Raw genomic sequence first — 144,179 nt, forward strand, 5'->3', positions numbered from 1 at the left:
ATGCGGCATATGTTGACCTAACTTTGTAGTGTAGACCAGGCCAGCGAAACTGACTATACACAAAGTGCTGTCAAAGTACACAGAAGTAAAACTGGGGGGGAATAATTTCATTCATATTGTTCACATATAGTCCTCTATAAATCCAATTACATAGGAAACCATTTTCAAAATAAGTGGGTTTTTTGTGCGTTCAGGGATACCGTTTTTAAGGATGTTGGTAGTTGTGAATCCTCCTAAGCCTCACTCAGGACATCACATTATTGTCTGAAACTTTGTAACAGTTAGGGCCAAGTTCTGTTTATTGAAGTCACTGGCTTTACTCTGATTTACAAGCAGCACAATGTAGCAGATTCTCACACTCCTTTGGATTAAATCGAGTGACTTGCCACATGAAACGTAAAATCTGGCTGAAGCTGCTCCTGTTACCCACATGAAAGTTAAAGATTATATAAATATAGCCCAGACCCTGGCATATTTAAGAAAGGGTTTAACACAGGCTTCCTTTTGTTCTTTGGCTCTGCATTACATTCTCTGCTGAGCCAGCTAGTGTCTGACACTATCTCTTAGTGAGCCAAAATCATCCTGGTCTAACTCTGCTAATTTGAATGGGTTGATACTAGGGATGTATTTGTGAAACCTACTGAATTAGGAGCATCTGTTGTGGGAGACATACATGCATCCACATACTTCTGATGCACCTTTTCATATAGGAAGAGTTACATCAATACAATTTAGCAAATACATACGTAGTTTACATATACAACAGCTTGAGATTTTAGCAGCATAGATGTTAGTACTCTTGACAGGGCACTAAGCTTCTAATGGGTTTATAAGTTGTCACTATACAATTATAATTTAAAATGGCATTTTGCTTACATTTTAGGTGAGATGGTGCAATCCTGTTTCCAGGCACCCATAAAAATCTTGCTACCAATGTGAAAGCTCAGTGTGGGCCTAGAAAAATCAATTCAAAGTTTGCATGGGGTATAACAACAGTAACTCAGGTCTGAAATACCTTTGTCCCCCCAAAATAGTAACATTCCTGAAGTATACGGAGTTAATGGTGTCAATAAACCATGCCATTAGTTACCTTTAAATGGCCAGCAAACACTGAAGTTATCAACATGACATTACAGAATTTGACTTATGATGAAAACATTCTCGTCTCATTTCTTCTTAGCTTGTGTGGCCTCCATGAGAAATAACTTTTCAAATAATTGAAGAAATAAAGGCAATCTAAGCATTCTTAGACTAATGCATGTAAGTAGATGAACATACATTTTCTTTAAAAAAAAAAAGCTAGCTCTTTGAATTCATAAATAAACTATGCATTGATTTGCAATGGTTTTTTTCAAATACAATTACGGTTGAGACTGACCTTCATACTCCATTTTCCATAATTATTTGAAAATGAAAGCTTTTCCTGTTTTCACACCATACTTTTCAAAATATGTATTAGTTTTCCAACAAGGCCACTAAAATCACCAGAGTACTTCAGAATACATTCAAATGATGTAACAAGCTGATGTACAGCGTGCACAAATTTATTTTTCTTTTCAAACTGCAAGTAAAATCTCCGCCCCCCGCTCCGTAGATGCAGGACACATTTTAGCTTGGTGTGACATAAGTGTTTTATTTGACAATTTTATTAATGGCTACAAAACACTGAAAACCAGGAATGAGCGAGGATGGCACATTAGTCTTTCAACTCTTGAGATCCAACTTTAAATCCTGCCTTAGGTCACAATTGAAGATTTTTGTTTTCCTTCCTCTTCCCTCACATCAAAACCACTATGCAATTTGGTACAATTCGCTGTCACTACTTAAGACAGACCTAGCATTGGAACAATATCGGGGTATCAGAGGTCAAGATTAAATTGGAGAGCTGTTTGTAGGGACACTTGTACAGCACCTCTTTGCACTCTCCGTGGCTCCATCAAGTTGTATGAATCCCTTACTTTTACAAGTTATCAAGTCACTCACAAAAGTGCTTGCCTGGAAGACCATTTGGAAGTTCAACTAGAGCAGAATGCAGCTGTCTGCGTGATTGGTAGCATAAGTGGCTCAAACTGCACTGGTTCTCTATTTGCTTTCAGTAGCAATTCAAGGTGCTGATCTATGCAGTACGCCATAGCTTGGGTCCTGGCTATAGGACCTCTCTCTCCTTATGTGCTATCATTGGTGGTGTGGTCTGCTGGAGCTCTCAAGCTATCGGACCCTGCTGTTAACCAGGAATCTGAGGCCTGCGTGCTCTGAGTGGGAAGATCCTCATCTCTGGAACAAATGCCGTCTATTCACTTTCAGATCAGCGTAAGGCTCAGCCCATTTCTCAGGCTTTTGCCAGAATGTGTAGTAAGTATACAGTTTAGTGGATACTCTTCCCATGTTGACATTGGCCAACAAGTTATGTAAAATGGCTTAATATCTTTCAGGGCTTCAGCTGTTACAGGGCTTAATCTCAACTTTCCTAGACACTAAAAATCATGGACTGAATAGACAGACTGTTGTAATAAGCCATAAATCCAGTCTAAAACCCACTAAACCCTGCCCCCTCCCATGACTGGAGAGGTGTTAACAGGCCACTTCACCTTGAATGATCCCTGGAAATGTATCCTGACTACTTTATGCTAAACAATCTGTTCCACCTTGTATTTAGCTGTGACACTCGAAGTACATTTTCCAGACCTGAAGAAGAGCTCTGTGTAAACTTGAGAGCGTGTCTCTCTAAGCAAGAGAAGTTAGGCCAATGAAAGATTACCTCACCCACCTTGTCTCACAGGGTACTTCAGAAATTAAAAAAAAATATAAGCGTACAGTGAATGGAGCCAACAACTCTGATGACTGTAATTGTGGTTTTATAACACTTTAGGAATTGTAGTATTTTGCCAACACCATCACACTTCGTGGTGCACCTATACACAATACTACTGCTGAATCCACCAATTTAGGCTTCATTTTGTGGCTTTTGAAAATAAAGATCCCACTCTCCCTCTCCTTCTCAAGAAATCTGATTTCCCTATTAGAAGGCAGTAAAGATACAGACACAGTGTCAAAACTCCTAGCAACCTGTGTTGGCTTGAGCCATAACCCCTAGCAAAACAGGTAAAACAAAAAAATCCTTAAACTTTTCAGAGGTTCCAATGGACCAAACTACCATCTGATAAATGTAAGATGAAAGACACAGGAAATTCTCCACTGCGGAACAGAAGAATCAACAAAACATTGAGCCGCCACATCTGAGACCACTGTTTAAACATAAATGAGATTCTAAATGTGAAGCATGGTAATCTCAAAACAATTTCTAATTTATGTAACAATCCAGCAGTTTATAATCTTAAATTACTGTTTTCTTTGATGCACACATGTAACTCAAATTAGCATTAATGGAAGTTACGTGGATACACGGAGAGAAAAAAATATACTTATTTTAACTTATCCTCTACAAATTAATGGCTACCCTTTTTTTGTCAGTCAACATTTGTAGAACATTTCTGCATATTATTATTAAAAAGATGTGGTAAATGAAACTTTAGAAACAACAGCTGGAGGGTGCTATATTCAGACTCAAACAATCTGTTTCAGGATCATTCTCATTCATTCCAGTAATACAGCACTCTCTGCAAGACAATGCAGAGCTCAAAACACACTAACTATATAATGAAGTATCAGAGGGGTAGCCGTGTTAGTCTGGATCTGTAAAAGCAGCGAAGAGTCTTGTGGCACCTTATAGACTAACAGACGTTTTGGAGCATGAGCTTTCGTGGGTGAATACCCACTTCGCTGGATGCATCCAAAACGTCTGTTAGTCTATAAGGTGCCACAAGACTCTTTGCTGCTTATATAATGAAGTGATACCAGGGCATGTGGCTAGTTCAGCTCAAGTGTGTGCAACATAATGCATCAGCACAACTACATGATAAGTTGGGTTGCAGTAAGTGTATTTCATACTTCCATTTCCAACGGCAAAGCTAGAACTACAGATGCACAGAGAAACAGTGAGTAGAGAACTTTAATCTCAAGAGAGTATGGCTCTACAGCTATTGTAAACAAGTGCTGGAGGAGTTGATGGGGAGGGGGTGGGAGTACTTAGCTGTAAATGTAAGAAATATATGAATGATGCATGATTTTAAAACTAAAAAAAAAGGTTTTACTAAGAACATGGATATTCTTCAGTCTGACCTAGTTAATATGGAAGCTCTTTATGGAGTCAAACAATTGTTTTTGGTTTTCTTCTAACAATAAATAAATGTGTATGGTGGGGTGGTAGAGGAAAATTTGGGTGCACAGTATCAACTTACCTTTCTCTGACTGATCATCCAAAATTTCTGATTACCTAATACTATCCTAAAGCAATGTAATTGGTTATCAACGTCACTGATGTTATTGAGCACTGCAAACAATTACTTTTACTAAGAAACAATCTGAAGCTCTCTTCTGAGTGGATGCAGGGCAACACTCCCATAGCTGCTATTAAAATCATATCTATTCTTATTCTGAGCATGTTACTGACAAAATATTGGTTTCTCCCGGGAACTGCTGTAAAGCTGTAAGCGTCGTTTCAACAGGGGACACATTTCTATTCACAAGATAAATCATTTAATTAGTAATAATTATTATGCACAGATTAACAATGGAGTTATGGTAAGAAGTTTTCCAGCTGAAAGTTTATACAACATGGTTTTAACTGGCTTTTGGTGGACATTGTACATTACAGATAAGATACTCAATTTACATTTTATTTTCCCATACTGTAAAGAAAACTGACAATTTCACATCTGAATTTCAAACATATTTAAATGCTGTTATGGATTAGTAGTGACAGAATAGCCGGGTATAAAACTGTGAAGCCACCTGCACTGGAGAATTATAAATTCACATTTATAAAAACCCCAAATTTGCTAACTGTAGCAAATTATAACAATAACTAGAGACATTTAGGTATTTATCTTTATATTCTCTGTTCAGACAGCTTTTGCCTGGGAATAAAAAATAAATCTAAAGTCAAGATGTTTAGAGTTGTTAGGTTGATACTTGCTTTGAGAAGCAGTCATTTGAAACAATTAGGATATGCATCTCAAACAAGTATACATATATAGAAATAATTAACACAATTGAAGAGGTGCAAGTTCTTCTAGAAACAAAAAATGAATTTAAGTAGCATTATTTAGTCCTGACTTTTTCACGCCAACATGGCAAGCTTTGGTTTTAGAACTGGAGCGGACTGGCTTAATTTTTACCAGTGACCTGCGCCCAGTCCACAAGACTTCCAAACATTATGTAAAGATGCTGTTTTAGAACAGTGATGCATCAGTTCTGCTACTCCCGATGTTAACAGCATCTACAGCTGTTCACAGCAGCCATGAGAAGGTTTCAAAATGAACCAATTTTCCCATCAGAGACTGTTAAAATCCCTAATTTACAGGACATCTTCTGCCGCAAAACTTGGCGCACCTCTCTGTATTTGTTCAAGTCCTCCTAAGCTGTGATTCTTCAGGTCAGCAAGTAACTCTAAAATGCCTGTTTAGAATAGCCTATGTAAATGCATGACACATGAACACACACATGCAATCCTAACAAATTCAGAACCAAAGTTTTACATCACTAATAAACATGAAGATTAATAAGTGAAATGCTACTACTCCTTTGACATTCCTGCTCACAAGGCAAGACATAATACTCATTTTGGTCTCACATCTGTTCGATGGAGTAACGCAGAGCTGGAGCAGTGGCAAAACCAAGTCAATTTGTAACCCCTCCAGCTTTCCAACAACTATCTGTTTCTAAGTAAATTCTCTTCTCTTTTAGGTATAGGAGAATATATAGGACATGGAGGAAAAAAATTCACTTATCATTAAGATCAGTTTAGAGGCCTTCCCAATCTCCTACATTCCCCGCCCTCTCCAAAACTGATGGCAGTGATGTGCAGTTTAGCAATAGCCACACCTCTGCTCCAAACCCTTTACAAAATCAACATGAAGGTTATTTTGTTATTTGTTGACTAAAAAGATCCACCCTTTCCTACAATGGCAATAACACTCAAAGCCCTGGAGTACGCTGCCACGCAAAACTTTTTGCAATTGATTAAGACACGTCAGCTTCATTACAGCACTTACTTAGCTGCCAAAGCAGGTTTCCTGTATCATATATTTTAGCAAAGGAATTATTGGTTCGTTTCAGATACTTTCAAAATAATGCCAGTGTTAGATCTATTTTTAAGCAATGAACAGAGTATATAAACCTGGTAATATGTGGGCAATTGTCCATTCAGAAAACTTGTCACCACAATTGAATTCACATCGCAATCACAAAAACATGTAGACGTCAAGTAATGTGTCAAAGCAACGAAGGTGTTTAAGAAAATATTGAAATGTTATTAAATACAGCTTTTGTACATAATTCAGTACATACAGCAGTAGATACTGTACAAGTTATTTAATTTAAAAAATCTAGTTGAGTTATTTGAAGTCGCATCATATATGAAGGGAAAAAAGTGTCAAAAGGGACTTTTATTAACCCTTTGCTAACTATTTCTGGCAGTTGAGATTATTATATTGTTTGTCGTCTTTGTACTGCTAAAATGAATTTTAAAAAGAGACATTCCATGAGGGAAAATAAAAGAGAGGCCCCTAAATAGAAATAATTCTGAACTGTCACCATGGATCACCATGATTTTACCTTGCTTCTGCACACCACGGCTGAAGGTCATTCATCTTTGTATTTTGACACTCTCTTTACAGTAATTTTTAATTGAGCATATGTTCTGTATCGGCACAGATTATTTTTCTCTTACATAATTTTAACAGAGAGAATGAGACTAACCAAAAAGGAAGAAATCAAAAGCGCAGCCTCCTTTACTTGGACATGTTTTTTGTAGCTAGCGTGATGACAGGTTCAGCTAAAACGAATGTTACCTCAAAAAAAGTAAATAATTTACATTTGCAGCCACATCTGAATAAGTGTTCAGTAACTTTGGGTTCTTCAATTTCTGGGTGTCCACCTGGAGGCACCAACATGCTCAATTCTCAGTGGTAAAAAGGACCTGCAGCTCCCATTAATTTCAAAAAAATCAAGCACAAGTTGGGCACCCAAATTAGTGAAACCTGAAAATTCTGGCTTTGGTCTTGTTCTTTACCTTATTTTACTCATTTGGAAGAAGTTAATTTCCAGTTTTATTAGGAAGCGAATTCCTTAACAAATCTTTAAGGTGTCCTGAAATATTTTGCTGCCAAGACTTGAATTCAACATCCAAGGTTCTCCTCCAACAGTTAAGCCCTTAGTTCAGAGGTGGGCAAACTACGGCCCATGGGACCCTCTTGCCTGGCCCCTGAGCTGCTGCCCCAGCAGGCTAGCCCCGGCCCCTCCCCTGGAGCCTCAGCTCGCCCAGCTGCCGGCGCAATGCTCTGGGTGGTGGTGCAGCGAGCTCCTGGGGCAGCACAGCTGCAGAGCCACAGCCTGACCCAGTGCTCTGTGCTGCATGGTGGTGTGGCTGGCTCCAGCCGGGCGGCATGGCTGCCTGTCCTGGTGCTCTGGACGGTGCGGCTGTAGCACTGCCAGCCACCGGTGCTCCAGGCAGCGCAGTAAGGGGGCAGGGAGCAGGAGGGGTTGAATAGAGTGCAAGGGAGTTTGGGGTGGTGGATAGGGGTCAGGGTGGTCAGAGGGCAGGGAACAGGGGGGTTGAATGGGGACAGGGGTCCTGGGGCGGCAGCCAGGAAGAAGAGAGGGGTTGGATGGGGCAGTGGGGGGCAGTCAGGTCCAGGGGTTTAGAGGGAAGTCAGGGGACAGGGAGAAGGGGTGATTGGATGGGGCAGGGGTTCTGCGGGGGGGAAGTCAGGAAGGAGAGGGGGGGTTGAATGGGGCAGTGGCAGTCCGGGGGACAGGGAACAGGAGGGGTTGGATGGGGCAGGAGTCCCGGGGGGGAGGGAGGTTGGATAGGGGGCGGGGGCTGGGCCATGCCTGGCTGTTTGGGGAGGCACAGCCTCCTCTAACCAGCCCTCCATACAATTTTGGAAACTCGATGCGGCCCTTGAGCCAAAAAGTTTGCCCGCCCCTGCCTTAGTTATTAATTATCTATACAGGGAAATTTACCAGCATAATTATACTATAAACTGATATAATGCTCCTTGTGGACACATTTATTCTGCCAGTGACAGAAGCTAAACTGGAAAAAAAGTACTCCTATTCTGGAATAGCAGTGTCCATGCAGGGAGTTATATGAGGATGGAATTAGAATATCAAGGTGGAGTTATGCCGATAAATTTCCCTATGCAGATAAGCCCAAATAGATACAATCTTAGGGCCCAGCTGTGGGAGATCTTGCAAGCTTTAGAGAGATTTAAGGTTTCTCAAAATGTGGTAAGTCTGGGCTTTGGGTACAGAAACCTATATGGTTATTAGGACAATAGCACTAACGATATTTTGGTTGATTTCTCATACAATCATGCAAAACGATAGAAATACACCATTCTTTCACAAACTAGCCTTACTGAACTCTAATTGCGCCCTAGGACTATGACTGAAATAAAGCAGGAGGCAGTGGTCTTACAACATACTTCAAAGGCACAGAACCTTGAACTCTCATCTTGGCAAGTAAGTAAAGGGTAAACTATATTTTATAATGTTTTGGATTACAACATTTATGTTATGTCAAATAACATTCTTTAATTAGGGATTTTAAATAGTTCTTAAAAATACATATTACTTCCTCTTTAATGGGATAACTATGAAGTTTTCCAGAGAGGAAAATGCAACGTTACTTCTGGAGGAATAACTGAACAGGGTTGTTCCAAATTTGAGTTTGCTACTAGAGGTTTTTTGCTTTGTTGTTCTTAAAAAGGAAACGCGTTATTTCAAGCCAGAGAGTCATTTAATAGAACTAAGTACATCTTATTTTTTAGCATACAAATTCAAGTTAACTGAATCACATTAAAAATATAAAACACCTTTACCAGCCATCAATGGTGGAAAATAAACGAAGAGCAAGTCTGTTTACTGCTTAATGATACAGTTCAAATAATTCCATCTTTGCCAGCTGAAATGATCTAGGTCAATTGACAAGTGATTCCCAGTAAAATGTATAAATGTCTGAAACTTCCATAAAAATACGCCTTGTTAATTAGCAATAAATGGAGAGTTTTTCAAAAGTTCTCACGCACCTCATTAAATATTAGAGATTCTGACAATGTAGAAATAAATCCTTTGGTTAAAGAAGTTATGCTGTGTTGAGATACCGTAAAAAACCAAAACCAACCAGGAAGTGTCTGAATTGTTTTTGTTTTCAAACCACAGGTGTGCTTCAGTCACTCTTGTATCACCGTTTAACCGGCAGCAGAAATTTAATCCTGCATCACACACTTAGCAGGAACAGTTTCCACAGCCCTTCACACTGTTGATAATTTCCTCTTGTAGTTTCTTCCTTTCCTCTTCTTTGGACATGTGGTTATTTCTCTCTTCCCATTTCTGGTTGATGTTACTATTTAGTATTTTGCTGCTCTGTGTGTGCCACATCTCATAGTAGAGACTGCTGGGACTGGCAAGAAGATCTAAATGGCTACCACGCTCAGCAACTTTACCCTGTAAAATATATATCAAGTTAGCGATTGAATGGTATCAGATCTTTAAATCAGGGCTTCTCAAACTTCATTGCACTGCGACCCCATTCAGACAACAAAAATTACTATGACACCAAGGGGGGTGGGGAGAGAAGAGCCTGAGTCCGCTCCGGGGGTGCGGGGTGGGGTGGCAAAGCCTACGCCGGAGCCCTGCTGCCCAGGGCAGGGGGGCCAGAGCTGAAGCCAAAGCCTAAGCCCCACTGCCCAGGACTGAAGCCAAAGCCTAAGCCCCACCGCCCAGGACTGAAGCCCTTGGGTTTTGGCACCAGGTGATGGGGCTCAAGCCCAAGCAAGTTAACACCAGCCCTGGCGACCCCATTAAAACAGGGTTGCAACCCATTTTGGGGTCCCGACCCACAGTCTGAGAACCTGCTCTAGAGTATGAAGGTGACAAAAGCATCGGCCAGACACTTTCAGCGTGTAACTCACCAAAATCCTCCTCTTTAATAAGGAGGTGAAACCCACAGAGACAGGGTTAGATAGAGGGAGCACTGTATGTATGGCCACACTACATGTTAAAGATGAAGAGCTGCAATCTTCTCCGGTTTATAAAAATTACGTGTAGACCTCAGGTCTCAGTTGGGCAAAGTTCACGGCTTGACTACATGAAAAACTGTACCAGTTTAAACTAGAGATACAACTAAAAATAGGTTTAGCACTATATATGAGTTAGGATTTATTATAATTATTAAACTAGTGCATATGCCATATGCACGCTCCAAAATAAAAATAAATCTGCCTTATCTTGACTTATTTTAAATTGACTAGGAATAGATTTATGCTAAACTGAATTAAGCCATTATTAAACCAAAAATAAGAATGTCCACACAGGGATTTCCACAATTAAACCAAATTGATTTAAAACCAGATTTAAGTTAAATTGGTACAACCTCTGTGTTTTGCTAAGGCCTCAGTTGTTCCTATGTTAGAAAGTTGAGTCACTAAAATTATATTGGCAACTGTGTATGCGCTCTCTGTGGGTCCAAAAAAGGACAGTTACCTGTTCCATAACTGGCGTTCTTCGAGATGTGTTGCTCATGTCTATTTCATAGTAGGTGTGCGTGCTCGCCACATACACCAGTGTCGGAAGTTTTTCCCTTAGCAGTACCCGTAGGGGGAGCGCTGCTGCGACCCCTGGAGTGGCGCCTCTATAGCGCTGTAAGGGGAGCCGTGTGCTCCCCCCACCCTCAGTTCCTTCTTGCTGGACCAATTCCAAAAGAGGGGAAGGAGAGCAGGATGTGGAATAGACATGAGCAACACATCTCAAAGAACACCAGTTACGGAACAGGTAACTGTCCTTTCTTCTTCGAGTGCTTGCTCACGTGTATTCCACAGTAGGTGATTGCAAGCTACGTCTGATGGAGGTGGGTAGGCGTTCACAGATTCCCTGGCTGAAGCACAGCTCTACCAAAGCCAGCGTCATCCCTGGCATGGGACACAATCGCATAGTGCAACGTGAACGTGTGTACTGAGGACCAGGTAGCGGCTCTACAGATGTCCTGGATAGGGACATGGGCCACAAAGGCAGCCGATGAGGCCTGAGCCCTTGTCAAGTGTGCCCTCACAATAGGTGGTGAAGGAACCCCTGCTAGGTCGTAGCATGTGTAGATGCACAATGTAATCCACCGGGAAAGCCTCTGGGTGGAGATAGGTTGACCCCTCATGCGCTCGGCTGAAACGACAAAGAGTTGCGAGGACCTGCGGAACGGCTTAGTCCGATCCAGATAAAGTGCGAGCGCCCTGCGTACATCGAGCTTATGGAGGCGGTGTTCCTCACTAGAGGCATGAGGTTTGGGGCAAAGGACAGGTAGGAAGATGTCCTGGCCCATGTGAAAAGCATAGACCACCTTAGGGAGGAATGCAGGCTGTGGGCGGAGCTGCACCTTGTCCTTGTGAAAGACTGTGTAAGGGTGGTTGCAGGTCAGGGCCCTGAGCTCCGAGACCCGCCGGGCTGATGTGAGAGCCACGAGGAACGCTACCTTCCATGAAAGGTGAGACCATGAGCATGTGGCCAGGGGTTCGAACGGGGGCCCCGTGAGACAGGATAACACCAAGTTTAGATCCCACTGAGGAACCGGGGTTCTAGCATAAGGAAAGGATCGGTCTAGCCCATTGAGGAAACGCCCGGTCATGGTGTGGGAGAAAACCGAGCAGCCCTGGACCGGCGGATGGAATGCTGAAATAGCTGCCAGGTGCACTCTGATGGAGGAAGGCGCCAGGTCCTGAGTTCTAAGGTGAAGGAGGTACTCAAGGATAAGTTGGCTCAGGGCAGTCATTGGGGAAGTATCCCGCTTGCCCACCCACCTGGAGAACCGGGACCACTCCACTAGGTAGGCTCGGAGCGTGGATTGGCTTCCTACTTTCGAAGAGGACACGCCTGATCCCTTCAGAACACCTTGCCTCCTCCGCATTTAGCCGTTGAGCAGCCACGCTGTCAAATGGAGGGCAGCCAGGCTGAGGTGGAGGAGGCAGCCCTAGTCCTGGGAGAGTAGGTCTGGGCGGAGTGGCAATGATGGCGGAGGGGCCACCAGCAAGCCCAGGAGGTCCCGTACCAATGTTGCTGGGACCAGGCTGGGGCGATCAGGACGACGCGCACCTTGTCCGTTTTTACTTTCTCCAGGACCTTGCCGATGAGAGGAAACGGGGGAAAGGCGTAAAGGAGTTGACCCGACCATGACAGGAGGAAGGCATCTGATAACGCTTTCCTCCCCACCCGCACCCCCACGGAACAGAACCTGTGGCAATGGCGGTTCTGTTGGGTCGCAAATAGGTCCACTTGGGGAGTGCCCCATGCTCGGAAGGGCTGGTGAGTGACCTCTGAGTGGAGTGACCACTCGTGTTGGGAGGAGAGAACACTGCTCAAGTGATCGGACTGTGTGTTGTTGACACTTGGCAGGTGGAAGGCCTTCAGGGAGATGTTATGGGCTATACAGAACTCCCAGAGTCTGAGGGCTTCCCGGCAGAGGGCCGAGGACCTCGTCCCGCCCTGGCGGTTGATGTAAAACATCGCAGCGGTGTTGTCCGTGAGAACTCTGACGCCTTTGCCGTGTAGCTGTGAGCTGAATGCCACACAGGCTAAGCATATCGCCCTGAGTTCCCTGACAGTTATGTGAAGGGACAGCTCCACGGCTGACCACATTCCTTGGGTCTGTGAGTTCCCTATGTGGGCCCCCCAGCCCAGGTCCGATTTAAACCCTGGGGCCCGGGGCATGCTCCGGCCCAAACACTAACTAACTAATTGACTGACTAAACTAAAACTTTTCTTGGACTAACACACACAGGTACTACTAACGACGAAACGAGTTCTGGGACGAGCTGCAGCAAAGCCGGAGCAGGTAGTTCCGATGCACCATCACTAGCAGCAAGAAGGAACTGAGGGTGGGGGGAGCGTGCGGCTCCCCTTATAGCACACTATAGAGGCACCACTCCAGGGGTCGCAGCAGCGCTTCCCCTATGGGTACTGCTAAGGGAAAAACTTCCGGCACCGGTGCACGTAGCGAGCACGCACACTTATTGTGGAATACACATGAGCAAGCACTCGAAGAACTAAGCTCACTTATTAGACTGCATAAAAATCAAAAACACATTTGTAGCTTTTATTGATTAACATAAGGAGAAAATACTCAACCTTGTGATGTAATATTTACATCATGCAGCAAAACGGTTATACAATTTTCCAGCTCCTTCTCCTTTCCTGATCCTTATTTAATTGGCTGCCATTATTGTACCCTGCACACAAGTGTCAACTACGTTTCATGAACCAGCCTGCCAGCAGGGAGTGATGCATCATGTTGCCTGACTGAGCATATCACTCGGTCTCTACTGAAGCAGGAGCTTGGAAAAGCAAGACAACTGATGAACCTAAGCATCCCAGCTGTTCAGCTAACACTAATGAACTAGTTTAATTGTGTTTCTTTTTAAATCCAACAATTATACTATAACACAAAACACACTCTTACTGTGTTGTGATACATTATATAATTCATGGATTGGCTCATTACATATGGTTATAAACCACACTAAACGTTGCGCTAGGTATGACTTTTTATAGAAAAGTAGAGCCACGTGAATGTATGCTATTTAAATGCTTAGCTATTTAAATGTTTAGCAAAAGCAGCAAACAGCAGACAGGTGGGAAGTGAGTTTACTCCATTATCTAATTTTGTCTTTGCCATCTGAATCTCAATGATATTGAGAAATACCATTAACTCACTTGAAAAGTTTCTTGTTTAAGAAATTCCAGCACAATCATTTAACATACCAAAGAAATATCTATTTTCTTCTAGATACATACATTTTAATATTTTAGTCACTGAAGATTTCAATGAATTCAAGCATATGAATAGCAAATAAAATAGATGAACAGCACACACTAGTAAATTTAAGAAGATCCATAATCAGCAGACTAAACCTAAATGACGAATATCTACTGAGATATCAATTTTAAAAAGCTATTAAGTGATTTTTAGGGGCACTCTTATTTTAACTTTGTTACTCAGATTGTAACAGAGAGGAAGGTGAACAGAGTAGACAGAGTATGAGGTGGCGGCTGAACAGCGATATTAATCAAATATTGAAAGGGTCTCTTTTTGGGGATGGAGAGAAAGACAGAGGGAATAATTACAATTTTCTAGAGCTACCAGCCACAATAGAGTGGTGCTCAGATTTCTACCATAATTAGATTGAACAATCCTGCAACAATTTTATCTGCAGAAACACAGAGCACACTGCTCTCTTTTCTATTGAAAGTCAGAAACCAGGGATGTATCTGAAAAATGGCCACTCTTATTGGGTGATGAAAATGAAATATAAATTGGGAGAACACATTAGGAATCCAACATGACAGGAATCCATAATAGAGGTAAATTGTACACCACCTTAAACCAACACCAGATTGCCCAGTGAATCAGATTTACAGTAATCCACTTAAAACACTAGTAACTTACATGTAGTTAAAAGTATTATACAAGTGCACTATAACATATAAAAACATAGGCATGCATATGTACAGATACACTAAATTTCTGCCACTGATAAGTTGTATTTGTTGCAAGAAAAATGACTATGTAAGAGGAACTTGGGGTAGATTTTTCAGACATGGTTAATTTCCAACAAAGGCAATTCAGTTCTGTATACTCAGAAATAATTTGTAGATTACACATACACACACGTCAAAGTTGAATTACACAGGGTGATAGTCTCTCACCTGATCCAGGACAAGGATTTCATCTGCATCAACTACTGTTGACAATCTGTGTGCAATGAAAACAGTTGTTCTGTGCTTCACCAGGTCCCTCATGGCACTGAGAATGTTCTGCAAATTAAAAATGTACATCTATATATATATCTACATTTAAGAGGAAATAAAATCAGATTGTGTAACATGTCAAACGAAGTTTTAATGAATGCTGAAGAACGTCTTCAAAGCCTCAAATTATAAAATAGCTGAAACTATTTATGGAAGAAGCAACACACGCCTAGAATAAGACATCAGTAGCTCTGTGAAAGTCCTCGAAGTGGAGCTTTGCAGTGTGAAGGAAAGCCAAGGGAGGTTACACTTCTCTATGAAATTTAAACATCTCAAGGGGGCAGAGGAAGGGAACTGTTTGCTCACCTTCAGAAAAAAAACTTTTGTAGTTTGACTGTACAAGAAACAGTGCGGATAGCTGTGGCATGTGCAGGTATAGTGTTTTACTCACCAAATCAACAAAAATTAAAGAACAGCCAAGACTGTGGGTATGTCTACACTATGGAGATTATACCAGTATAACTATGCAACGGGAGCCATGTTCGCATAACCTGCTTACATCTGAAAAAGTGAGTTTTTTTACTCATGAAAGCTTATTCCCAGGCTACCCAGTGATACTTGCTACCACATATTTGTAGCCTATGCTGATGAAACGGGATTTTCCATGGTGTAGGAACACCATCTCCCCAAATAACGGTAGCTAGGCTGACAGAAGTATTAGATTGGCAGAAATATTCTTAATTGACATAGCTGTCTATGGGGGTTAGGTCAACATAGCTACATCGATCGGGGGTGTGGATTTTTCACACTGTGGCTGAAGTAGCTATGATGACCTAAATTTTAAATGTAAACCCTGGTCTGTGTCAACAAGGAACACAAACATCCCCAAAACCACAACAGCCCAAGGAAATATTTCCTATCTACAGCCATCCCCATCAAGTCAGAAGCAGTGTTTCCTTTTCCACCTTCATGAGCTGCATACCTTAGATGCAGAAGTATGATTTAAGGCTATGTCTACAATGCAATAAAAGACCTGCACGGCCACAGATAGCCCAGGTCAGCTGACTATGGGTTTGAGACTAGGTGCCCCGGGTGTTTTACCACAGTGTAGACATACACAAGCTCTCTTACAGTAATTGCTACACAAGCTGGGATATGCATTTTGTTTTCTTTAGATAAAGCTAGCCTCTGTCAGAAAACATTGCGATTACAAGATATACATTTCTGGAAAGAACTCATTTTTATTTGCTGCCTTTAAAGTGCAGCTGTGTTGTGCAAACATTCAGCTTTGTTTGGCAACCTTGCAATAAATATAGCAAAATGAGCGGAAAAAAAGTAGTACTCTTCAGAAATCGTTGTCACAAATGATAAAAACACAAGTCCAGGGAAGTGGTTTACTTCAGACAGGGGGATTATTTATATTATACACCATAAGCATGTACCAAGTGTACATTAAATGACTTCCCTATGTCTGTAAAATAAGAGCAATCTAGTGATCGGCAGTCAAAGTATGCCAAATAATCTACACAAGTGGAAACAATTTGTAAACAGCATTCTTTTAGCTCTAGTTTTAGAAAATGTGATTAGTTCATGAAATTACTGTTACTGCTGAGATTTTTGTATTTAGTACAAAGATGTGGTTATGAAGTCTGATGCAGTTGCTGTGGTAGTGTCATGACATCTGTGTCACAACATTCTCATATTTCACAGCCCTTCCTATGAAATGAATATAAATTAATACCAGCAGTGTAGGTTATGCATACCTGACTTGCATCTCAGTATGCTGCTCCACAATGAACGAAAGGTTTTCTATTTCGCATTATGTCACAATCATTTAAATTACTTCTATTGTAATGAATATTAAATAACACCCAAATTCGCCTATTTAAAGTGGACTGTAGGCTTCATACACCATGAGTACATTAGCAACTGCAACATTTTCAAATGATGTGGGCTTACTGCTGCAATGAGATGTCATGCTGTAAAACAGGACAGTAGTTCAGATGTGAACCTGACATTGCTCTAGTTCAGTGTAGGTTGGGAATCTCAAGGAACATCTACGCTGCAATAAGAGACCTGTGGCATGGCTACCGCTGGCTGGGTCAGCTGACTCGGGTTCTGCAGGGCTCAGGCTCATGAGGCTATAAAATTGCAGTGCAGAGTTTGGGCTTGGGGTGGAGTCAGAGTCAGCTGACCTGGGCTCTGAGAGCAGTGCCATGGGTTTTTTCATCTCAGTGTAGACATACCCTTAGTGTCTCAACTTTTGGCCTCTGGGGAAAGATTCTTTACTCTTCTCATTGACAATACTAAAGAATGGCATTTGAGTAGCTAGACCAAAAGCAAACATGACAAAAACTCTTCTGGGAGGAGGTTGGAGGGCCAGCAAAATTGGATAGAATGCAGCTGAAAAGGCTTTAGATTCTTTATCCTAATTTACCTCTTCTGTAATTGAATCTAAAGATGATGTGGCTTCATCGTAGAGAATAATAGGAGGATTCTTTAAGATGGCTCTGGCAATAGCAACTCTTTGCTTTTCCCCTCCTGAGCAACAGAGAAGAAAAAAAGTTATTTTTGCCTTGATCACCATGACATGGTATTCTAACACCTGTGATAAAGAGAGAGTCCTACAAATAGGATAAACCAGAAGTCCTTTTTCATTCGTCTTTGCCATGCAAACATTTCATATAAGAAGAGAGGGATTACAGCTACATTACAAGAAACCTCCACCCATTTTGCTCAGCAGAATCTTACTTGATAATTTTCACATGGGACTAAAGTCCATTTGAGGTTGAAATGACAATTGGAATTACTACGCTTCTGGCTGCAACCAGCAGCCATTTTCTGAATAGTGACACCAGAAGTATTAGTCAAACGTAAAACTGATTTCAGTTTTGAAATCAGTGTTAAAGCTGGACAGAAAGTAACCTTCCAAACACAATTTAGTGGGGGCAACAAAGTGCTCAAGTGTAAAAACAGTGCCCAGTGGTACTTTGAAATAATACTTAGCTCTTACATAGCTCTTTTTATTTCATGTACAGATCTTAAAAGAGCATTAAAAAGGAAGCTAAGAATCATTATTCCCATTTTGCAGATGGGGAAACAGATACAGAGAGGCAAAGTGACTAGTGCAAGATCAGACAGGTCAGTAGCAGAGCCAGGAATAGAACTCAATCTTTTGATTTCAGTTTGTAAGGTACAGAATTGGTTTCATGCTGCTTCTGACTCAGGACTATGTGCTCATATACGATGTTCCATGCCTAAAATAGCCTCCATCATCACATGAGCCTTGCAACATTACATGCTGCCACCAAATCTCTCTCATGACTCATTTTCAGCTAGCCTTCCACTATTTGCCTTTACTCAGTTTCTCCCTAAAAAGCCAATATGATTATGTACACATGATTCTTAAACTGATTGCAGCAGCCTCAAGCTCCTGCATACACAACACCTAACACCCCCCAATAAATGTTCCCCTGAGCACCCTTTTTTCCTACCTTGTGGTTCTGTTGTTCACTAATTCCCACTGTGACATTCTATACCTTGGGGGAGCATCCTGGAACCCCCATATTCTCCATTTTTATATAATCGTGATCTTATATATAAAGCTTGCCTTGTAAGGTATTGGGGGAAAGGTTATGATCTGCTGAAAGTCATTTCTCTATCTATATACGTGTATCAATGGTGCAGGTGAAGTTATGAGAATTGTGTTGTATGGTGGTCACTAAAACATGCTGTAAGTTGGGGAATCAGCCAGATATTAGCTCCCCAGCGGCAACAGCGAGGAAAGTAACCAACAGCCAGGTGGGGTGTCAATCAACCCATCAACAACCACTGTCCAGCAAGGGAGCTACAATGCAATGACTCACCGGCATGGGACCCACATCAGGGGAATTGCTCAACCTTGCCTGGAGACTCAGCAATGTCACCCAGACATGCCTGGACTTGTGTTTTCCACGCACATGGACTGAGGGTATAAAACCAAACACAGAAGGCTCATGCTGGGCCTTTTCTCCTTCACCCACCTACGCTGCAAGCAACAAGGATACTCTGAAGACTCCAACTGAGGGGACTCGCCCAGATTTCAAAGGTGAAATCTGTATATTAAGGACTGCAATATCCAGTGGGGTGAGAAAAACTGCTTAGTCTAGTTGTTACCCAGTCTAATAAGGCTGAGAGTTTAGACTGTGTGCTTATATTTTATTTCTTATGGTAACTAACACTGACTTGCTGCCTATCACTTATAATCACTTAAAATCTATTTTTTGTAATCAATACGTTTTATTGTATATCTTCACCAGTGAGTTTGTATGAAGCGTGTGGCAAATCTGCTCACTTTCCATTGATGAAGTGATGAACCAATTAATAAATTTGCCCTGCTCGTCTTGACGGTATATTCCTGGGGTACAGTGCTGGGAGGATTTGGCTCTGGTGCCTCTCTGTGTGATTTATAAGTGGCTCTGGGAGCATTCATGAAATCTAGCTGGGTGTGTGGGGCTCCACATGCTGGTGTGCTGAGTGATCACAGCTCCTGGAGGGGCTTGCTGCTTGCACTAGCAAGGCATTGTGAGAGACAGCCCAGGCTGGAGAGAGTTAAGGGGGAACAGCGGTCCCACAGTCACAGGTTGCATCCCAGGGATCCCATCAGACCCACCATCTCGTGTTGATATAACCCTTACTTACTGTGTACTCTGTGTATATAAGAATGTGGTTCAACTGAGCAATAAACAGAAGTTGCACTATTTTCCCAAGATGTTATTGTTACTTCTCTTTTAAGAAATATCCAGTATGAAGAATATTACTGTTTGCTAGAGCCCATGATTGAAAGGCATGCAGTGATCCCATAATCTGTGGCCTTCTCTTATGCAGCCGGTTTGCAGCATATTCAGTTGCTTCATGTTTTTCTTTATGCACAATCCAACAAAGCGTTCACTGAATATTTTAAATGCTTTTGTATTGCAATGCTTAATACAGTAGACAAATAAAAGCCATGTTTATATCAATATTTAAAATTTAAATTTATATTGCCTGGATAGGATAAAACTGTTTTGATATTTGTTGTTCACTCTCTACGTAAACAGTTAATTTTACAATGTTTACTGTCCATTAAGCATTTTACTCATTGCATTTAATGAATATAGAAGTTTCCATTTTAACAAACACTCTTCCCCACTGCACCTTTTATTTCAGCATTATACAAGTGAGGAGAACCATCATGCAATATTTGTAATGTTTCCTTCATCACATTAAAATCTATAGACACATACATACAATAGATAGATATTTCTTCTTGTTAAAGCTAATTTACTGACACTAGAGAGATGTCAATTCACTGACTTGACTGAATGTGGCCCACATTACGCACAGGCTACTTAGTTACCCATTTTAAAAAAGTTTTAAACTCTCTAAGTGCGTTGTTGGCTTGCTACAATTTACATCCCACAACTTTAGAATGATCACCACTGGATTACTTGAACAAAAGGATCTTTTACTACAGCAAGTAAGCCATTTGCATACAGAATTCTAACCGCGTGCTCCACTCCATAGGATGAACATCTATGAGAATGAGGGCTCATAATTACATTTCCCCAGATTTCTAATGAAAAATGCTGCCACACATTTTCCATCTGGAAGTCCATTATTTCTCTCTCTCCTCCACCAAAGCTTATTTTTAATATCACCAGTAGGGTAGCCTACCTTTCTTTTACTGAAACATCCTCTGTTTATGAACAGTGGCCCCTCAAACTCAACTTCTTCCATTGTTAAAATGAAATATATGGATTTCAATACAGTCCACTTAAAATACAGAGTGTACTCACTGTCTTCCGCCTAGTTTTCCCTTGCTCCCTCTACTAGAATGCTTTGGGGGAAAAAACCTTCTGGGAAAGGATTGAGTATTTTCCCTCAGGAAATGTGAGGCTGAACTTATTGTTTTAAGCTCTAATGAACTAAAGCAGATAAGCATTTGGGGAAGAGGGTCTGGTTTCCATTTCACAATTCCAGAAAAATATGAAACTTCAAAGTCATTATCACATTGATAGTACTCAAATGGAGCTACTTCATAAAGTCAGAGGTTTATCTATAAAAGTGAACTAGTGACAAGGTGTATCAAGTCCATTAAACAAACAAGGATATAACTGTTCAGTAATAAGGGGTTTTCAGCACAATAGACGGAGTTTGGCTTCACAACTTTCATTAACACTGAAAATGTAGCTCTAACTAGTAAAACATGTTATATCAGAATCCAGATGAAAGAGTTTGAAACATTAAAGCCTGAAATTGTCAACTAATTTTCAAATGCCTCTCTTTAAGGATTCCAATTTGAGAGATGTTGGGCCCCGAAAGGTGCTGAACACACACAACTTCAATAGAGTTCAATTTAATGTGCCATTTGAAGCACCCCAAATTAGTGAGTATTTCTGGAAGTATTGCCTTAAGCCTCCCTGGCACCTTGATCAGATGTAAAAAGTTATGACACATGTTAACTACTATTTTCCACTTTCTAATACTCACCTAATTTAGTGTCAGAAGTAAATAAGTAGGGAAACAGAACTAGCAGGAGCGGTGCCACGGTTTTTGCTGCCCTAGGTGGCAGCGCTCCTCCTCAGAACATTTGGTGGCAGGGGTCCTTCTGCTCCGCGTCTTTGGGGCACTTCAGCGGCAGGTCCTGAAGTGAGTAAAGGACCTGCTGCCGAAGACCTGGAGCCAAAGGACCCCCCGCTGCCGAATTTCCGCCAAGGGTGGCAAAATGCCTAGTGGAAGCGCAGGCCCTGAGAACTAGGGAAATACAACCTAGATGGAGCTACCATAAGTTGGGGTCCATAACTGGTTGGAAAACCATTCCCAGAGAGTAGTTATCAGTGATTCACAATCAAGATGGAAAGGGATATCGAGTGGGGTCCAACAGGGATCAGTTCTGGATTCGGTTCTGTTCTGTTCAATATCTTCATCAATGATTTAGATAAGGGCATAGAGAGTACAGTTATAAAGTTTGCAGATGATATCAAGCTCTGAGGGGCTGCAAGTGCTTTGGAGGATAGAATTAAAATTCAAAATGATATGGACAAACTGGAGAAATGGTCTGAACTGAAGTAAATAGGATGGAAGTCAATAAGGACAAATGCAAAATACTCCACTTAGGAAGGAACCATCAGTTGCACACATACAAAATGGGAAATGACTGCCTAGGAAGGAGCACTGCAGAAAGGAATCTGGGGATCAGCGAATTACAAGCTAAATATAAGTCAACAGTGTAACACTTGCAAAAACTGTGAACATCATTCTGGGCTGTATTAGCAGGAGTGTTGTAAGCAAGACACGAGAAGTAACTCTTCTGCTCTACTCTGCGCTGATTAGGCCTCAACTGGAGTACTGTGTCGAGTTCTGGGCACCACATTTCAGGAAAAATGTGGATAAATTGGAGAAAGTCCAGAGAAGAGCAACAAAAACAATTAAAGGTTCAGAAAACATGACCTATGAGGGAAGAGTGAAAAAACTGGGTTTGTTTAGTCTGGAAAAGAGATGACATTATAAAAAGCTGTTACAAGGAGGAGGGAGAAAAATTATTGTTCTTAACCTCTGAGGATAGGATAAGAAGCAATGGGTTTAAATTGCAGCTAGGGCAGTTTAGGTTGGACACATTTTGTATTTCAACACCAAAGCCTTAAAAAAAAAAACCCACAATAATAATAATTTTAAAATTGCATTTTTCACTGCAATTTAAGCGCTTCTTCCGCAAAAAAGCTTGTGTTGTGTGTGTAGTGAAGATCACCATGGTGACAGTGCAAAGTCTAAAATGGTGTAAATATTTCCTCAACTTTCAAAAAGGCTTCTGCCCAAGAGTCTCAAGGTCAGAAAGGCAAGAACTTCTCCCCATAACTAATAGGAGAAATGTCTTTCAAGACACAAAATTTGATTTTACAATGGCATTTCTGATGGTGGGGCCATCGTTTGAAGTTACAAGGTTTGAGATATTAGCAGTATTGGAGAAAACAGTGTAAGAATAAAGCCAGCTTGCATCCTGCAAGTCATACACAATGTTACTGGCCAAAATGTTTTTATCCCTATCTGCTAAGTTCTACATCATTCTGTCTCGCTTGTATCTCGTCTTCCTCTACTCCCTCACTCAGCCCTTGGGCTATCATATCCTGCTTCCTTTCAAGTGTCCATAAATGCCTTTGTGCTTTCTTCTGCCTCTGGAATGCCCTCCCCAACCATCTATGCACATAGCCTCTGTATCATGCGATCACTCTTTTCTGATAACCTACTTCTCTCCACTTCTCCAGTAATGCCCCACACTTTCACGTTATTCTAATAAAGTTATTTTAAAAAAAGAGGCCAAAACCCTCCTTGTGAAATAGGGCAAATGCTCAAATATGCCAGTTTTCAGATATTAACTTTAAAGTTTAAACAAAATATATGAGAAGTTTAAACTTCATCAAGTGGCTTTTAGTCATGGACAAAAGCACTTCCTTCTTTGGGAACTTTTCATAGCCACATTATCATCTCAGTAATCTAATAGATCAGTTATTTTCTTTCAACATGCACCTTAAGAACAATGCACACAGTGCTGCATACATGGGCATATGAATTTGGTCAGAAGCAGATGTTGCCTTACATCTTTGAAACCTATAACAGAAAATGGATCCAGGCACCTATGAGTTTTGTCATCACCACACTTTGCACTTTCCAGAATATCCACCACCAAGGAAAATCAATTCCATTAGCAGAATAAGCACGAGAGTACTTCATGAAATGGCTACCACATTCCACTTCCACGCAGCTATACATTATAAAACATTTGTAAGCACCATAAGAATACAGACTACTACGTAAAATGCAACATTTATTCTTTTGTTACGATTGTTTCATCCCGCAAGATAAACATGGATTTTAGTTTTGCATTATTCAACATATACAATTCATAGGTTAATAATGTTTACAATGTCTTCAGCACAAATCTAACAGCTTATTTCCAAATAAAACTTTAGGTTTAAAAGATGGCTAAGGTTGAAACACTCAATGAAAAACATGTACGCATGCACACAAACACCAATACAAACACAAAATTCTACATCTTAACCCACCCTACATCCACCCACCCCAAAAGCCCTACAAATAAACAAGGTAAGGCATCCAGACATTTCCTAACTGCCATACAGTCAGTCATCTATCACTCGCTATCACCCACTTAACCCTGTCCCAGTAAGGAAGCCAGCCTTCCACCCCCACTTTCCTCAAACATGCATATGTGTGATTTTACAGAACTGTACAGAAGGGGCAGTGGTGGGAAGGGAGAGGAGATAGGTCTGAATGTGGTATGGAGATGGTAGGTGGAATTTTGGCAGGGTGATGCTGAAAGGCTGGCATCCCTACTGAGCTAAGGTTGTGGTACATTCTCTGTAGTGTATGGTGCTTGTGCTGCTGGGTGAGATGCGAGTCTCTGGGTGGAGCTGCACAGGGTATGTTAACTTTCTATTTCCTTGCCTTTCAGGTTTTGTATCAGGTGTGTTATATGACAGAATGCAATGTGTATGTATTAATTTATCTCAAATTCAAAATAGCAAGTTACCATAAAATTATAAAATCCCTTTTACTATGAAAAGGATCAATTTCCAGTATACGGTACCAACATACTTCATAATAGCACTCACTAAAAAACAAAACAAGTAGTAGCTGCACATTTATATTTAAAAATCCAAACTTGGAAAGTCTACACACACTTGTGTAAACCTACAATACAACATAAGCAGGAACACAGACCATCAAACCAAACACATCAGACATTCCAATTCTATTCATACATATTCTTCTACTACCCCCACACATCACACTAGAAGGAAAAAAGTCTATGTAATTCTGACATTACTTAATGTCCCCTGAAAATATATTCCTTTAAATACCTTCTAGAATACAGAGGTTTTGAGCCACTGGTATTAATTTTTAACTCTACACTTATTACATGTCAGCTAAGAACTTCAAATTAATGACATCTCAGGGTGATGTGTGAACTGTGTACACAGTTTGGAGCTAGCAAAAAGGGTGCAAAGAATGTACATCTTCACGGATTTACCTGAGAGCTTGAGTCCTCGTTCACCAACTTGTGTGTTGTACCCATTGGGCATTCGGGAAATAGCATCATGGATTCCTGCCAACTTTGCTACTGCATACACCTCTTCTGCTGATGCACCAATATTACCATATAAGAGGTTGTAGTAGATGGTGTTATGGAATAGAACGGCATCCTACAATTGTAAAGAGTATTTTAAATATGAAAATATGATTGATACTTCATGGGTGCAGGTTGGAAAAAAAAATCAATACAGATTAGTTTATACTCTTCCACTAAGCCCTTAAGGGAAAAATGTTTCTGAGAAAATGTAATTAGATGTTTCAATATCTTGAACAGATAAAATGTATTTTGAGTGAAATCATTAAGATTTTTATAATACATGCTCTAGTTTTACCATCTCACAACAAGTGTTAATGACTATGTAAAACATCATACAAGAAACCTCTTCATTTCCAGTAGTAACATCTCCTTGATGTTTCAAATATTAAAGTTACAAGGGCTCCTGAAATACTGAAGCAACAGAGACTTTCAAATTAAGCCTGACAACACAACTGTGCAAACCTTGTCTTCCATTTGAACCAGAGCTTCTGAATATCAAAAGTTACACTATCAAGGACATCTGGGATATTATAAAACACTATACCTGAGGTACAACGCCTATAGCCTTCCTCAGGCTTTCCAAGCTGATGTCTTGTATATTCTGACCAGCAACATAAATATTTCCTTTCTGGGGTTCAAAGAAGCGGAATAGTAATCTTACTATTGTGCTTTTTCTAAAATTGAGAGATGGGTTGAAATGAAGGTTAAATTTTAGTTTAGCATTTGTAAAGCTCAATCAATATAAAAGTATCACAGAAAAAAAATAATTGCCGAAGCAGAATCAAATCATATTTTCAAACTCCAATCAATGATGCAGAATTTGGCACAGTCCATTTACCCACCCTGACCCACTACCTCCTACAATGGCCACTTTCTTTCCTGCAGGGACTTCAAAAGACACTCCATTAAGGACTTTCTGCCCCTCAAGGTATTCAAAATACACGTTATCAAAGGTGATGGTAGCAGTCTGTGGTGTGATGTGCAGCGGTGGAGCCAGCTCTTTATCCTATTAAAAAAAAGAGTGCCACTTTACACACTGCCCCGAATGTATTTCAAACAGCTCAACAAGCTTAACAGTCAATTTCCTAATTCAAAAAGTGAAAGGCGGATGCTTTAACTTTAACAAGTTAAAAATTATTTATTTCAGCCATACATGTGAAGATGGTATTTCATTCCTCTCCTCCCTGAAGGTCAAAAATTTCCCTTCTGATCATTCAGCTTTTAGGCAGCTTTTTTGCATAATAAATTCTGCATCATTAATTACAACTAAAAGACTTTAGAACATGGTGCAAACACTAAAACAAAAAAATCTCAATACCAAGACAGCTTCTCTGTGAAATAACATTCTCTCTTACTAAAAGGCTCTGCAAGTTAAAAGCAAAAGCTATTCTACTAACTGCACTGAACACATAGAATGAACAGAGCTTCCTTACACAGTATCTCCTTGTAAAATAGAAATTAGCCCTGAAAGGTAACAGAGGATGAAGTGAGAACATTGCCAGGAAAAAATACCCTATTATGCTGAAGTACTTGGTAACTTTTTTTAAAGTACTTTCTAAATTACTTACTTTAATTCTTGTGTCTACGCTGAGCAGTGTAAACAAGGTGTTCATATCGATGAGAGCTTGCCTAGTCTCTCTGTACACTGTTCCCAGGAAGTTAAGCGGTAGAGAAAGCTGGAATAGCAGTCCATTCACCATTACCAGATCCCCAACTGTCAAGTTCCCTTAAAATAAAGATAAGGGAGAGACAGCGTTTATGTTAAGTATTTTACCAGGATGGCACATAAATATTTTAGGGCTGTTAGTGTGAAATCCAGCATTGTCTGTGTTAAACCACATTTATAATAGGACACAACTGTTTAACAACACAAAAGAAAAGTCATTCTTGGAGGAGAACAGATTGTCCAGTGAAGTGCCACAGTCGTCACTTATGCTGATTTCATTAAGATATTAAATTATTTGGAAAAAAAGAGGCAGATAGTATAGTTGTAAAATCACAGAAAATTCTAGACCAGGAGATGCTGCAAACTCCACTGTTTCTCTTTTTTCAATGGGTTCTAAAAGACCTTAGAAATATAGATAAGAAACAACCAATGGAACCTAGATATAAGGGCACCATTTCATGGACCAGAGAGGGAACATTAATTTTCTATGTGGCTCTGGTGAGACCACACCTAGGATACTGTGTGACACTATGAGGAACTCAGTACCAAATACATTGAGCAGGAAGATATTCAAAGAACAAGACAGACAGGCCTGACTGGTGAGGAAAAACTAAGTGGTCAATCTTCAGATGTTCTGAATTTACACTTGGCTGAGGAGAATGGGCAGGAAAGGGCTCCCAGCCACTTTTCCACTCCCCTGTTTTTGGGCCAGCTGGGAGCTGGCCTACGTTACACTGGTTACAATAGCCAGACACTGCACCAGCCAAGGATCTGTCACAATGCTGTGCACTCCACAACACTGCCTTCCTTCCTCTGGCATATCCCTTATGTGTGGGAAGAAGGGCAGGCAAACAGACGAAGATATGCCAGCACTTGCCACCCAAGGATTCCCATGTCAAGAGAAATCTTTGCTTACCCCATCATTCTGGTGCTTTGTTATGCCTGAGATATTTTAGTTCCGCTTAACTAAAATAATGACCAAATGGGGTCATTCTGCTGCCATGTTAGTCTACAAGTATTTAATAGTTATTCCATCTTATCTGAGATAGAAGAGGTATTGTTTAGTGTGAGGGATGGAAATGAGTAAAGAAAGATAAAATATGTAGAAACATTTCCGTACTGGGATTCTATTAGATTGGGGAATAGCCTTCTGAGACTAGTGGTGGAGCTTCACTAGAATCATTTAAAACTAGATAAGACAAAGTGCTAGAGTACAGTACATAGTGTGGGGAAACAATCTTGCATGGGTAAGGGATGGACAAGTCAACCTAACAAAGGATTTTTCCCTTTTAAAAAATATTTTCAGTAACAAAAAATTCCCAGCAAAAAGCCATATGCATCAATAAATAGAATCGTCATATTTTTGTAATTCTTCAGTACATACTATGAAAGGCAAGATTTACAAGTGTACTGTTAAGTTATATTTCCTACTAAATCTTTTTCTATCTAAATGTCAGATTCTTTAGACTAATAGTTACCAGCATGTGCCATAACACTAAATGACTCTAGACAGTTCTATCGGGTACAGGATCTACCTCGAGAGAAGGGCTTCTCAAACACAGGGCTAGGCTATGCCTAGCCGATCTAAGATGATGGGAGAGAGCTCTCCCATCGACTTAATTAATCCACCACCAACGAGGGGGAGTAGTTATGTTGGTAGGAGAAACTGAGCGAGGTGGCCTATTCACACCCCTGAGCAACATAAGTGGTAGCGTATACATAGCCCTAGTATTGTCTCAGAATGAATGAGCACAGATGAGCAACTGATGGGTACAAAAACTTATCCGTGATATGTCTCCATTATACCCATGTCTTTCCATGAACTTATTTATCCTAGAGAAGCCCAGAATCCCTAGAAAAGACAGTACATTCAACATGAGTTACTTTTCCAACTACAGGTCTTAGAACCATCATTGTCTGTGGCAGGGCTTTGGAGCGGAGCCCAGAGCTGGAGCGCGGTGTAGCTCCGGAGCAGTGGAGCTGCAGGTTTTTGCCGGGAGCGGAGCCAGAGCACAGCTTCGAAGCCCTGGTCTGTGGATTTTATAATAATAAATGGAGGTTTTCAGCATAAGTTAATTCACCCTTAGAAATGCATAAAATTTCCCTGCCCACTATAAAATATTTCATTTCAATGTAAACTATTGGTACAATTTATAAAAATACATTAATGCAAATATTAGGAAGGCTTTAAACTAGGTTCGAAGGGGGCAGGTGACCAAAGCCCACAGGAAAGTGAAAAACATGGAGACCTGGGAGAAGGGTCAGAATTTGGGGGGGGAGCATGGGCTGTTATAGCAGGGATAAAAGAGAGACAAGACAGAACTGGGGGTGGGGGGCGCAAATCAGTATCTTAGATGTCTATATACTAATGTAAGAAGTCTGGGGAACAAGCAGAAAGAGCTCGAAATACTGGTAAATAAACACAACTATGACATAGTTGACATCACAGAAACTTGGTGGGATAATACACATGACTGGAATATTGGTATAGAAGGGTACAGCTTGCTCTGGAAAGACAGGCAGGGAAAAAAGGGAGGAAGCGTTGCCTTATATATTAAAAATGTATACACTTGGACTGAGGTTGAGATGGAAATAGGAGACAGACTTGTTGAAAGTCTCTGGGTAAGGATAAAAGGGATAAAAAAACAAGGGTGATGTCATGGTAGGGGTCTACTACAGACCACGTAACCAGGAAGAAGAGGTGGATGAGGCTTTTTCTCAACAACTAGCAAAATCATCCAAAGCACAGGACTTGGTGGTGATGGGAGAACTTCAACTACTCAGACATCTGTTGGGAAAATAACACAGCAGGGCATGATTATCCAATACGTTCTTGGAATGTACTGGAGACAATTTTTTATTTCAGAAGGTCGAGAAAGCTACTAGGGGAGAGGCTGTTCTAGATTTGATTTTGACAAATAGGGAGGAACTGGTTGAGAATTTGAAAGTGGAAGGCAGCTTGGGCGAAAGTGATCATGAAATGATATCGTTCATGATTCTAAGGAATGGTAGGAAGGAGAACAGCTAAATAACGACAATGGATTTCAAGAAGGCAGACTTTACCAAACTCAGAGAGTTGGCAGGTAAGATCCCATGGAAAGCAAGTCTAAGGGGAAAACCAATCGAAGACAGTTGACAGTTTTTCAAAGAGACATTATTAAGGGCACAAGAGCAAACTATCCCATTGGGTAGAAAAGGTAGGAAGTATGGCAAGAGACCACTCTGGCTTAACCAGGAGATCTTCAATGATTTGAAACTCAAAAAAGAATCATACAAAAAGTGGAAACTAGGTCAAATGACAAAAGATGAATATAAACAAACACCACAGGTATATAAGGACAAAATTAGAAAGGCCAAGGTACAAAACGAGATCAAACTAGCTAGAGACATAAAGGGTAACAAGAAAACATTCTACAAAAACATTAGAAGCAAGAGGAAGACCAAGGACAGGGTAGGCCCGTTACTCAAGAAGGGGGGGAAAACAGTAACAGAAAATGTGGAAATGGCAGTAGTGCTTAATGACTTCTTTGTTTCAGTTTTCACCAAGAAGGTTGGTGGTAACTGAATATCTAACATAGAGAATGCCAGTGAAAATGAGGTAGGATCAGAGGCTAAAATAGGGAAAGAACAAATTAAAAATGACTTAGACAAGTTAAATGTCTTCAAGTCACCAGGTCCAGCTGAAATGCATCCTGGAACACTCAAGGAGCTGATTGAGGAGATATCTGAGCCATTAGCAATTATTTTTGAAAAGTCATAGAAGACAGAAGACTGGCACTATATTTTCCCTTTTTCAATCTATAAAAAGGGAAATAAGGACAACCCAGGGAATTACAGACCAGTAGGCTTAACTTCTGTACACGGAAAGATAATGGAGCAAATGATTAAGCAATCAATTTGCAAACATCTAAAAGATAATAAGGTGATAAGCAGCAGTCAGCATGGATTTGTCAAGAACAAATCATGTCAAAACAACCTGATAGTTTTCTTTGACAGGGTAACATGCCTCGTGCTTAGGGGGGAAGCAGTAGACATGGTATATCTTGACTTTAGTAAAACTTTTGATACTGTCTCGCATGACCTTCTCATAAACAAACTAGGGAAATGCAACCTAGATGGAAGTACTATAAGGTGGGTGCAAAACTAGTTGGAAAACCGTTCCCAGAGAATAGTTATCAGTGGTTCACAGTCATGCTGCAAGGGCATAACGAGTGGGGTTCCGCAGGAATCAGTTCTGGGTCCAGTTCTGTTCAATATCTTCATCAATAATTTAGATAATAGTATAGAGAGTACACTTTTAAAGTTTCTGGACGATACCAAGTTAGGAGGGGTTGCAAGTGCTTTGGAAGATAGAATTAAAATGCAAAACGATTTGGACAAACTGGTGAACTGGTCTGAAGTAAACAGGATGAAATTCAATAAGGACAAATGCAAAGTACTCCATTTAGGAAGGAACAATCAGTTGCACACATACAAAAGGGGAAATGACCGCCTAGGAAGATGTACCGCGGAAAGGGATCTGGGGGTCATAGTGGACCATAAGCTAAGTATGAGTCACCAGTATAACACAGTTACAAAAAAAGAAAACATCATTCTGGCATGCGTTAGCAGGAGTGTTGTAAGCAAGACATGAGAAGTAATTCTTCTGCTCTACTCTGCGCGGATTAGACCTCAACTGGAGTACTGTTCATTACTAGTTCTGGGTGCCACATTTCAGGAAAAATGTGGACAAATTGGAGAAAGTCCAGAGAAGAGCAACAAAAATGATTAAAGGTCTAGAAAACATGACCTAGGAGGGAAGATTGAAAACATTGGGCTTGTTTAGTCTGGAAAAGAGAATACAGAGGGGACATAACAGTTTTCAAGTACATAAAAGATTGTTACAAGGAGGAGGGAGAAAAATTGTTCTTAACCTCTGAGGATAGGACAAGAAGCAATGGGCTTAAATTGCAGCATGGGAGGTTTATGTTGGACACTAGGAAAACTTCCTAACTGTCAGGGTGGTTAAGCACTGGAATAAATTGCCTAGGGAGGTTGTGGAATCTCCATCATTGGAAATTTTTAAGAGCAGGTTAGATAAACACCTGTCAGGAATGGTCTAGATAATATTTAGTCTTGCTATGAGTACAGGGGACTGGACTAGATGACCTCTCGAGGTTCTTCCAGTCCTATAATTCTATGATTTTTCTGTAAACTCAAACTGGAGGTCCAAGAAAAGATCTCTCCCTCTTCCCCCCAAGTGTGAACTGCACTAACAGAGAATTAACATTTAAATTAATGGACATAATTTTCAATGGAGCAAGATTCTGACAATTAGATGGAAAGCTTCTGCTGCCCTGTAAACAACATAACAGAACAGCGTTTTCATACAGTTAGTACTCCAGATGACTGGGCTTTTTTTTTTAAATTGCAGAATACTTGTATTTAACTTTAAGAATGTCACAGATGCAAGTGATTATTCACCTTCTAGAGTCAGTGAATTTGCAAGTATAATATGGTCTCCTCCTTTAAAAAGAACCAGTTTCTAAAGCACAGGTCTCTCACTACCACACACATACATGACTGAATGAAGATACAATGGTATCAGATGAGAAGGCAAATGCCCACCCACTATCCCAGCAATCAAATGCTAGATATCATGTCCATGTCCAACAAAAGGAATTAAACAAAGTGGGATAAACTGAATTAAAAAAATCACTGACAGAAGTCAAAACCAACGTGTGATAAAAAATTACATTTAGTTCAAAATGCCTGCAGTCCATTAATACAGGTTAGCATAATTTATCTTATGTTATCCTGTAGCCAAGTTTTACGTTGTTCTATAAGTTTGTTTTACTACTGGCTAGGACAGCTCAGTTAGGGTACGTCTACACTACCTGCTGGATTGGAGGGTAGTGATCAATCCCCGATCGCTCTGCCGTCGACTCCTGTACTCCACCGTGGCGAGAGGTGGGAGCGGAGTCGACGGGGGAGCGGAGGCAGTCGACCCCGTGCCGTGAGGACGCAAGATAAGTCGACTTAAGATACGTTGACTTCAGCTACACTATTCTTGTAGCTGAAGTTGCGTATCTTAGGTCAATTCCCTCCCCCTCTCCACCCCCAAGTGTAGACCTGGCCTTAGAACAGTGGTTCCCAGGGATTCATGAAATGTTACATGGGGTTCTCAGGAAAAAATTCCCTAATGGCGGACAGAGCTGTCCCTAGGGATCCCAGGCAGCACAGGGCCAGCAGCCTGGAGCCCCGGGGACTTTCAAGAGCTATGCAGATCAAAGCAAGCATATCTATCACACTGAGGAGATTTAAACTTCAAGACTCCTTACAGGAAATGGAAAGGGAGGTGGGTATTTTTTTGCTGTTTTTAAAATTAAATTGGCAGCTAGTATTGTTTTTTAAATTATTATGAAGAACAAGTTTAAGCTTTGTTGTAACGTGCGTTGTTTGCCTGGACTGCTCAAGACCTGAATGTTGTGTAGGAGGAACTCTTTGAGTTGGCTTCTTAAATACCTTCCTGCTGTTTCACATCTGATACTCCTTGATTAAACCTAGGGGCCTTGTCTTATAACAGGCTTATTCAAAGTGATACAAGCTACAAAAGTGAGATCTTGGAAGAGTGTTGCCGTTTTCGTAATGTAATAAAATACTGTAATGATAAATAAATAGTGTGTAATAAGCATGTCATAAAAACAAATGTTATACTTCCAAGATCACTGCTTTTATACTTTATCCTCAGGTAAGGGAGAAAATCCCTGGAAATATTCATTTTTAGGAGGGGGTTCAGGAGACTTGACATTTTAGTGAAAGGGGTTTGAGGGTTGTTAAAGTTTGGGAACCACTGCCTTAGAATGTCAGCTACATGAAAAAGAGAAAAACTAAAAGAAAACGTTACTAAAAAATAGAACCAAAACATCCACCCCCAAAACAACAAGAATTTAAAATTACAGCAGTCTTTCCAAAATACTTTAATCCAGTTCAATTATTAACGGAAAGGGGAACTTGCATTTTACTTGGAGTCAGATCAATTACCTGCAACAATTCCCTGACTAGCAAGCACCATAATGGCTGTTAAGCCAATGCTGAATATAGCGCTTTGCCCAAAGTTCAGCATAGCTAAGGTAGAGGTAGTCTTCAGTGAGGCATTTTCATAGGTCTTCAAAAATCCATCATATCGCTGGGCTTCATATTTTTCATTATTGAAATACTACAAGATAGATAAAGGTAGAAAGTTGTGACATTCTCAAAATTGTACTAGAGTCAGTGTACTTTAGCTAAACAGAAGATTAATTGTAACATGTTACATCAGTCAGGGCTTCAAAAATTTATTAGCTATCTACTCGGTGGGAGATTAAACCTAATACCCAGAGATAGATCCAAAAGGTGAGGATACAGAAGCCCAATAAGCAAGACCTGGTGCAAAGACCAGAGCCCACCTGGCATCTTCACCAGACTGCTGTTCCGGGACCTAGCTCGAGTGCTTCGTCTTTTGTGTTGGTTGACCATCTTCTCTATCTGCCAGAACTTCCCTAATGCTGTGAGGATGGCAAGGTCCTCATGATTTTACTCCTCATCCAATCTCCATTGATGGGTCCTTCTCCACAGATCACTTTGCTACTTGTCTCTCTTTCTACTTATAGCTTTCCCAAGCAGTAGAAGCATGAAACTGATACAACTCTGGACAGTTTCAAGGTTGCTCACAGGAATCTGTGCCGGTCCCTTTTCACTGCTGCTATTTACTCTTTTTCATGCATATACTGTGGTTGAGGTACAGTGTTAGGAACAGTACACACATGCACTAGTATTGTCCATCTGCTGTCTCAGAAAGACACCATCAAAATGGTTTACATTCAGAAGATGATTTTTGCAACCATAAAGGATAGGAGATTTTTGTTTTGTTTTTAACAAAAGTTTAAAATTTTGCAGAAATCATCGTTTTAGGCTCAAGTACTCACTAATGAAAATTTCCCACTTGTCACTGAGGAATGGATTTGTCAATCCCTGCACATAGTTTTCACACTACCTAGTTTAGACCATTATCCATTTTAAGAGAACTATGTTTTTACAACATATTATTGGTCTGAATGTGTGACCATATGGCCTCACTTCACCTCGGCTGGAAGTGAACACCAAAAAATAACATGCCTCCCCCAAGCCAGCTTTCTGCTTCTGCAAATGCCCAAAGAACCATTTCTTGCACATCAATTTAGAAATTAGCTTGGGCATCTAGTTCTCAGATTGTGGTCCATGGACTACCAATGGTTTTCATGTCCCTTCACAGTAGTCTTCCTACCGCGGAGGCTCACTGTGCGCCCCGCGTTGGGGAATCAAAGGGCTCTGGGCTGCCCGCAGCCACGGGGAGCCCAGAGCCCTTTAAATCCCAGCCGCAGCCGGGATTCAAAAGGCTCTGAGCTGCCCGCAGCCGCGGGGAGCCCAGAGCCCTTTAAATCTCAGCCGCGGCCGGGATTCAAAGGGCTCTGGGCTGCCCGCAGAGATTCCCGGCCGCGGCTGAGATTTAAAGGGCTCAGGGCTCCCCGCTGCCACGGGCAGCCCAGAGCCCTTTGAATCCCGGCGGCGGCTGAGATTTAAAGGGCTCAGGGCTCCCCGTGGCTGCAGGCAGCCCAGAACCCTTTGAATCTCGGCCACGGCTCCAGCAGATGGGCTGGGGCTGGGATTTAAAGGGCTCGGGCTCCCCTCAGTGGCAGGAGCTCTGGGCCCTTTAAATCCCTGCCCCAGCCCTGCAAAGCTCCAGGTTCCCCCAGCCGCCAGAGCCCCGGGCCCTTTAATTTGCCTCTGAGGGCTCCCAGCCACCTCTTCAGCTGGGAGCCCCTGGCTGATTTAAAATCGAGTATCACCTCCCCACCCCCAACCTTCCTTTTTGGCCCACAGCTGTTTTGGTGGGGCGGCGCTGGGGAAGGAGGTTTTGTTTCTGCAGGGCTGGGTGGCGCTGGGGCGGGGTGTTTCCACGGGGCCGGGGGGTTTCGGCCCTCAGCTGTTTTCTTTGGAGTAATATGGCCCTCGCCGCTTTACGAGTTGTGCAGGCCTGGCATAACACATTTGAGGTCCATGCATTGGGGGATTATGACAGGACATAATCCATGCGAGGATCTCTCTTTTACAAAAGTGCTCCACAGACAGGAAAAATTGGGGAACAGCTGGAATAAGTTATTCACCAGACTTTATCATTCACAATTTAGATACTGTTTTAAGTGCAACTATCAGGAAATGGAGCTGCAGTTCCAAAAAGTGGAGGATATTGTAAGCCAAAAAATGAAGGAGAATAGGGAACAGGGGTTGATACTAAAAGTTGCTCTCTCAAACTGAACATCCCTAAACTCACTTTGAATATATAGATGTTAGTGGGTAATTATATTGTATACCATAGTGTTCAAGATGGTAAAAAGAGATTTAAAGTCTTACCTTCACAGTTTCATAATTTAACAGCGAGTCAATTGCAGCATTACCTGCATCATTATCTGCTTTGTTCATTTCTATTCTAAATTTAGTCCTGTAAAATAAAGGTTTTCACAGTCAGAAGAGTATTGGTTGCAGTGAGAAGTATAATCTTTGAATCCTGACCAGTTTTGAGGAATGCCTTACCTCCACTGTGTAACTCCTATCGTGAATGCTGTATATGCACCGAGTGTCCCCAGAGCTACAAATGCAAATGGTGCACCGCATTTATAATACTGGAGGGAAAAAATGCTAATCGTCAGTATGACTTAGTACACCAATATTATTTCAAAAGTATCACAGCATCCAAAAGTTGGGTAGGTCCCTCCCAAAACAGATTAAAAGACACAGCCCTTGCCCTGAACAGCTTATAAAATAATATCAGGCTTGATCTAACCAGGGTAACAGGAAGGGAGTTGGCAAAGGAAGGACAGATGTAACATCAATAAGATAATGAAACAACTCAGCAAGGGCTAGTGCACAAAATGGTAAGGAAGGGCTTTTAAAACTTTTTGTCTTAATAGAACAAAGTAATTAAGTGTCTTAGTTTGCAAATTTCTTGAAGGCTTTGCAAAAAAGGTGAGCCTTGATTGACAGAGTAGCGGCCTTGGAAGGATGTTCCCACTGCAACCCACTCTTAGTATGCATAGCTTTTGGAGACAGTGAGAGAGAAAGGCTGTAGAAGGCTGCGAGAGAAGCAGATGAATGGGGTATCAAGGCTGGCGTCTCTGGCAGGGTGGATAATCAAATGACAGCAAGACAGAAATTCACAACTTTCTAGGCTGAAACAGTTAATCAAATTATTTAAACAAAAATGTTTGTAAGGTGTAGAATCAAATATTCATGTAATAATCCAAGATAAGGGAAAACACATACAAAAAAATACTAGTGAAGACAAAGGGCTAAAAATTAAATTGAAAACTCATAGGTTTTTTCCTATATTCATTCAGTTTGTTTACTTTACGCATTTGACACAACTTTATGTATAGTCATTTTGCTCTTTTGACTTTGTGGGTTTTTCCATACAACAGGAGAGACAGAAAACATTTTTAAAAAATCATATAAATGTGACTGTAAAAACGACAAATTAGAAGGGTATTCAGAGGCATGTATTGTACCTAAAGTTAGCTTAAAATAAACAAGTTTAAAATAGCTACGTTTAAAACTGATAGTGTGCTCTCCTTTATGTTTTCAGTACAGTTACCTTGCAAATGCTGTGTTTATTTAGTACGTTTTGTTGCAAAAAACTTAAATGTTAGATATTATTCCCAAAAAGTGAGACATGATCCTTCCAATTTACAGGATGCCTCATGAAAAAGAAACACTTACCAGAATTCCACTCACAAGCGCCATTTCAAATACAGTGGGTCCCAGATTAAATACTAAAGCACTCAGCACAAAGCTGATACCCCTTGTTCCCCTGTCAATAGCTTTTGACAGAGCTCCTGTCTGCCTGTCCAGGTGGAAACCCAAATCCAGGTTATGCAGATGGAGAAAGACATTCTTTGCTATCCTTCTGATAGAATTTTGGGCTACTTTCCCAAATACTGCATTTCTCGCTTCATTAAATAAGGCAGCCCCAGCTCTTGACACACCATCTGAAGGAGGATAATAAAAGAATATTTTTTAAAGTCACTTATTTTACTCAACTCCAAAACTGCCCTGATAAATAAACATGACAAGTTAAGATGTTGTTCCTCCCCTGTATACGACAGCTTTTATGCAACGGGTAAATCATAGCATTTATTGCTCCAAGATTTCATGTACTTTTGGGGTTTATTCATTTTTAATTTGGCTTTTGTTTGTGTAAACCTACTGGGGTGGGTCAACTTGTTAGAGGAGGATTTATTATTGGAAATAATTTCTATAAGCAGCATTTTTTTCAGAACTGGAGTAACAGAACTAAGGCCACAGAAGGCTGGATATCAACAAAAGTAGGAAAATATAATATTAGAATAACCATCCCCAATGCTTAACCGCTAAAAAGGTCATGAGCTCTAATATTCCAAAACCTTACTGAAGAAAGTCAACACCTGTCGACAGATTAAGGAATCACACTTACAGCCAATCAGAACAGCTGTTGCCATGGTTGCAACTGTATGTGGTGCATCACTCAGGTTCAGCATGTTTCCAGACATCTGGTTGAGGTTGTCTACTGCATATTTAAACATGAAGGGAACCACTATATTCATGCCCTAAAAGCATAAAAACAGCAATTACCTAGGATGCACTAAAATGTTTATTTATAAAGTATACACATTTCCCTTGAATTAACTACAATTATTGCATTTGGTTATTAACCACTTAGTGCCAGTGGGATGGCTCTCCTGATTTCAAAAATAATATTCTCTGCATTAGGAAGTTTCAACTTCCAAGATAGAAGGGTTACTTCATGCTTCTCACTGGCTCCTTTTAAATATCAGCTTTCATCCTAACTAAATGGTTCACTGTAAAAACACTTGAATTCATTATAAAGACTCAAACAATGGCAAGACTGAGACACAATAAAGTATCAAGACTGCACAGTGTACATTTACAGTGTCATTAAGAGATGAAAGATCATTAAAGGATTTTAGCGACCACTATTGCAAGGTAAAACAGTGGAACTGGTCAGTGGAGTGAGCTACTGATAAAAAAAACTTAACTCTGGACCAGTTTCTGAGAGGTGTTAAATACCTGAAATTCCCACCGACTTCAAACAAAGTTGAGAGCTCAGCCCTTTGTCTTGTCCAACAGTAATATTACTTATTTAGATGGTGCTCTCAATTTTCAAGGTGATTTCAAAGTTTTATCTTTTTACCTAGGTTAATCTAACTATTCTCCACAGTAATGTAACATAGTTCCCTTACAATCTACAAATGCATTACGTAACATGTCAGTCTAACATGAAATATTCAAATCATAGCATATATGGTACGCTACTGAATATTCTGTAAGAGGGGGAAAACAAAGGAATTTGCTGTACACATAAGAAAGAAGAAGGCAGGTTAAGTTGATAAAGGATTTATCTTAGGAATTTTCACTTGCATACATTATGAGCTAAAACTTGAAGATTCTGTAAGGCTTAAGAAAACAAATATCCCAAATCTTGTTAATGTTCCATTATTATACCATTCATTTATACCAACTATAAAGATGTTACTGTCAACAGCCTTAATTTTATCTCCAACTGATAAAATTCTTCAGGGATTTAAATTGTTTTTAACAATGAAGGTTTCAAACTAAGATATATGAGTTTCTTAGCAACTGAACAGATGGCTTACAACTCAATATCTTTAACATACACCAGATGTTAAAATACCTTTACAATGAACTGACTTTGCATAGATGCTTTGCAACACGGGAAAAAAAAAGGCAATGAAAAACAAATTAATCTTACAGGTAGATCACCTATCAACTCTCAGTGTGTTATCTAGTTAGTATCAGAAGAGGTGATTTGTAAATGAAGTGAACCAGCCCCTCTTCAATTACAAAAATTCCAGCTCTCCACCCCAAATGCTTAGTACTATAACAGCATCTAGAGGCCTTAATCCTGATTGGGCTCCATTGTGTTAGGGACTGTACAGACTAACTAGACATCCAAGCAATGAACACTAAAGTTTTCAGTGAAAAGGGATAAAATCGCACTGCAGCACAAGTTTAAGAATAGGTTTTTATAACATGCACTAAAAACATCTGATGTTCTAAAAGTTTACAATGATAAAAATTGTTAGCAAAGAGGACAATAGAAGTTTGCCCACTGGAAGAAAATGGAGCTTTGAAGGTGCCAGTTTGAGATAGGATTCAAGGAAAATTATTTCAAGGAATTTTGTATGGGTTTTTATTTTTACTTCTAAAAAAGGAACCATAATTTGCCTAAAACTTAACTGCAAAAAAACCCTTAAAATACAGCATGATATAGATAATCCAGAGAAGAGAATATCTAGATGCATTTATATTGAGTAGCTCATAGCAAATTCTGACAGAAGGCCTGATCCTTAAGTCCTTGTTCATGATAAGCTCCTTACTCCTAGTAAGGAGTGCAGGACTGGGCGCCAAATCAGAAACTGTCACTCCCTTTCCAATAGTTTGCAATTGTGGAATTTTTCATAAAAATAAAGATGCAAACCTCAACTTGTATGCAAAAAGCCAACAATATCTCCCAAATGGCTATAGTGACTGCCTCTCCAGTAGCTGGCAGAGAAAGAATAAACAGGTCATTGTAGTTAAGATAAACTTTAGATGCACTAAAAAACAAACAAACAAAAAAAAACCCTGAGAAACTGGGAATGTGCTAAAGATTTTTGAAGCTTTAAAAATAGAAATATAGTTTTGGAATCCAAATTTCCACATATACCTTTCAGAAAAATAAAAAAATATTGTTACTCCCTTTGGAGTTACTTGTCTTGAAACTCAATTTTCTGTAGTATTTAGTTTTTAATAAGGTACAGTATTATACCATCTGTGTTACAGTGATGACCACCGCTGTAAAATGCAGGTTTTCCTGGGAGACCCTATTCAGTAAAAAAGAAATGTATTGTAATGTAGATTGCCCTGATTTGCTGCAGATTCTCACAAATCCCTCTGCAAGGATTTTACTTTTCAATGGGCTACACTTTATGATGTTTTAAAGTACACTTAAAACAATATCTGCAGTTCTATTTCTAACTAAAACAGTTTATTTCTTATACTGCAGTTCTCAACCTGCAATTGTCAACAGATTAGTATACAATTTTGCATTCTTTCAAACTAATATACAGTAATTCAACCCGACAAGACTGTTTTAATAAAATGTAAAGGTGTGCCTCAGGTTACCATTGTTCTGACTCCCTGAGGGTGAAACTTGAATAAGAATAAGGCAGCACGGTATTATATTTCATTCATAATCAACTCAGTCTATATTCACATCACCTTATTTGGGTTTTTTTTGTTTTGTTTTTAGATAAAGAAATTTGTTAATCTCACTAGGATTACACACACACACACACACACACACAGAGTGTGTCATTAAAACAGGTCTTTTCTCAGTGTGGTAAGCCAACATGAGATCATGTTCACATAATGGGAACTAAATTTCAAAACTCATCTACCCCTTTAGTAGGCTTGATTTGCTGGCACAGAATTCAAAAGCTCTAAATGAACCTGGATATTCTGTACCAAAGAGGCCTGCTATACCAGATAAACAGATGAGTTAATCTTTATATGTTCTCTGAACTTTTGCATTGCTACAAGTGCCAATGCCACCTATGGGATCGATCCCTCAGGAAAAAACTGTAGAGTCTTCCTACAGAATTCTTTTCTTGCATCACTCTCAAATAGTATACTCTTTAGAAACATCTCTTTTTAAAGAGATTGGTTATTAATTTTATTTTTATAAAGGAAAATGTACACACGTCAAGCTTTCACACAATGGTAAAACTAGTGAGAATAATTCTTATTAAAGGACTCAACCCAAGCATTCATAGAACTCTGTATATTTTTACCATACAAATTTTGAAATAAAAGCTGTGGTCCAAATTCACTGATGGTATAAGGAGGTGTGACTTCATTTGCTTCAATAAAGTCACCCCTTTTTATACTGCTGTTTAATTTGAGCCTGTAAGAACTGTACAATTAAGCACAAGTTTCAGGGTAGCAGTTAATACTCAACTAGAAAACTATAAATAAGGTTGAAATGTTTTTAAAATAAGATTGTTTTACTTTAAAGGCAGCACAGCATCATCTACAGAACAGAAAAGCATACAAAACAGAAGTCTGAGGTTTTTCGCATTAACATAAATAAATCAAAATTACTTCCTCCTAGCCAGTCCCCAGTGCATCCTGTCTTCTCTCTTGATCTTAGATTGTAAGCTCTTTAGGGCAGAGACAGTCACATTTGTATCTTGTACATTCTATTGTTCTTTTCTTAATAGATGATGATGATGGGAGAACAACTGAGATCAAGCAAGTAATTTGATAAAAACAGTCCAAGGTTCACTCTTCTTTCACATATAAGTCTATATAACTTAGACACAATGTTGGAACAGTTATTTAACTTGAAATTTCTATCTAGTTATAAATTAGCTTTGGAGCTGTCTGCAATACTAAAGAGGTCTGTAATGTTTGTGTATAAAAAGCAGAGCATAGGATACAACACACCAGATAGGGAATCAGTCAAGTCTGGTACCCAGAAAATTTTGAACACAGTCAGTACAGTGGTCAAGTGGCAGCACAAAGTGCTATGTGCAGGTGAATGAGCTTTGATCACCTATCTCTCGACAAGCTTGAAGGCCTCCTTTCCCCCACTTCTGCACTTCAATGACAACTCCGCTAGTGGTCACAAGGAGCAGAAACAGCACCAACCCTCGTAGAGGAACGGTTGCTGCGATACAGTGCTGCAAGATAGATTTAGAAACAGGGAAGGAGGACAGAAATTATGGGCTACTTGAAGCTAACTGAGGGTTTTGAAACTTCTCCTTTCCACAGCAGGGGACAGGGAATTAATGTTGAAATATATTTCACTTCAGACTTCTCAAAAAACAAACAAGATCTCCGAAGAAAGGGGTTAAGGAGACCATCTGACTCCAGGTAACAACAGCAGGTGCTCAGATACTACTATAATGGGGACCATATGCAAAACTGATTTATGAGGCAGATATAAGTAACATGCATTTGTAAGGTCCATCAGCATGCAACACCTGTTCCTTGCCCTTTTAGCCAAACCATTTCCCCCCGCCCCCAAACACGGAAAATTAACAGTCAGTAGAAATACAGATAGTGTGAAAGACTTCTCCAGCTCATGAATAATGCATATTGAGTCCATGAGCAAGAGGCCAAAAAACTGCAGATTTGACAGAGGCGACAGGATTCTTGTCAAATCCATGAGTTTAATCTGGCTCTTAAGGATACTTTATGCATCTGAGAGGGAGATAGAAGAAGGAAGAGGAAAGGGAAAGTGAAGGAGCCAAAATAAACACACAAGGCAACAGAAGACGGAACTAGGAGAGGAAATGTGTAGGAATTAATGCCGACTACATAAAACCCTTGTGCAAGGTATCCAGAATATCTAAAATGTATTATATTTTATTTATTAGGGAACTCCCACCTCTCCCTGTTGCACCCGAAGACTGAGTTTAGATGTTTTAAAGATTCAGAATATAAAACATATCGAAGTTCTACATAACAATACTTCTGAAAAAAGGCCTTATTAGCCTCAGAGCAGATCTTTGCCTGTCAGCCCCTTTTAGTCCTCCAATCAAAGAACTGCACAAATAATTATTTTTATAGTAGCATTTAATATAAGCCTTTAAAACCAAGAAATGTGAAGAGGGAAAAGAACCAAAAACAAGATAATTTTTCCAGTGACAAGCAACCCAGTCCTGAAATAGGGACAGAGATAGGCTGTAACTGTAGGCTCTTCAGTAGCCACAATGCAACCTTGCCTACTTAGTTTTGTGGTTGAGTTGCACTGAACTTGAACATTTCAAAAGGAACAAAATTGGGAAAACCCACAAGCCTCCCTGCCTTCCCACTCCAAACAACTGGCCTTTACAAAATACCCATTCTAACGATATAAGTTCTCTGGAAGCAAACAAGTTTATAGTGGACAAAGTGAAACAGGTCTACACTTAACATAATGTGAATCAGATACATCAGAGTTCTTATGCTAATAGAGTTTTGTAACAATATACACTATAATCTGTTTGATCAGAGATTAACAAATACAAGTAAGTGATCACATGAACAAACAGGACAAAGGGCTCCAAGACAGTCAAATTCAGAGGTTGCTCAATGTTTCTCTTCCCCGCCCCCCCGCCCCCTGCCCCAATACAAGGTTCAGGGAGGTTACAGATTAATTAAATGCAAATTGATTTATTTTCTGGAGGAGAAGGTGGAGTGATGTAACAGTGCTGGGGGAAAGGCAGAAGCTAAGAAACCCAGTACTACCTGAGACATCACAGTGAGAGACTATGCAGGAGCTAGTTTCGGTAGAGACAGAATATGGCAACTAGGATGAGTATTAAGAACGGGAAAGAAATTGTCCATGGAGTTTTTAAGCTGGTCCACCTACAATAAATATTCTGTTCTCATAAAACAGCATGACTGGGAACCAGTGAAACTAGATAATTAGCTTCACCGGTGACCAAAAAGCATTTCAAGAGTCTGCATGAAGTAAGAAAAATCAAATCTCAACCGGTGACTCCACGCTAAAAAACCTGCTATGAGACTTCTGTGACTGAGAATGAGAACAGGATGGTATTTTGCTTCCTTGGTGTCACAATGAAAGAATTGCTTTGGAAGCATTTGTTAACTTAAGATTTTTCTTTCCACTCAGAAGCCACTCATTCCGGGAAAAGGTGGTTGCTTGTCACTGCCACTGGCTGTTTTATTTGATCTCAGATTGCGAGAAGACAATATTCATGGAATGATTAAGGAAAAAGAATCCCAACTTAATAGGATCTCCTAGTTGAGCTGAGGCAAATACTGAGCACTTTTGTAAACTGTGCATATTGCTGTTTGTGTTAGGGGCATACGTGGACTTAAGGAGAAGGGTGAATAATACTCAACTACTGGTGACAGAGCACCCTGGGCATCAATTCATCTCACTGCATCCAAGAAACGACCTGAAACGCCTCAAGTTGAAAAGCCCCTTCTAGAAGCAGTATATCATGCTGCCATATAAGGGATCAGACTTAGGAGTGTCACACTGTACTAGGCAATGTGCAGGAGGTCAGACTAGACGATCATGGTGATCCCTTCCAGGCTTAAAGTCTATGAGATGTACTGCCCTTAGGGCTGGGAATACTTCAGATTACCTTCAAGCAGCCCACCTCTAGCTCAAATTTGAAGCACTATTATTAACAGGTTTTAAAAGGAGTCACAGCCAGTATTCCTCAGACGTCGGAAGAGCCATCATCTCAGATGTGTAAGGGGTGGGTAGGGAGATTCAGAATAACCCCCTTAACAAAAACAAAGAACATGTATGCCAGCTAAGTACCACTACATGGCCTACTCTCTTGTTCCACCTGCAGCATATCATGCCATCTGCTACTAGTATCTGTAGTTTGAGCAGGTTGTGAACACAATTTACCAAAGTTCAAAGCACAGTTTCAAATACTGTTGCATGTTATGCACTGGCATCAAAAAAAAGGGGTGGAGGGGTCTCAACTATACATGTATGCCATCCACTGCACACTGTCAGCTGTGTTATCAGTAACTTCCTGCACAACAACTGGAAAACAGAAGATCTATTGTAGAAAACATCATACTGCCATTTGAGAGAAAGAGAGTGATCGAGATCACTGGTAAGACAAAGAGCTGCAGGTCAAGATATTGCCTCTCCACTGCAGCTCAGTTAAACAAACGTATTTCTCTTCCAAGTACTCTCCTTTTATCACCTCTATGCCTCAAGTTTGTTTCTTCCACCCTCCTTTCATGTTTGCTGAATGCTGATAAGACAATCCTTAGTTCAGCCAATTTTAGCACTGAAGCTCATTTCTCAGTAAGAGCTTGTCTTGATGAGGAAATTGATCGGAATAACTCACCACATGGATACTCTTATTCTGGAACGGCTGTTGCAGAATAGCTTATTCCGGTCAATTTTCCTTGTAGACTAGCACTGAAATCGACACTTTCTGCACAGCAAAACCTTTTCTTTCTTTACTTCCATTTGCTAGAATTTAGCTTATCCCAGCTGCAACCTAATTTTAGCCTTATGTATGGTAAATAATTGCCCACAGACAGTAGGTAGCTAGTTAGAGCCACTAGTTTCACTGAAAAGATTAGAATTTGCTTCCCAACACTTAGCAGTCACAGGAGATTTATGTTTTTCTATGGCAAGAGAATCTATATATGGAGAGAATTAGCATGTGTTCCTCTGCCTTATTCCTACAAAACTACTGCCAATTTAGGACTGCACTCTCCAACAATCTGGTGGATATTTATTGTGAGGATGCTTCAAAGCCTCAAAAAGCCTAGAAGTGGGTAAAAACAAATTTACTGTGTTCTAGCACACAAATAATTCTCTCAAAAACAGAAGTAAAATAAAGGTGAAATCACTACTTTTGCCTTGTAATAGACCTGAGTGTTTTTTCTTTTACTTTTAAACTAATTTTATGAGGGATAGTACTATGATCAGCAAGACTACAGCAATACACATAGTCTAATACAGTGTTTCCCAAACTTGGGACGCTGCTTGTTTAGGGAAAGCCCCTGGTGGACCGGGCCGGTTTGTTTACCTGCCACGTCCGTCGGTTTGGCCAATCGCGGCTCCCACTGGCTGCAGTTTGCTGCTCCAAGCCAATGGGGGCTGCGGGAAGTGGCGGCCAGCACATCCCTCGGCCCGTGCTGCTTCCTGCAGCCCCCATTAGCCTGGAGCGGCAAACCGCGGCCAGTGGGAGACGCAATCAGCCAGACCTACGGACGCGGCAGGTAAACAAACCAGCCCGGCCTGCCAGAGACTTTCCCTAAACAAGTGGCGTCCCAAGTTTTGGAAACACTGGTCTAATACAAAGAGAAGCAAATTCAACAGTATGAACCTTCTGGGGGCTACAGCAAAGTTTTATGCCCCAGACAGCTCTCCTAATCCACTGAGACCCACAGCAAGACAACAGGGAAGAACTGGGTCTGCAAGTGTCCTTCTTACCAGTTTAGGAGGAGCTGCCTCAGGACACCAGGATGCCACCACTTATCTCTACTGCCTGGCTGAGCTAAGCCAACAACTTTCTAGTGGCAGTGAATAAAAAGTCCCACTTGCCAAATATTGCACCATGCAATTATTGCCTGAAGCTCTCCTTTTGTAACTTCCAGCCACATGACTGAAGTATTGTGATCCTCCTACCATCTGCATTTCCATGTCATTTGTCCAGGGCCAAACTTGCAAGGATTAAGGGGAAATTTCAGTTTCCATATTCAGTTGCCATATTCAATTTTCATACTCAGTTGCCATATTCAATTCTACATTTTGTGACCATCAAGTGCTATGCCAGGTCCCTGCCCCTCAAAGGTTTGTATTCTCCCAATGCCACCAATCTGTTTCAACCCACCAATCATATATCACACTTTGGTTCTCTCCTTGCTGCCTCAACTTCCTTGCCTTTCTCTTCCTCCTCTGTCTCCCCACACTCCTTCACCCCTTTCACTATGTGTGATTCCTTTCTCATTTCTGCTTCCCTCACTTACAAATGCTCTATCATACTTTAACTGATTAAGTGGTGAGAAAATTGTGGAATCAACTAACCCGATCAATCCAAATCATGTGTTTGATCTCAACTAATTCCTCCCAACCTCACGCCCAGGCCAGCCCCTGCGCCCAGAGGTTTTTTATCTATATATATATATAAGCACCTCAACAAACAGAAACAGTACATCTGTGCTGTATGCTATGTACACCTATGTGTTGTATGACAAATACTAAATTGCAGGTCTACTTGCAAAAGTAACAGCAACATTAATGCTTCCTGACTGCAATGAGGTACAGCAAAGCCATCACGATTCAGCAAAGTAACATTTCTTACCTTTGCACCTGCCAAAAATCCTAGAGAGATGGCAACTCTGGCTCGTAGGTCTGGTCTGTCTTTGGGCCATACATAAGATAACATTGCCCTGATAATCTTCCCAGCATCTATCTCTTTCAACTATTGAGAAAAACACATACATCATATTAGAAGAGATACAGAAATACATTTCAAAATGCACTATTTAATAAACATCAGAATGAAAGAAGCAAAATATAAACCCAGCACAAAAGTTACATTCACTAACCAAGGCAAGTTTTATTCAAAATACTTGAAAAAACTATTCAGGAGTTTCAAGACATTAGGAAATTAAGTATTTTTCTTTTAAAAGTTGTCCTGAAGGTAATAAAATCTACAAAGCTATAAAAACAAGATGAGGAAATAATTTGAATCTATTGGTTCACAAGCCAGTTATTTCACCTAAAATGGTTTACTGTTTAACACCCCAATTTTAACCCCAAAAAGTATTCTCTTCCAATCATGACTCCTCCACTTGTAGAGTATGCATTTAAATCCCAGTGCTAAAAAACAGCATTATTAAAGGCATGACAGAATTGTGTCTTAACCTAAAAATATTGTATATATGATACAGGAGGAAAATGATTTTTATATTCAAATATTTGAGAGTTAAAAACTGTAGAATGACAAAAAATTTAATGCCATTTAGGAAAACATTTGGACATTTCCAAAGGAAACAAGAGTTGTTGCCTCAGCAAATGACTGGGTAGAAGTATGTCACAGGATTTAAAATGCATCTTATTGGTTTGCCATTGTTTTTGTAGCTCTCCTTTTCAGAAGCTTCTGTACTCTAACAACATAAGGGACTATTCAATGAAATTGAAAGGTGGAAAATTCAAAACTGACAAAAGGAAACGCTTTTTCACTCAATGTCTGAATAGACCATAGAACTCAGTGTAACGTGCTGTTGAGGCCAAGACTTTTGCAAGATTCCAAGAGGGACTGGACTCCGATATAGATAACAAAAATAATCAGAGTTACAGTTAATGCTAAAATTAAAGCGTTGGAAGGGATCTAAACTCTCATTTCAGCGTTTAAAACAATCTATTAGGGTTTAGGATAAAACCTACATGAGGGGTAGACTATATCACATGTTTACTGGGGAGAGGGAGAAGGTATTTTAACTGCCTTTAAAGTATCAGGTACTGGCCACTGTCAGAGGATAATGGGTTAGGCAACCAATGTTTATGACAGAATAAGGCAATTCATATGTTCCTATTTTTGTGAATACTGTCTTATGTAATTATTATATAATAAATTTAAGTGAATGCAATACCTGTACTTACTGACAAATGTCCAGTGTGTAACTGTATATTCCCTATCATTTTATTTGTATTAATGGTTTTAATTTTATTTGATGAGAAAAAAACCTACAAAAATGTTAACTTAAAATGTCCACAGGTGTGACAACATGTCCACATATTAAGTATTTCCCATAGTCTAGGGGCTAATTTATATAGCACCAGAAACTGATAAGGGGCTGGTGCTGAACTGTGCTGAATTTGCACATGCTCCAAAGAGCTTAAAGTATAACTATACAAACAGGTACAGTACAGAGAAGAGTGACAGTTAATCATCGCTCCAACGCTTCATGGAACAAGTGGATTTTTCAAGACTTTTGAATGAAGTGTGGGGGCTTGGCATATACTTCCTGGGAGCCGGTTCCAAGTACCCGGGACAACATGAAAGAAAACAAAATCAGGAGTACGGTGAGACAAAAGGGATCAAGGCAAGAGAGAGGTCTGCATGGACTATAAGAAACATGAGAGTTAAGAGCTAAGTGCATCATTAGATATATAAAAATAAATGCAAGTTTCTAAGATTCCGTTTCTGAGCGTACAGCAACTCAAATGCATCTGAAATTAAATATTCTTGCTAGAGGTTCAAAATTTTTAAACATTCATATTTTAAACTAAAATAATGCAAAGCAAATATAATTTAGATGCATTACCATAAACTGAAATGTTTCAAGTACTTAATCATTTAACAAGCTTCATGTCACTTATCCCTCTTTACAGAATAGTGACAAGGACTCTTGCTCTGCCTACCTAAAAAGTGTTTATTTTCTTTTAAGATATTCTACAGTGTACATCGGGATTCTTTCAATTGGTACACATTGAAGTTATGGCTAAGAGAAAAAACAAAGCAAACAAAAACAAACCCCCAAACTGTTCTAGTTGGGTTAATTGTGTGTAAAATGTCACTTCTTTTAACAGAATGGTCTCTGAAGTTGGGTAATCATGCATTATGAGGTCATTTAGCTGTACATGACTACACTTTAGTTTAAACAGTACTGTAAAGCTTTTGCTGATCTTTTATTTTATATCCTCCCACTACCACCCTGAAGCCCCTTTTTAAACCAAGGACAAATCCAACATTCAGATGACAGAACAAATCTTTCTGAAAATAGCCAAGATGTTTTTATAGTGAGATAGTTTAGTGGATAAAGCAGAGAGCTTTTTCTTGAATTCCAAAGAAGTCTACATGCTCTACAAAATCATATAAAAATGTGTGCCTCAGTTCAGACTCTAATGTAACATATAGTACTACACTGACAACCAACAACTCCTCCTCCTTCAGCACTGGACACCCAGGGATAATCTTGAAAAACGGAAAGGTTATCTAAAGCTGAAGGGAAGCCAGCCTAGCAAGTAAACTACATTACACATCACCTCTATATGGGTTAATCTTTCCATTTCAGGCTACGTTTGTTGGGAAAAGTTTATTTGCCCTTTCCTGGATGAACTTTTACTAAACAGAAGGTCCATGAAAATAGATGGATTTTACAATATAATTCTATATTTCCCACACTGGAGCATACTTTATGCATTCCCCCCGTTCCATCAATTTCCGGAGAAAGACACAAGTTAGATTTAAAATTCACTGTGAAAGCCAAGTTTGAATCAGAGGGAAAAGGTAGGGGTTTTTTTTGTTAAGAGAAAAGACTGATGAAGCAACCTGGAGAAACCAATATCAAATGTAAGCCTATAATTTAGCAGAAAAATCCAGCTCTCTTTATGTTTTGAGTCATCTTCAATGGCAACCAGAATAGAAAAGTTAATAAGATACATTGGCAACTGCTGACAGTACATACAGTACCCTCCATACAGCCTTTAACAAGTGGATATATTGACAATTCATAAATCAGTAGAGGATGTAAAATAACATTTCTGCTTACCCTAGCTACACAGAAGAGAGGAGATATTTGCAGCAGTATATGCATAAATCCTACCCTTTGTAGCGAAGGATATGCATAAATAGCCTTGTATTTCAAAGTGAAGAGGTTTTTTTTTTTTAGCACCATTAATGGTTTGGAAGGAACAAACTGGTGCCATGTTAATATGAAACCTACTAGAGTGACTGGAGTGGTTCTAATTATATGTTGCTATTGGCTAGTCAGACTTTTTACAGGAAAGCTATTAGAGAGAAAAAATGAAAAGCAAATATAAAGGCTGCAAACAAGGAATTCAACTTGGCTCCTTGAGGGCTTTGAATGGTTACAAAACCAAAACAGTCTATTCAGAATAGAGTGAGAAGGCAGCAAGTGATTTGTAGCAGCCTTGCAAAGGATCAAGGGGGAAAAAGGATGCACCAAATATGCATTACATCAAAGTTCAACATAAAATGAACATAGATATAATTATAGCTGTATAGAAACATGAATCTGACTGCAGAAGATATACAAGTCATAAGGTTAGGAATATTTTTTTTAAATTAACTCTGTTAAAGGTGACCTGTAAAGGAAAAAAGGGATTGTGTATATCACTGACACCAAAGGGCTTTCTTTGAGTATTCTTGCCTGTGCCATCCTTTTGGATGGAGAACTTGCTATTGTCTCCAATGGTCTTCCAGTCTCTGCTGTCTCTCTGTGATAGTGTAGACTTCGATCACTAGGCCATTAAGCCAGTGTGTTAATAGTATAACATGTTTTGGTACATAATCTCATAGGATGACCAGCAAAGGGAAAACAGATACACCAGACATGTCAACATGCTTATTGTTATAGGAAGGGGCTGATAGTGCCAACTCTTAAGTTGCCTGACACTTCCCATTATAAGACCTGTTTTCAGTTCCTTACCACTTTGCTGAACTTCAACCATTTGGGCTGAAATTATATATACTAGTGTCTGCCTCTGGCTGAATGTTGGGGGAAATTTCAGTCAAAGCTCTTCAGCAGTTTCTAAGAATAAAGCTAGGGAAAAATCTATTGTTTTGTCCATGTTAAATTCTAGTAACCTATTTTTTTTTTTAACAACTCTAGTATCCCCATGCTTTGGAGTTGGGACTTGTGGCCAGAATGCCTTTGTGATGTGCCTTTTGCTTGTCCCTGGGAAAATCTGCCCAAATTTGGTGAAGCTATAAACCTCTAAAAAGCAAATAAAATAAAATTACAGTTTGCACATGCTCTGTAGAGACTTCCTAGATTTTAACTGTTACAATTTCTTAAGAGTCCATCCTGGCTAAGTGCGCTTGAGCCTCTGACAACCTGTAGTGCTGATCAGACTGGGCATGAGCCAAGCCCTCACAGTAACTGAGGCTGCTCTAGCCCAGGGCTAAAGGGGTGAAGAGAGACTTTCCCTATAATGGATGCTCCAGGATGGGATGGGGGCCATGCTCTGGAACCCATCCCTCCTGTCAGTGACTACTCTTATCCCCTCTGCACCCTGGCAGCATAGAGGAAGAAGCAATCTGACCCAAAAAGCAAAATAAAATAAACAGAAATTATACACAAAGAATCAATGTTAAATGAATATTCAAGCTGCAATGGGAAAAATTAGAAAGTGTCAGAATTAAGGTTGCCTGTGAAACATTTAATTAAAGGGATAATGACTTCATAAACTAACACTTTTTTTTATTGCTGCAGTGAGTGAAGGTAGAGTGAGTGATGCACTGACTTGTACCCACAAGCATATTCCTTCTACGCCAAATGTCAAGTCCTAGAAATGCCAGTGACAAGCAGGAATAAGAGAACATATTAAAGTATAATGGAATGTATCTGTCATGAAAAGTCTAAAATACCTGAGGCTAATTTCAAGTCAACATCTGAGACACTTTGGTGACTATTTATTTATAGAAAGCCAGAGAATTTGTGGGAAAATAAGCAGATAAAATCATTACCAGTGCAGGGTAATTTAAAATCTACTAATCCAAGGTTCACAACTAACAGTATTTATTAGACAACAGTCTAAAAACTAAACTAAGTAGCCATCTGTGGGAAACATATGCTGTTTTCGATTGTTAAATGTCTGAAAAGGCTGAACATACATTTGATTTATACAGCATCTTGAACAGAGTTTGAGTAATATTGTTTGATCAAGCTTTTACCCCTTGCTTTGGATCTGTGTGGAGTCCTCCACCTGCATGACCATGCCAACATGTTCTCTTATCTATCAGTGGCCCCCGCTGGAGATGCTATGTAAAAAAAAATAAATATCAATTATACAGCAACTACAAGAATCACAGACTTAAAAAATGATGAACAAAACTTAAATTCTGAACTAAAGCGACAATCAGAATAGAGCTGAAGAATAGAGCTAGTAGCACAGGGCCATCATCCAGAGGAATAGAGGTTTTGCCTCAAGAACAGTGCCTTGCTCCTGAAGCTGGCATGCAAAGGCCATAGACTCTTGACAGTTGTGTGTCAAAATACCTTAGAGCAGAAACTGTCTCTAAGAGTTACAGAAAGATCTCTAAATCCTTCAGGCACATATCTACTCTAAAAAATGACTATGTAAAAATGGCACCTTCTTCTTCAACAGACCTGCTTCCTGTGCACATGGAGCATACTACCTGCTGATCTTAGAGACAAAGGTATGTTTTTAATGCTTTACATTCCTGTCGACCTTGCCAAGATCTTGTATACACAAAAAGCTTGCCAGGTTTAACTAAGGTCTACTTTAAAAAAAAAAGTTTAATTAAACCCATGCAAAAACCTATGTGGACATATTTATAAGCCACGTGTACACTGAAATATCAATTTAGTTCAGTAAGCAACTGATTCAAGATAAGGTAAATTAATAAAAGGCAGGTGTAAACCAAACTAAGTAGACCCTTTAACTCAGTGGTGGGCAATCTGCAGCCTGCACGCGGCCCATCAGTGTAATCCACTGGCGAGTTGCGAGAGAGTTTGTTTACACTGACCATCTGCAGGCACAGCCGTGCCGCAGCTCCCAGTGGCCACAGTTCACCGTTCCCGCCCTGCCCAGCCACAGCAGCCACGGTCCAGGCAGCAGTCCCCACCCTGCCCCACTAGAGGAGCCGCGGTTTGTGGCCCCCGGTGGCTGGAGCTGCTGGCCCCAACCCCACCGCCCCTCCCCGCATGTCCCCCCCAACAGCAGCCCTCCCCCCCATTTAAACTGGTATTTTTAGTATGTCATGGTCAGGTCACAGGCCATGAATTTTTGTTTATTGCCCATCACCTGTCTGTGACTTTTACTAAAAATACATATGATTAAGGCTATGATTTAAACATGAACAGGTTATAAGACTCAATGGTCATTGTTTAATTACATCATAAATTAAATACATGAATTGCAATTTACTTGTATCTGATTAAGTCATCCAAATGTCACCTGATTTATTTTTTTAGCTATACATACCTTCCCTTTATGGGTAAGAAAATGCATTTTTACAAAGCCGCTTTTCAAGCCCAACTGCACTTTCAATAAAGTGCTTAAAACCACGGCATTAGTCTGGAATGCTGTGATCAATTTGGCAAGTATCATAATAATGACACAGAGCTTTTACAAGTGCTTCCAAGTACTGTGCAAAGCATTAACCCGCAACACCTCTTTGAGGTACGCAAATATTACTATCCCCACTTTGCAGATAGGAAAACTGAGTAGAGAGATTAAATGACCTGCGCAAGGGCAGAGAGAGAGAGAGAGAGAGAGAGTCAGTGACAGAGATGGAACTGGGAATCAGTAACTCCTGAATTCTACTATACTAGACCTTTCTTATTAAAAAAATCTACAGTAAAACAGTTAATTAGATTGCAAAACCAAGCACTTGAAAGTAACTAAAGGCCAAATTTAAAGTTGTCCATGAAATCTTTATTCTGTCCCTGTCTGTGTCCAATCTCTGCACTGAATAAGCAGGGTTCCTGTGGGAAAAACAGTATATGATCATGTCATTAAAAACGATATTGTAATCCATATGTACAAAGGGGCATAATTAAGATTGCATGGGCAACTCCAAGTGCTATTTCTAACCTATGAGTGCTTGAATTTGCAACCCAAATAATGGTCTTTTAACACATTTCCTAGATGTTTAAAAAATATATAAAAACAATGTTACATACCACTGTAATAATCTCCATATCGTGCATCAGCAAGAATCCTGAGCCTGCAGCAGGGCAGCACAGATTTTTACCACAGTGGTTCTCAACCTTTTGTACTGGTGACCCCTTTCACATAGCAAGCCTCTGAGTGAGACCCCCCTTATATATCAAAAACACTTTTTTATATGTTTAACACCATTATAAATGCAGGAGGCAAAGTGATGTTTGGGGTGGAGGCTGACAGCTCACAACCCCCCAAGTAATAACCTCGTGACCACCTGAGGGGTCCCAACCCCCAGTTTGAGAACCCCTGTTCTACCACTTCAGTTACATGGCCCGTATGGTGCTCCCAAAAAGGGGGCTAGGAAGCGGGGGCCATATGCCAGGTCTGAGGAGTGCAGGTTGAGGCAATATGGCCTGGTCCAGTCCCTTGCTGCTCCCAGACATTGCCAGTATAGTGTGGTGTTTGCTGCAGTGGTAGTGTGAACCTGTTTTGTTTTTTTTAAATCGTGTTCAGTTATTTTAGCATATTACCAAAATTTTCCTGATGAATACAAGTGAGAAACAGGAAACAATGATTTAACAGTTTATAATTCAGCTAAATTGAATGGAATTTAATAGGACAAACAAGTCACTTCGCTAGCCAAGTGATTTCTTCTTAACTTAAAAGCTTTCTGAAAACATTACTATATTGGCATTGATTTTTAGAGATTTAGAAAGACATTTCAAAGGGGGAAGACTATCAAGATTTCAGCAGAGATTCTCTCTCCATTTCCAGAGGCAGAAACATAACTTGCCATTTATCTAGTTGTACTTAGAAATCATAAAAGGGGAAATTATATAAAGGATGTAAAATACGCAGCATAAACTGGAAGATGCTCTAAGGGATAGAATTTTTCCCCCCTGAGAGAGTAGAAGGAGGAAAGACTGCTTAATCCTACCTTTGCAGCATCTAATAATTGTCTTGAATAGCCACACCCCAAACTCTGCCATGTAGCTTGTCTGAATGTCTCGGGAATCTGCAGGAAAGAAGAAAAAAGAGAGAGGATTGAGTAATTAAGAGTGTATACTTCATGTTCAGAGAATATTTCACCTAGTTCATGCAAACATGCAGAACATGAGAATTAAACAAAAGACAGTGGTTGACAAGTGACCAAAGAAAAAATAAGATGAAAACAACTGGTGGGGAGCAGGTGCAAAATAAATTGCTTCTAACTATTAAAAATGCAAAATGTCAACAAACCTTTCCCCCATCTCCATCCATGCTCTCACTAGGCTTCCTATCCTTTGTTCCTTGAAAGCCCATAAGTCCTTCTTCTCTTCTCATTCTGTTTTGTTCTCGGATGGCCTTTGCATTCTTTTCAAATATCCCCTCTGTTCTGTTTTTTATTATGTTTTATTCTTATCCTTGTTGCCCTCCCTGTTTTCATTCCCTCTTACCTCATATATTACACTTGTACGTTGGACCAAATGACTAGCAAAAGCTACAACCCTGCCTGGGAACGGCTGCCACTGCTATGAATCTGAACATGACTGGGTTGCAATTTTTTTCAGGATGGGATATAAAATACACCATAGTCACAAATATGGGGCTCTGCATAGGCATAACATAGGTTAATAGCAGATGCTGTTACAGAAACTGGAACGCTGTATTCTAAGTGCTGTAGGACACAGATCTTGTCTGTCTACCCTTCTGAAGTTCCTAGAACCCTTTGGATGCTACAGAAACAGTAAGAAACAGTCTTAAACCTGGATGGCTGTTTTCATTACACTCTTCCTTTCAGTAAGAATGGTGAGCAGTGTCCTCCTAGACAACAGCAGACAGGGGGCACTCAGTGTACTTCCATAACATAACTGCTATATTTCAGCCAGGAAATATGTTCTCTGCCCCCAATGATTGTTTCTGAAATCGGTCCTGATACTCCTATAGCACCTGGCTGGTATTCCACCATAAACCAGTCTCCTACAGCTCTGTTGTGATACTGGCTGCACAGCATGCACAATATAAATCAATATTGTACAGCAGAACAGCAAAAGAGCAGTCACTGGCTCAAGGCAAAGAACAAACGTCAAGAAAATAAACTCTTCAGAAAAACATTTTTTAACCTTAACAAATAGCAGCATGGCCCTGTGTATATTTTCAACACATTGCCTTAAACCTTCTTTTTGCACTTGTCCTAAGTCACATAGTACATTACAAATTGCTGAAGAAATACAACCAAGTGAAGCTAACTTCTCCACCATATAATACCTGTCCGTTTTAACACATCTTATTGTATTATATCCTGCATATAGGATGAAGTATTTTTGGAATTAAACATTCTATTAATTACTTTTAAAGATGTATCAGACACTTATGGCACTTAATGTAGCAAATGGCTTTCTAGTTATGCACGCCATTCAATAAGCCAATGTGATCCATTCCAGCACCACAAAATGGTTTTCTTTAAATCTCTCTGAGAAGATCCTGTTTGCATCCTAAGGGTTTACTGGAATGTTGGGTTGATACACCAAGGAGTTTGTCTCAGATTTATGCTGTAGTGCTTATGAAAAGTGTCAGCATGACATCCATGTTTCTAGCATGAGAGTCTTGACCAAATGACACGAAGACATGCTGGTCTTTAAGCATAACAGTTTTTGCAAACAAACAATTTTCCAACTATTGCTTAGCATGATGGGCAGGCAAGGCACTCACCATATAAGATAATAAGAAATAAGATAAAGGGTAAAAATAAGATAAAAGGTAAAAGGGTAAATTTTTCAAAAACATGCAAGTCATAATGACTTTCAATAGAACTTAGGGTAAACTTTGCAAAAGCACTTCAGTGACTCAGAAGTCTACATTCCTGCCCAGAACAGTTTTCAGTCTTAACAGTCGATTTTTCAAGGCGTCCCCTGCAGTATCTACCCCACCCTCCAGCCAATCTTTATAAAGTAGTACACAGTTGTGGGCACATCATTTGCAGAGACAAGCTAACAAATCTGATGTGCCAGTGGTCTAATGTGGCACTGGAAATTCTAAGCACTCACTCATACAGGTCAACATTTTAAAAAAATGAGTGCCTCAAGTTAAGCTCCTAAGTAAGTGGTCTGATTTTCAGAAGTGCTAAGCCCCTTGCAACTGCCACTGACATCAACATTAACAAAGAGAATTTTTCATTTTATGTTTCAAATAGGAAGTAAGATCACAGTAAGATCACAGAAGTTAGCAGGGAGGGGGGCAGGGGTAGCCCTCAGGGCAGTAATAGTATCTGTAACTAGTTTTAACTCTCATTTTAAACTGAGGAGATTGGAAGTTGGCATGGTCTCTTTAAATAAGCATATAACAAGCCAAATCATGTCAAATACTCAGACCTGTGGCTGCCTATGTAACTGTGGTTGAAATCCATGCTCTGACAAAAAAGACAAAAAAAAAATCCCTGTCCATGGTGGTCATGGAAACAGCACTAGAAATTTGTTACCAACAAATTCGTTTAATCATTGTCATAAATAGCATAATTCTGATCCCACTGGGAACAAAGCCTTGGGAAGGTCCCATCTCAGTTGCAACACTGTAATGTCCTCAAATGATTAAGAGACTGTTTGGTCTTGCCAGTGAAGATGGACCTTATCACCGTAGAGGTGTTTTTACTGTGTTACTGCTACAGCTGCAGGAGAAAAAACTCAAATCTTGGCAGATATTTGATATTTCTTTAGATTTATAATGAACTCTTTACAGAGACAGCCATCCTTCACAGAGAAATCCCTCCAAGTAGCTACTTTCTGTTTATATCAATAAGAGCTCAGGCACTTCCACAGAGCATGGCATGGGAACAGAAACGATTTCAATGGTAACCAGGTGTCAAACCATTTAGGGCTTTATAAATTGATATCAACATCTTGAATTCCACCAGGCGGTCAACAGAAGCAAGAGCAGACTCTATTGCTCTGATGTGGTGTGCTCTCCATCTCATAAACAGGCCATGCATGGCATTCTGTACTAGCCTCGGTTTCCAGGTGGTCTCTGTGCATAGCCACACATAGAGAGCATTACAGGAATCTAATCTAACTGTGGCAGAAGCTGGAATAGGAGTACAGATACCTACATTAAAAAAAAAGCATTCATGGCAACAGCCACTACCTGGGCATCCAGCAGCAGACCAGGATGTAACACTACCCCTAATTTGCATACTTATGCTACAAATGGCAGCTGAACTCCCTAATTCAGGTGCAGTGATTAAATTAGGACAGCACTCATGACTGCTTCCCCAAATCTGTTAACACTGACTTCCTGTTTGGGTTAAACCAACGTTTCTCAAATGCAGCCACAGTGGCTGCATGTAGCCACCAAGGACTTTTCGTGCGTCCACGACACCCTCCTGGGCTGTGATTGGGGGAGTGGGGGGGCGGTGTGCACAAAGCATCAGCCCCTTCCCCTCCCTCCTTGTTGCTCCTGGATGTGCCACCCTGCCACCGCCTCTGGAGAAAGGTGGGACAACGCTGCAGGAGCAAAGTGAGTTCTTGACCCACCTTGGGGGGAGGGGGTTTGGGCGGCAGGCTCCAGCAGCAGGACTTCAGGAACCTGGCCGTGCAGCCCCAGGCTCCGACCGCAGGGCAGCAGGTATTGACCCCCCGCCCCCCGCCTCTGGCCATGCAGCCCTGGCCTCCAGCTGTGGGGCTTCAGCCTCCGGACCCTGGTTCCAGCTTCATGGCAGCAGGCACTGGGTCCCGGCTCCAGTCCCAAGCTCTGGTTGCTAAGTGGCAGGCACTGACCACAGGCACCGACCCCTAGCCCCCGTGGCACGGCAGTGGGCTCCAAGCTACCCTGGGGGCTGAGGAACAATTGCCCACTATGGGGTTCTCTCAAATACTTAAGACCGGAACCTCTCAAAAGCAATGCTATAAACTCCTGTTTAGGTCGGCAAGAAGCATGTAAATTAACGTTCAGAGTGATCAAGCATATGAACACTAAATATTAAATCCAGAATGTTTTTGTTCATAGTGTGTTCATGGGAGTAGAGGGTTGTGGAACTATAATAACCTATGGGGAAAAAAAGAATTCACAGCCACCATTCAGAGAAAGAGCTAGATTGTTTATATAGTGCAGTAAATGTGCATATTTTATAGACAAATAAATCTCGTTTCTATTCCCAAAAAACAATTAAATTAAATTACATTTAAATTAATGATTTTCTTTCTATTACACAAATTTTACAGACTTGATTGTGGAGTATATTTAAAGAAGTGTTTATTTACAAGCTTTTATTGCAGCTCTCCTAGATTACATGTCCTTAATACAGGAGTTTCTAATCTATTTTTGTTGAAATAACTAATGTGAGGGTTCCTGTCCTGTCTCAGGACACATCCCACCTTCCCTCAGTTTGGGCTGTTGAAGAGGCAGTCCCTATGTGTAAACTGACCCATGGCCAGATGTATTAGAGGCTGCCAAGAAAACAGGAAGAAAACTTTGTTTGTTTTAAACAAGCCACCTGTTGCTTTATCTACAGCTGCAGGAACATAAATACAGGGGGAAAAGAGGTGTCTCTAGGGTTATACCGCTTTCTTTTGCCTCCCAGCCCTGCTCTTCTTTTCTGCCCACTCTCTGTAGATTGGGAAAAACTGCCCTCTTATAATGATGATAATTTAAACTTACATAGCAGCTTTCAATTAAACATTACTTAAATAAGCCACACAACACCTCTGCAATTAGGGAAAGATCCCAATGTACAGATAAAGGAATGGACGCACAGAGCTTACAGGATTTGTCTTAGGTCATACAGAAATATCTGTGAGGGAGCTGGGAATCCCAGTTCTCTTGAGTCCCAATCCTATGCCTTAAGGATAGGCTATCCTTCCTCTCATGCTTCTCTTTGAAAAATTTGGTATCAGCATGGAAGCCAAAGATTAAATCACCATGGGCAGCCCGCCCAGCAATCAGGAATAGACAGTGGTGAGGCAACCTAGGGAGCTAGGACATATGTTTGTGTTGCTGCTTTCCATGCTATTGTACCTGCTCCTGGGATAGCAGACTTCAGTGTCCAGTGCTTTCAGTCTACCATGCCTTCCTATCAACAGAAGTATATCACAAAGAAAAAATGTGTTTGTGCCTTTTTATGGTCCTGTATGATGTACAAAGATGGCCCCCTGTTTTTGAATATTTCTGCTTGTTTTTTACCTCACAGATTGCACAGGAAACCTTAATTCTGACATTTCCTAACTTCTGAGTGTTTGACTTCGAAATATTAACATACTTTTAGTGCCATTTTTGGATACAATATTATACAGTTTCAATGATGAAACACAGGTTTAGTATTGATTGTACTTGAAAACTATCTATTCCTACAGCATCATGGCTGTTAAATTTTATAAATATCTTGTTTAACACATCAGAGCATCGAATGGAAAGAACAATCAAGATTATCAAGAAGCATTTGTTCAAGGTCAAATCTAACGTTTACAAACTTTTCTGCTAAGTTTCCAATAAACTATTCCAGACAGCATTATGCTATGCTGCCACTTTTGACCAATGGTTACCTGCATAACTAACATATGTTAGAAATGAATCCAAATACTGCGGAAGTATATGAGAATCTTACCACTGGCTTTACTGGGGAGTTATACTGGGTCCTTAAAAGCAAGAGAGGAAAAAATGTAATAGGAGGGAGGAAGCAAGGAAAGAGTGTATATGAACAAATGGGAGGAAGAATGAGAATGAGAAGGAAAGAGACAGAGTGAAAGGAAAGAGTTAAAAGAAGCATCTGAGTAAATGAGTGAGAGTAAATGCCAACTGTAACAGTGAATGAGAAGATATGTGGGAGTAAGCAAGAGTGGCAAAGGCACTGAGAAAAGAAAGTGAATGATAATTGTTGGATTGAATTTAGATTAGAGGGAATGAGGAGAGTGGGAAGGAAAGTATGGGAATGTTGAGAGGTCAACTGATCAGACTGGGCTTTTCAGTATATTAAGCTTAGTTAGGCAGTCACTGTACGCAGAAAAATAAAACTGAAGAGAACATTGGTTAAAATTAGTCATTTTGCGTGAGAATAACTTCACTTCCTCTTTAGATTACATTTTATTATTTAGCAATAATTACAAGAATTAAGTAGCAACCTCCCTTGTGCATTTATCAATGTGATCCCTTTGGAAAGGCTCTTCTAAAAAGACATGCACATATGTTGATAAAGAACACCAGAACTCACTAATGGCTTAAAAATACATGGATTTCTGTATTAGGAAACTCATAAGATTGTTTTTAAATTGACTGATTCTTAAAAATGGCAAAAGTTGTTTCACCGTTGTAAAAGGGGCCATCAAAAATAACTTTTTAAAAATGAAAGCTATATGCATTTTACCAAAATATCTTCAGCTAAGCAGTTTACATTACAACAGAAAAATGACAAATTTTCCTTATTTTGCTGTTTATAGTGACTTAAATGAGAGCCGCAGCTTGTTCGGACCTCTGAAAAAGACTTCTCAAGCTGGACACCGAAAATCTGAGACTAGTTCTGAAAAATGTAGCTGCATGTCTCTTCGTTTCATCTGTAGTTTTTAGATAAGGCTTTTGCTGGCTGATGCTGTATATTTAAGAGACAAGGTAGGTGAGGTAATTTTTTTTTTTTTTAAATCATCGGATCAACTTCTGCTGGTGGAAGAGACAAGCTTTTGAGCTTCACAGAGCTCTTCTTCATATCTAGAAAATGTAACCAGGATGTCACAGCTAAACAACAGGTGGACCAGGTGTTACGCATAAGGGGTTAACACACATTACTGAGGAATATCAAGACTCACAAACCATCTCGAACCACTCACCACACAAAGGGCCAGTTTCCTTCAGGACACAACCTACTTCCTCCAGAAACTCCACAATATTAACAATTTCCCTCAGAACACATTCCTTCCCACCATGTATGTCCCTTTCCTATATACCAAAATCCTCACAGTGAGGGCATCAAAGCCTGCCTAAAGACAATGGACAATACTCAGATATGCACCTCAAAGACGTTGCCAAACTAATCCATTTCATTCTCACCCACAACAACTTTACATTTAACACCACACAGTTTGTCCAAACCACGGCAACAGTCACTCAAGCAAGAATTTCTGGGAAAATGCACTATAAAACCTATGATATACATTGATGACACTTTCATTCTCTGGACAGATAACCTAACTCCCTCACACATTTCCACCACAACTTCAACAGCCATCATTTGGTTTCTTTGGTGAGACGTGTCTACTGGGAAATGGCCTGAGGCCAACAAAATCACTTCACAGTCCATTAAACCATCCACAAGTGATAATCCAAGTTCATTAAGTGTGTCCTGCTGCACAGGACTGATCCTGGGCAATGTGCAGGCAATTCTCCCTTACTCAGAGACAAGGTTTTTGGAGTATGTAACGAGAAAGGAATATTTTTCCCATGGTTATGCAAGTGTGGGTGGGTCACCAGTCATGTTTCAATTACTCTAATGCAGGGTGGTCAGGGAAAGTGCATGATACTTGCATCTTTAAGAATACAGGTCTTTTTTAAAAGATGCAAGCACAGATTGGCATATGCATTGTAGCTCCACCAATGTGAAAACTGTGTTTCTCAGATGCCTAGCCCCGCCTTTGCTTCCCTGACTCATGAAACCATACACCTGTAAGCTAGAAAGGAACAAGGAAAGATTTAAGTACCACCTAAGTATATGCAAGATCACAGTGGTGCATGTGTTTGACAGATTAAAGGGTCAATGGAGGTGTCTTATGAATAGCCTGGATCTCAGAGAGCCAAATGTTCTTGTTACTGTTGCATGTTGAGTTTTACATAAATTTGCAAGACCATGGGGGAAATGGTGTGGGGGGGAGGAGGGCGGGGAAGAGAAAAAAAGACTGATTTTGAGGAACCTGACGGGGGCAATTAGATTCATCAGCAGGTCAGTTTTGTCAGTAGGTCTTAAAATTGGGTGTGGACACATGCAAGGCTGTGCCAACAGAAGACAAGTTTTACCAGTAAACGCTGTAGTGTAGATGAGGTCTTAGAACAAGTGACAAAAACATAAACAAATAAATTTAATTGAAATAGCACCTTCAGTCATTAATCTTTGTTGTGACTGCTTATTAAAAACCAAGAGCTATAGAAAGCAAGTTAAAAAAACCACTCTTGTATGAATGAAAAAAAAGGAGATCTTATCACATATTCCACATTGTACCTGGAATGGCAAGATAAGAAGAAAAATGGAAGAAAATTGAAGTTAGCCTATTTCTGCTTTTTACAGTTCTACTTTCCAGTAACATACATAGTTTTACTTTTACTGTTGACAATGTGGACTGTGAAGGGAACCCCTAAGCATACTACTGGACTCATCCAGATTAATCATGTAACAATTTGCCTTAGTTGCAGGACTGCTGCTCTTTCTAATCATATTCTTCTTTATCCCCTTTATGTTTCTTCTAGACTGAATAATCTTTTTTATTATAGGCTTTGTTTCAGATGCAAGTAAACTGCTTTGGGAATGGTCCTAAACTCCCTAAAGACTGCATTTCCATTTACTTGGGTCATTTTTCAAGCTCATTATGTAGGCCACATCTAACATTTTGGTCTTTAGTAATATCCAGCAGATATCATAAGTCAAACAGGAGCTCTGACAGGAAGCACTTGGAAGGATGAGCTGGAGAAGTTATATTTGTGGAAACATAAAATTAATCTCAATGTTAAGGTTTGGAGTCTGGACACAGTTCCACACTATGCTGTGCATAGAAGAGGCTTAAGAAAATTATTTACTATGTCTGTTTTCCCCCTAGAATCCATTCCTCTCTCCAGGATGCAAAAGTTAACATCTCTTTGCACTCTGTTTTGAGGCAACAAGCCTCTGAACAACTATTGAACTAGGTAGGTGAGAGAGTGGAAAGATGAATCGCTATTATTTGTATTGGTGTATCACCCAAATGTCTCAATTAAAATAGATCCCCATTGGGCTAGACAATGCACAACATACATACAAATACTGCTCCACCCTAAAGAACTTACAACTAAAGAAAGAAAAAAATTCAACTTGAGGGAAATGGAATACAACATGAATGCAAAATAATGAAGGTGGTGATGGGCAAACATTTTAATAATGTGGAACTAATGATAAGTTATTAATGTTTAAACTTTGTTTTATTATTTTTAGCCTTGCCTTTTCCCCATATATTTAACCCTAGCCTTTTTCTATTTTTAAAGTAATGCAGAAGTTGCTAAAACATGCATTAATGTCTTTACTTTCAGGGTTCTTGAAGGCCTACACCCACCCTACCGATCATCTCTCATTCAGTAAAGAGTTTGACTCCTGCCTGATGCCAGACTCCATTGCCCACTTGTTATACAGTATTTTAAAAACAAGCACCTTTGTGCTTATCTCCTATGCTGCCCCTCACGCTTGGGAGGAGTTCCCTGTAAACATCCTGAAAGCCACTTCAAATCCCTCCTTAAAACTCACTTTTTCTGTAAGTTCTACAAAAACTTGACAATGGTTAATGTACTGAGACCATAAGAATGGCCCAACTGGGTCAGACCACAGATCCATCTAGCCCAGTATCCTGTCTTCCGACAGTGGCCACTGCCAGCAGGGCTGGCTTTATGACCCGTGGGGCCCGAGTGGAATACGCAGCAGCGGTCTGGGGTCCGCTCCGGGTCTTCCGCGGCACTGAAGGACCCCCTGCCACTGAAATGCCGAAGACCCCCGGAGCAGACCCCCTGCCACTGAAATGTCGCCGAAGACCCCTGGAGTGGGGCCCCCTTAGGCGCGGGGCCCTCTTCAGCGCGGGGCCCGATTCCAGGGAATTGGCGTAAAGCTGGCCCTGAGTACCAGGTGCCCCAGAGGAAACGAACAGAACAGGTAATCATCAAGTGATCCATCCCCTGTCGCCCATTCCCAGCTTCTGGCACACATGTGTACTGCCTGTGGTGCTGGACACTATTGTCTCATTGCTTCTTTTCTTAGAAACTGTAAGGTAATGACAGAAATGAAAGTCTGACGGGGTTACTCTATGCAATACATCCAGGGGTTCTCAAACTGGGGGTCAGGACCCTCGGAGGGGGTCACAAGGTTATTACATGGGGGGGGGGGGCTTGCGAGCTTCAGCCTCCACCCCAAACCCTGCTTTGCCGCCTGCATTTATAACGGTGTTAAATATATTTAAAAGTATTTTTAATTTATAAAGGGGGGCAGGGGTGCCGCATTCAGATGCTTGCTATGTGAAAGGGGTCACCAGTACAAAAGTTTGAGAACCACTGACACAGACGGTAGTTTTTTATCACTTGGTAATCTGGAGGCTTTTGCAAGATATCATGCCACATCACACTCATTTCACTAACTAAAAATGTATGTCTACTTCATTACAAAGCAGACAGACTAAGACTACATTCCCACTTATGAATCACTCTCTGAAATCATCTTCCTGTTAAAAATCTTCTAAAGATGTAACTTTTCAAGATCATTCAAAATAGACCAACAATGAAAGTTGATGAATTAATTTTTATTTTTTTGTTTTAAATCCATTGTGCACAAATATTGCACAGGTTTTAGAATAGTGCTGCAGTACCTCATCACAAAAGGACAGGATATGGACCAAGTTTCTGCCTTATCTCTGAATTTCTTGTCTTGCGCAAGTTTAAAAACAAGACCCCTATCATCATCTGAACATAGTCTTTTGTCATTTAATTTATTTCCATCCAGCCATTTTATAGATCTAAGCAAATAATAAGAACTTTATTCTGGTCTGTGATAGAATTATGTCTGTCACAGGCATTTAATCAGAATCAATGGTAATGAAAAGCTAGTCAAATAATGTACTTGTGCAATATATATAGGTTTAAGATTATTATCAAACTGAAATAATAGCTACTCAAGAGTTTTTCAAGGATCGTTCATTCATTTTAACATTTAGATGCAGTAACGTTTGAGATGTGTTTAAAATACTTTTACTTTACAATTCTGCTTTCCATTTCTACAGTTTTGATTGTTTCCATTTATGAGCCAGACTACCAAGAATTTTATTTGGAACCAAAAAAAGAAAAGTTACTTTGCAATATCTACTGGAATGTATTACCAAATATATCCATAGCTGAGAGCAGGAATTTTGACTTATATATTAGTAATATAACTGGTATACCTCTGTATGAGTAAATGATTGTCTAAATTGTCTTTGGACAACAGAAACACAAGAATATGACAAAGCATTTTCTGCACCACTCTGGCATTTCAGCAGCAGGGGGAGGGGTGCTTCCCTGTTACAGTTCATTGTTTCAATGGAACTGAATTTTCATTTGGGACTTTGCCACAAAATTCTAACGGAAGGGAATAAGAATTGTCTGGACTTTAAAGGTGACTTGATGTTTAGATGTCACCTTCTACATTATGCCTATGCAAGTTATAGAATGTTGTACTTTTAAAAGATATAAATAAATATGGGAAAAGAGAGAGAGAATTACTGAACAAATGTCAGGAAATAGAGATAAGAATGGAAAATGTCAAGATGCAAAAAAACAGCAATAGAAGTAGATAAAATGGAGTATGCTGCTGACCAATTTAGAAAAAAGCCAGTACAAATTATTTGCTTTCTGAAAATACTTTTTAAAATACCCAAGGTAAAGTACATATCCAAAATATATGTATTCTAGCACTTAAGAAGCACGGAGAATTGCAATAGATTATCAACAAAGATCTCTTAAGCCCATGTTTAAAAGGGGAAGTTTATTTCAAAATCAGACAGGCACTTAACTGGTATCAATCCTCACCATTACTGCTTGGCAATGCTGTTGACTTCACGATGAGAAAAAGTGTAGCTGGATACAACACAGGCATCACAAGGCTCAACAATACATTAGAAAATATAGATGTTGCTGGTGACATAGGTCTTCTAAGTGACAGCTCAACCAACATGCAAGGAAAGACCGAGAGACTGTCCAGCATTATAGCTGAAACCCCGTTATATCGGGGTAGGGGCGGCAGGGCTCTGGTGGTGATTTTAAGGGCTCGGGGCTCCCCACAGCAGCTGGAGCCCCGGACCCTTTAAAGCACCGCACGAGCTCCGCTGTCGCAGCCCCAGGGTAGTGGCAGCAGGGCTCCAGTGGTGATTTAAAGGGCCTGGGGCTCCCCGCAGCAGCCAAAGCCCCGGACCCTTTAAAGCGCCCGCTGCTACCGCGCTATACGCAAACCCGTGTTATATCAGGTCGCGTTATAGTGGGGTAGAGGTGTATCTGAAGTTGAATTCATTGTTTCTCATTGCCATGTCCTTCAAGACTTTAGAACTAGAACTCATACTTGTTTTTATATACAGATTGAAAGAGGAAAAGAAGCTTTCCCAATCAGTTTCTCAACTTTGAATGAACTAGTCTTTTTACTAAACTGACTGAATAAATTGAAGAAGAATAAAATATTTTCTGCACCCACTAGAAAGGTGACAGCTGTCAAAAGCTGGTTTAGCACTTCAAACTCTGGTCCCAGGGGCTTAGACAGTGACTTCCACGAGTTCAGTGGTTTGACTTTCTTTAAAACTTCAGCAGCAAACATATACTGCTTGATTTTTTTTTTAATTTAACTTTAATTATTTTAGTGGATCATAGCAAGCTTAGGCCTTAGCATAGGCCAACATAAAAATAAACCTATTTAAAATTGAAATTAACAAGATCTTATTTCAACAATTCTGCAGTTAAATTTTTTCAGACTTTTTGTTTCATTAAAAATTTTGATATTTTGATCTTTCATTTCAATTCAGGGCAAAACACAACTGTTGAAATATCAGAATTTCCTGTGAGGCAGAAATTCTGATTTTCTTTCAGCTGTAGCTAAACAAGATTGTCCCTTAACCCAGTTAAAAACTATTCCAATTTGTAGACTAAATCTTAAGTGTGTTTCATAAGCAGGGTTACGCTAGCATCTGACTGGAATTATTACAGAGTAGTGCTTGTAAAAGAAAACTAGCTACCACAGGGCTCCCTGGTGATTCTCAGTATAATACTCTACTGTCAGTCACATACTAGTTGTGCCCTTTTAGCAGAAACTTTTATGGTTGCCTTTTTTCCTTTTTATAGTTACTCTGGCTGCTACTGAATTTAATCTTTAACACTGCAGGGCAAAATTCTGAGTTTAATACCGTTAACGACAGGGAATTAGACAGTAAATAGGTTTTCAGCCAGTCTAGATTACAGCAGCCTTTATGATGATTTGCTTTTAAAAAAATTAAAACTAGATCTGCTATGACTGGTGTTATAATATTTTATAAATAGCAATAATAAATTTGTAAAAATTATAATATTCTATGGAAAATGAACTATACTAAAAAAAAAGTCATGTGATGGCAATAAAGAAGAGGTGGTAAAACAGTATTTGGCAAATTTTCAACATTATTTTAATAGATAATACCTAGTCCTGCCATGAGCGCAGGGGATAGCCTCTCAAAGTCCCTTCCAGTCCTATGATTAAGTGAAAAAATCAAAGTAAATATTTACTCAATAATCAACCAGTTTTAACAGCTGGTCAAATACTATTCTATCAAATTATACATTCAGTATGTATTTTTCTACTATTCAACAAGCTCAACACATTTTTAAAATGTATTAATCAAAGATGGTAGTTATAATTAAATACAACAGCAGACATTATAATACAGTAAAAGCTGTATTATCAGGCCCTGTACCAACCAAAAAACTCTAAAACCAGCATTTCTAATCTTCATAGAAAGTCCAGTTTATAGTCTGGTTGGCACCGAGCCGGCAGGCTCTCTACCTGGCACTGCGTGGCTTCCCGGAAGCGGCAACATGTCCCTGCTGCTCCTAGGCGGAGGAATGGCCATGATGGGGTCAGAGTGCGGAAGGGGGAGCAGGGCCGGAGGCTGGGGCATGGGAGGGGGTGTGGGACACAGGTTCTGGGAGGGAGTTTAGGTGCGGGGAATTCAGGGCAGGTGCTTGGGGTCTGGGAGGGGTTCCAGGATGCCGGGTGGTGCTCACCTGGGGCGGCTCCCTGCAAGTGGCAACCTGTCCCTGCTGCTCCCAGGTGGAGGCACAGCTAGGCAGCTCTGTGCACTGCCTCCGCATGCAGGTGCCACCCCTGCAGCTCCCATTGGCTGTGGTTCCCAGCCAAAGGGAGCTGCAGAGCCAGCGCACAAAGCCACGCCTTGGCCTAGGAACAGCAGGGACAGCTTACTGCTTGCAAGGCGCCATCCCAGGTGAGCACCCTCCAGATCTGGCACCCTGAAACCCCTTCCTCATTGCAATCCCCTGCCTCGAGCTCTCTCTTGCACCCAAACTCCCTCCAGTGCCCCAACCCTGCACCGCCTGCCACGCCCAAACTCCCTCCCTCTTAGTTAACTGGAATTTTTCACTTACCAGCACCCCCCATTCCCCTAACATGCCAGATAAAAAAGCTTTTACTGTAGACTGATTTACTCCTTTTTGAGTACAATGAGTGTGGTTTGGGTTGCTAGCACAGACACTTCCTAACCTGTGGCCTAAACCTACTAGCCAGTGTGAAAGGATTTGATATTTTTTTAACTACAGATTCCTAGAACTAGTCGCAACTAGTTACATTTTTTTAAAGTTATTTTACTTTGTATACACTTGTGTTTAAAAGCCTGAGAGAGTTAGAATGTAAGTTCATAGTTTAGACAGGGCCATAAGGAGAGAGGCCATCTCTGAGGTTATCAGGGCCCAAATAATTTTAGGATTTATAGTAGGGCTGTCAAGGGATTTAAAAAATTAATCACAATTAATCGCTCAATTACAAAAATTAATCACGATTAATCACACTGTTAAACAATAATAGAATACCATTTATTTAAATATTTTTGGGCATTTTCTACATTTTCAAATATATTGAATTATAACCCAGAATACAAAGTATACAGTGCTCACTTTATATTTATCTTTGATTACAAGTATTCACACTGTAAAAAAAACAAAAAATAGTATTTTTCAATTCACCTAATATAAGTACTGTAGTGCAATCTCTTTATCATGAAAGTTGAACTTACATATGTAGAATTATGTACAAAAAAATGCATTAAAAATAAAACAATGTAAAATTTTGGAGCCTGCAAGTCCACTCAGTCCTACTTCTTGTTCAGCTAATCGCTCAAAACTAGTTTGTTTACATTTGCAGGAGATAATGCTGCCCGCTTCTTGTTTACGTCACCTGAAAGTGAGAACACGCATTTGCATGGCACTGTTGTAGCCAGCATTGCAAGATGTTTACGTGCCAGATCCACTAAAGATTTGTATGTCCCTCCATGCTTCAGTCACCATTCCAAGGGACATGTGTCCATGCTGATGACAGGTTCTGCTTAATAACGATACAAAGCAGTGTGGACCGACGCATGTTCATTTTTATTATCTGAGTCAGATGCAACCAGCAGAAGTTGATTTTCTTCTTTGGTGGTTCGGGTTTTGTAGTTTCCGCATCAGAGTGTTGCTCTTTTAAGACTTCTGAAAGCATGCTCCACACCTCGTCCTCTCAGATTTTGGATGACACTTCAGATTCTTAAACCTTGGGTTGAGTGCTATCTTTAGAAACCGCACATTGGTACCTTCTTTGCATTTTGTCAAATCTGCAGTCAAAGTGTTCATAAAATGAACATGTGCTGAGTCATCATCCGAGACTGCTATAACAAGAAATATATGGCAGAATGAGGATAAAACAGAGCAGGGGACATACAAGTCTCCCTGAAGGAGTTAAGTCACAAATTTAATAAACGCATTTTTTTTTTTAACAAGCGTCATCAGCATGGAAGCACATCCTCTGGAATGGTGGCCGAAGCATAAAGGGGTTTACAAATGTTTAATTCTCAATTACTGAGGCGCACTGATGTACTTTGCTTTCCACAACCAAATCTCTGTACAACTTTTCATGAGTGATGTACCCGAATATTAAGATTCTAATATCTAAACTGTATTGCTAAATCTATTCACCTAAATTTGGGTTATTGCTGATTATGCACTATATGTATCTTATGACTTTAAAAACAAAAGTTGTATTTGTGGATAATCTAAGCACTATACCCAGATGTACAGACACTCTTTTCTGAACCTGTATATTATATAATTTTAACATTAGCTTTAATAATTTTTTTTTTTACATCTGGCACGTAAAAACCTTGCAATGCCAGCTACAAAAGTGCCATGCAAATGCCTGTTCTCATTTTCTGGTGACATTTTAAATAAGAAGAGGGCAGCATTATCTCCTGTAAGTGTACACAAACTTGTTTGTCTTAGCAACTGGCTGAACAAGAAGTAGGACTGAATGGACTTGTAACCTCTGAAGTTTTATATTGTTTTCTTTTTGAGTGCAGTTATGTAACAAAAAAATAAATCTACATTGGTAAGTTAAACTTTCAGGACAAAGATTGCACTACAGTACTTGTATGAGGTGAATCGAAAAATACAATTTCTTTTGTTTAGCATTTTTACAGTGCAAATAATAAAAAATAATATAGCCTTATTTCAATTACAACACAGAATACCACATATATGCAAATGTAGAAAAACATCCAAAATATTTAATATATTTCAATTAGTATTCTATTGTTTAACAGTGTGATTAAAAATTGTGATTAATTACAGTTATTTTTTTAATTGCAATTTTTTTTTAGTTAATCACTTGAATTAACTGCAATTAATTGACAGCACTTATTTATAGGTTGAAAACAAGTATTTTAAAACAGCACTCCCGAAAAAGCGTGGCATTACATAACACAGGTGCAACATGCTCTTCAGAAGCTGGAGGTTCAGAGTAGTCATTTTCTTGGCCTCTATGCCAAGAGAATGTCATTACTACCGAATGTGCTGGTGGCTTTTTGATACAGACACTGTGTCCCCATTAGACCGGGGAGGGATAGCTCAGTGGTTTGAGCATTGGCCTACTAAACCCAGGGTTGTGAGTTCAATCCTTGAGGAGGCCACTTAGGGATCTGGGGCAAAAATCAGTACTTGGTCCTGCTAGTGAAGGCAGTGGGCTGGACTCGATGACCTTTCAAGGTCCCTTCCGGTTCTAGGAGATTGGAGATATACCTATTATATTATTTTTATAATTACAGGTCCCCTAGCCTACTTCACAGCCTTCTGTTATTCTGGGTCAAATTTCAACCAGTATTTTTGATATAAAAACACTGTCTCATTCTTTAACAGCCCCCCTTTTATGTCACTACCTGATAAACCAACAACATGTAACAAAACCAGAGTGGATAAAAATCAGTGATTTTTTTTTAAAATCAAAAATCAGATTTTTTTGATCAAATGCTTTTTGAGGAAAAAACCTATCTAAAGATAGTTTTAATTAAGATACATTATATCTCAAAGATATCTCATCATGGAATAGGGATTATAAATCCTAATTCTAGAATATGAGACAATATATTCATGTAATGTTTAAGAAAAGTTTTGTAAACGAGTTCAAATAATTCATGGATTATGGATCCAATTTTACAGGGTTCCAGGGGCTTCTGTATAGATTATTTAGGTTAATCTTTCTATCTACCCAATGGGACTCAGTGCTCAGTCTAGAAGATACCATCAAAGATGCTTAGTTTTGCAGTTCTCAAACCATTGAGTTGTGTCTCCAGAGATAACATGCTTAACAGCAAAAACGTATTAAAATAAATAATACATAAAGGTGAGAAATAACAGATCTCAATCCTATTGTCCCTCTTCAAATTTGTGTACACCGCGTCAATCCCTCACCCCTCTCTAAAAGTGCAAAGTTTCAAAACGTTCAATGAATAGAAGATTTGTGGGGGGCGGAACAGATCTGGACAAGGAGAAGTTTGGAGATAAATGTGAGAAGGGAGAGCCAGGCGGTAGAAACAAAAGTGAAACTGTTTGAGCAGCATATTCCAGAATGCACTTTTATGTAGAAATCCATGATTAAATCAAACCCACCCTGAACAAAACTTTGTGTTAAATATTTGTTTAAGTTATAAACATTTCACAATTAAAAGATCAGTTACTATTTCTTAAGAAAGCTTCCAATTTTGTTTTAAAAACATTAGAACTAAAGTGCATCAAAATTAACAAACACAGATGTAAATATGAGAGAGAACACAGTATTTACATGGCTGTCAGAAGCCCCAAATCTGTTCAAGCCAGTGTAATTAGTACTAGGTCCTCAGTTACCCACTACAGACTAAGCAACAGCTGTCTACTCAGGTCCCCCTACATTCATGCTATAGCTCCAGCAAGTTCCCCATTTTTGCCGATTTCACTTAAATTTTCTTCACCAGAATAACCTTGTGAGGTACAATTGCTTGATTACATGATGATCAGAGGTGGAGCATGGGGAAAACAAATTGACTCAGAAATGAGAAGCTGGGGATGGACAACAGGGGATGGGTGGATCACTTGATGGTTATCTGTTCTGTTCATTCCCTTTGGGGCGCTGTGCATTAGCCACTGTCACAAGATATGGGGCTAGATCAGCGGTTCTCAAACTTTTGTACTGGTGACCCCTTTCACACAGCAAGCCTCTGAATACAACCCCCCTTATAAATTAAAAACACTTTTAAATATATTTAATACCATTATAAATGCTGGAAGCAAAAAAGCAGGGTTTGGGGTGGAGCCTAACAGTTCGCAACCCCCCATATAATAACCTCACGATCCCCTGAGGGGTCCCGACCCCCAGTTTGAGAACCCCTGGGCTAAATGGACCTTTGGTCTGACCCACTATGGCTGTTCTTATGTTATTATGCTTTATATATTCATCCACTCACACATAAAATATGTAGCTACAAAAAAATTCTGGGCAAACTACAGGGCAATAGAATGAAGACATCAAAGAAAAATTATATATATATATATCTATAGTGGAAAGCAGTAACAGAGCAAAGGAGGCTCAGAAGGAAAAGGACAAACCAAATCTTCCCACCAGCCATGGTTTATCAGTAAAAACAGGCAGAAACACACAGGGCAGCAAATTCCCCTAAAAAAGCCCAACCCCAACACCCCCATACAGAAACTCACTACCTGCTTGGCCCTAGTCTCCCCTGCCCGTGCTGCCCTGATGTCCTCGGCCCTGCTGGCCCTGCCTCCTGGCCCCATCCCCTGCAATCCTGACCCCAGCGCCCCTTCCTCACAGGGGCGCCAAGCAGCAGTCCCATGCCGACGAGCCCCCTTGCTCCCCAGCCCCCCACTGCCGACTAGCCCCCACTCGAGCCTGCGCGAGCCCTGCCCGCCCCCTCTCCTCCCTTTGCCCGGCGCTCCCCCGGCTCCCGCCGTGTCCTCCCCGCTAGCGCCCGGTCCCGGTCCCGGTCGGGACTCACGTTCCCCGCCGCACCTGATAGATCCGCGGGGAGGGCTGGCTCCGCTTCAGCCCGCTGCCGGCTGTCCAGCCGTGGACACAAGCCGCCGGCTGCCGGAGCAGGGACGCTGCCAGCAGCCTGCGCCGATAGAAGGCGGCGAGAGCCGCCAGGCTCCGCGGAGCCCCCAACAGCGCCATCTTGAAAGAAAGAGAAGATAGAGAGGATTGTGGGATAGTGGCGGACTAGAGCAGGGTGGGGGAGAAGGAGCGAGGGCGAGAGTTCGCATGCCCCCCTCACCTGACCTGGCCCGGCCTGGCCTGGCACCGGAAATGGAGCCCGCTCTAGAGTAGTGTTGGTGGGAATCAGGCCAAGGGTTTCAATCCATCTCTCCCACCCCTCGGTGGCACCTATGCTGAGAAAGCCCTGTGCCTGCTGCAGAGCCACTGGTGACCCCATGGGTAGCGTTCCAAGCCCCAGTGGGAGACCTGCCAGAGGCAGCTCCCTGGCCTGGTCCACAAATCTCCATGGCAGCCTGGACAGTGAGAGGTTACCCAGGCAGGGAGCCATCCTGGGCTTTGATGCAGTGTGGGGGTGGAGTGGCAGCATGCTCCATCCTGGAGCTGCCAGCACCACTGCCTGCTGCCCATTTCTCATGTTCACAAAACAAGTTTTGTAACCCATCAGCTATGGTGGACTCTGGGCACCTGAGCAAGACACTGGCCTTCCAAACTAGTGAAATTGACCATGGGTTAGGTGAGCATATTAGCAGTCACACAAAGCTTCTCTTTCCAACCCCCAGGGAATAGGATGACTAGATGCACCAGGACAATGGAATGTACTAGTTTTTAAGGACCATATCTGCCTCTCAGACTGGTGGGGGATAGGGAAGAGTATGTTTGTGTCCTGTACTTCAAGGAAATTCCCTAGTGAAGATTCTCCAAGCCCCAGCATGTTCCTCTAGCTGGGGAAGACAGGAGCAGGACAGAAGCTCTTTGCCCCTTCTCTCCAAGGTATTAAAACCTTTCCAGGGTAGTTTCTTGGCTCCTTCCATAAACTATTCATCTTGAGTTACAGTACCCCCCATTCCTGCAAGGTACAGTGTAACTGATTTTACTCTAGTCACCCTTTCTGATATTCCTAGTCGTGGAGCTGGATCATCAGAACAGTGGGACCCTCAAAACCAAATACACCTGAATCCACATATTAGACTTATTCACCCATCCCTAACAACGCCATAGTTTTAGGATTAATGTTTTGGCAATTTTTAAAGTCTTCTTCTATTGTAAAGGAGGGTGTTTGTTTCAAGGTGACATTTAACAATCTAACTCCAAATCTCCTTTATTCAAATTGTCACAGAGCTTGATAGCTCCATAAAACCAGGAGGAGTATCCAGACTCTGACACAAGTGTCCATTTTGGGCAACTTCTATGAGCCCTGCAGGGCCAACTTTATTGATTGCAGTAGCTACCCTCAACTTGATTGCAGAGTGGGCTCTCTCTTAATGCAAGAGGCCTGAAAATGGACGTGTAAAATCTGGATGGAGAAGATATTGCTTGGATTAAGATAGGTCCCCTGTATGTAATGCTCCGGCGTCTCTGTATAGAACTGAGTCTATAGTCAAGATAGGTATAGCTGTGAGCCACCCAATAGAACTCCTTGGGCAAGTGAAGCTTTATTTACCCCAGCACAACTTTGGTTTCTCTGAGATCAAATCAACATGGTAATAATAGGTCCCTAATTCAACACCAGTCTGAAAATTGAGGAAATTAGGGACTGTGCCATAGATTACAACAGCGTATGTACTCCATCTGATTGGCATGCAGAGCCATGATGAAGCTGTAACTCTGTGTGACATTATTAATCACACAAAGATCTCTTCAAAGCTACCGGAGCTTGACTATTGCTGTTGCTGCCTTCAGGGAGAGTTGTGAGCTCAGTTAGGGAGACAGCCTGACAGCAAAAAGAAAAAAAAAGAAAGAGGCCTGGTTTAAAACTGATTTTAATGAGGTAGGTTTCTCAGGAATTACTAGGCTGCGCTATGACATCCAACATTACTTCGGACCAAAGTTCACTTCAAACTATATAGGTGACATTTCTCTGTTACTAATCGGATTCTTCATCATAATCATATTTGGCAGTATTTGATCTGAACAGTGCCACCTAGTGTAATCCTGCAAGGAACTAAGTTATAATTTAGCAGCAGAATAGAATAATACTGTATTACAAGATTACTTTGCACAGCTCTAGTACCTTTTAACTGAGGATCTAAATCACTTGACAAACATTAATTATTCAAGTCTCACAACTCCACAGTGAGCCAATGGTATTATTAGAGCCCTTTAATGTAAATTGAAAGAGAGAGAGAATAAGAGGTTACTTGAGGTCACACATTGAGTCAGTGGTCTGTAATATAAATGTAGGAGAACCACTGAAGTTAGAGATCGAAAGATGCAGGAGATCATCCACTTCATATCCCTGCCAGTGCAGAATTTTTGCCTACAGGCACTTTCTAATGTTTTGTCTAATTCTACTCCTAAAATTCCAAAGCAAATCCTAGTTTTGTAAGGAATATTTGTAGACATTCCATATAAGGAATGTGTGAGAGAATTTGGAGTGGTTTGATTGCCTAATGGTTCCTAACATTGTTAGCTTTTTTGACTGTCACTGCACATTGAGCAGATGTTTTCGGCAAACTATCCATAATAACTTCAAGATCTCTTTCTTGAGTGGTAACAGCTAATTTAATGTATAGTTGGGATTATGTTTTCCAGTGTTCATTACTTTGCATTTATCAACATTGAATTTCATCAGTTGTTTTGTTGCCGTATCACCAATTTTGTGAGATCCTTTTGTAGCTCTTCACAGTCAGATTTGGATTAAACCACTGTGAGCAATTTTGCATCATCTGCAAACTTTGCCCAGCTCACTATTTCTCTCTTTTTCCAAATAATTTTTGAATATGTTAAACAGCATAGATCACTACAGATCCTTGTGGGGCCCCACTATTTACTTCTCTCCACTGTGAAAACTGATCATTCATTCCTACCTTTGTTTTTTATCAATGAGAGGACATTCCCTCTTATCCCATGATTGCCTACTTTGCTTAAGAGCCTTTTTTGTGTGTGAGGAACCTTGTCAAAAGCTTTCTGAAAGTCCAAGGAAACTACATCCACTGAATCACCCTTATCCATGTGTTTGTTACCCCCCTCAAATAATTGTTTATTTATGATAATTCTTTTCTTTACTATAGTTTTAACCAATTTGCCTGGTCCTGACGTTAGTCTTACCAGTCTGTAATTGCCAGGGTTGCCTCTTTAAAAATCAGCATCACATTAGCTATCTGCCAATTATCTTGTACAGAGTTTGATTTAACCGAGAAGTTACATGGCACTGTTAGTAGTTCTGCAATTTCATATTTCAGTTCCTTCAGAACTCTTGGGTGACTACCATCTGGTCCTGGTAACTTACTTCATCAATTTGTTCCAAATATGCCTTAGTCAAAGCGATTGGAGTTTAAATTACCTACTCACCTAAGTCTCTTGAAAATGACAATCTCCTAAGTTACTTTGTCCATCTTTCAGACTTCTATAACTGGTAGCTCTCATCCTCAACCTCCTCATTTTTATAGACTGGAAAAGAAAGACAAGTTTTCCTGCTTTGTCGTCAACTCCAATTCAATTTCTCACTTTTGAATGAATTAGTCCAAATGAAGAAAATATTCTTTCTGTGCCTGAAGAAGAGGCTATTGCTGTCAAAAGCTAGCTTAGCACTTAAACAGTGGTTCCAGGTGCTTAGCTGCTGACTTCCACCAGTTCAGTGGTGTGACTTTTTTAAAATTGAGACCAGAGACAATTAGGGCTCAGGTAGAAAGAAGCTATAAAACAGGAGTAAGATGCTACCCAGGTGGGGTTGGTGGATGATGCTGATGAGATACATGATCCTGTCTCCTGTAGTCAGAGGCCAGTTCCCAATGCCTGTGATGATTTGCCAGTCTCTTGCACCCAGTAACACAGCCCCTGGATCCCCCTCCAGGATCAAGTGCTTAATACAATACATGTTGTGACATGTTTAAAGAGCTTGACCTCAAAAGTTAGATATTTTTCTTCCGACTCTTTCTTAATAAAGATCAGCCCTGAACTCAAAGTTGTGATAGAGGGTCATGGATTCAGCATATTTATTTTAAAAAATGTTTTACAAGGTAGTTTAGGTCCTAACATACTTTGTATTAAATTCAGATTTCATTGTAAACAGGTTTATTTTTAAAAAAGAAAATGATAATTTAAATAAAATTAAAAAATCCAATTGAAATTTTATTTTAAAAAAATCTATTTTTAATCTGTTCTGTTTGGGAACTCCCATCACTTGGAACTTTTAAAATTAAATGGAACAATTCACTAGAAAATGGCCTCTAGTGAACAGTCCTGTACTCGGGCTAACAACTGTGCTCTTTCTTTAGAGAAAATTCTGTAATCTTAGTAAATTTCATATTGTATCACTATGGACTGAATTACTTCAGAGGTTTATAATGTCTCTGATTCTATGCTATGAGTTAAGATGTGCAACTTTATTTATATATATTTTCAAGGGGGGATTGTATTTAATATATTTGAAAAAAAAATCTCATCTTCTTTTCTATAGTTAAGGTCCTTCCAGTTCTGCTGTATTCTTCCTCTTCCTGTGTTCTTTGGTCAGTCCCCCCGTTTTGCTTTTTTAATGCTTTTCTTCCTCACTCCTAGCATTATGGCCTACTAGCAATTATTATTTGTATTAGTGTAACACCTTGTTGTGCTAGGTACTGTCTTCCTCTATGTGTTGGTACAATCCATGCCCCAAAGAGACAAGACAGGGTGGGAAAATGGAGGCCTAGACAGGTGAAGTGACATATCTAAGGTCATTATGAAAGTCTGGAAATAGAACCCTGAGATCCTGCGTAATTAGCTTAAAAGCCCTGTCTATTGGACCACATTGCCTCCAACTGCATAGTTAATAGGTAAGGAAATTAATTTGACTCCTTAACTCACTGGGTCCCTTGGAACACGGATTGCTGAAGAGGCCAAGCCTTCAACATTTAGAGGTCCATGTTTCTCCTGTGACTGCATCTGGTAGAACCAGGGGTGACACGGATAGCATCCAGTCAAGCTGTGATGGGAGAATATGGTGTCTTTGGGGACTGCTGATACAAGGGGGATAACTGGGTATTTTTGGAGAACCATGCAAAAAAGATGAATCTCTCTTTAACTTATTTGACTGGACTTGGGTACGGGTGCACCTTCCTTTTATACATTTACTTTGACTCCCTTAATCACAGTGGATTGCTATACAACAATTGGAGACAGTTGCATTAAAATAAGTACAAGACAGTGAGACAGGACTAGGTTTTAGCCTTATCACTGAATGTCCTCACTTCAGTCACTTTTTCAGATTCTTAATGTTCTTGGACTAATAACACACTTCCTGTGCATGTGGAATTGCTCAGCCACTCATTTTCTGTGTAACTTTGTGCAAGTCACTTACCGGCTCTCTCGCAGTCTTCCCCCTCCCCACAAAAAACAAAACAGTAAAATAGGAAGAATAATAATCCTCTACCACCTAGGATGTTCTGAGGACTAATTAATTAATGTTTTAACAGCACTTTGAAGATAGTCATAATACCTTTTATTTATCCAGGATGAGCAGGTATTTAGACAATTTCCCTTATTTAAGAGCTGTGAGTCAGTGTGCATTGCAGAACCAGCAAAATGTTAATGAGGATGTGTATATTACAAACTCCATGAAAACAAGGTATTTCAGAGACAAGCGACTTGATTTCATTTATTTGATCAATTTCAAAATAGGAAAAATAAAGGTTAGAAGGGTAAAGAGATTAGAAGTGTGAAATGTACACTTGACTATGCAGTCAGAAATGTAGACTAGAGGAGTAGATTAGGTGAATCTGTTATCAGAGAAAGCAGTGATCTGTTAAGAGCCTTCCAGACAAAGAAGGTGATTGGGGATTTGACCATTGTGAGCAATGTAGGTTTCATAACAAGATCAAAAACATTTGACCCAAATTCTTACTTCAAATTACATTGGGTTGATCCTATTAAAGGCAAGGGGGTTGCACTGGTGTGACTGTGAGGATACATCCCTTTTTTACCACAAGCCTGACTTGATACTTGAATATAATGAGTGCTTGCATTAATAATGAGTAGAATTGATCACCTTAAATGAAGACTACACCCTTTGTTGTTCACTTGACAGTCCTCCTTCAGTTTTGCCCTCTTAATTGAGGCAGATTGATACCTACTAAACATTTTTGCTCTTTGTTCACAACTTCTCCTGTGAAGAAATCTTGAAAAAATTTCCAATTTTCTCTCTGAATAGGATTCACTTTTTAAGGATTCCAATCCTTCAATAAAAGTAAGTCTAACCTATATTTCAGCAGGATATAAAGGATCTCTACCATTATCTTCTCAAATCTCCATTTTCTGTTTCCTTAGGTTGGCAGATCTGGCTTCATTTAGATGCTCACCTTTTTCACATCTCTGCATGAAGATACATTAAATGGCTTAGTAGTGCAAGTAGAATAAAACCATATCTGTAAAAATTCATCAGGGCTGTGCTCACTGGAGATTGTGCAGTGGCAGGGAAGTACTTGACTTGATGTGAAATCCTGAGATTGACACATAAAATAATCAAGATCATGAAAATGCGCACACTAAAGGTGATTTATGATAAAAACAGACGTCAGACAAATTACATGCTGTATCAGTTATGGATGGGCAATGGTTAACAAAAAGCATTAAAAAGGTACAATATTTATATTGAATTTTAAAAATATTTTAAAAGATGTTTAAGGGGATTATGCTATTTCAATAAACTCTTATTAATTATCCAAGCTGTAAAATACAGAATGGAGCTTCAGAAAGAAGACTGAGCTAGATTTATAACTATAAAACACTCTTCCAAAATGAGCAGAATCAATGTTGGAGTTATGTCAAAGACTGACTCCTATAGTTCAAGAAGTGACCCAGGTAACTCTGATTGCAGTGCTCAGACTGAATGAAAATGCTCTCAGTGTTCTGGCAACCCAATTACAGTCAGGAATCAGAATGGGAGTGTAAAAGAAAGTGATAGTACTCTATTCAAGGTCCACCCACTATCCCCAAATATCTGGATTCTTTGGCTAGATAATCAGATCTGATATTACAACAGGCATCGTTAGGTTTAATAGTTATCAGTGGAATGTTGTTATTGGAGGGATTTCATACCTCCCAGAGCTTTTGGGCCACCTTCATCCCTAATGTAACTCCACTTATTTCTACAGGTTTACATCAGACAGGAATGAGATCCATTGTAAACAAATTTGCCAGCAGACCCCGTAAGGTAACATTGCATCAATTTGCATTTGGAAAAAAAGTGATTCAGCCACGAGATATGGGCTCAGTGCAGATATCACTGGATGAACTATGGCCTGTATTCTGCAGGAGATCAGACTAGATGACTGCAATGGTCCCTTACAGTCTTAAAATCCATGAATCTATGAACCAGAATGGGAAAAAAATTAAACCTTAAAAATGTATAAATAGTTGTAGGGACTGAAATTACTAATGGAATTAATTTCATCCCATTATTTCTTGTTAAGAATGGAAAAAAAAAGATTAAGAAAAAATTGAGTTAAATGTAATAGGCTATAGAATAGTTCATGGAAAGTGGTGGAACTACTTCTCTTGCTTGGGATTTTTAGAACTAGTTTGGACCATGCATTACAAAATGTAGGGAACAACCCTGAATTGGAGATAATGGCCATCAATATTTATAAAAGAATTGTGTAATCTATTAATCTTCAATCTGTACCATTATGGACTGAATGACTATAAATCAGAGGGGCTGTGTGATTACATCTTGAAGCCACTGGAATTACATTAGTGTAAAGCTAGTGTAATTGAGAGACAAGTCAGTCATGTTGTCTTGATTTAAAACCAGTATGATTGTCATGGCCAGCCTGCCACTATGCAAGATCCCGCCATTTTACAAATTTGGCCCTGCCTTTTATGTTTCCATTATGGCGAAGTTTGGATTCTTATTGGTTTACAACAGATACAGAGGATTACATTGGTTTAAAATACATTTTATTCTAGCACAAGTATACTAATATTTGACTTTTCCCAGAATTTCCCATGACAGTAATTTGAATAGTCAGTGCCATAACTATTCTTTTAACTAAACTGATGACTTTTGCATTTAAGGAATTCGCATTGTAAAATGGGGATAACATCTCCCTCCATCACAGGGGTGTTGCAAGGATAAAAATTCATGAATGTTTGTGCAAAGCAAAGCTACTACTACTGTAAGGAGAGAGAGAGAGAGAGAGAGAGATTGTGTCATGACTTTTCTTGTCGTTTGCCATGGCAGCCAGCCAGCCTTACATATAGTTCTAGGCATATTTAGACAAAAACAAAAACAAAAAAACACCACAACTTAATGTCATAAATCATTTATATTAACATATACCATGGTGATATGCAGCCTTATAAAGTTCTAAGCATAATGTCAATAACTTTAAAAAAAGAACTCCAAACCCCTTCCCTACTTTACCTTCTATACTGTAGCTATGTAGGTTTAATACAGGACTAGTAACCAATGATTTTGGGTGCCTTAACTTTTGTGTGCCAAACTGGTGACACCTTAAAGGGAGATGATTTTCAAATGTGCCGAGTACCTGTCCTCTGAAAAAATCAGGCACCTTTAAGAGGTCTCAAGGTGGCCACCAAAAACTGAGCTACCCAAAAGTCACTAGTCATTTCTGAAAATATAAGCCTTCATGTCATTCTATATTCTACTTAGAAATTATGGGGGAAAATGTTGATTCCAAAGGCCGATAACACATGATCAGTAACCTGGCATTTATTTACTATTGTTTCCCCATTATTTAGCCAAGCAGCTAGTTAAATTTCAGGGCCCTGGAGATGTTCCAGTTAGAAATAGATAGAGTCTGTAGTCTCTTGAATAAAAGAACACCCACCCCCCAAAAAAAACCAAACAAAAAACCCCACAAGATTGCATAGAAATAAAGAAAGAAAAAAAAAAACAACCAACAACAACAACAACTGTACAGAATCCTGCTTTTCTGAACACAGAAGAACCAAAAACAAGAGGAGCAGTTTCTTAGCCAGCCAGGATAAGGGCAGTCTAGCCTAGTGGCCAGATTGGACAGCATGCCTAATGGTCAGAGTCAGAGCCATAGCCAGTGATCAGGAGCCAAAGCCCAGGGTCAAACCAGAAGGCAGAAACTGGGTACCAGAACCAAGGGTCAAGCCAGAGTCCATAATCAGGAGCCATAGCCAAATCAAAACCAGAGATCAAGAACCAGGTACCAGAATCCAGGGTCATTCCAGAGTCCCACAGGAGGTGGAGGCAAAGGTCAAAACCAGAGGTCAGGAGCTAGAGCATGCAGGATACTAGGCAAGGAGGCAAACCTGAGACAGACACAGTGGTAGACCTGAGCAATAGGCAACTGGGGGTGCAGCTGGCTTAAGAACCAGCCTACAGGCCTCTGCAGCCAATCAGGTTGCATGGCTAATCAGGCAGCCTGCTGCAGGCTAGTTGTGCTGATGAGGCCGCCTACAGCAGTGGTCCCCAACCTTTTTGTGGCCAGTAGCACATTCATGTTTTCAGAAGAGTGTGGCAGGCGCCAACAATTTTTCAAGGCTTATTTTGTATTTGTACATGAAATAATACGAAAAACATCATATTTAATATTATATAATATATGAATCCAGAGAGACGCCGCGAGGACAGAGAACACCGGCACCTGCAGCCCCAAAGTATTCTGTTCCCAGCAGGTGTGGGGCCCTGGCTTCTCTCCCCTGCTGGGCACTAGGCGGGCCCCACACCTGCCTGGGACCGAGAACACCGGCACCCGCAGCCTGCAGCCCCGGAGTTCTCTGTCCCCGGGCCCTAGTGCCATGTGCCTAGGCGGGCCCTGTGCCTGCTGGGAACAGAGAACACCGCGCCTGCAGCCTGAGTTCTCTGTCCTCATCAGGCGCGGGGCCGTGGCTTCTATCCCCTGCTGGGCACTAGGCGGGCGTACATTAATGACCCAGCGGGCGCCATGGCGCCCACGGGCACCGCGTTGGGGACCACTGGCCTACAGACTAGCTCTGTGGAAAGCCCTGATCCCTGACACAGCCCCAAGTCTTTTCAGCCAATAAACCCCAAAGCTCTCTCTCATTTTTCCCAAGGTCACATTGGGCTCACAGGTTACTGCTTGGTTTTCTTGCTTTTTGCCTCTGCCTCTCTCTCGCTGTTCTTGTCCCTTCTGTTTCTCTGTGTTCTGCCTCCAAACAATACTCAGCAAAAGCCCTCTGCAGTTAGTCCAGAAACCCCTGTGTGTGTTCATATAACCCTTTTGTCTTAGCTAGGGGCTTGTGATTAATGTATTCTTATAGTTATGTTAACTGAAGGGCGAGTTCACACCCCTCAATCTCAGCAAGGTTTTAATTTGACCTACGAGGAGGTTTCACCCAGCTCGTAACAATTTTACATGATTATCTGATTGTTTTAGTCTGGCTAAGAGTACAGTGAAGAACATTTTGATGGCTCACTGCTGCTCTCAAGGATTTCTTGAGCTTTAAGTACCTTTAACATTTACACCTTCACTAAGCAGTTAGTAAAGTAACGCTATTTTTCAGAGAAGAAGGGACAGTTTGTTTACTTATTCTTTCTTTGTGTTGTTTTTGAACAGAGGATACTGCTATTTTACATAAGTAAGATTAAAAACAGCTGTTGGTTATTTAAATTAATATATGGGGTAATCATTTTCATTTAAACACTGTACAATATATGAAAGCAAACACCCATAAATAAAGTTCCCTCTTTGCTGGCAACGAAGGCAGTAACTAGTCCAGATACCATAGTCTACAGCAATAAACTAAAAGCCAGCACATTTACTTTCTGTTGAGAGTGGACTATATAATTTCCCCCATAAAACTAAACTCTAAATAGAGGGTCACTGAGACCAAAATTATAATTTACACATTACAGTTCATTAAAAAAAAAAATAGAACATTCACTTCATTTCCCTATAAAATAGAGGTTCCCAAACTTTTTAGTAAGGCGACTCACCAACTGCATTTTGTCTTTTTTTTTTTTTTTTTGCAGCACACCCAGGGTCCAAATCAGTGGGGATCCAAAATCACAGGTCATCTTCCTCCTTGTCCTCCCCTGTTGATGGGCACCAACTATGCAGCAGCACCATGTGTCTTGGCATCACAACCCTAATTCCAGCCTGGTGTGGAGGAGAGGCCCTGGGGGCGGTGGGACTGGAAAGCAAGCTTGCCCTCCCCTCTGCGGTGGCTACTGTCCTGTGGGGCTGGACCTGGCACTGCAGCGCTACTCAGATTTGGCCCAGCCAAATCCATCATGATGGGGGTGCAGTCAGACAAAATTTGAGTGAGTGGCATTGTGACCTGGTGCACAAAATCATAGCACCACTCAGATTTCACCCAGCCACTACTGGGCACTACTCCGATCCCATGCACCAAGTTGCAACACCCAGAGCAGGGAGCGAGGCCCAGCCCCAGAGGACAGGAACCATCACTGTGGGATGAGTGTGGGTTCACTTTCTAAGCTTCCTACCCCCCAGAGCATCCCCTCCTCACCAGACCCACAACCCCTCTACAGCCTTCCCATGACCCCTCCCTCACGATTTGGAAAACACTGCTATTAACAATGAATTCACTATCTGAATTCATATGAGACCCAATTTTGCAACACACTCTAACACAGCTGTCTTTAAAAACAAAATCTACACCTCTGTTTTTCATACCAACATGAGAGAGGATTTTTCAGTGTAGACATACAAAGAAAAAAAAAAAGCATTCAGTAAGCCTCCTGCATGAATTAGCCTCGCCAGAAGGCAGATCTTTTTAATAGGCACAGTGAATTCCATAGGGCTATGGTGTCTACGGAACTCCTGATGGCAGCTATTAATATAGTTCTGGGATTGAATCCATTCCTGCACCAGTCTAGAGCCTAGTGAAGGGATGGGTAGCTAAGGTGCAGTCCTTGGCACCAGTTAAGACATCCCTTGGGGTGCTATGGGCCTTGGGCAGCTGGAGAATAGCCAAAGTGCAGCGTTTCCCCAGTCATATCACCAGAATCATGTGTGCATGGGTGGTTTGCTGGGAGACAGGGGGATTTACAGAAAGCCCGCTATACCAAAAAGGGGTATTTTTGGATAAGGGATGCAACTGATTTGCTGATAAAAATTGGCTGCAGGACAACTGTGATCTGGACCCATTGAAATTAGAGATAAGGGACTGCAAAGTGTGGAGTATTATTTCCCTTTATAAATATCAAAAACTAGACAAAAGAGTTGTTGGGTGGTTTTTTTTGGTATTTACTTTTGCTTCATTCAGAATGAATTCAAGGAACTATCTGGATGACAGAAGAAACACTCAGCCAAAGTCATCCCTAGTGTAACTCCATTAGGAGTTGACAGCAACTAGAGCAGAATTTTGCACAGCATTAGCGCTCTTCTGGGCCATATTTTCCAAGTCTTTTTGCATGTTCCTTTAGAAATATAGGGCCAAATTTTCAAAAAATACATTGCCTTTCCAACCAAAGTAATTTACATCATCTACCACTGGAATGCAAACACCTCTGGAATACAATGCAGCAGCTGATTATAAGCACAGAGAAATAACAATTTTATTAAGATGATGTTTAAAAAAAAAGTGAACGGTACAGAGTTTAAGTGTAGAAGTTTCTGGTTATCAGGGAATAGCATACAGATTATCAAGGGGTGCGAAGTTCGGTTTAAAATCAGATGGCGTAAGGAATACATAATCTGCCATATCCCTGATTGGGGGTAAAAGGCTAATGGATCAAAGTACAGACATTGAGATATGAGAGTATGTTGTTCATATAATGGCTATGTTCGGGTGTGGAGTAGAATGAGTGGATACAATGAGGAGGATGGATTGACCCTCATTTGGTGAGATTTAACGGTCAGTGAGTTTATGGTTCCAGTTCATATGGTCCAACGGACAAAGTCTCTTGGCCCCTTTCTCGTGGTCGATGTATGATGTTGCTCCGGCTCATGCCTCCTAGTACTGTCGGTGGCTGGTGATGTGTTTGGTGTAGATGTCCCTGGACCATCAGATGGTGTCTGAGACCACGAGGCGCCGCATGAGCCATGCATAGCATCAATGGATCCCGCAGGTCTGCAGCACACGCTCGTTGCAGGGGTCCCAGGCGCCCAGGGCTCCAATGATCAGGGTGTGCATCTGCACCTTGTGGCCCTTCGCACTCAAGGTGTCATCCAGGGAAGCATACTTTTCCAGCTTATGAGCTCGGGCTTCGCAAAAGGCCGGGGTCCTGTTCTCAAAGGAGACCATGATGTCAATGAGGATGATCTTTTTCTGGGCCTCATCGGGGACGACGTCAGATCACAGCTGGCTGTCCATACCAGGGATGGCGCAGTTCACGGCGACCTCCCCCAGGCGCGGTGTGATCGTTTTCACCAGGCGGTTCTAGATGGTGTTGTGGCGCAGCTGCCAGGCTCTGGAGTGGGGCTTGCAGCTGCACAGGATGTGGGGCAGAGTCTCATTGGAGTAGCTGCACTTCCTGCAACGCTTGTCTCGGTTTCCGTGGTGGGACGCAGTTGAGCCGGTCAGGGTGGATGAACCGCCAGTTGGCGAAATGGGTGAAGTTGCTCCCGGCGAGGAAGTAGTTGCTGGTGTCCCACTTGCTGGTCAACTCAAAGGCTTTACCCTGGTTTGGTTTACGCTTCAGGATTTCCATATACAGTGAGTGGGTGGTGGCCTTCAGGGTCCTGTCCAGCATGCCCCTGGCGCTCGGGATGATGATGGTGTTGTCGTCCGACCTGATCTGTGGCGCCAGGACTCCTGGCGCTCCTCGCACCATTCCCAGTGGCAGCCGACGTGCTTGCCCAGGCAACGCGTAGCACTGCGAGCGCGAGACCACAGTGAAGCAATGTCGCCCCTGTCCCATCTGAATTCGCCATCCAGGGGGCCGTTCAGGAAGGTGGTGATGTCTTGGTTGGAGGGGGCTCTGTTGATTTGCTTTATCACATCATGCAGGGCGTTAGCTGCGATGTTCCTTACTGTGGTGTTGGGACATGTCAGCAGGCGGAAGGCATGGGTGATCACCATGACGTCACACAGGTTGCCCATGCGGGGGATATTGGCACCGCTGTGCCCGTGGACGATGTAGACCAGCTTGTTGCTGGCTCTCTGGGGTAGGAACAGCCACTTCTTCACCAGCTGCCAGATGATCCTGTCTGCCTTGTTGAGGGGCACCTTTGCCACAGCGGATCCCCTTAGGACGAATGAGATACAGGGGATCAGGAAGTGTTCAGGGCATTTATCTTCTGCCACGGTGCCAGCAGGGAGGCATCGATCTTGGAGGTGTCCTGCAAGATCTCCTGGATGGTGTCCTCAGGTGTCTGCCGGACACAGAAATCCGCTGGCGTGCCGGGGTGCTGGTACACCTGCCCCTCTGCCAGGGGGATGACGGACTCACCCTGGATCTGGAACCCCGTCGCCTGCACCGAGTCCCTTTTGCTGCCGTCAGTGTGGAGAGTTGTGCACTTCTTTGCATTGAAGCAGAGCCCCATCCAGTCGGCAACTCGACTGGTGGTATCTAGCATACCTTGGAGGCTCTCTGGGTCATCCGTGGTCAGGACCAGGTCATCCAGGACATTCACCCTCTCACCGTGGAGGTTGAAGCCATCTATACTGCTGGAGATCGCTTGCAGCAACGGTTCCATGGCGAGGTTAAAGATGATGGGGCTGAGGGGACAGCCCTGCTTTACTCCACTCTGGATCCGGATCTCGGTGGTGGTGCTGCATCCCTCGTACAGCTTTCGGATCACATGAAGGAAGTTCTCTGGCATCCCGAACTCCTGGAGTGTGGCAAAGATGTGGTGTGGGTCATGGACCCAAAGGCATTAGCCAGGTCAAACCACGCTACCACACACTGCCTCCATGCCCTTCTGGCCATTTGGATGGTGGTTTGGAGGATGAAGCCTTTCTGGATGGAGCTGATGGCTCCCCTGCTCACGGACCACTCCATGGTCCTCGATGCCAGGCAGTTGGCATACAGCTTGTACATCATGGAGCAGAGAGAGGTGGGCCTCCAGTCATAGGCGCCAATTTTCTCAGTGCCGGTGGGTGCCCGCACCCCCCTGCCCCCACCCCCCCAAAGTCCCCGCCCTAACTCTACCCCTACCTGCCCCTATTGGATCCCTTCCCCAAATCCCCACCCCAGCCCTGCCTCTTCCCCCAGCGCGCCACGTTTCCCCTCCTCTCCCTGCCCCGCAAATTAGCTGTGTCGTGGCACAAGTGCTGGGAGGGAGGGAGAGGGGAGAAGCAGGACACAGCGGCACGCTTGCGGAGGCAAGCTGGAGCAAGGGGGCGGGGCGGGGCCACGGGGAGCTGCCAGTGGGCGCTGAGCACCTACCAATTTTTTTCTGTGAGTGCTCCAGCCCCGCAGTACCCACGGAGTCGGCGCCTATGCCTCCAGTTGCTGGGGTCGTCCCGCTCTACTACACAACAAATGAAGGTGGGAATTGGAGCAAAATCCAGTAAACTACAGTGCGAATATAGGGAGGCAGAAAGTAATTAGCTGAACTTCAGTTTGGTCATGACCATTAGGTCAACAGCTGCGTTTTCTACAATTTTTTTTTCATTATGTGAAATGGTTAGGACTAGAAATGGGCAAATACTGCAAAACAGTATTTGCAAACATTTATGCATATCAAATAAGTGAATTTTCCTCAGCAGTATTCATAAGCCCCTTTTTTTTTTTTGCTGTTTGCTAACATTTGGATGTGCAAGGTTTTGTTCATACAAATATTCAGGGGAGTCTCATATTCACATAAGTATGTGTCCCCCACGGGGAATTATTAAAAAAAAAATGTTAATCCAATCATGGAGAAGGAACAATATGAAGTAACTTTCTTGATGACCAACCACAGAGTTTGAATAATGAGCAGTGAACACCAAATGAATCCTTGCAGAGAACAGTTTACAAACAACACACAATCTAAAATATGTTTGAAAAAAGTGTTAGTTGAGCAATTGTAAATATTGAACAAGTTTATTAATAATATTGCAGATTGCATGTGGTCATTCTGAGCCAAAGAAAGGACTAACTTCCTCAACTAAATTGTTCGCTAATAGTTCTTATAAAATCTCAGGTTTTATGTCTCAGCAGAAAATGTTCTTCCCCAATTCTCCCCCCACCCCCTTCAGTGTTCTGCACTTTATTTTCTGTGTACTACACCTTTAAATGCCCAAGAACTCTGTATGTGAGTAGAGATAGCAGTCATTTTGATGTCAGGATTACTGTAGCATGTGCACCAACACAATGCTCTCACATGCAGACTTTACTTTTGTTCTTTTTTGTTGTTATCCTTAATCTAAATATAAAAATAATTGTAGACAGAAAGTATATATTTAGCCTTCTGTGTAGAAACATAACAAGAAGTGGCTGTTTCAGGAGGTTTAAAGCAGTGTTGGGGAAGAGGTTTCAATTTTCGTGTGTGTGTACCTAGAGCAGCAATGGATTTGTTTTCCTCTTTTCTTCCCTCCTCACATTTGTTTGCTCCCCTTCCATTTTGTATTGTCTCTTACCCTCAAGGGACCTGGCGTATTAACTGTAATTATAAAGCAGGCAGTAAACATCAGATTCACTGATAAGTATTCCTGGCCACGACTGTAATATAGTCCAATTAATGGCTTGGAATTTAGGAGTCTCATCATTTAATTAACAATCAGAATTCAGTGAGCAGTGACGGTGATACAACACAATTCACAGGACTTAGAATTTCGGAGTTTTGTCAGTTAACATGAAATTGAGAGAAGAAATCAGCTGACCTGATAGCTAGTATGAATTTCAAGAGGGAAGACTCTTATACATACATTTAAGAATATTTTAGAAATAATACCACAATGAATAGACAATTGACAACTTGATTTTTCTGTCCTACATGTAGGACTGGTTTCTGTTTCCCCTTCCTCAAGCTTTACACTTACTAACTTGGACTTCAATGCACTTACTCCCAGTTTATACCAACATAAGACCTGATCCTGCATTAGGTCTTCTAGCAGGGACCATGCAGTAATGTGGCTCCCACCTGTGATTTTTGTCAGGCAGGGCCAAGCAACAACAGTTGCATTGTCACAGCACTCCCTGAGGATGTCCCACCTAATGGGATTGGAACCTACTACTCCTGGGCTTCATGCGGAGTTCAACAGCTGATGTGACATACCCTCTTAATAGTGGGAGGCCACAGAACCTAATTCAGACTACTCTTCTTGAAGGAAAACATAACAAATGTGCCGAACTGTATATTTTATATTAGCTTGCAACCCACTCTAACGCCTATTGAAGTGAATAATAAACCTCCCACTGACTTCAGTGGAGGCAGAATTGGACCCTTATTTTGGGCCAAGATAGCAGCTGTCAAGTTTATTTCACTGATATTAATATAATTATTTGTAGTGTGGTAGCATTCAGAGTCCCAAATCAGGAAGTAAGGCTAGGTGCTGTAATAAATTCTGTTTAGTCTCTGTTCCAAAGAGCTTATAATTTTAACATATGATGGGAGACAACAGGTGCACACAAGAAACAGGTAGGGAGGATAATGTAGACGTGAAAAGATCATAAGTATAACAAGGAGCAGCACAGGTTGAACTGATTCTAAACCCCCAAAACACAAACACATTAGGGGCATGCACAAGCTTTGACTTTTGGGACTCAGGTTCAGACTGTCAAGTACCAGAGGGGTAGCCGTGTTAGTCTGGATCTGTAAAAAGCAACAAAGAGTCCTGTGGCACCTTATAGACTAACAGAAGTATTGGAGCATAACCTTTCGTGGGTGAATGCCCACTTTGTCAGATGCATGTGAGATGTTTATGGTTACATCTTTAAACTTCCTGAGGTCAGACTCCCTTCTCCTTTGAGCCTCCTATGATTCTTTCCTGCAGTAGTCTTCAGTTCCCCACACTCATGCCTCCTGTTATGGGATACAACTTATCTGGCAGCCTTTCACTTGGGTTCCTGGGCTGCTGTTCATCTTACACTTTAAAAGCACATAGTCCCAGAGCACTTTACATTTCAGGTAAATCCATCTGGCAGAGAGGCCTGTGCTCCATTTCCCATCACTAAAAATTTGCTGCACATAATCTAAACTTCAAGTTTAGGCCACATTTTCAGCAGCCTCTGATTGTGCTCACAAAAGATGCATTTATGAGTGTAATGTGTAAACATTTTGAAAGCATTCACAGATGCACATACAATTTTATAACCGCAAATATCTTTACATGTACTTTGGGAGTATGAAAGATGAAGCCTGGTTTGAGGCCCTCTGAATTTCAACCCTAGAAATTGTTTCTATAGGTGCACTTTTATGATGGTCCAACCTTTCATGGAGTCCTGTCTTGTCCTCTCTCCATTGTATATACGTTTAAGTATTAAAAAAATCATACAAGAAGTTCTCATTGGATGCTACTATGCTCTGCAAACTGCAGTATTACTACATACCTAGTTCCTGGTTAGATGGATTGACAAGATAATTAAGATGTACCAAGGCTTTGCTTTATTTTTTTTTAATTCCTATTTTCCTAACAGGTACATGCCTAGAGTTACTGATATGCATCCCTTAATTATTACAGAATCAAACTTCTCAACTCCAATGAACGATCTGTGTTTATGCCTCTACAGTTAAGGCTCTGCCATTATTTCCATTATAAACCCCTCCCTTGAAGAGTTCACAACTTCTCTGTTGAAAAAGTATCCTATCTGAAATTTTGCACATAAGATGGGCACCTGGAATTTTTTTTCAAGTAAATCTGTCAAACTCTGGTTATTTATAATTATGACCTTCTGTGGATGCTTAGTTTGGGGGCAGATCAGTCCAGAATTCATCCCCTATTTTTTCCTATCCTCCTCAAAGATATCATTGACCCAATTAGTTCAGATAAGGAAGGCTGCACTGTAATATTTAGCTTAATCAGCATTCAATGACTGTTTAGTTCAGAACAATACCTGTATGGAGCATTAGGCAGTCCAGGCTACATTCAATTAGTATGGGAACTGGGAAGGAATAAACACATATAGTCAAAGTATTTTCCCTCAAGGGTTAGTACTCATAACAAGTAAAGCTAGTTAACTAATCAGAAAGGAAATTAAAAAAGCTCCCTGCCTGTGATTAGATCCATTCCCCTGACCCTGGGGATAGAACACTACCTGACCAAGGACATTCTCTTATGCCTGCCTATCTCCCAAGCAGCCATTATTAGCCCCCTGAACACCTGGAGGATAGCAGGGGTGAAGTTTGTCCAGACAGACCAGGTAATAGCCTTACACAGCTCTAGTTGGCATGCCCCTCTCCTCCATCAAGTAGGCTTGTCCTTACAACAATTTTCCTTTTTAGTGCACGTCAGAAACCAGATGAAAATACAACCATCTCTATATCCCATAGGAAGGCTGGAGGGATGTGGTGGTAGAGTTTACCCAAATGCCCACTAGTCTCCCATCATTAAAGATTATCACATCAATATGCAAAACCACTTCCTTTGACGTTAAATATGTATTTCTACCCTTGGAGTTGGCAAAACCCTTTCACAACAACTTCGGTCGTTAAACTGATAGGGTCCTTTCCAATCCCTTTAACCTGCTCGGACAATCCTTACACGGGCCGAACAAAAAAAGGGTTAAGAAGAGGGTTTGCCCCTTTGCAATAGTTAAAGACACTCCCCTGCTGAGCTGAACGCTCAGTCCTTTTACAAATCACCCTGGCGATCCCGCTGGAGCAGCCCCCCCGCAAGGTGTGGAGCCCACCCCGGGATCCCCACGAAGGCGTTTCGCGTGGGTGCTCAGCCCGGCTCGGGGCTTTGGGGGAGGATACTGAGGGCTAAGCCGGGCCGCGTTCACGGGGCCAGGGCAGCGGGAGGGGCCCCTGTATTTAACTTGCCGGGGGGCAGGGAGGACCCTGCTGATGCCTGCGCGACGTGGCAGCGGAGCGCCAGGGACACGCCGACGTGGCTGGAAGGGCGCTCAGGGGAGAAAGGCGCGTCCGCAGGCGGGTCACCGGGGTACCCACCCCAGCAGGGCGCAGCGGCCCATCGCGCTAGGCGCGGCGGGGAAAGGAAGGGGGCAGCAGGGGGCGCGCGAAGGAGCTTTGTGGGGCGACACGGGACGGGAACTGAGCGCCCAGACCGCTCGCGCCAGAGGAGGAACCCGCCAGCGCCCGCGTGCTCCGCACAGGAAGCGGGCGTGGCGGGAAACTGGGCTTTATGCTCCCGGCCGCTGGACCCCGCCTGAGTGGTGAGTGGCAGGGCCGGGAGCCAATGGGCGCGGACGGGGCGGGCCGGGCCCGGCCGGGAGAGAGGGACGCGGGCTGCGCGCGGGCGGGCGGCTGGTGGCGGCGCGCGCCCCGCTGCATGGAGACCATGCCCTGCCACAACCGGCCGTTGGGCGCGGCGGGCGGCCCGCGGCAGCAGGAGGACCAGCCGGCGGCCGGGGGCGGCTGTGGTAGCACCCGGCTGATTCGCTTCGCGGAGCCCGGCCCCGATAGCAGCCCCAGCCCGGACAGCGGCCGCAATGGGGTCCCACCCCAGGAGCCCGGGCCGCAGCCGCTGCCCATCGGAGCCCAGCTCAAGCTGCTGCCCATGAACGACCAGATCCGCGAGCTGCAGACCATCATCAGGGACAAGTGAGAGCAGGGCCCGGCCGGGGCGGTGGGGGAGCGGTGACCGCCGTGGGGAGCAGGGAATCGGGCTGGGATTGGCCTGGGGGGCGGGCAGGCAGGAGGCTGGGAGCGTCCCGGCTGAGGGCAGGAGGGATCGGTTTGAGGCGGCCCAGGCTGGAAGTGGGGGAGCAGAAGGGTTGGGGGGACAGGCAGGAGGTGGGATTGGGCTGGGAGAGGCAGGCAGAAGGGGGGATCAGATGGGGGGAGCAGGAGGGATTGGGGTGGGGGGACAGGCAGGAGGTGGGATTGGGCTGGGAGAGGCAGGCAGAAGATGGGGGGAACAGAGGGGATTGGGGGGACAGGCAGGAGCTGGGATTGGGCTGGGAGAGGCAGGCAGAAGAGGGGGGGATCAGATGGGGGAGCAGGGGGATCGGGCTGGGGGGCAGGCAGGAGGCTGTGGGGTATGCGTGGCAGCAATTGTACGGAGAGGGAATCAGGCAAGGCTTAAAGTGTCCTAAGTGACAGGACTTGGCTCAGCAAAGTAGAGCTGTGAGGAGGGCCAGTTCTTGGTAACTACTAGGGTGCATCCGGCAGCACCGTAGCTGGTCACACAAGGGACACCACTGTTCAGGCTTCCCACTTTTTTTGAGACCTAGATACTGCTCAGTCATTGTGGGCATTTCAAGGGGCGAGTAAGTATCTTGGGTTTTATTTTGCTTCTGGGTCTTAGACTCTTTGTCTGCGGTGCCCCTTTGCTACGTGGGGAGCAGCATGTCAGAATGTGCTGCTGAAGCACTCTCAGTGTGTCTCTAGCCAGCCCTGGGGTAAAACTTGCAGCACTAAGGCCTGGTCTACACTAAGGGGGTGGGGGGGAGGGAGTCGAACTAAGGTACACACGTTCAGCTTAGCTGAACTTGAACTACCTTAGTTCGAACTACTCACCCGTCCAAATGCCGCGGGATCGAAGTCCGCGGCTCCCCCGTCGACTCCGCCACCGCCGTTCGAGTTGGTGGAGTTCCGGAGTCGACGGGAGCGCGTTCGGAGTTCGATATATCGCGTCTAGATGAGACGCGATATATCGAACTCCGAGAAGTCGAACGCTACCCGCCGACCCGGGCGGGTAGTATAGACGTAGCCTAAGTCTAAGAGCCTGGGTCAGCTGACTCGGCCTCATGGGACTCAGGGTGTGGGACTAAATTGCGGTGTAGACATTGGGGCTCAGGTTAGAGCTGGGGCTCTGAGAATCTCACTCCGCACAAGGTCTTAGAGTCTGGGCTCCAGCTCAAGCCCCAGTGCCTACACTGCAATTTTATAGCCCCCCAGCCTGGTCCCCACAAGCCCAAGCCAGCTGCGGCCATGCCATGTCTTTTTATCGCACTCTAGACATAATCTAAGGATACGTCTACACTGCAGTGTAAGCCTAGGGTTCAAACTCAGGCTGAAGCCTAAACTCCCCCTTGTGTCTAAACACAAATTGCCTAAAGCCAGGGCTTGGACCCAGAGTCCCAGGACCCTATGGGAGTGGAGGGTCCAAGCCTTAGTCCAGCTGGGACTCAGGGTTCAAGCCCTGTCACTTTGCAGCATAGATGCAGCCTCACTGGACTCATGCTCTGGGAGGCTGCCAAAAGTATCTCACAATTCCCTGGGCTTGACTTTGTGTCCTCTGGACAGTCAAGTTTGCTGGACAGTCATGTTTTTCCAGACTGAACCACAAACAAAGGGCTAGAGTGGGAGGGTGCTAGGTCCGGGCTATGGGTAGTTACACAATGCAGTGTAGATGCTTAAACCCTAGGTTAACAAACCCAGGGTTTGCTAACAAGTTTTACTAACCCTAAGGGTTGGTGCAGTCACATGGGGTTACACTGGTGACAAATTTGAATGGTCTTGCCTTGGTATCTCCATTGCTGCTCTCTAGCATTAGAAATGTTTCCTTGCCCTCTCAGAGGAAATAAACAGCATTATAAATGTATTTAAACAAACTGTCCATATCCTGACATATGAAGAAATTAGATTACAACATTGGGTGGGGATATGTGCTTTGAGACCACTCTGGGTCCTGGCTGATGGATGTTATGGAATCCAATCTCTGAATATGTCTATTGAATTTGGCATCAGATTCCGATCTCACATGCAGACTGTTTCATAGGAGAATGATCACAGAATAGTCACTAAGCCGTAGCATTGGTAGGAGGCCTTGACATCATCTTCCCTAGACATGTTAGTGCTTATACAAATACTGTAATATTCTGCAGTAATGGTCCAAAGTCTTGGCACAAGTGGCCAGATGTTGCAGCTGTTTCAGGTAATTTGTGAGCATGGATTACCTCAAGAGCCTTGAGCTGGGCATGAGAAAGGCTGTGAATTGGACAGTTTCCAGTTCACCTACAGCCTGTTCTCTCTGTAACTGTAAATAATTAATCCCAGAAATGCAGAATTCTGGTTGTGAACTCTGTTTCAATACCATTTATGATAAATAAATTAATCCCGTGACTTTAAAGCTTCCTGTAATATCTTTGCACTCCTTTGTTTGAGTCTTTTGCCACCCACGCCTAGGCCTTGGCCGGTTCAGAGCTCTTCGTCGCCGTTGAGATAAGAGAACGTAAGACTTTGTGTAAAAAGCTTCCACTTCCTTTCTCTAGAGCAGTGCTTCTCACCCTTTTTGATACCAGGGACCGGCTTGCTGCCTTCCTAAACTGTGTAAGGGACCACTGGTTGCGAAACACTGCTCTAGAGAACATCAAGGTGTGACATGGAAATAGTGGTGGTGAAACTCAACCACTCTTTGGATTTTTTTATATAGTGCACAGAATGAAAAGTCTGTGTGGAGCCATAAATAGAAGCTGGGGAAGGTATGGGGCACCAGCGTGTGCCCTGTTGCATTCGTTGGAAATTGGTCACATGGGATACACCCACACTGTCTATTTGTAGTTGCAAGCCAACTGTCTTGATTCTGATGCAGTCTCTTATGTCCAGGCTTGCTTAAATTTTGTGCATGACAAAGACAGAAACTAGTCAAAAACAACGAAAGTGTCCATTCACCCACTTCGTCTGTCTTGTTCCTGGTCTCCCAACTCCTAGGACACGTCTTGATCCAACCAGGTTTTCTCTGGTCTGGAGTCAGACAACACTACTCCTTAAGTAACAGACATATTGCAAGATCCTGCTCATTTCTACATGGAACAGAGTCCCTTTACTTCTCCAGGTCTCCCAGCTCAGAACAAGAGTCTGGGACTGGGAACAGAAACAGGTTGTTCGTAGTAGTGCAGGGCATGACCAATAAGTCACTAGTTTGGCCAAAGAAGTGATTTTAAAGTAGATCAACTGCCAGATCATTCCTGTTAATATTTTGATTGAGACTAGAAGTTACCTCTCACACATATAGTAAACATGAAATCATGACTAACTGCCCAATTTTTATAGTTCTAGTCTCTCGTCGTTTTCCTTCTTTCTTTTTTAATAGTACCCTAAAAGCAGGCACAGGAAGGAATCCTCACAGGTAGAAAGACCTAGCGTTTGTAAAAAAAATAACCTCTTTATACTTTGTTAAAACATTGCAAAAGTTGAAAGAGGCTTACACTTTCCTTAATTCAGAGTCAATTATTCTTCTTGTCTCACTGCTAAGACTTGTGCTGTAGCTTTCATAGTGTCTGCCTCCTTGCTGTGTTATGACTTTGCTTCCTGCTTTTGGAAGTACATGCTAAAATGCACAGTATGTAATGAGGAGCTATTAACATACAGAGAATAGAAAGCAGTACTACATTGGTCCTGTGCTTCGGAGCAGGAAGTACCATTGCTCACTGGCTATGATGTCAGATTTATTGTAGACGCATCCATTGGTGCCACTGTGTCATTGGATAGGTCAGTAGTTCCATTACAATCCCCACTTCTCTGGCATGTAGCAGATTGTTTTTCAAATTCCTACTGCTTTGAACCCCCACATTCATTCCTTTGCTCAAGGAGAGCCTCCTTTTTTGTAAGCGTGGCTTGTTTAAAAAAAAAATCAAGTTTTAAAGACACTAAATCAGTGTGAGGTGTATGTTGCAGCCTCGCCTGTTAAACAAGTATTGAAATAAAGCACATAAGAATACCAAAAAGGGGCTAAAGCAGCACGTGACTTGGAGTTCCAGTTAGGTTCTGTTACTGACTTGCAATGACTGAAACATGTTCTGTGGCTGAACAGGAGAAGGGAACCACACAGATATGACTAACATTTCCCTTTTCTAACATTTCCAAGTAGCTAATAGATGTAAACTTATCAGAGCAAGAAAGGGAATAGAGAAAGTCCTTGAGCGCTGGATTTCCCAGAAAGCAATTGTGAAAGAGGAGAAGAACGGATTGAGGCTGCCTCTGGAACAATTTTAAGGGAGCAAGCTGCCTTTGATCGTTTTCTCAGGGTTATAAAAGTTAGTGAGCAGCAGCATGAAGCAGACACTCTTGCCAGTTTCCTGGCTGTTATTCAGACGGTTGGGCAGCAGTGAAATTGTCAACACTTGTGAGAGTCTCTTTGTTGCTGACTGGGAAGCAGACTATTGCAGCAGTTGCCACCGGACACTACCAGTGGCCCTCCCTGGTCTTTTGTATCTGCCTTTGGTTGGGCCATTGACAGTAGCTGTTATGGATGATTTAAACCATTGCTTGAAAATTTCACACATCTGTACAGTACTTCACCTCTCCAGGACACTGTATGCATTAAGTAACCTTATCTGCTGTAGTTTAAATTATTTTGAATTAGGGTTTTTCTGTATCTTGTTTCTCTGTGTGCTGAAGAGTAATTGTATCACAGGCGCAGAATGCACAGAGCTGCTGCAGTGTCGCTGTACAGGGTGTGGAGGTTCCATAGAGAGTGACTCTGCACATCAGAAACACTCCCTGGCAGCTGTCTCCACTGCAGAGCAGAAAGGGGCTATGAGAGTGGGCTGTGGAGAGAGGGAGGATTAAGTTCTGCCTCCCCAACCCATGGTGGTGGTGTGTCCACTCAAAACTTGTTGGTGAGAAGGGTTTCACCTGTAAAGGAGTTTTGAGGCTAGTAAAAGAAAACTGTAGTTTTTGGAACGTAGGGAAATATCCCACTTACTGAACCCAGATGGGTATCTTTCTTGCTGCAAGTAAAAAAGTGTTCAGCTTTTCCAAGTGTATTCAATAGGTCTTTGGGTTTGGCAAGCCTACAAGCCACTGACTGATTCTTCCTTTGAGGAGATTTACATATTAGATTCATTGCAAGGCTATGGTATTTTGTTTAGAAGAGGTGGAGACTCATAAATATGGATCACTAAAACATCTACTGAAATGATGACAAGTCTCAGAGCTGCACTTGATCCTGAACATGGCATGATGACAAGGCAGCAGAGCCATAACTGACACTCTGAGCTTTTCACTAAACATTTAGTAGAAAAAACATTATTGTGTAAGAGTGGGGGAAACCCACTGAGGCTGTTCAAAAAGGCAAGTAGGCTTCCAATGTAACATGGGCTTTCACCTCTCATCGTGTTACACTTTCACTGGGGGGGGGGAAATTGCAGCATTTTTCTTGCCACATTCCATCTGAGAAAGACAGCTGCATTTCAGTGGTGGAGAAAGAGATTCCAGGGTGCAATAGTCTTTCATCCAGGAAGATTCTAAAATGCCCCCTGCTAAACCACATAGGGGAGAAGGAACAATTAGGCACAGGGTGACTAGAACTTGCTGTGATTATCTTTTCTGGGAACGGCATAATTCATCTTGTCTGGTCTTTTTAAGCAGTTGTAGTGCTGGAAATCCTCTCTTAAGAATGGATGCAGCAGGGATGGGTGTGGAGCTTTACAGCCAAGACTAGTTCCCTGCTTCCAAGAGCCTGGTCTACTTGATATGGATATTGTAATGAGACATTAATATACAATGCTGGGAAGGAAGGAAAAATTGGCTCACTTACAAGGTATCCAGATCCCGTCTTGTTTCAGAGCTCTCTCTAGGTAGAAAGTAGTATAAAAAGGAACAGAGCACCACAATTGCAAGTGTTAGAGGGGAAGTGTGTTTGCTTAGTGCACCAGAAGACAGATGGTCGAGGCACTGAGACAGTGTGAAAAAACCACAAAGTGAGGAGGGGCAGGATGAGAGAGGTGTGGCCAATATATAGGGCTGTGAGAGGCAATTTGTGGCTCTTATTCGGGAGCAGGGGAGGGTAGTCTTTTAGGGTATGTCTACACTATGAAATTAGGTCAATTTTATAGAAGTCGATTTTATACAGTCGATTGCGTATGTCCACACTAAGCGCATTAAGTCGGCGGAGTGCGTCCTCACTACTGTGACTAGCATCGACTTATGGAGTGGTGCACTGTGGTAGCTATCCCACAGTTCCCGCAGTCTCTGCTGCCCATTGGAATTCTGGGTTAAACTCCCAATGCCTGATGGGGCAAAAACATTGTCGCGGGTGGTTTTGGGTATGTATTGTCAGTCGCCCCTCCCTCCGTGAAAGCAACGGCAGACAATCATTTCGGGCCTTTTTTCCTGGGTTACCCATGCAGATGCCATACCATGGTAAGCACAGAGGCTGCTCAGCTCACCGTCACCGCTGCTTCTTGTGGGAAAGTCTACTGTGGGGGCTGCTATGATCCAAGTAGCCAATGCAGTCATTGATGTTCTATTATCAAGGGTAGTGACTCTGGGAAATGTGTGGGCCTTTTTAGACTTTAGATGCATCATATTCCTATTCTTTGTCGCTGGTGAAGAAGTCTTGCAGCCATACATCCCAGTCCAGTCAGCGCTGTAAAACCCCATAGCACTTCTGTGGTTGACACATGTAACAACTCCAGGGCTCTTCCTCTTTTGCCTTGGCCAAGGTACCTTACCCTACCCAGGCCTCCAAGCATTTGACACAGAAGCACCTGCAGCAGCTGGCATTGCTACACAGCAGCAGCTCCTTGCCTTCGCAACATACGGTGCAGTAGGACTGCTAACCGTCGTCATTCACCGCTTCCGCTGCAACTCTGCTCTCCTGTTTCTCAGCGACAAGCTCGGGGGATCTGTACTGGTCCTCCTGGGTGCTGCTGGTGGCAGATGGTGCAGTAGGACTGGTAACCATCGTCATCCACCGCTTCCGCTGCAACTCTCCTCTCCTGCTCCCCAGCAATGAGTTCGGGGGATCTGTTCATGAAGCCTGGACAGTAGTAACGAGCAGTTCAACTATAGGCTGAGCAAGTGCAGAATGGTGGTAGAATGTGCCTTTGGATGTTTAAAAGCGCGCTGGCGCTGGGTTGGGGAGGAGGGAAGGACAAGGCCACATTGATTATTGTAGCCACACTAAAAATCAAACTGTTTGAATGACAGCCTTCAGTTGGTTGGGCCATCCTCTGGAGTGGAGTGGCTGGGTGCCCAGAGCCTCCTGCCCCCGTGTTCTTGGGCATTTGGGTGACGGCTATGGAAACTGGGGAGGAGGGGAGGCGGTTATACAGTGGATGCAGTGGGGGTCTGTGCTTTTGTTGGCTTTCCTGCAGCTCCAACAGACACTTCATCATGTCCGTTTGCTCCCTCATTAGCCTCAGCATCGCATCCTGCCTCTGCTCTTCGCGCTCACTTAATTCTTTCCTGGCCTCTGCCACTGAATGCCTCCATGCATTAAGCTGTGCCCTATCAGTGTGGGAGGACTGCATGAGCTCGGAAAACATGTCATCGCGAGTGTGTTTCTTTTACCTTCTAATCTGCGACAACCTCAGGGACGGAGATGATGGGGGAGCGTAGAAACATTCTACACTCTACGATTCTGGGGGGACTGCATGGTCACCTGTGCTGCTGAGTTCGCCACGCTGACCAAACAGGCAATGAAATTAAAAAGTTCCCGGGGCTTTTCCTGTGGACCTGGCTAGTGCATCGGAGTTCAAAGTGCTGTCCAGAGCAGTCACAATGGAGCACTCTGGGATAGCTCCCGGTGGCCAATACCGTCGATTTGCATCCGCGCTACCCCAAATTCGACTCAGCAAAGTCGATTTTAACGCTACTCCCCTCGCCGGGGAGGAGTACAGAAGTAGATTTTGAGAGTCCTTTAGGTCGACGAAACGGGGTTGGTCGTGTGGACGCATTCATTTTTAAATTGACCTAACAAGGCTAAATTCGACCTAACCCTGTAGTGTAGACCAGGCCTTACTCTGACACAGGTTAGTTCCATATTAGCCTACTGGATCCTGAGGACAGTTGGGGCTAGTGCAGAAGAGGGGCACAGGGGGCTCTGTATTCATTCCATGGTGGGAGATGTGTGGGGAAGTGGGAGCTCATGCAAATAAGTCTCTCTCCCCTCTCTCCAGGGATCAGGGAAGTTAATGCAGTCCTGCAGTTGCCATAACTATCAGGCATCTGCTGCAAAATATGGTGCGGAAAATCAGGCAAAATCTCAGACACTTTAAAAAAGCTCTTACCATTGTGGGCTGGGTGGCACTCCATGGGTTTCCCCTTCCAGGATACTTACAAAACTCTGTGTCCAAGGAGTCATGCCATGCTGTGGCGCTCTGGTCAGCGGCATATGACAGAGTACAGGATGACCAAGATTTGGGCCCATTTGGCAAGTGACTGTTCTTGGATCAACCTTGTGTCTGCAAGATGAAGTCTTAATATATGTATTTTATCACCACAAATAGCTGGTGGGCATTTCTCTCCTTTCTGTTCTGTTTAGGTTCTTCTGCCATCACCAGGGTGTTGTCCTGGCACTGTTGTCAGTACAGCCCCTGAAGCCTACGGATGCTAAAATAATTGGCATTATTCCTAGTCCTTCTACTGCCTCATACTGGATAAGAAAGCATGTTAGTCCACTGACTCGTCATTACTGACTTAGTCCACTTCTCTCTCTAGAGCTGTCCACGTTCCTTTTGCTTTCTTTATGTAGCTGTCCTTAATGTTAACAGGAGCTGGCCACGTGTACAGGAGACTGGGGGATACGATAGGTTCCATCTCATTTCCTAATCTCTACATCCAAGATGTTTTCACAAACATGCTCAGTTTTGCAACCTTTCCAGTTTAGTTAGAGGTGGTTGCCCACAGTTTAAGTCTAATGGATGTGAATTTTGAACCCTCTAATGGAGTGTGTACTTGTACATTTAAACATTGGTTATGTGGGAGCACACTGCTGTAGTCTCTTGTTTATAGTTCGGTGCTGGTGAGACTATAAAAATCATCTTACAAAAGTTCATTCATTCATGGCAGGGATAGATTAGATTTAGTGATCTGGAGGCTAAAACCTGTAGTATTGCAATTTACAATAAAATCAAGTCTAGTGAGCCCAAGATCTCTGGTTTCCATAGAAGCAACTTCATTAGCTTAGATCAGTAGTGTGTCTATATTGTTTAAAATCCAGACTTACCACTAGGCAGGATTTAAGTGTAGGTATTTAAAGGTTATTGTGGCTTTTGTATGTGATCATTTTATTGTATTCTACTTAGGCTTTTTATTCCCTGCAGTGTTTAGAGTGAATAATATAGAACTGAAGACAGTAAAGCAGCAGGGTATATGCTCCTGACTGCTGTACAAAGCTGGATGACTCAGCAGTGCATAACACATCAGTGAGATGACTTCACTGCTGGGGTGGGGGGGCAGTGGAGGGTGGCATCCCCTGCATGTTCCACTTCTAGCAGGGCAGACATTTAAAATACACTCGGTGCCTTCATTCTAGTTTTGACAGCAAGCGGAACATGGCTGTATTGCCTCAGTATATTTTCTCTTCTTTGTGATATTGTTGCTTTAATACAAAACAGAATTTAAAAAAATAATCTTCCATAAATAATGTTTCCATGACATTTCACTGAAATATTATCTGGATTGAACCTTCCCTTGCACATCAATAGGGGTCTTAAAGGGACAGATGCTTAAAAACAAACCTACCACCCTATTTGAAAACTGCTTACTGTTATTAGGTAACAGCCAAGTTATCTAATAGAGATTAGAGGCAAGAGTTCTTCAGTTTGTTTGAATATACACACTGATGTCATATAGTACTTTTGCCCAGTAGTCAGGAAAAGAAATGTAGGAACTGCCATACTGGATCAGACCAACGGTCCATCTAGTCCAGTATCCTGTCAGCGATAGTTACCGGTGCCAGATGCTTCAGCAGAAAGTGCAAGAAACTTAGCAGTAGGTATTTATGGGATAACCTCCCACCAAGGAAGGTTTCCTCTGAAACCCCTCTCCCCCATTAGTTAGAGGTTGCTTTAGGCTTTAAAGCTGGAGAGCTATACCCCTTCAGAAACTCTTGTTTATGTTTTAAGCTTATAACAATGATGGATAGTCTTGTTATCCAGATAAGTGACTAATCTATTTCAAATCCTGCTAAGATTTTGACCAGAATAATATCCTGTGACAAGCAGGATATTATTCTTTACAATTTCCTTGAATATTCCTTGTTCTTTTATTAGGAATGTGGGAATGATAGTTCCCAATCTACCTTTTTGTACCATTCTTAGTTTTATATACCTTTATCATGGTACTATAGGAAAAGATTGAGACTGTTTACCTTACTTTATTCCAATTACAATTTTTCAATGCCTCTAATTATTCTTATCACCCATCTCTGAACTCCTGAGTCTGCTTTTTTTTTTTGACATCTGGTGACCAGGCCTGAACAGATTTCCAGGTGAGGATGTACCACTGGTCTGCCATATTTTCAGTATTATTCTCTATTCTTATGCACTCAAACACTGCTTGCTTAGTGAGACCCAGGTGTCCTCCCAAGTTGATATTAATTTAATAAGTGCATCATTTTGAATGTCAACACTGAATTTCATCTGTCATTATGTCACTTAGCTTAGCTAGATCCTCTTAGATTCCATGGTATGGAAGAACCTAGATGTGCCATCTGCAAGTTTTGCCATCTTGCTGCTCACTCCCCTTTTCCCAATAATTAATTAATACAATCAAAGAACAAAATATCAATCAAAATCTATCTTAAAAAAACAATATATGATTGTAAGATCACAAGACTTATCAGAGGAACACTGGGCAGATGTACCTGAAGCCATTTTTTAAAAAGTTTTGGGTTTCCTTCGAATGCCAGAGAACCAGAAAGTGATTAGCCTGTGTTCACTGCGTAATTGAAAGCCAAAAAATAAATAGCAGCGATGTGATAAACTAAATAAACTTATTATTAGTACACCACTACCCCGCTATAACACAACCCGATATAACACGGGTTCGCATATAGCGTGGTAGCAACGGGGCTCCAGCGGCGCTTTAAAGGGTCCAAGGCTCTGGCTGCTGTGGGGAGCCCCGGGCCCTTTAAGTCACCACTGGAGCCCTGCTGCCGCTACCCCGGGGCTGTGGCAGCGGGGCTGGACTGGTGATTTAAAGGGCCCGGGCTCCCCACAGCGGCTGGAGCCCGGATCTCTTTAAATCACCACCGGAGCCCTGCCGCTGCTACCCCGCTATATGCTACCCCTACATGATATTTTGATGGCTTTTTGGTTTTTTTTTAGGGCTGTCAGACAGTTGGATTCTTAGTTGAGTGCTGGAGGCTCAGTACTGCTCCCATTTGGTGGCAATTCTTCTGACTATTGACTTGATTGGAAGCAGGATATCGGGCACAATGTTTGTAAATCCAAGTAGTGAACATATGATAGTTTTGGTGGCCTACTAGGATGCAGTGGAAGCAAGATCAGATTTTCCCATGGAAAGCTTACAGAACAATATTAGGTTTTCATATCTAATTGCTTTGGGCAAAGCACTGCAGAACGTTAGCCTATAGTGAGAGGCAAGCCTGGCTGTAGCTTTACGTTCCATGAATATTAGTTACCCACTATCAAGAGATTCCAATTAGTTTTATCCGGTAGAAATTAGTTATGCGGAGAACTCCTGCTATGTACAACGTACTATCCTTGAATTATTTATCAATGTTATCGAAATAAAAGTTATTCCACAGTTTAATTTAGCACTTTTGTTACCTTTTTCAGGACAGCCAGTAGAGGGGACTTCGTATTTTCTGCTGATCGTCTGGTAGGTGGAGAATTTCTTCTTCTTGTTGCTGTGCTTGTGTTAAACAGGACTTTCATGCTGGAGCAGTCATCGGGTGGGAATGATGCACTCCTATACAAAGTGAATGCTGTTTGACAGTAAATTTCTTAATGTCTTGTTATAAGATGCCTTTCAAGCCAAAGGATTTCACAAATACCTTCCGCCACCTGAGGAACGCAGCAGCTGTTTTAACAGCACACACTACTATGTTAGGACAGAAGTGAAAAGCATGTAGGTAATTGAGAATGCTAGGGAAACACAGGTAAGCAAGAAGTGCCTGCTCCAATTTCCCTTTGAGTAACACCCATACTCTTGTTAAAAGTGCCATGGGATCTTTAATGGCCTGAACACGGGGTCCTGGTCCATGACTACACGATATTACAAATAGGTAATAATAATCCAAGAGTTTATACCTCCACCAGTACATATTAACAGGTCAAAGTAACACTACTGGGGAGCCTAGGGTTTTTACTTCAATCCGCTAACATGTTAAAACTATGATACATGCATACAAATTGGATAATCGCATTCAGTAAATCATAATCTTTCCAATGGTATCTTACATGAGTCATCTTGCATAAAGTACATCTTATTCATGTCATAACCATATTTCTATGAAGAATGTGGGGTGTCACAGTCTTCAACAAATGTCATTTGTTTTAAACACACATTTCGGACAGCTAAAGCAGATAAGGACAATCATGGAAGATACACACAGGATATGAAAGACTTATTTCTAGGTCAGCTCCATTTCAGTGTTCCTATTTGTCAGGGTTCCCAAAATCTTTATATGCAGAGTCAAGATTTGCAAACAATAAAGATATTAAAGCCCAGATGTCCAACGATGTCCAATAAATTCAAACACCGTTCAACCGAAAGAAAGCCAGACATAAGCCATACTGAACATTAACAGAGCTTGGTTCTCTCAGTCAAGGATGCTTTCTCTACAAGAGCTTCTACCATACTGAGCTCCTTCTAAAAGCACTTTATTTTTTACCCTGGAGAGGGTTCCCATCATGCCCTACTCTCAAAGGGGTATTCCTCCCAGTGAATTGGCTATCAGATCACTTCAAAAAAGAAGATAGGTCAGAAATATGTTGCTAAAGTTTTGATAGAAGAGAAATAATGGCTATTGCAAGACAGGCAGGAGAAAACCTTAATTAACCCTAACTTACCCCGTTGCAGTTCCCCGGTGTGAAAGTCCTCACCCTGGGCCCTCTCATATTTTCCTGGAGGTGTTGTACCAGTCTCAGGGATGTACAGACTACTCCCTCACTGCTGCAGGCTGCAACTTTCCAGTCACAGAGGCAAACTCAGGCTCATGCTGCTGGAGTCCAGTGTTGCTTAATTAGCACATTTACAGATCGAGAGCTGCTGCTCACGGGATTGCCTCTACCTGCTGGTCATACAACAGGCTTGACAGTTAGAGAGAGAGCTGGGAAGAAATGGAGAACCCATGCCTAGGATTGTGGGATGTCTTGCTTTGTATATTTTATTGTTTGATTTGTACTTTGGTAGTGCTTAGAGCTTCAGGCAGATTGGAGCTCCATTATGCTAGGCACTGTACAAACCTAATAAAAATCCAGTCACTGCCCAAATGACAAAATGTAACAGAGGGATGAAGTAAACAGAGTGGTGGGATTGGATGTGAGCACAGTTTGGCTTTTTGCCCGCCTGGCACTGGCTGCTAGCAGTCTCCTGGAGGGTCACAGCAGAGGTGAGTCATAGGGAGAGATTTGAAGGCTGATAAATTTAGCAGTACAATTTTTTTTCATGCAGCTTGTTCCATACGTGATAGGCGGCAGAAGGGTGTGTGCAAAGGTGCTATGGGGAGAAGGGGACTAATAGGTGGAAAGGCTGGCAGAGGGAAAGTGGCTGTCACTGATGTGCTAATGCATCTGTGAAGAGTGTGTCAGGCAGCTGAATCATGATGGTGAGGACAAATCTGGTGTTTGTGGAGGAGAAGGGGAAGCTAGTGGAGGCACATGGTTAAAATAATGGCCTACGAAGATGATCTGAGCATTATAAAGACTTGGATTAGAGCTTTGGTGGTGAAATATCAAAACATTTCCTTCAAGCTGTCAGAATTAGAATGTGCCAGTAAAGAGCAAGAAAGAAAACTTCCCATTAAAAAAGGGGAAACGTTGGCGGTGACAGCTTCCTGTTAGCTGGGACTACCAGACTGGAGATGGACACGGTGGGCCAAATTCACAGGGGATGCCAGTGGAGCTGCTGGACCCACTTCCTGATATGCAGTTTGGTGTAATTTATATGCCATGGAGAAAAATGAAAGTATCCATCTTTCCTGACATTTACTTACAGAATCTTGCTGATTGTTTTTCTTGTCTTTTTGCCCCTGGATGTATGAATTACACCAACTCTGACCCACTCACTCACTTAACCTTCCATCACCTCTGAATGTGGCCCATTAGAAAACTTTGCTCTAAATGGACATTCTTGTGGTGTTAAGGTTGGTTTGAGCATTGGCCTGCTAAACCCAGGGTGGTGAGTTCAATCCTTGAGGGGGCCATTTAGGGAACTGAGGTAAAAATCTGTCTGGGGATTGGTCCTGCTTTGAGCAGGGGGTTGGACTAGATGATCTCCTGAGGTCCCTTCCAACCTTAATATTCTATGAGTGTTATCAAACTTGTCATGCCACTAAAGGTACTGAAATTCAAAATCAAAAGGCCTTTGGCACTGACTGCAACTGAAGAAGTTCCTTAAACAGACAGCCTATGGGAACTGGGTTGAGAGGGAAGGATGGAAAAGATTCCTCTGGTGGGTTTTGCCCTGTTCCTGGAATGAGAACAGTGGAGATGAACCTTAACTTATCCATTGCCCAGAGAAATGTGTGTGTTCAGTCCTGAGAGAGATTGCCTCACTTATATCATTATACAGTGACTTTTGCTTAATGGGTTTTCATCATTGCTTGGCTGTGGGGTTTTTTTGAGCATTCTGGGCTTTGAATGGCTGGCTCGCTCTACTTTCTAAATCTTTAATACCTGGAGCTCCTTTCATGGGAAATCATCCCTGGGTCAGATTAATACATTTTAAATAAACTTGCCTGGGGTACAGCAACAAAGCTATAATTGGGGGAGGACTAGGGGTTTTCAGGTCACCTGAGGCTGTGGAACTTACTGGCTCTGTCACCTGTAGAGAGCTCCCCGCTAAAACTGGGCCATGTTTGTGAACGTGCAATCTCTTTGCAGAACATCCCATAATAATGACAACTGACAGGTGTCAAAAGGAGGGGTGATGAGATTTCTCTATTGACTGACTTGCCTTGGGGAACTTGGCTTTGTGTTTACTGTGCTGCGGTTCAGGCTGTTCTGGGCAGCCCATTGCAGCTCCTGAATGGAGATCGGGATGTGAAAATAAACTGGCAAGGGGAAAACCTTATTGACATGTTCATTGCATGTTGGTAAAACTACTAGAATACGGTACCTTACCTTGATGGGTAAGAAACCTCTCTAAGCTGGTGCTTTCCTTTGGTTCTACAGATCAGACTTGTGGTTGAAGAGGGATTAAATCAGCTACCATATACAGAATGCACAGTGACCACTCCAACAGGTAACTGGGCGTTTACTCCCCAGCTGGTAGGGTTGGCAGTAAAAGCTTCATACTATATGTAAGTAGAACTTAGAATCCTTGTGAGGCTGACTCAGCTGAACGTTCAGGTCAGAGTGCAAAATTAAGGCCCCTCTTCCTGATATTTAAAAAACCCAAACCTTACTGGCTAATACACTTCAGCAAAACACAGGAGCTATTTAGTAAGAGTTTAAATCAGTCTTGCAAAATGATCATGAAAATGTACCAGTCCAGGTGCCAGATGTGCTCACTTGCACTTACTGTGATGATGATGATGAAAATAAAACTAATGATGTTTTACTTACCCATTAAGGAGAGTTGGGGGGGATTTAGGCAGATTCAAGAAGCCTTGCAAAATTCTCTGTGCCTTGTTGCCTACAACCATGGACCAGTTGGCAGTGATGACAAAGGAGCAGGAAGTTAGTTTCTACATCAGCAGGGAAGAATCTGTGTGTTAACACTAGAGAGAACCCAGAGGACTCATTTTGGCTTGTTCCTGTTGAAGCCAAATATGAGGTTACAGGCAAGACAGGTTAAACAGGAAACAGTGTAGCATTAGCTAGAATTTGGAAAAGCGGCTCTAAAAGTAATACAGATTAACACGGTCTTACTGGTTTAACAGAAGTTTTGCCTTTCTCCTCTGGAACACTCGCTTCAAATCCAGTCCATGTCAATCAACAACTGACACCACTTGAAGGCGGTTTGTTAAGTGGCCTCAGTGAAATGAGTTCGCTGTGTTCCAATCTGCAGCTGGTAGCTCCTTTGCAGAAGAACGCCCCAGGATTTCTGACTGGGCCATTGTCATGGTTATAGAGCAAACTGTGCTGTAGACCTCTTGAATGTTCCCATTAGGTGACAGGCCTGGCTTCCTGCAGCTCACTCTGGATGGCACCACATGGACTGACCAGGTCTCTGTGTTCCCAACTGTGTTAATGTGACAGACCCAACAGCATTGGCACTTATATCACTTTAGCTCTTGAACCCTTTTACTAGTTAAAGCAACTAAAGAGCAGCTTTTCCAGAACAAAGCATTAAGTATTCTTACACCCAACAGAACGTAGCACCCAGAGCAAAGAGTTAATGCAACAGAGCCCTATACACATTTCCCCATACCTGTACTGTAATCTTGCCTTGCCAGCATTTGTGAGTAACCCTCATCTCTGGCAGGGAGAAGCAGACTGTCGTGCTTGCAGCTTGCCTCCTCTGTATCTGTCCTCCCGTGCCAGAATGACGGCTGTTACTGACACTCCCTGGGCAGCCTCTGGCCACTCACTTCCGCCTGCCCGAGGCCAGCGTTTTTGTTTAGCACCCCCTTTGATCCTAGGCTTAGCCTTGGGAAGAGTAAATCTTGCTTACCCACTTCCTGGCTTCATCCAGACTAGTTCCCAATAAACAGCTTTCCCAGTGTTTCCTCAAGGACATTATTTCAGTTTTCGTTTGCTTCCCTCTTAACAGCTTCTTTTGATTTATCTCCTGGCAGTCAGGCTGGGTAACATCACACAGAGAACCACAGGGGCTTTTTATATTTATAAAAAATAGTACACATAATTCCCTCATTCTCCACAGGTGTAGACTGAACTCCGCACCAGCCTTGGTATTAAGACTGAAGCACAACGTTTAGCCAGAGGACGCTTGCCCTGCTGTCCAAGCTGTTCTTTGAATAAGTAAAGGATTTCAGCTTCCAGGGCTGTCAGCTGACCCCATCACACTCATAGTATTTTCCTGTTATTCCTTGCACAAATCAAATAACTCCGGTAGTTTCATTTTTCTGGTATCTGTCCACAGCACTGGCATGTATCCATTGGCTTCTTCGGAAGTTACCATTCAGCTTTATTTTGTATGGCATCCTTCATAAGAAGTGTGCCCAGATTACGAGTTGTTATACTAAAATCCTACAGCAGGGAAGGCTCTTTTCTAAACCTCATGTCACCAGCCCTTTGCCAACTTACGGTTTTGTTCCTCTGCCCTTCGCTTTTTCAGGCCTATAGTATTTGGCACACTATCATACTGTTGGTCCATGCAGAGTTTGGCACACATCCGTAGCTCCTCCTTATACAGTATGTACTTAGAGAGATATTAGTTCCATTCATGGGAGTATCATTTAAGACTATAACCTAAAGGGGCACCAAATGGATTAAAAAGGAACAATGACTTCCACTGACCATCAGGTCTGTCTTTCCCCCCACAGGCTACAAGTACGAAGGAGTGAAATTTGAGAAGGGAAACTGTGGAGTCAGCATCATGAGAAGTGGTAGGCCCTGGTTTCTTAACGTTTCTGTGTTTAAAGCTCTTCTTTAAATCTCTTTACCACCTTGCTTTTAAGAACAGCAACAACCCCTTTTCCTCTGATGAACAAAATTCACTGAAGTTCTCCAGCTGCCATTCTTCTCTCTTCATAAGTGTCCTGTTCCAACCAAGCTTACACCCACCACTGTCAAGTAATGTGTTTTATTAACCCCGTAGGAAATAGAACAGTTGCTGGGGATTTCCTGTGGCTGCTAGAGAAGGGGTTCTAGGTCGAGGACATTCAAATGGAGCAAGGCCTCCCTTCCTCCCCTGCTTCTAGAAACCCCCATCGTCGTTGTCATTCATTTCCCTCCCCCCCCCGGCAATTCTCCAAATAAACTGTGGCTACTGGTAGAAATTGTGCACATTCTGGGGGATGCTAGTGGGGTTTTTTTTGTCTAACTTCATTAGCAGCTTGATAGTAACAGTTCTTAAAGATCTAACAGCAAGAGGCTAAAATCCACTTGATGCAGTGTTTTCTGTCCCCTCTGTAGCATCATGATGTTGCATCAGTATCTGGAGAGTTGCAGATGAGTTTCCTTCTCAGTGCTTAAAGGGGTTTTTCATACTGAGTAGGAACGATCAAAACGTTTGTAGGAAACTTTGCTCTATTTTAGATTTAGATTTGCTATATCCTGGAAAACCAGCCTTGTGTTGGTGCTTGGGTCCAATGAGTGATACTGATCAGGCTAACTTCATTGTCTAAACAGAGTGAAAGTTTCCAGTTAATAATCTAATGTGATTTTAGTCATTTGGTTTAATAATCTCCTTACCATAGTTAAATATTGACTATCCCTTTAGTAGTAGGAGCTTGTTGTGCTTTCTTCCTTGATGTGTAACAGGGTTTTTGTTGTTGTTGCTAAACTGAAGGAGAGGCAATGGAACAAGGCTTACGGGATTGCTGCAGATCCATCCGAATAGGAAAAATCCTGATACAGAGCGACGAAGAGACTCAGAGAGCCAAAGTGTACTATGCCAAGTTTCCACCAGACATTTACAGGAGAAAAGTTCTTCTCATGTACCCAATACTGAGTGAGTATCTTAGAGCATTCTTAGGTGGCATTAAATATTGTTTGACTAATGGGTGTTCTGTGTAAAATTCCCAATTTCAGTGGCTCCTAGTAGGATTTTAGCTTGCCTTGGGCAATACGGCAGAGAATTTATCAAGTTCTGCTAGACTAAGCCTTAGTCAAGCTGCATTAGTTGTTTAGGCATTATCTTTAAAATGCACATATTGAGGCGATAGCTTTAAGGAGGTAAAAATAAATGTGGTGCAAATCGCTTGAGTAGGAACCACTGTGTATGTGGGGTGGGGGAGAACTGGGCTTTGCTGTAAATTGCTTTTTTAATATATACATTTTAGTATGTAAGTGTAGAAAAGATTTAGAACTATTAGAACTAAACACTTTAAAATTTCAATTTAATTAAATACTACTTAATGCTAATTTTACATTTTAAATTAATAATTGTTTAACAGTTTATATTAAATTTCAAAATTAAACTAATTAATGCCACCAAAGAGCCTCAGAAGCTGGTAGAGCTTACGTCAGGCTTGAGCAAATTCTCCAATACTTAACTCTGCTCCTTCACATGGAGCTCAATTGCCATTTTCTGTTTCAACTGTGATTTCTTGCCTTAGGGACTGATCCTGAGCCAACTGATGTCAATAGACTTTGGGTCAGGCTCTTAATACAGCATTTTAGTGCATAGATGCGATAGTGTCATAAAGGGACTAAGCTTCCATAGGTAACAGAGTGAGTGGTCTGTACTGCAGTAGAAAAGGGACATATTCCTTCCATTTACTTACACGCCAGTATTGGTGGCACACTAATCCCCTCTGAATGTGAATTCTGCTTCTTCTAGTTCCAAATGATTTGTGAAGTTTTTCTGATAAGGACAGTCTTGTTTTTCCCCTCCTCCCAGGCACTGGCAATACTGTCATTGAAGCTGTAAAAGTTCTTATAGAACATGGCGTTCAACCAAGTGTCATTATCCTACTAAGCCTATTCTCCACACCTCATGGTAAGTTGAAGGAATAGGTGGGGAGGAGGTTATTCACGCAACACTGAACTGTACACAATGCTTAGATTTTTAAAGAGTTCCAGTCTTATTTGGGGACTGAAGTGGGAGAAAAGGAATGGATAAAATGTAAACAAAACAAAAGGTGGTCGTGGTAGTTTATAAAATGTGATGTGAAAGATATTGGTTCAATTTGAAGTTTTCCTCTCCACTCTGTTAAAGATCATGTCGTATGACTCAGTAGCGATCCCTTGTGAACAACAACAATGGCAATGACTGGTTAAGAAAGGAATTCAGTCCCATCTTATTCTGATGAGATCTGGCGCTTTGAGAATGACGTTTGGTTTCTGTTTAGGAGGGTGGGAGAATGGAGAAATTCTAATGCGGGTCAGGGCTACTCATGAAATTCAAACAGACATAGCAGCAAAGGAAAGCAGGCCTGCTCTCAGGACTGAGGGCAGAATTGCAGCTGTGAAAAATTCTTGGTAACAGGAATCACCTGGTAGCCAGTTACACAGAATGTGTCCGTGTCCTACAGAGCACTGCAAAGCTACCTTTTGTTTGTGGACTGTAGTGGGGCTAGCTCTCAACTGGGGATAGCATAGCCATGTATTTCTTGCTGTTGACTTCTCAGTCAGTTTTCAAAAATGAAAGCACCAGTTCTGTAAACTGGGGGGAGGGATCTTTTGTGGTTTCCTGCTACTGTAGATTTAACACTAGCAGAAATTCTTGCCACTAGCATGCAGTAGACCTAGGTAATTCACAGTAGCCTGTAACTACTTTGTCCATCAGAGTAGGACTATACACAACCCTTAAAAAAAGACTTTCTGATAGCCAGTCAGCTGCACAGCCAGGTGTAAATGCAAACAGTGGATCAAACAGCAGAGGTGAGGTACCTGCAGGGGACCAACCTCTGCTCAACTGCTTATAAAATCCTACAGGCGCAGGGCTGAACTACAAAGTGTAATTTCAACTATTTTCTTCTTTCCTCCTTAAAAGGTGCCAAATCTATCATCCAGGAGTTCCCAGAGATCACAATTTTAACTACAGAAGTTCATCCTGTTGCACCAACACACTTTGGACAGAAGTATTTTGGAACGGACTGAGACACTTAACACAAATTGGTTATGTCAATATGTTGCTGTATGATATTACAATGGCGTTTTTTCTACGTTTTATTATTTGTAGCAGGGCTGGCTGCAGGCATATTTAAAATCTTTTTTAGCCAGAGGGGAAAAATACTTTACCTATATTCATTTTTGGTTACTTTCTGAAAATTGAATCAGATGCAATAATAAAGCACATTCAATTATTATAAACTAAAGGCCCTTTAATGTGCTTTTGGAAATTGCTACCCACTCAGTGCTTTAACTTATTTATTCTTTCATAACCCTGTTCTGTAGCTGTTTGCAAGAGCAAAATAAAACGATGCTGTAAAGCATTCAATGTACATTTCATTTGATGTTGGTATAGTTTGCAATGTGCTGGTGTAGTCATTACAGCTTAGTTTAATAATTCAAAAATCATGAAGGAACTTGGAACTCTGCATAGACATTAGCACCAGAGGTAGATTTCTGGCCCTTGGCTGGTGCTCACAGCCATGGATTTCAACCCTTTTTAGGTCACTGTGTTCTCTATGGACTAATTCCACATAGTAAAACATATTGTAGGTGCCTCATGAAGCTCTGTAGTACTAAAAAATAAAGAAACCTTCCACCATAACCCACTTGCCACTGTAGTGAAAATGCTCAAGTGGCTACTGCTCAAGATGGCAACAGTACAGTCTTCAAAAAAATCTCTACAGAAAATACTTAGCAGTTGTGCCTTATTAAAATCCCTGGGTGTTAAGCTACATACATGTTGTAATTAGCCATTTTAAAGATAAGTAAACTGTCAGATGAAGTGATGCCTGGTTTCTAGCCCTGTCTACCAGCCAGCATTCCTAGGAAAGGGATTTATATTGGTAGCTATCTTTCATTTTATGTCTAGTAATTAGGTCTAAATGCTTCTTAAACCCATGCTAAAACTCGGAAAGAGTTTAAATGTAGTTCTAGCTTTCTGGTATATAATTTTTACTGTAAAATATTTAAGTCTCTCAGCTTCAAGTTCACAACAAAATAGGGTCTTGTCTTGCTGTAATTTTTTGGAATACCTAGCGCCAACCGTTTATTCTGGAAAGAGAAGCAAAAAAACATTTTTTTTCCACATCAGTGATAGCAACTGGATTGCCTGCTTGTAAAACTCGTACCTCACCTTAACATGGTACTTAATATCCTTCAAAAAGATGCCAACACTTAAATGCTGTAGTGTGGTGTAGTGGTAAACTTCCTGCCTGTAATAGCGTGGAATGCAAGTTCTCAAAAAACCAAGCTGGTGCAGGTATCCCTTCACCAGAGCAAAGGAGGCAGAAATTGAGCTTCTCACTTGAGATCTTCTCAGACCTCTCCTAGCTGGGACTGGGCTATCACACCCTCCTATCATCAGACTGCTGTTTCAGGCTTACAAGACCTTTCCTGTGAAATGGTGCTCTGGACTAACTTATGGCTAATAATCAACATCATTGTAAAGATAAAACAATTTTAATGCAGTTCTTTACTGCAGTACAGTATAAACCATGCGATTCTCTAGTAAAAAACAAATAGTAGAAAACAATGCATAATATACAGTATTCAAACCATAAAAACTCCTTGAAAGTGCTACTGAAACTTACTTACACATCAAATATAGAGAATGTTTGTTGGCCAATAAAAATGGTGGTTTGTACGGAAAGTTTTTGTAAAAATCCATTTGACACTAAACCAATGCCAGCATGGCTAATAAAAACTCTTGAAACTGGGCAAACACATTCCCAATGCTGTCAGACTTTTCATAACATTATGGAAAACATTTGGCCCCCCTGTTAACATAAGAAAGTGTGAGAGAGAAAACCTCATGCAGTTCCAATCTATCACAGTCTTAGCTGAACACTCTAGTAATCATTGAATCTCCAAGATGCATTTCAAAAAAAGCAAAGAAAACACTTAGTAGTATGAACATAGGGCCATATTGCACCAGCAAGTAAGTTAGGGTGTATATATAAGGCAGAACTAATTTAAATCAAATGGAAATCCCGTTTAAAGTTGCTGACATGATATGGATCACTATGCTAGTTTACCTTAGGGCGAAGGAAAAGTTCTCTGCCCTGGTTGTTAATATTGAAGGGGACAAGTTATAGTAGTTTTTACCCCAAACTTATGGATATTGTTGTTCTCCCCAAACAAAGCTTTACCAAACTAGTTAAGAGTAATTCCAAGCAAATGTTTAGTTTGATTCACACTTTCCCCAGCAAACAAAACCCATGCAGCAAAGAGTGAAGCTGACCAGTCAAAATTGATTTTGGAGTAAAATATTAAACAGAATAACTAATGAAAAGTGAACTCTAACATGTAGGGTGTTTACATCTCACGGGTAAGTAAGAATTTTTAAAACTTGTTATTTTTGAAATGCTCCCATTTTAAACTTAGTGAACGGGGATCTCCCTTGACTAAATGATGGCTCAAGTCAGTCCCTAAACGAGGATACACTGAAAACCTTACAAAAGAACTGGCAGAAGTTAAAATAGAAGCTCCCTGCTTAAATGAAGCAACTTACATTTTTATGGTACTTGGGGCTTGTCTACACACAAGTTATTCTGGAATAGCCATTGCACTTGAAATTCGCACTCTACCTTATTCTAGAATAATTCATGTGTAGACAAGCACTTCATCTCTTTCACCCACGTAGGAAGGCCCTGTCTGCACCAGAACCAGGATGGTTTGTTGCACAGTTGGGATACCAGATGCCTGTGTCATAACTTTGCACCGTTTATAGATGCACCACAGAACAGCTTTAGGGCTCACTGAACACCAGGGGAGAAAGAAAAACACAGAGATACACACCTGCATGGAAGGAAAGCACATAATCTGTAATAGATACTACAGTGCAAAGGCTCTGCAGCTTTGCGAGTGGGGGAGACACCTCTGTCTGTCCAGGTTTGGTACAGGATTTGATCACAAGTAAATGCAAAGTTAGTTACAAGTAGCAAAAAAGTTCTGTTTAGTAAAATCACCTTTGCATTACATGGGCTGTTTGATATTAGCAGCCAGTGCAAAAAGAATGCCTCTTCCTAAGCACAACTAGAATAAAAGAGCAAGAATGACCCTTTTGTCCATTTTGTGTATTTTAACATAATCATGCATTTTTCTAATACCAGCTTTACTGCAGATGCTGCTGCAAACCTCAAATCCTGATACAGAATGAATACTTTAAACAGCATCTTTGCAGGCATAAAAGATTTTTGGTCTTACTTGAAATATAAATGTAAAACCTAATACCATTTTTAAAAATTTCAATGTGTACATTCCAAATCGCAGCCAAAACAGTAAAATAGGATTTAAAAAAAAAATTAAGCATTCAAAAGAAAATACAGAACATTGGATCCTGCTGCACTGAACAAAAAAACAAATCAGAATGACAAGGAAGATGCAAAGATACCCATCGACAAATTGACATCAAACCAAGAAATTACATTGCACAACATTTTTTGAGAGAGAGAGAGAGCGAGCCCATTCCATCTACTCACTGCTTTAGTAACTAAGGGAAAAAATGCAGTTGGCTGAAAAATAATCAATTGTAAATAATTTGCATGTGATCAGAAAGAAAAACTCTTCTCACTTTGTATTCTTCTTTAACAAAATGAAATAATGCCTGTAAAAACTAAAATGAACAAGCTGATCTCTTGGTGGACTGTTAATTATCAAAAAAGTGAAACAACAGAGATGAAATAAAAAGAGGAAATGATCAGGAAAAGTACGTATCTAATGCCCCATGTCTGAATTGGTTGCTACCCTCCAAGCTGCTGACAGAACATTAGTTTTAATGAAAAAGCAACTCTGCCATGCAAATACTTTAATTGATGGTTTGCGGAAAAAAACACCTCAGTTTGAAATGCTCAGCAGCAGAACACCTGCTGACAACTGAAAAATACCAATAAGAACAAGACATTTTTCAAGTAGATCAGTTTCAAAACATTGTACCGCAGACACAAAAAGAGCATGTGTAACTTTGAGTTGACTCAGGCCTAACAGGCAAGGGTCCAGCAATGTTTTGTTAACCTGCTTACAATTATTAATGCTCAGTTCTCCTCACTCTTCTGTGAAAGAGTCAGCCATATGAATGGCAAGTCTGCTGTGCTGGCTTAACAACTGTACTGAAGGCAGTTACCTGAATGCATCTTTAAAATCTCAACTTCCCCCATCCCCCATGGTTAGATACAAAGGAAGTATTTCCTGACATGTTACATTCATGTGTTACAGACTTTATGCAGCTAGTCCTGTAACTGGTACAAAATTGTGCTTTCAGCCTGTGCCAGAGTTCACACCTCCTACACTAAGAATACACTGTAGATTCTGCTGAACCACAGCTCTGGCCATTTCTGGGAAGTAAACATTCATCACACTATCATGCTAATAGAAAGCTTCCTAATCCTTACTGATTACAGTACACCTACATGCAACAAGTACAGTCTATTAAAAATGTACAGTACTGCTTCCTGTTTAAAGGAATACAAACACTTATTCTACTCCAAAAACATCTTACACTGATTCAGCAAGAGTCCAAATTTACAAAACAAACTGCAGTGCAGAGATGCTTATAAACACTAATTCCTTGGAGAGCAATTCATTGGCCAAGGAGAGGCCTTGTCACAAGACACCCTATGCAGACATCAATATGATGCCTTACCTGCTTGTCAGAGCAGGATATCTGGAATGTAAAGGGGATAATTGTCAGTGGGATATTTTGGACTGTTAATCATAAGAGACAGGCAGTTTGATGGAATGATTCATATTACAGTAAAATCCACCCACAGCATTCTTTGTGCATGTGGTGACATTCACGGGGGAAGTGTTTATAGTACTCATGGTCATTTGGGGGGCGGGGGGGGAGAAGAGGAAGAGAAGGATAGGACAAGTAAATATTTCTTATCTGATGTGAACACCACAATCAGCATAAAATGCATCTGGGGCAGGGGGCACAGGGGAACGTGCTTTGCATGCGGAGGGTTCAATACCCAGGTTTTTAGACTTTGATCTAAATTAATGCTTAGTGTTTTCAAAGAGATGTTAGGTCTCTGGTTTGAATTCAGTCCAGGTTGGTTGTGACTAAAAATTACTCTCTGATGGCTGTTTGGTGAATTACATAAATTGAATTTAGTGATTTCAATCCAGTTCCCACATCCAAAGCACAAAAAGCTGCCACAGATAGCACTAACTGGCAACTTGCCTCTCTCTGTCCATTCAAGCCTTCATTTCTCAAAGCAGACTGCCAGCTATATTAGCCCTAGAGGTGTTCCCTTCAGGGAAAGCTTGTATTGCTGTGCCCAGTTTGTGGCTAAACAGTACACTGCAGGGCTATCAATCTGGCGCCTTTCAGGAGAATTGCATTCACACAATTTAAAAATAAACAGTGGGACCTGCTAGAAGCATTGTGCTCCAAAAGTTTAACAGAGCTTTAACTCCTGTTTTCTGGGATTCAGTTTACTGCTGTGAAGCCCATTCTTTTCCTTGCCTATAACAGAGACACAACTGGATCCTGATGATACCATAGGACTTAAACATCTTTCTGTGATGCAGCATAAAAATATGCCCAGCAAATAGCACCAGTGGAAGAGAAAATGCACCCTTAAATTTAAAAGGGTTGTCATAACGTTAAAAATCACACTTCTGGCTGAATATTTTACCTTCTTTTGTCATCTATAACAATGATTAGAGAAACATTCTGTTTTTTCAGTGCATTTACTTAGTGCTTTTCATAGCATTGTGTGCATAGTGCATTTCCCCGGATGTTTGTGCACAACTTTCCTACAGCAACAGGGAAGGAAGAGAGAAAAAACACTTTAAAAAAATAGGAAACTGACTGTAAAACCACAACAAAACACAGGTACTGTCAAAACTATTTAACTCAATTTTTATGGTGACTAGATTTCAAGCTGACGGAATCCTTTTTAGTGGTGAAAAATACTGACTGAAAGTGTTATACTTCTTAGTATGTCATCATCTGTGACCTTAGGAGTAGAGATGTAGTCACGCATGATACACCATCAAAGCCGGGAAACTGAAGTAGAAATATTTTATGAGGTGCTAGGCTTCCCCAAAGGACCTGGTTATTCATCTACATGCAGCCTTGAAGAAGGCAGATGCAGAATATCTCTAGGGAAAGAAATAAAGGCACACTGTATCTCTTCATTTTGGGGCATAATTATGTTCAATACAGTTTTCTGTACTCAGATTCTTTCTTGGACTGCAGCATCCACAGGTTAGATCTGCAATCACAGTATGATCACTTCTTCTAAAAGCAAACAGGTTTATTTTGAAAACTGGTTTATTTTGTCACTCAGACACTCCTGCTCTGTACTATATTTGTCATGCTTCACTTTGATTGAGCTTCAGCATTTATTTTATTCTCCAAGCACATTTAGTTTTGAGCCTTGTAAAAATTGATGACTGTGAATGTTAGGTACTGATTTTTTTTTTAAAGTGCATTTTGAACCGCTAAGAAACTGGTAGTTTCTTTTTGGACAGGAGATAGTTGCCAACTTACCTTAAAAAGGAGACCTGGCTACAGAATAGCTTTTTAAATTAAGTATCAGAGGGGTAGCCATGTTAGTCTGGATCTGTAAAAAGCAACAAAGAGTCCTGTGGCACCTTATAGACTAACAGACATATTGGAGCATAAGCTTTCGTGGGTGAATACATGCGTCAGACGCAGGAAGTGGGTATTCACCCACGAAAGCTTATGCTCCAATATGTCTGTTAGTCTAGGTGCCACAGGACTCTTTGTTGCTTTTTAAATTAGAATATGTAAATTAAGCATGGAAATTTCAAAACAGTATTTCAAATACCTGAAATTACTTCAGACTGTCCCGTTATGAATTGGACAGCTGTATAAACACTGACGGCCTGCCATTTTAGTGATACTTGCAACAGGAAATGCAGCTTGATGTGGTCTACCCAAAGAAGGAGGCCTATAGCTCCTTGTAGATATTCTCTTGCTATCACTGTACACCTAGATTTGGCAAGAAACGAAATAATTAGATGGCTGTAAACAGAAAAACAAGAGATATAAGAACCTACTTAAAAAACTCCAGGAGTTCCATGTGGCTCTGGCTACAGCGCTGTTCTTCCTGCCCTGAAGGATACAATCAAGCTAACAGACAATATGCCAGCTTCTTGCTTCAATCCTTATCTTCGCATTTTTACACATAGGGCATTTTAAAGAGTTAGTAGTGATTTAGAGGAAGATTTTTAAAAGGCACAAACAGCAGTTAGGTACCTAACTCCCATTGATTTTCAATGGGAGTTAGACACTTAACTGCATTTCTCCCTTTGAAAAAATCTCATTTTAAACACATTTTCCATGAGATTAGGCAATTGCTTTGATTTCACGACTATCTTTCCTTAATACTTCCCCGAAAATAATGTAATGAAAAGGAGCAAGCCTTTACAGAAGTTGACTATGGATGTACTAAAAGCAGTAATGGGCTTAAACAAAAGAAAGGCAGATTTAGATTTGATAAAAAAAATTTCAAGAGCCACCTGATAACAGAACAGCCACCAAAAGAGGTGTCTGAGGTCCCATCTGTACAATGTACAGATTAATTAGCTAAACACACTCGAAAAAAGAGAGATGAGTAGAGAACCTACTGCCCTGTAGTCCCACCTACCCCAGCTTCTAGGAGTTAAATTGGGTGTTTGCAAAATATGTTGCTGCTGAAAGCAAGAGTTCCATTACCAGCTCCAGGATTTAAATACAGAGATGAAAGACGTCTCCCAAAAGCAGTGATTTATATCTGTGACAGAAGGTGGGAGGAGGAGGTGTTATGTACACCAGGTTCCTTCCCCTACAATTTCCAGCTGCTGCTACTACTGGTATATTCTCCTCTCATAGCAGCAAGAGAGAAATCTCAGGGGGAAAACGTCTATTCTGTAGACAAGGCCTTTGTCACTGAACATTTATCAAGCAGTTTCTCATCACATCCACACTTGCTGTTTCAGGGACTGTCGACAGGAAAGTAAAAACTGATACTAAATAAAAAACTGCATCTAAAATGGTATATAGTGAGCATAAGGACTGATCTTATGACTCATGCTTAAGGGCTAATATTAGTATTGTCCCATACATTACTATTATGAAACAAGCATCTAATTTCCAGCATGGATGATGAGCTGCCAAGCCTGAATCTTACAGGTGGAAAGAGAAAATTAAGACCTAGACCTAAGAACTGCATAACATCTACAAACCAAACTGCAAATTCCATACCTAGTACAATATTCTTGATTGCAAAACTAGTTTAAAAAAATCTGGAACAATGATGTGCAGTCAAAGGAATGCAAAGTAACTGGAAAATATGACCACAGCTTGGCATTGAAAAATCTTTACGGCACCAGTCAATACATTTAATCGGGCAGAAGTCTGAGCTAATATAATACATCAGCTGCTGTGTCCAGCATTATGGGGCTAAAACCATCTTTGTTGAGGTTGGGCTCCAGTCACAGCCACTGGAGCCATACATTCAATGCAAGTTTCCAATTTACCTGCTTCTAGATCAATGCTTATGGAACGGAAAACAATGATTAAAAACCTTTGTAAAACACGGATCCTGGTGGGAGAGGGAAGAAGAATGTGCTCTGTGTGATTGTTAGATTCCAATACTTTAGGCGTAGGAATTAAATGAAGTCATTATATTGTCTAAAATTCCCTTTAACATTTGAGTACCTGCTACAGGATTGTGCTTGAAGGCCAGTAAACCTCAAAATCCTACTGAGGATGATGCATTTCTAGACAAAAGCATCAGTGGTCTTGGCATATTCTTTAACTTTGCTTCTGCCAGCATGAGCAGGTATTTTATGCACAGAGTTGCAAATGTATATGTATGTTATCTAAATATACACCGCACATACACACAAAGGGCTCTTCCAATTTAGGCCCTGATTTGGCAAACCTGACTCACGTTGAGTAGTACTTACTCAAGAAATTCTGTTGATTTATGTGTAATTTTTACTCACCGTGAGCAAAGGCTGAAGAATCAGGCCCAAGATAAACAGCCTGCCTGGGAACATAAAGGCTTGACGTATTTTTAGATTTAGAGTGCCCGATGTTTGCAGCAATGGAAAGGACTGTGGAAATGCATTTACACCAACACTTTTCACCTATTACAATTATATATAGATATATATTCTCTGTATCTATTAAAAGAGAATGATCCAGGCCAGTCTTCCCTGGCCCACTCTCTATGAAACTGCTCCACTCAGACATTAACTTTAAAACACCCTGAACTTGTAAAGCCCTGAAAGATCTGCCCAGCAGGTATTCTGGACAATCAGTCTAGGATTCCAATCAGATAATACTTCATGATGTTTTCTTATCCTGAAGATCCATTTGCTTCCTGACCTTCAATTCTGAAGTCTGTGCAAAGAGAAGATGCTGGCTCCTGAGAAGGAAGCTGAAATTTAAAGAAACAAGAAAAATAAACTAAGCATTGTTCTGTCAGAGCAATTCACACCTGCCTGCTTCAGCCTTCATACTGGGTTCAACATTCTTTATTTTAAATCATACACACTTCTAGGAAACACTTTGCCTTTTCACTAGCATATTTGATGGGTGTAGGGCAACAAGTGGCTTTCAATGTTATCAAAATTTGCAACATTTCCTACCTGGGTTGGTAGCATTGTCCTCCTCAGAAGAAAGTGGATGCATATTCAAAAGCTATAACAAGTAGTTTAACAAATAGTCTTAGGGCTTGTCTTCACGTAACGCACTACAGCGGCACAGCTGTAGCGCTTTAGTGAAGACATTATTACACCGTCATTGTAGTGAATTCACCTCCCCAAGAGGCGGTAGCTATGTTGACAGGAGAAGCTCTCCCCTCCGACATAGTGCTGTCTACGCTGGGGGTTAGGTTGGTATAACTACGTCGCTCAGCGGTGTGGATTCTTCACACCCCTGGAGTGACGTAGTTCTACCAATAGAATTCTCTAGTGTAGACCTGGCCTTAAATCGTCTCTTTGAAGCACAGAACTAGGTTGTGGATAGGGTGACCAGACAGCAAGTGTGAAAAATCGGGATGGGGGTGGGGGGTAATAGGAGCCTATATAAGAAAAAGACCCAAAAATTGGGACATCTGGTCACCCTAGTTGTGGATTATGCTGCATTAGCATAGAGTTTACAATTAACATGTTGAGCAAATTAAGGGTTAAATGCCCTGTCAACCCACTGCCCTACCTACAGAACAGAAAGAGAAGTCGATCTCTGGCTCCTTTGCATGGTTCCTTTGCAGAGACTTGAGGAGGGGAGAGCTCATAACTGAGTGGAGCTGTGAGAGGGCATCCTCCCAATGTCGTGAAGGCCAGAACGTATGGGATCAGTGACACTCTGACATGAAGGACCCGACTCCTCTCCCAGCCCATGCCATCTGCTGTTACATGCAGGCCCCTCCATAATGAGAAAAAGCCAGATAGGAGAGTCACTAATGACTTGCGCATTGCAAGCTACTGTAATTTAGTCCTGACGGCATGGAAGACGAATTTACCATGTAGCATGGCTATTCCCAACTCCTCCTCTATTCCACAGACCCTACCCACCACTTTTGGAAGTACATGAAACAGATCTTCATTCCTGTGGTTACACAGGGGAGAGATGTGATTAAATCTTAGGGAATATACTGCCCAGCCACATTCCACCTCACAGCTCTTTGATCCTTTCCTGCAAGTTAAATGCCTTTCAGTGCTCTTCTGGGCTGTGTAAACTGAGGGGGCTTGTCTAGGCTCACACAAATAGGTCAGAGATATATAAAATTTATTTTCTAGATCTCTGAACAAGAAGAGAGAATATTGAAGGCAACACTCTATGCACCACACTGACAGTTCACCACAGTCCTGGGAGGTTAAAAAAATAAAATTAAATTAAAACCCCCTAAACCCCAACCTCCATTAGACTTATCTCAGACTTTTCTATTCAAAGCTCTGTACAAACACGCCATAATTAATCCTCAGAGTGTCCCTATGAGGCATTATTATCCTATTTCACAGAAGGAGATACAAACAGGTTAAATGACAAGGCCTCAGAAGAAGTCCCATCAGAGCCAGACTGTCTCGAGTCACCTGAAAATAAAGTGCTGACCTGTCTGAGTGAGTTTTGTACCATCAGATTTGCAAACTGCTATGTCTCCATTTCTATGGCAAGAGATGAACCTTCATGGTAACCTATAAAATTGAAAATAAAATGGTTAAGAGATAGATAGAATAGTGTTCCTGTCATCCTTATGCTCCAAATACACCTTTAGCTATTAAAATGTTATAGATAATTTTTTAAGCATCATTTTAAACAAAATCAGACATTCATTCTCATCAAGACATTCATCCCCTGTTGATTTCTAAACTGAGAGTTTATTTATTGGCATTATCAGATTCACAATCCATGCCACAGGCTTTAACAGTCACGTTGACAAGTAAAGATCTTCCAATTTTAATGGCATGTTTAAGGTCTGATTAGTCAGAAAATTATACTGTCTTGCTGCTATTGCTCTGGATGTAATCCAAATACTCAGTTATTACAGCTCTTTAGGTGCTGGTACTTTGATAGGAAGGAAAGAGATGGCTAGAAAATGAGACTGCAAAGCAATATCCGTTGTGTCTCAAATACATCCATCCCCTTCTATCACATGTATCTGCATGCATTGGAATTTAATCCCTACAATGAAAAAGAGGTGATTTGCTTTGTTTCAAGGATTTACGCAAATTAACTGATGATTTCTCAGGACAGGGAGGTTTCTCTTTATTTAATTCCTCCTGGTCAAAGCACTGCAGTAAGTTCCTCAACTGCAGTCAAGGCAGTTCTCATGCATACAGTATTTCCTAATGAGTAACATTTAAATTGAAATCAGGTGCCTTCAGACATTTGAAGCTTTATGTGATAATCTGTGTTTATCAGCTTCCAACTATTACATTGAATATAGTGGAGTCTGCCATAGGCTGGAACTGAGTATGTGATCAATTCAGGAGGAACTCTACTCTCATGATTATGCTCCCAAATTTTAAATGGTCACAAACAGCACACAGAAAAACACCAATGTTATTTTTAAAAGTCCATCAGCAATGCATCACCATGTCAGACAGATTAGCTGAACTAAAATATACATGTCTTAGCAGAAGCAGATGTTTTTTCAGCACAGATGCATAAAGGCCACTTGAAATCACTTATCTGAACCGATGCTGAAATTAGCCTCTTCAGCCCTGTTCATGAAATCTTGGAGTGCTAGTGTCTGAAGTGTGCCTTGGACAAGGCTTCATTTACTTTGCAGTGACATGTCCCCTCCGCAATAAAACTTTAACACAAACTAACATTAAACCAGGGGACAGTAAGGCTGCAAGTGATGTATAGTCAGAAATAAAAAAAATACTACTACTACTGAGGTCTTATATTGCAATTTTCATCAGTAGATCTCACAGTGCTTGACAATCTTTAACATATTTATCCTCCCAATATCCCTGTGAGATAAGGCAGTTTGATTATCCCCATTTTACAAATGAGGAACAGAGAGGATAAGTGACTTGCCCAAGGTCACATGGGAAGTCTGTGGCAGAGCAGAAAACTGAACCTGGGTCCTAGGCTAGTGCCTCAGTAACTGGACCAGTCTTCCTCTAGCTCCATTCTGCAAGTACACAAGACAGCACACACTTGTAAAAACCTATATTAGCTTTAGTTTTTAAACAAAGCTATTGCTTCCACACAGGTCACCAAGCATGCACTGTTGAAAATGACTAAAGGGGGCTTCCTGAAAGTGAACTTTAGCATGAAGGGTCTTGTTTTAAGCCTGGAAATAGTTAACATGATACCAAAGCGGAGCTCCTAATGAAAGCCTAGTCTCTATAGCACTAAATGTGCATAGCAAGCTCTTCACCTGTACTTGCTTAATTCACAAGTTATGGTTACACAAGAGTTTATAGGAAAAAAACATGATCCAATTCCTTAAATAGAAATCTGCTGAGCTTTCACACCAGGATGGAATCTTGATGCCTTTATTGTTATCCTTTCTACACATACGGATATGGTTATCCTTGCTCCATACAGAAAGCACCTCCCTCATGACATCAAGTGACACTATTTTGGAACCCTAAAACTTGGAGGGCATGAAGCTTTACAAGACACATGGATGTGTTGATGCTTGTCATCATGTTTGAAGGCTGGAGTTCGGGGGTTAATAAGTACATGAGAAAAAAAATTGTGATTCAATAGGCAGAAGCACTGAATTATTTTGAAGCTGATTGTAGAGGTATCTTAATCAGAGCAAAAGCAAGCAGAGAGTGGACATATTAGCAGGGGCTATTTCACAGGAACACCATAGCATAAAAAGGGTGTATATGTTTTTAGAGGTCCATCAAGTCTTATATCCATTAATCCAAGTATTAAATTTTCAATTCAATTTCAATTCATTGTGCTGTAGGCACAAGTATTTCTTTAACACCAATTATAGCAGCATGGACAGGTTTGTTTAGGTACCACCTACGTTACAGTCTCAATCTGAGGCAAAGCATAATTGGGCATCCTTACTGACTGACTTCACAGTGCCAAAATGCAGTTACTGTACATATGAATGTGCACACACACACAGACATGTACGCTGGGTAAACATCTCATTGAGCATGCACAGTTTCATATCCCAAATATCTGTGGGTTCAAATAGTGAGTGAGGTAATATCTTTTATTGGACCAACTTCTGTTAGTGTGAGGCCTGGTCTAACACTGGGAGGGTGGGAGTGGGGGGGTCGATCTAAGATACACAACTTCAGCTACGAGAACAGCGTAGCTGAAGTCAAGGTATCTTAGATTGAATTAAAATTACTTACTTCGCGTCCTTGCGGCGCACTATGGCTCCCCCATCGACTTTGCTTCCGCCTCTCGTCGAGCTGGAGGTCAGCAGTCGACGGGAGCGCGATCGGGGATTGATTTATCGTGTCTACACTACACGCGATAAAAATCAATCCCCGATAGATTGATCGCTACTTGCTGATCCGGCGGGTAGTGTAGACGTACCCCGAGACAAGCTTTTGAGCCACACAGAGTTCTGAGTCAATAAAAAAATATTACCTCACCCACCTTGTCCGTCTAATATCCTGGGGCCAACAGGACTACAGCTACATTGCATACATGGTGCAAAGAGTATTTCCACATCTACGTATTTAATTTGTGGGAGCAATCAAATAACTTGATGAAGAAAAGTCACCATTTCTGCCTGCAACTTGTGGGTGCAAAACTGTAAGTCCAATTATTTGTAGGAGCAGAGCTCCTCCTGCAAAATGAGAGACTCACTTCAAACTTGGGTCTTATGTTTGTTCTATATTCATTAACCAAGTCAGAGCTGTCAGAGACTTAGCCAACATGCTTTTTCATAAAAACAGCTCTCATAGTGGGTTCTCAGTGACTATTTTTGAATCCACCCACCAGTTACTTTAGTTCAAAACACAGTTAATTTCCTTGTGTTACCTTACCATGGTTCTCCTCATCTAATCCATCATCTCCCCACTGCTCTTCGTTTGCTAGCAGTGGATTCTGAGCTTCACACAACGTTCTCATAGGGAAGGAATGTCCATCACCCTTGCTGGGGAGACAAAGGCAGAAAAAAAGCTACTTCCAACTTGCTTCATTTGAAGGTTGAAATACAACTTTATTCCTTGTTTTAGGTTTGACTCAAGCCCAAAGCAAGTCTTTGAATTTCCAGAGATTACTTTTAAAGGATTAAGTTCTGGAAAATACTGGGTTCAGTTTTGGAACCCTGTTTTAACAGAAGCTTATAGATCATGTTTTAAAGTGACTTTGATCTTGAATTCTTGCAAAAGATCTGTGGGATAAAGATTATAGTCTGAATTCATTACTGGTGTAACTCAAATGGAATTTAGCCCAATCATTTAAATATAATCAAGATAGATAGCTTGTAATCGTTCTAGAGCAGAGGTGGGCAAACTACGGCCTGGGGGCCACATCTGGACATTTTAATCCGGCTCTTGAGCTCCAGCGGGGGAGTGGGGTCCAGGGTTGGGGCTTGCCCCACTCCACACATGCTGGGGCTTTGCGTGGCTCCTGGAACCAGTGGCATGTCCCCCTTCCACCTCCTATGCGTAGGGGCAGCCAGGGGACTTTGCACACTGCCCCAGCAGCTCCCATTGGCCGGCAACCATAGCCAATGGGTGCTGTGGGGGCTGCGCCTGTGGATAGGGCAGCGTGCAAAGCCACCTAGCCGTGCCTCTGCATAGGAGCAGGAGGGAGGACATGCCGCTGCTTCCAGGAGCCACTTGAGGTAAGCACTGCCCGGAGCCTGCACCCCTGACACCCTTCTGCACCCCAACCCCCGCCCCAGCCCAGAACCCACACTCCCAGCCGAAGCCCTCACCTCCCCCCCGCCAACCCCCAATTTTGTGAGCATTCATGGCTCGCCATACAATTTCCATACCCAGATGTGGCCCTTGGGCCAAAAAGTTAGCCCACCCCGTTCAAGAGAGAGAGAGAGAGACACACACACACACCCGTCCACAGAGAAGCTGCAGACCACCTGTACACTATGGAGCTGTGCTCCGTGGCAGTTTCATTCATCCATGTTAACAGGAAGCCTGGGGGTACAAGGCAAAGATGTTTGCTGATGGGTCTATGCCTAACCATCTTCCAGTCAGCAGTACAGGTGGAGGCACAGCAATGAGGCTGCAGCAGCTGTTGCTTAGGAGTGACTCCCTAGCAACTTCTCATCTACATGCGAGGATACCAGCTCCTCTTGATTCTTGCAGAACAATGCAGGACATAGCTGGTCGACACTCAGGCTGGGACCAGGATTTGGCCCTCAGTTTCGTGGTATTGGCCTCTTTTCCACTATTTTGATTACCCCTTACCTGGATACAATAGGTAGTAACCACAGCTTCTTTTCCTCTCCAAACACTTGCTGAAGATTCTTTATGAAGCCCAGATTGAATCCATTTTTATCTGGGCCATTTTGAAACACTGGAGCTGAGAATGCCTCTATGGACAGATACCATTATAGGGGGGAAAAAATGAAAGAAGCAAATATTAAATAAAATATTTTATGCTGAGGCACTGTATCCTCATGGAAATTTACAATGAACAAATCCTGAGGTCCCTTCCTCACTTGTAAACTTCATCAAAATCAAAGGAAGCCCATTTAGACTATTAGAAAAATAATACATATTTAACCAATGCGAAGTAAATTACTGTGTATATGTTATACAGTAGCCATCTTTGAGTACAGTAAGCCAGTGGTTCTCAACCACGGGTACGTGTACCCCATGGCGTACTCATAGGTCTTCCAGGGGCTACATCAACTCATCTATATGTTTGTGTAGTTTTACAGCAGGCGACATAAAAAGCACCAGCAAAATCAATACAAACTAAAATTTCATACAGACAGTGACTTGTTTATACTGCTCTATATACTATACACTGAAATATAAGTAAAATATTTATATTCCAATTGATTTATTTTATAATTCTAAAAATGAGAAAGTGAGCCATTTGTCAGTAACAGTGTGCGGTGACACTTCTGTATTTTTAGGTCTGATTTTGTAAGCAAGTAGTTTTTTTAAGTGAGGTAAAACTTGGGGGTACACACGACAAATCAGACTCCTGAAAGGGGTACAGAAGTCTGAAAAGGTTGAGAGCCACGGCACTCGGCAATTAAACATACCACACCATGGACCAAAATGGAAAAGTTACAGGCATGAATGTGGAGATCACAGGCATTTCTTTTTCCATGCCTATACATCTTTACATTATTATTTCTCTTATCTTAAAATTGACGGCGTGGATTTGGTTTTGCAGATGAAACCCACAGAATAATCATAAAACCAATTAATGATGTTTTCATTTAATCCCCCCAAACAAAAATTATAGAATGAAGTTTATTATTTAATGTGTTTAAACATTCTTTCATGAGACTTGCTCTGAATTTCACTGGAAAGACACAAAAATTGGAGAATTTTTAATCCAAAGACTGGAAGGATAAAACGGAAACAAACTCCCTTCTACGAACCATATCTCAAGTATGGAAATTCAGACTGCTTGATGAATTAACACTTATCTATTAAGAGTTAGGGTAGGATATACAGACCCTGTGTTGAGAGAGAAAAGCGATGCAGGGAGAAAGTGATAAAATAGAGGGCATTAAAAACAGTATTTCTGAAGTTACCTTCTACACTGTTGTGCAGAGACCTGATGCTTCAGGCTAGCACAAAGGCCTATAGATGAGATCTAGCCCTTTGAAAAAGAGTTTTAAAGGCAAACCTATACCAGGTCTGTGCAAGAAACAGATTAAATTTTATGTGTGGAACTCTGCAAAAAAAAGTTTCAATTTTGTTTCAAGTCACTTTGTCATTCTAAAAATGTCACAAAATGGTAGTATCTGTATTGAAAAATGTGATATTTGTGTTCTGATGTGAAACCTGATCTTCATCCAAATGTATTTTCAAATTTTGAAAGTTGGAAGATTTTTGGCTCAAAAACCATGGAATTTCAGAAGTTTTTCACAAAACTGGTCCAATTCCACACAGCCGTACCCTCACTCACCATCAGAAAAGATGGATGTCTTTTTGCTCAAACCCACTTGCTGTTTTAGGGCCTGCTCCAGCAAACACACATGCAAGTAAATTTACTTACAGGTAGTTCCACTGACTTCAGTGAGTAAGCATTTGCAGGATCGGGCCCTTCTATTTTAGTCTCCACGTCTCCAATTGAGCATTTGTCAGCTGAAGAGGAAAACCCCCAGCAGTGTGAATTAAAAATCATTTTATTTAAATGCCTTTTCAAATATTTGCTGATATACCTAGAGGTGAACAGCACATGCTTTTTTAGAACATAGCTTTATGGTATACACATGGAATCTTACCCAAAGTAGATCTATTTCTACTGACAAGCCAACAGTGGTAGCCAAAGAGAAACATCAGGCTTAGAAAGAACATGACTGCCACAAAAAGAAGGAAAAGCACATGGAACTTGGAACGTCCATTGGTCAATTCATCCTAGAAATAAAAGCAAAAAAGAATAAAGGACATGAAAAACAGAGAGAGAGAGAAATCTTGGTGCCTAAAGGAATGAGCTGTTGTTACACTGTATCTACTAAGGATATGTTGGATGTGTGGAGGTTTCAGACTTGCAAAAAAAAATCCCACCTCTCGCTATGATGAACAGACAAGACAAAGAAGAAATAAGCTGGCTCTTTCCCTCATCGCTTCCAAAGCAGATATATGGTGGGGCTTTGCTATTAATTTTTTTGTATGGAACAGGGCCAGTATGTTCACAGTCCCCCATATGGGTATGAGAAGTGTCTCCTATTGCCTGCCAAATTCACTGTGGGCATAACAAGTGCTTTGAAAGCCTGTTCACATTCTGCTGAGTTTCCTTTAATCCTCACATTTTCCTGGATGCACATTAATACGCTGCCATCTTTTCCAATGGCTACATTCCAATTTAAGAGATCAGAAATTTGAACTCCCTCTTTCTCAGCTATAACAGCAACAAGCAGGTACATCAAATCCTGATGACAGCTGTCTACAGTTAGCAATAGCCCAGAAAATCTTACAGGTGACTGAAAATGCTTCATTTCACATTAAACTGTTGGAGCATGAGGACCCCTCTGGCACTTAACTCCTGCAGTTTAGAGACAGACTGTACCGACCCCCTGCAAGTTAGCAAATGTGCAAAAGCCTTTCTCCATCTTCCAATTCCTACAAAGTGTAATGGAGAGTTACAATACCTTTGCCCTCCTTAGCACGTGGACTAATTCCCATTAGTGCCCCACAGGGGTGTCTGGATTGGAGGTATGGTTTACAGAACCATCTGTTACAAAATTGAGGCCCAGAGAGATTAAGGGTACATCTACACTGCAACAAAAACACCCACAGCTGGATCCAGAGCCCAGGCTCCAGCCTAAGCCCCAATGTCTACACTAAAATTTGATAGCCTCACAGCCTGAGTCAGCTGACACAGGCCAGCTGCGGGTGTTTTACTGCAGTGCAGACATACTCTAAGTGACTTGGCTAAAGTCAGAAAGTGAACCAGAAGGAGTTAGAAAGCAAGAGTCTCGAGGCTCCATCTCCTGGTCTGTCAGCTGACACTGCCTCCATATAAACCAACTGTAATATAATGTAGTGCTCAGTATTTCAGTCTGACTTTTAAGCCAAAAAAGAGAAATTATAAGGAGACAATGAAGGTCAAAGCAGTTTCTTTGAATGCCATATCCTAATATGAATGTGTGTAGATCAATGGCAAGACAAAGCTCTTTATATTAGTTCTAACTCAGAGAAGAGAAGAGGAGGTCAGGTGTCCTGCAGGAACTAAGCTTATGGAGACAAGCGGGCAAGTAACACCATGAAAACTAACACCAAAGTAGGTTTAATTTACTCTTCCTCTCACTTGCTCCCTTAACACACTAGACTTGATCCACAGGAGCAAGGATTCAGAGAAGGTTGGGAAAGTGGGTCTGGGAATTACAGGAAACAAAGTCACACTTAATAGTTTCCTGCAATGCTACTGAAAATGTGTATGTGGTGATCATGCAGCCACTTAAAAACATTTCAAATGTTGGTACCTTGCCAATTTTTACCCAGGAGACAACTATACCCCCAGGCAATACAAGCACATAAAGAGATGAGATGACATAATTTTTCACTATTTCCCAAATAATAGTTGTACTTGGATTTAGGAAGATTCTTCATGTTCTATTGCAAGATCACCACAACGATGTACTGATTCTGACTTGCTTCATACTTCTACCTCCAGGGGCGGCTCTAGACACCAGCGCGCCAAGCAGGCGCTTGGGGCGGCCGTTTCCCGGGGGGGGCGGCATTTGGCTCCGGTGGAGCTCCCGCCGGCATGCCTGCGGCAGGTCCACCGGAGCCCGGGACGAGCGGACCTGCCGCAGGCATGACTGCGGCGGGTCCCGTCTTCCTGCGGCTCGGTTGAGCTCCGCGGGTGCGCGGCTGCGGCAGGTCCGCTCGTCCCGGGCTCCGGTGGACCTGCCGCAGGCATGCCGGCAGGAGCTCAACCGGAGCCGCGGGAAGAGGGGACCCGCCGCGGGACCGGGGAAGGGCGGCGCAGCGCTCCGCGCTGCTTGGGGCAGCCCGATTTCTAGAGCCGCCCCTGTCTACCTCTCTAGTCATAAAGGTCATTCCAGACATAATTGATATTCATTTGTAGTTCTCCTCTCTCTCTCTCTCTCTCTGAGTCTTTACATTCCCCTTACACAATACATAGGACAGTTAAAAAAAATGAATACATTAAAACTGCAACTGGCAACAATGATCCCTGTGTTGTGTTGCTCAAATCAGTTCTGGGACAGCATGTGTTACGGTTATCTTCGTTCTCTCTCCATCACCTACTCCTTCTTATAGTTTAAACACACTCACTTGTATTTTGTCTAAAATTAGGCTGCAAGTTCTGGGTCCTAAAGACTGGCTGAAAATGTTCCCTTTCATGCACAAATTTGGTAGCATTTGTAGAAGAAATTTAAAAATCAGGTTTAGCATTTTTCAGCCAAAATCTTTCTACAACTGGAGCCTACTTTCCCTTCAGTTTGTGCATATTTGAGTCACAATATGAGTTAAACTGACATACAGAATTTAAGACAAAGCCCCCTAGTACTGAAATGCAATACATTTTTCTGGTATCAGAGGGGTAGCCATGTTAGTCTGGTTCTGTAGAAGCAGCAAAGAATCCGAAGAAGTATCTTGCATCCGAAGAAGTGGGTATTCACCCACGAAAGCTCATGCTGCAAAACGTCTGTTAGTCTATAAGGTGCCACAGGATTCTTTGCTGCTTATACATTTTTCTGTGGAGTGACAGTAAGAGTAACACAGCAGAGTTTAAAGCCACAATAAGAGTAATAAAAGTAACATGATTTCAAAAACTTACTGTCCAATACTTGATGACATACTTGAAGACTGTTGCAGCAATATACATGCAATACAACAAAGAATACATTAAAAACAGTAGAAAGAATTTGTAGTTAGAAAATCCAACGCAGTTATTCACCCTAGAGAATTAAAGCAAAGTTGAAATCAGGATACTTATAGCACACGTGATCCAAAGACAAGGAATACGAAAGTGATTTTTTAAAAATTTTCTTTAGGTGCTTGATTATATAAAACACTCTGTTCAATAATAGCTCCCCTTAGTGGTAACAATGAAATGTAATGAGTTCTTGTTTACTTTTCTATTTTACCTGCAAGCAAAAGTCACACCAAACAAAACATGATAAATGTATTTGATAACATCAAAAGACCAGACCTCAATCAGTTTGGTCTCATTACTAGTTTGTCACAGAGATGGGCTCAAGCTGCAAAATTTATATTTAGATCTCGATTTCAAATGCCCCAAACCCTGAAGATATTCAGATTTGGGATTTTGATTTGGCTTGTATGGGCCATTTGGGCCTGAATCACCACTGACAACCACCTCGTGGAGTAATTTACACATGTGCAAAGTGAGTGCAAAAAGGTAGTAAATCAGAATTCTCCATTCACATTGGTGTTAGTGTCTTATGCCTTCTTTATACTTGTGTAAATCTCTCCACTAGGTGTGGATCAGTGGTGAATCAGACTCACATCTGGACCTGGGTTCAAATTTGGAACCCTCTACACAGACCTATGTCTGTGTTGACTCTGATTCCTGAAGTCTCCCTTCTAGTAAAGGGTAGAGAGTAGCAGAGCTGAGAAAACCCAGTGACAATAATTCAAAAATCTCAACCCAGGTAGTTCTGGGAAAGAAGTATATGGAGGCAAACTCTCCAAATGTGATCTTAAATTTTTCATGCACTATTCTGCAGACATCATCACATATGCACAAATGACACAATTTCATATGCATACTGCATGCAAATACTATTGGTGGGTGCAACTACTAACTGCTTGCCCAAATGCTTATGTACCCAAAATGAAAGGTAGGGTTGAGGCACCTTTACAAATCTGGATAATAATCTAAGAGTACATTAGTTTATAACAGCTTTTAAAAATACAGTTAATAAAACAAGAATATTCCTTATTTGTCCCTCAAAAGAAATCAAATGCTCCAAACAAGCCTTCCCAGTATGGCCATTTCATACACTGCCAAACACAGAAAGAGAGACATCCTCCGTGATAAAAGGAAGAGGCATGCGGACACTATACCAAGAAAAAGGATTTAAACAGCCTTTACTTTCAGAAAGATACAGACCAATATCCTGGACATACCATGGGCAATGATGATCCATTTTTAACACACACCTGCAAAAGGAAAGAAAAAGAATACAAAAAAGAGGATCCGTATGTTTGGAACTTAGACTCATATACAAAGACTCCACCAACTGTAAGTCAGCAACAAAATCTTCAGTTTTGTGTTGTATTTCTACAAAGAGATAGATTTAAGATGGCTGCTATCATTCCATCATTCTTAAGGCAGCCACCATGTTTAAGGTGGACTGTTTGTTGTTCTTGTAAGAGCTACTGACGTCCTTGGTGCTGTACAAGACAAAAAATGAAGATGGTTCCTGCTCTGGGGTGTGTACAATCTTTGCATTACCAATACGTAGCAAAGGCCTGACATATTAAAAAAATACATTTTTTGAGTGCACTGATGGTGGCTAGTGCCTTTCATAAGTTGGCAAACCTTCCACCAGATTCACACCCATGCAGGCACTAGTGTAGGAAACTATAACCACAAAACTTCTTAGGGACACGAAGTGTTTTGGGAGTGCAAATGCTGACACTTTCGTGCATGTAGGTGCTGGCACACATATGTACACAAGACCTAGCAGAAGCCCTTTTGACTGTTTTGCCCTTACTGTGTGGCTGTTCTTGAACACAGAAAAACATCTGGGGGTACACCTCTGTGTTTAAAGACATTGTCATTTTTGTTGCTTAGCAGTGGCTCAATTCACTGGAGTCAAAACATTTCAATAACTTACATAGCACAAACAGAACAGTGGTGACAACGGTCAGGCTTGATTAGCTGGCATCTATCACAGAATCGAATAGCTAAAATTAAACACAGAAGTATTAGTGTTAGTAGTCAGTGTTAAATAATGAGCAAGAAGAGAACACACATTTAACACTCTATTCATGTTCTCATCCCTTCCCGCATAACTGGCTTTCTACACAACTTAACAGTTGATTTCGGCTGCCAGGCAAAAAACAGATAAATGGTGGTCCTAATACTCCTAGCGGCTGGCTTTGCGGTGAATGTATATCCAGCTTGAAGGTAGTTAAAAGAAACGTAGAAACAGGATGTGTGTGTACATGTACATTTGTGTTGTGGCTTTGAAAAAAGCTCCATTTAAACAATGGCCTAGTACAAAAGTTGCTTACTTCAGATCCTAAGTTTGCTGACTAAAGAATACACAGGCCTGAACGCTGCAGCAACTCCAACCATAGAACTCCTTTAGGCTTCAACAAGAGTTCCAGGTGTTACTCCGGATGGCATTCTGTGCCAAAAAATTAAAAATTCTGCGCACAATATTTTAAAATTCTGCAAATTTTATTTGTCAATAAATAAATAAATGTGGAGGCTCCAGCATGGCATTGGGAAGCACAGGCCAGTGGCTGCACAGAGGTGGGAGATCACTGTGCAGCTCCCCTCAGGACACGGACTCAGCGGTGAGGCTGCACCCAACCTTGACGCAGCGCAAGGACCGGGCCTGCCCCAGAGACACCCCAGGGCCTCACCCCTCTGTGCCAAGTGCACTAGGTGTGGGCAGGCAGACTCAGCAACACAGGATCCAAGTGTGGAGGTGCTTAGTGTGAGGCGATCCAGGTGTGGGGTGAGAAGGTTCTGTGTGGGGCAATCTGGGTGCAGGGTGGCTCAGTGGGGGGATCTGGATGCACAGGGGTTTGTTGGGGGGTTCTGGGTGCAACGTTAATGGGACTCTGCAGGTGGGTACAGATGAAGGTGGCTGGGGCTCAGCAAGGTGCGTGTCTGGCTGTGGGAAGACAGAGCTCAGCAGGGGAGTCTGGGTGCAGAGGGTGGTGGTGGGGGAACCTCAGTGGTGGGGTTCAGATGCTGCGGGAGTGGGGCTCAGTGGGGTGGGGATCCAGGTGCAGCTGGTTGGGGCTCAGTATGGTGGGGATCTGGGTGTGAGTGGCTCGTCAGGGTGGTCCAAGTGCAAGGGGAGTAAGGCTCATTGGGGAGGTCTGTTTGCGGGGGGTTGGGGGGAAGAGATGAGGTTTGGTGGGAGGGTCTGGTTATGAGGGGAGGGTCTAGATCGGGGTTGGCAACCTTTCAGTAGTGGTGTGCCGAGTCTTCATTTATTCACTCTGATTTAAGGTTGTGTGCGCCAGTAACACATTTTAATGTTTTTAGAAGGTCTCTTTCTATAACTCTACAACATATAACTGAACTATTGTTGTATATAAAGGAAATAATGTTTATAAAATGTTTAAGAAGCTTCATTTAAAATTAAATAAAAATGCAGAGCCCCCTGGACTGGTGGCCAGGACCCAGGCAGTGTGAGTGCCACTGAAAATCAGCTTGTGTGCTGTCTATGGCACACATGCCATAGGTTGCCTGCCCCTGGTCTAGATGCATGGGGGTTGGACGGATGGGGGAGCAGCTCCCTGTACAATGATCCTTCCCTCTGCAGCTAAGGAGCGATTGGTGCAGGAAGCACGTGGGGGGCGGGAAGAGAGAGAGAGTTTGCAGAGCTTCCTACAGCCGGGGGAGAAATCTGGGGGTAGGTCTGACACAGCCCTGGATGCCATGCAGGGGAAGAGGAATTCCCACGTCCTCCCCAGCCCAGCTGGAACTAGTAGCTGAGCCCAGCACAGGGTAGGAGCCACCAGCTGGGTCTTCCCAAGTCCTGCCCCCTGCCCCACAGTGTTTTACCTCTCTGCAGGCTGCACTGGGCATCTAAAACATACTGCTGGGGAGAGTCACATGACCACTCTTGTGGCTTCCCTTTGCTTCCCTGTCAGAAAGTAATTTTTCTGCAGGGAAGCAAATAAATCTGCAAGGGACAAATTCTGTGCATGCGCAGTGGCACAGAATCCCCCCCAGGAGTAACAATTTGTATTTGGCTGCAGAACTAGGTCCATGAGGGACAATAACTGTTGACCTCATTATGGGACCATGTCCTACAGTCTTTACTCTTTGAAATGGGAAAAAAAGGCTACACGATTTGGTTCTACACATAGGTGTAGTTTGGCTTCCATCTTTGAGGGGGCAGCTGCAGTCAGGCCAAAGGGGCCACATGGTGGGGCATGGGAACAAATTCCATGCCTGCCTGAGCTGTAGTTTGGGGGCAGAGGGGGCAATACCCTCTTATCCCCCCCCCCAAGCTATGCCCATGATTCTACATTAATAAGTATAGCCTGGGAACCCAGCTATGGTCTCCAAACTATAAATACAGAAAGGAAGACAACATAAGGCTACTAAGCACCCGGAACTCTACTTGGAAATGGGATAAGTATTCAAGGATTTCTCGTTTTCCCCAATCAGGAGGGTTGGAGGAGGAAGCCAAGAAGGAAATCCTTTTAAACTAACGTTATTTCCTCAGCATTAAAGTTCTGAGCACCCAAATCCTTTAGCAGTATGTCTTGGCACGAAGGATTTGCTGTTACTTGCCAGTATAAGCTGGATTGCCAGCGTAGCATGCTTAGTAAGATTGAATAGATTTACATCAACAAAGCCCTCTGCTTAGCTGACCTCCATTCCCCGTTCTTGTGTACACTGGCAACTTCCTTGCCATTTCAACAAGAATCTGCCTCTGCACGTCCGGTCTCTCTTCATTTTCATAGCGCTCTTTGTCAGCATAGGACATATGGAACTAGAAGCAGAAATGATGAGAGGACCAGTTATCCATGTATAGTACAGTAATATTTCAAAGGTAGGCCAGGTTGGAAAGCCATTATCCTCCCACTACTTCCAAAGCACAAACATTAATTACACTTAGAAGGGCTTTCATTTCTGAGATAAACAGAGAGGTATTCACTGTTGGACAGACCAAATGCTGGGAAACTAACTGATTCACTCATAAGAGAGACAAACTGAAACTGAGGTCACAGCATAATATATTAGCTTCACTACTACATGTTGCCTTAGATGTTTTCTCTTCATTAAATAACTAAAATAATAATGATGATAATAATAATAACGGCACTTACACTGCACTTTATGAGGCAGATTCTTTTCTCGGTTACATTCGTTCAAATCTGGAGTATTCCACTGACATAAATTTACATCTTTGTAAGTAAGCTCAGACTCTGGAGCTGTATTTTTAAAGTGCTGCACAAACATTCATTAACTCAGCCTCATAACAGCCTTCTGAGGTTGGTATTTTGCCAAATATTTTACCAAAGGGTATAACGAAGCACAAAGAAGTGAAGTGACTTGAGTATAGTCAGACAGTAAATCAATGCCAAAGATTAGAATCCAGGAACTCCTGGCTCCCAGTCCTGTGCTTCAATGCAGCATGCTCGGTCTTAAAATACCCTAAAATTAAGACTATGATTTTTCTAGTAAATGAATCACAATCTACATTTTAGTGAAGTGATTCTTCCAAATGCCTCTTCTCCCTCATTGTTGTGCTCTTGGACAGTGATTTTTCTATTTTTATAATTACCACAGAAGGACATTTTGCTACTGGGATAGGTGTCTCCTAGGTGTATATAGGCAGGAATTGGCAAATTAAACAATAGACACATGCCTAGGGGCCTGGCTCCAGGGCCGCCCAGAGGATTCCGGGGGCCCGGGGTCTTCGGCGGCGGGGAGCCCCGCTTCGGCGGTAAGTCGGAGGCGGGGGGGTCCCTCTGTTCCGGGACCCGCTGCCGAAGTGCCCCAAAGACCCACGGCGGGGACCCCCCGCCACCGACTTACCGCCGAAGCGGGACCCGCCGCCGAAGTGCAGCCCCCACCGCGGGTCTTCGGGGCACTTCGGCGGCGGGTCTCGGAACGGAAGGGCCCCTGCCGCCGCCGAATTACCGCCGAAGACCCAGCTGCGCTCCAGCGGCGGGTCCCGCTTCGGTGGTAAGTCGGCGGCGGGAGGTTCCTTCCGTCCCGGAGCGGAAGGACCCCCCCCCCCCGCCAGCGAAGACCGGGAGTGAAGAAGCTCCGGGGACCCGGGCCTCGCGAGAGTTTTCCGGGGCCCCCGGAGCGAGTGAAGGACCCCGCTCCAGGGGCTCCGAAAAACTCTGGTGGGGGCCCCTGCTGGGCCTGGGGCAAATTGCCCCACTTGCCCCCCCCTCTGGGAGGCCCTGCCTGGCTCCCACAGTCATGTGATATCAGAAATTCAGCTTTCGTTTAAAACAAAAAATATGTTTCAAGCCTTCATGGTTGCCAACCCCCACCCCGAAAATATGAAGCGAGTGTAATCAATGCAGTGACATTTGTCTGAGTCTGCAGATAGCCTCCAACAGAGGGCAGACCAGCCAACACTAGAACCAGGGAGAAAA

The 144,179-nt window shown here is 41.8% G+C and overlaps 3 protein-coding genes and 1 long non-coding RNA gene across 9 annotated transcripts in view; 1 reads left to right on the forward strand and 3 right to left on the reverse strand.

Annotated features, from left to right (window-relative positions):
• Nucleotides 1-8,844: 8,844 nt before the first annotated feature.
• ABCB7 (ATP binding cassette subfamily B member 7) lies at nt 8,845-75,384 on the reverse strand. The gene is made up of 16 exons (XM_039489783.1): nt 75,170-75,384; nt 55,847-55,924; nt 52,952-53,038; nt 47,609-47,728; nt 38,197-38,329; nt 37,464-37,732; nt 36,282-36,370; nt 36,102-36,189; nt 33,714-33,888; nt 26,593-26,750; nt 25,867-26,030; nt 25,569-25,698; nt 24,926-25,097; nt 17,294-17,397; nt 14,815-14,922; nt 8,845-9,570 (listed from the first exon to the last, which is right to left on the reverse strand). The coding sequence occupies exons 1-16, from the start codon at nt 75,329-75,331 to the stop codon at nt 9,352-9,354; spliced, it is 2,256 nt and encodes a 751-aa protein (XP_039345717.1). The 5' UTR covers nt 75,332-75,384; the 3' UTR covers nt 8,845-9,351.
• A 1,741-nt stretch (nt 75,385-77,125) lies between these two features.
• Nucleotides 77,126-84,604, reverse strand: LOC120372576. Its single transcript, XR_005585053.1, has 4 exons — nt 84,491-84,604; nt 81,646-81,786; nt 78,665-78,763; nt 77,126-77,305 (listed from the first exon to the last, which is right to left on the reverse strand). It is a non-coding gene; the product is annotated as an uncharacterized LOC120372576 (long non-coding RNA).
• Nucleotides 84,605-95,560: 10,956 nt separating this feature from the next.
• Nucleotides 95,561-117,822, forward strand: UPRT (uracil phosphoribosyltransferase homolog). Its single transcript, XM_039489791.1, has 7 exons — nt 95,561-95,862; nt 107,739-107,781; nt 111,300-111,369; nt 113,576-113,638; nt 114,544-114,705; nt 115,597-115,695; nt 116,692-117,822. Exons 1-7 carry the CDS (start codon nt 95,591-95,593, stop codon nt 116,796-116,798), a joined length of 816 nt encoding a protein of 271 aa, XP_039345725.1. The 5' UTR covers nt 95,561-95,590; the 3' UTR covers nt 116,799-117,822.
• A 1,792-nt stretch (nt 117,823-119,614) lies between these two features.
• The window catches only part of ZDHHC15 (zinc finger DHHC-type palmitoyltransferase 15), a 36,705-nt gene continuing 12,140 nt past the window's right edge, over nt 119,615-144,179 (reverse strand). For 2 of the 6 annotated variants that reach the window (XM_039489789.1, XM_039489788.1), the window contains exons 4-13: nt 142,435-142,555; nt 139,703-139,772; nt 138,990-139,022; nt 137,674-137,794; nt 134,651-134,783; nt 132,645-132,771; nt 131,256-131,365; nt 127,888-127,970; nt 123,611-126,211; nt 119,615-122,570 (exon numbers count right to left, since the gene is read on the reverse strand). In XM_039489789.1, the coding sequence (XP_039345723.1) occupies nt 127,927-127,970; nt 131,256-131,365; nt 132,645-132,771; nt 134,651-134,783; nt 137,674-137,794; nt 138,990-139,022; nt 139,703-139,772; nt 142,435-142,555 (759 nt within the window). In that variant the 3' untranslated portion in view covers nt 119,615-122,570; nt 123,611-126,211; nt 127,888-127,926. The remainder of the gene's footprint in view (nt 122,571-123,610; nt 126,212-127,887; nt 127,971-131,255; nt 131,366-132,644; nt 132,772-134,650; nt 134,784-137,673; nt 137,795-138,989; nt 139,023-139,702; nt 139,773-142,434; nt 142,556-144,179) is intronic. The other 4 variants (XM_039489786.1, XM_039489785.1, XM_039489784.1 and 1 more) reach the window with 4 other exon arrangements.

The sequence above is a fragment of the Mauremys reevesii genome, linkage group 9, assembly GCF_016161935.1.
Source record: "Mauremys reevesii isolate NIE-2019 linkage group 9, ASM1616193v1, whole genome shotgun sequence".
NCBI lineage: Eukaryota > Metazoa > Chordata > Testudines > Geoemydidae > Mauremys > Mauremys reevesii.

What these genes read in the sequence shown, in the direction of transcription:
- UPRT (XM_039489791.1), top strand. Translation starts at nt 95,591, where the DNA reads ATGGAGACCATGCCCTGCCACAACCGGCCGTTGGGCGCGGCGGGCGGC. An exon ending in CAGACCATCATCAGGGACAA is followed by an intron (nt 95,863 to 107,738) that starts GTGAGAGCAGGG and finishes TACCTTTTTCAG; the next exon opens with GACAGCCAGTAGAGGGGACT. An exon ending in TCTCATGTACCCAATACTGA is followed by an intron (nt 114,706 to 115,596) that starts GTGAGTATCTTA and finishes CCCTCCTCCCAG; the next exon opens with GCACTGGCAATACTGTCATT.
- ABCB7 (XM_039489783.1), bottom strand. Translation starts at nt 75,331, where the DNA reads ATGGCGCTGTTGGGGGCTCCGCGGAGCCTGGCGGCTCTCGCCGCCTTC. An exon ending in ACACAGATCCAAAGCAAGGG is followed by an intron (nt 47,729 to 52,951) that starts GTAAAAGCTTGA and finishes TTTTCTCAATAG; the next exon opens with TTGAAAGAGATAGATGCTGG. An exon ending in ACGAGGACTCAAGCTCTCAG is followed by an intron (nt 17,398 to 24,925) that starts GTAAATCCGTGA and finishes TCTGTTGCTCAG; the next exon opens with GAGGGGAAAAGCAAAGAGTT.